We start from the raw sequence: 102057 nt of genomic DNA, 5'->3' as shown, positions 1-102057 counted from the left end.
CAAGAAAAGAAGCGAATCAAACCACTAAGATAATCAAAGTTAAATTGATTTTGTTGGTGAACCCAAGAGCAAATTGAGCACAGTGTTGGGATTTTTCTATTTGTCCCATTAACAAATATCACGGCCCATCATTTGTGTTTCAGACACTCAGATGTCACCAGAGTGTCTGAGAGGAATTACTTGATGAGGAAAATGGGCAAATCATCCATGCAGGGAAAAACAATATAACTGTCATGTTTGAAAAATGTCTCCTTCACTGGCGTGAAAATAGATTTTACTATTAAGTTTGAGAGAAAAAAACATCTCATCTTTACCTTTTTGTATTAACAATGATGGATAACAAAACAGCTAAACTGAAGAGGCAATAAATCAGTCATTTTCACCTGTGCAGACTGAGCAAGAAGCAGACAAAACCAGTCATTTAAAATGCCATTTATGTCACAGACTTTTCAACAATCTAATACAAATTCATACACATACATGTCACCACCTAAAAGCACATTTCTAATGCAAATAACAGTCACCATACAAACAGAAAAAAAACAGTTGTTGGCTTGGGAGAGGTTATGGAGAAAATCACATGCTCACAAACATCCAGCGCGCGCGCACACACACACACGCACACACGCACGCACGCACACACACATACACACACACACACACACACAGTCAATATGACCCTTTGCAACTGCGTCACTTCAAGGCGCCATGACGGACGTCGGAAGTGAGGGACGGGAGTCTCTAACAGAGCGACTGAAGTTGTTTTTCCCAGTTTATTGATGGCTTCTACTTGTTAGCATCGAGCTAATTTAACACACCTGTTTGGTGTGTTACGGCGCTACGGCCGCCATATATGGCGGCATTTATAAAAGTTGGAAACCGACCCATACCTCCTCCTTTCTAACTTGTTGATCTAATTACCAACTTCTCCTGAATTCACACCATAAACATGTTTCCATGGATAGCAATGGTTAGCCTGTACCTTCTCCAGGTGTCTTTCTAATCCCATTTATTCAAAGTACATTAACGTTCTTATCCGACCAGGGCTGCCAGTCGTCATTACTGACAGCTGCTGCCGTATCTTTCCTCATTAACAGTTGCAAAATAAAACGGCAAGTTTTGTTTCTCTCCTTCTCTGTTTGTGCAGCCGTCCGCGCTGCGGCCATTTTTAAACTGAAATCAGCTGAATAAAAGCTGATTCCAGACGTCTGTGTTTAGACTGGCTTTAACGCAGCGCGCTGGTCGCTTTGACGCCCGTCATGGCGGAGTTCTGGAGAGCGTGACGTATTTGAGAGGTGGCAGTAAAAAAGGGCATGTGGAGGGAGGAGGCTGCTTACAGTAAGAAAACAGGTTGCCATTCAGCGTGTGCATGAAACACGATTTTTACAGTTGAGCCAACATAACTCTATATAAATATTCTTCATCCAAAAGTCAGTGCAGTGCCTTCTGCGCAGGCTTAACACCCAGTCTGTGCTAGACCTGGTTCACTAATTACTGCTTCCACTTTATGCACAAATTGTTATTTTTTTATCTTTGATTTTTAAACTTTCTCAGCGGTTTCTGTGTCTGGTTTTCTTTCTTTTTTTTTTTTTTTTTTAAATCACCCAGTACCTCAAAAGTCCAGCTGTGAAGTACAAGAGTTTGCCTTTTTTCCTCTTCTTCTTGTTTTTTAAACCAATTAGACAATTAAAAAAGAAAAAAAAAGGAGATCCACAAATGTACAAATGTCCGTTTTGTTGTTTTCTCCTGAATTCCCTTTTTGTTCGAGGAAAAAAAGCAATTTGCAAATGAAGCACTTTTCTACTGGATTCCCCGGAAGAGACACATGGCAAAGACCATGGCGAAGAGCTGGAGGAAAAACAAAGCAAACGGTCACAAGACGCAATTATTTCAACCAAAATAACCCACATTAATTCAATTCATCACTCATTAAATCTCAATATTTCTTCTGGAACATATTTTTAGAGGTTTATTTGTCTTTGGTCTTCATTGCTGCTGGGCAGAAAAATGATTCTTTGCATAATTTTTGTCCAAAGTTATGAAGAGGCGATCTTAAAACAACTCAAAGTATTGTGAAAAAAACAACTTGTATAGGGTGACATGCATTGTATTCAGTCCCTAAATAAAAATTTGTGACATCATCTGTTTATAAAAATCACCTATGAAGTAAATTCAACTAATTGGGAAAAAAAACATTCATAATATAAAATTTAATGTCCCTAAGTCTTCATATAAGTTCTGCATATGTGCATGTATGCACAGATATAAGAATATAAATTGACATAAACCTACATAATACATGAATGTAGCAGCAAATACAAATTCACTCTATAACAAAACATCAGAGCTTAATATTCATAAACGCAAAAAACAGAAATAACATTTTAGTCAGAGTTAGATGGTAAGTAGTTTTACTTCAGCAACCTTTTAGAAAAAATGTACTTTCATTAGTATTTTTACTATGCTGTACTTTTTACTTTTACTTCAGTAATTTTATCATGAAGTATTTCTACTCTTACTTGAGTAAAAGTTCTGGATTTTCTCCCCACTGAATGAAAAACAAACATGTTTTAATCAAATATTCACCAGACAAAAAGCTGCAACTTCTGTTAAAAGTTTTATAAGATTTTTTATTGAAAAAATATATTTTTTTATCTTTTGTTACTAAATGACCAGTTTCTCAGATTTTGCTTCTTTTTATAGGTTTATGTTTGAGTAAAATGAATATTGTTTTATTCTATGAACTACTGACAACATGTCTCTGACAAGCAACCAGCAAAAATTTAGTGTTACTGCAGAAAATGAGAAATGGTCAAAATAGCAAAAAGATGCAGTGCTTTCAGACTTTAAATAATGCAAAGAGAACAAGTTCATGTTTACTTAGAAACAGCAACATTCATATTTTGACGTGGGAAGAGTTCAGGAATGAATATTTGGAGGAATAACCAGCAGGTTTTCAATGGTTTACGTCTCCCTGTGATACTGAACATCACCACAAGATGGCGATCTTTCCACAGCCAGATCGTTCTCTTGACAGGTTAGGTTTCTTAAATTTAAAAGCAGAGCGTTGTCGTTCAAAAACAGACATCCTGATCATTTGGGCATCAGGAAAAGATGCCGAACATTTCAAGAGCCGCTCCTACCTCGATGGTTAACACCACAATAGCCAGCGCTCCAGCGACGTAGATGTACAGCTCGAAGTAGTCGACCACGGCAGAGTAGCAGCCCTAAGGACACACATGTGGACGACATGTGAATCAATAGGCTATAAATTTGCACAATTACAGAGATAGTTAAGGCGACATCACGGCTTCAATAGAGCGAGGATCGGAACAAAGGCCCCGCTGAACGAGTGGGAAGCGGGGCCTGCAGCCTTTTAATGAGGGCTCTTTGTGTGAATAAGCAGAACGAGCCACACACACGCAAACACACACACTCTGAACATCTCTTTATCATAATGGCATGGAAAACAACAGGTGGAGGGGAAAGGCTGCTGTTTAAAACCTCCCTATACCTGTTATCACTGTAATTACATACGAAGCTCGCTCTTGCACACATAAAATAACAGATTTAGGAGTGAATTCTCACATATTTTTAATTCTCAGCACGCTTTATTTTTATATTCTTAACAGGCTTTATTTTTGAGCAGATATATCCTCCGTAAAACCCTCCAATTTAAGCATGTATGCACAGGCTCATCTGTAAGCTGCCATCTGCGTGCTGCACATGACCCACCGTGACACCCAGACAGAACAGCACTAATAAGACATGGCAGAGTCAGGCAGTCCCCCAGTGCATTTATCTACTGTTTTGTGCCCTAATTAGGCCCGGAGGAGGTCTAGAACCAGGCTGAGAGGGGAAAAGCGGTGCCAAAAGTTACCTTGTTGTTGCGGAACATCATATTGCCTGATAGGCACTGCTCCTGGCCGGAGTAGACCCTCTCTTCACTCTGAAGAATGCGCTGGCAGCAGGCTTCTGGCACCATGTGATTCTGGTTGTTGAGCCTGAACTGGCTGTCCTTAAAGTCCTCTGGGCTGTTCACTCCACAGCAGTCAAACTGAAAGGCAGAAGAAGAAGAAGTTCCATTTGCCGAGCGCCTATTTGTGCAGTGACCTGCGGTCAGCTGTCTGTGGGCGCCAACCGAGCAGAAATATTGACCTAAATATAAAGGGTTTGTCTTTAAAATAGCCAGCTAGCTCTGAGTCTGTGTTTCCATGGCCTGTCAGCAGAGCAGCAGGAGGGAGAAACGGCGATGAGTGTTGCTCACTGTAATCATGATGGCGTTCCATGTAGAGGTGAAGACGTCGCTGTTGTTGTAGCCCTGATAATGACTCTTCAGCTCCTTGGTGAAGTACTCTCTGGTCAGCTAAATCAGCAAAAAGAGCAGAGGTCAATCAACGCCTCTAAACATGAAGCCTGAAGCAAGAACACATGATGAGTCGAAATGAGCTCAATAAACTCCTTTCTGAGTTTGTTACATGCTACTGTGGCTTTGAGTGTTTTCACTTTGATTGTCTGGGAAGACGACCAACTGGGGACCAAAACTGAAACATTTGTTAAATTTTCAGCTGGAGTGGTTTGCTTTCACACAGAACTGAATCAAATAAACTAAACCCTTTGAAAAACATGTTCCCCTCCTGGCCTGTGGGGGCACTGCAACAAGAACCACTGAAGGAAACAACACAAAAATCTCTGAAGAAGACACTGAGATCAACTTCCTTCATCATGAGTATCTGACGTATTCAATGTGGCCTGAGTCTGAACTGCTTGGAGAACCAGACAACGCTGCAAAGGCAGGAAGTGGACTAAACCTCAGGATGTCGATACTCGATGAAATCACTATTCTGTGTCCTGATTCACCCAAAAAAACAACAATGACACATTAACAACTTAATAAAGATTTAAAGATTGGCTCTGGTTGGATAACATCTGTAAAAATCATAAGCTGTGCTCCACCGTTAGCATCCATGTTTAAAACCCTGAGCACTTCTTCTTTTTCTTCTTTATGGCGGTTGGCAAAGCACAGAGCACGCTCTCTGTGCGACGTTATTGCGCCCTCTACTGCACTTGTGGGACACTTTCAGGTCGTTCGTAGTGGAGATCGCATACAAGTCGTATAGAGGTAAATTTGGAAATGTGAACCATGGCAAAAGAAAATCAGAATCGGGTCGCTTCAGGCTGCAGCCTTAGATTTGCAGGGGAACCAAAGTTCACTTTTTTGGTTGGCATCAGAGTTTGATTGCACATTCAGACCTCCAAAAACAAACCTGACCTTCTAGGAAAATGATCCACTTGTTGGATTAAAGCAGATCAAACAGGAACTTTGTGCCTTTCACCAACTCTTCAACACAAGATGAAGCACTCTTTTCTTTTTCTGTCTCTGTGTGTGTGCTGCTCTGCAGGGGGTAAAAATCAGCCCACCTCTATTACAGCCGTGCCAAGTCACAGCTGATTACATTCAGCGAAAGCCGAATGCTCTGCGGGTGGAAGAAGTGAAACGTTATGACGTTTGATTTGTGTGACCAGCCAGCAGCAGGATTGGAAACCAAAAAAACGACTCAGAAGTAATTTCATCAAGAAAACTAAAGATTTCTAATTAATATTTGAAGAATTTTATTGATACTGTTGTGGTTTTGGTGTGGTTTTTTTTGGATGTTGACAGGGTGACGTCAGTCATGGACTTAAGTGTAGAACCTCCTGCCAGCAGGAAATTTCTGTCTCTACTCTGGATCGGTGAATTGTTGGTAGGAGCTTCACAACTTATGATGGAAAAGTTTGAGAAAGAAAGAATAGTGAGGCTGGGCTTTTCAACCAAAAAATAACCAGGTGAGGCTGGAATTAAAAACAGCAGGAATATGTGAGAAACACCTTGTTGATATTCTGCTAATGTGAAAAAAACATTTTGCAATTGTGATCTCTGCATTAAATAAAAAACACAAATAAAGTTACAGGTGATTAAGTTTGTTCAAGCGATAAATCGTAAAAAAATATGCCGCGTCATCATCTTGCCACACTGTAAAACATGTGAAGGTGGTTTAACTTAAAAATGAAAGTCCACCTGCTGCCCTGAAAATGTAATTTAAGTCAATAAGAAAATTGTTTTGGTTTTGAATCATTAATTAAAGTTCATGAAGTTGATTTAACAATAAGAGACCAGTTGTCTAAACATTGTTTTTTAACTTCATTAATCTTGAATTGTGAGTTTTAACTAAAAAGCTACTCTCACCGAGTTAAAGAGCCACATTTCTCTATTATTTTACTCAAGTTAAAATAAATACTTATTTTACTTTAGAATAATTTAAACTCTTGTTTCAAACTGCAGGAACAAAATTTCTGATCTGATAATGAATTTTATTAAACATCCCAATGAATTCAGCTCAGAAACATTTAGTGTGAACAGGACATTATCCTCAAGCTTTGCTAACTGAGAATTGCATTAAAATGAACATTTGCCTTAATAAAACACAAGAGTCAGATCAATGTGACGCACTTCCATCTCAGGAGACAAAAACGTGCCGCTAAGCATTCTGGGAAATAGTTCCCACTCCTGTCTTTCTCCTCTTTCAGTTTTTTAAGTGCTAACCTAAAAACTCTAGTTTATTCAACTCTTGGAGGTTTGACTGAATTAATAAAAGTTAACACAACTTACTGCTGCAAGTTTATCTTTCACAAACTCACATTTAGGTTCAAAATCTAAAACTGGATACATTTATTTTACTTAAAGAGTAGAAGATAGTAAACACAACTAAATGTGGCTCAAATGTTTTACAGTGTTCCTGCCATCATTTTATTTTAACATCTGGTCAATGATCAAAAACAGTTTTGTGAAACACATTGATGTTGTTAAAGTTGAAAAACCGCCCCAACCCAGTGCAAAAACTTTAATCAAAAATGTAAGTTTTTCTTAAATCGCCGTGATTCCATTTAACAAATTTATTTTTGTAATTCCGTTTTATTGTTAATATAAATGCAGATCCCGTCAACTAAAGTGCGGTATCTGTACTGCTTTAGGTTTGTCTGGTTTTCTTCTAAAAGCTCGTACAAAACGTCGTACTAAACTCTTATCTACTGGATTTTAACATTAAAATCTGTTGCAACATACAGTAACAGTTCTTTATTCACTTTAAACCGGTAGGTTGAGCTAAAAGAACAGGAAAATTAGAGAAATGTAGATGTATAGTCGTAGATTTGCCTCTCTGTCGGCTGCTGACACCATCGGCACTAAACTGGTAATTTAGTTAAAAACTGTTATTTCCTAACACAGGATTTTTGTTTTGTCACAGAGTGAAATTAAAGGTTACATTTCCCAGATTACACTGAAATGAAATGACTGAATTCACAGTGTATTTCAGTTTATAGTCTTATTTACATTAATCTCACTTATTTCATTTGGTTTAGTGATGGCAACTTCTTTAACTTCCAGAATTTTTTTTTGTACTTTATTTGAAATAGTTGAGGTCAGTGACAGTTTCATTTCCTGTTTCTGACCAACTCAGTTTATTATTATGTTTTTATAACTTAATTCATTAAGTGTGTTTAATAAGACAAATTCAAGTCATTCTTACATAAATCATTTATTGTTTTCTAACACATAATTCAAATTTCTTTGACTGAATTCTACAGAAAGTCAACTCAAACTTTTACGTAGTTCCAAATTAAAAAACTAAAATACATTTAAATTATTTTAAATGTATGTTTTAACATGTTATTTTCAAAGATCCTGCACATTGAAAAAAAACATAACACAATCAACTTAATTGATTCATTTAAGTTGATTCAATTAATTAATTTTTTCAGCGTAGGACGAAGAATACTTCTTTTGTTTGGACTCGGCCTAATATCAGTGAGGAAGCCACAACTGTGAAAATCCTCCCTAAGAAAGATATGAGGAGACTCAAAAAGAACTAAAAATGATGCAAGCTGGTGAAACATCAGCTGGGAACAAAAGACATTAAATGGAGGAAAGTCAGTTATTCGACAAATCGCTGCTCTGCTTTGGCCCAGAGAGCCGACGGACTCGGCATCAAAGGTAACAAAATATTCCTGGTTTAGAGAAGAAACCCAGTGATTGAAATTGCGCTCTCTCTCTCCCTGAGTAATCACTGATGTAGTTTCTGAATGCAGAAATGGCTCAAAGTTAAAAAGAAGCGAGAAGAGCTTTGACTTCAAGCTCGTTTGGACTGAAGATAATAAGTTCCCTAAAGCGACTTACGTGTTCCCGGAATATGAAGGCGAGGATGGCAGCGGCCAGCTCTGCCAGGAAGATGAGCAGGATGAGCATGAAGAACTGCAATAAAGTTAAAAAACACAAAACCAGATAGTGTGAAAAGTACAAGCTAGGTGAGTCAGAAAAACTGCACTCTAGGTTCTTGTAAAAAAAACTAATTACACGCCGTCTGTGCCCTCTGAAGTCATCGTTACAACATCGCGATGTACGAAAGCACACAGATGGTTTCGCTTTTGCACAGAGTTGCACATGTTAGCATGAACTCACGAAGAGAAGCAGACACTTGTTCTCCCGAATGGCTCCGCAGCAGCCCAGGAAGCCCAGCAGGAACAGCATGCCTCCCATCCCCAGGATGATGTAGACGCCGGTGAACAGCAAAGGGTTGGCCGCGACAATTTCCCTGAACCCAGTGGGGTCCACCAGAACCCACACGCCCACTCCCAGGAGGAACGAGCCGCCCAGCTGCAGGAGACGAGAAAAAAACAAAAATTCAAACAAAATATTAGCCATGGTGTCAAACTCAGGGTACGGGGGCCAAATCTGGCACACCATAGTTTTTATGCGGCCCTCTAAACTCCAAATTACATCAACAAGTTTTTCACAAATCCACAAAATTTACACAAAATCACCAAATTTTTGCTGATTTTATTGACATTTTTTCTCAAAATTGGCCAAAAACTTTGCGTTTAAGTATCTACTGCTTCTGCCTTACTTCATGCCAAATTTCAGTCCGTCATCAATGTGGTGAGTAATAACAAGTCGCATTTTACATCACACATTACTGTAAATATTGTAAAAATTCATTACAAATATTTTTAAATTAGCACCACAATTTTATTTGTGTTTCTGATGGCAAAAAACACAAATAATAATAATTACTAAAAACACAAAAACAATCAAAATCCCGGCTGGACTGATCAGTGTGAAAAGATGTTCAATATTACTTTATTTTAAGAAACACTTAATGAATGCTGAAACAGCTATTTACTGATATTTTAGCAAATTAATAGGTTTAGTCGATTCTGGCACAACTGGCCCTTTAACAACATTCAGATTTTGGCCTTTCGGTTTGAAAAACATGTTCATTCCATCTTTTGCACAAAATCTTCTTTGATAAGATTTCAGTCTGCCCAGTTCTGCCTGTTTTGTCCTTTCAGAACAACTCCTTTAGGCCGTCTTGTCTCTTTGAATCCTAACTCAACGTTTACACTCTCATGTAAAAATGCAAACAGGCGAACATTTATACAACCATACATCTTTGAAAAGCAGAAGTGGAGCCTCCTGAACAACCAACAAGAATGTAACAAGTTGTTTCTGAATGACAAAACGCTCATCTTTTCCAGCAGCCATTGTACAGCGGCAAAAACCAGTTCATTTTATTTATATTGCACCAGTTCCCAGCAGTACAGTTAATCATTTAGAGTCATTTGAAACTTTTTATGTGAGAAAATCCAGCAGATTGTACTGAGTCACTGACTTACAGCTCAGTAATATAAATGTCTTTCACGGCTGAATAAGAGTTCAGGGAGAAAGAGCAAAGGTTTAGTTTCTCCACTCACTATGGGAGTGTAGAGATATCAGCCTTGCTTCAAAAACCCCCCCAACTTGCTAAAGCTCCCATCCTCCCCCATCCTCAGTCTCTCCAAAAATCCCATCCACCACAGGCTAACCACTCATGTGATTAAGAAAAGTAGATACTGAGGTGGGGGAAAGATCAGAGCCTCCAGCATTTCTACTGCAATCCTCTTCCTGCAGCCTTTTATGAAACCTGGCTGTTATAATACTTTTTCATGACAGTTTAGTTTTTTGTTTGTCTAATTGAGCTGATTTAGTTTTTATTATTAACCAAATGTTTAGTTTCATCTTAGTTTTTATTGGTTGCAGTAGTAGTTCATACTTTGGTAAGGTTTTGGTGCAGACTCAAAAAGATACAAGTATTATTTTGTGATTATGTGATTGGGTAATGCTCATCAGAAGAAAACCATTTTCAAAAAGAAAAAAAGAAAATTACATTATTGTCGAACGACCAACTAACTGATGTTTTATAACAAGTTCTGCTGTCGCTATTTTATGACAGGAGGATTATGGAGCATCGTAAATTAACATCTGATATGAACTGATGGATTGAGAAAAAAGAATAAAAAAATAAATTTCACATTCTGATGTGTGATAACGCCACCAAAATGTAACGTTTCAATTGTTCACTGCGTTTCTATCACTTCTTATGATGTAAAGCACTTTGAACTGCCTTAGGGTTAGGGGTTAGGGTTAGGGTTAGCAACCCTAACCCTTGCTGATTAAATGTGCTACACAAATAAACTTGACTGATTGATTGATTGACTGACTTCACATCAAATAAATGCATCGTATAGTTCCAGTTAGTTTTTTCCATTATTTATTTAAGTTAACAAAATATGTTTCCTCGATTTCAGTTTTTGTAATTCTGTTTGATTTAGTTAACTAAATTAAACAGCTTAGCGGAAATATACTAGGGAATTATAAAAACTGGGAGTCGTTTTTAAAGCTTTGGAGGTATAAAAAAAAAAAAAAAAAAAAAAAAAAAAAGCAAAAATAAAAATAAGAAACAGACAACATTCCCCTTCTCTGCTCTACTGGCCACATTATCAGCCCAGCCTTGAACAATCACATGTGAGTGGAGTCTCTAAATGGTTTGGATGCGCCTAATAAAGCAGGAAAAGACACAAACCTTCTCCACTCCGACCCTCCCCCCCACGCGGCTAACGGGATTACCCCTGATTGTCTTATCAAGTCTGATAAACTCAGGTGTCAGTCACCGGCTCCATATGGCACAGAGAGCCTCAGATGTGTGTCAGCACACTAAAATTTAATCAAAAGAGAATTTGATAGAATCAAGATTGCCTCGTCTAATGAAATGCAAATGCGGCTCCATTAGTAAGAGGCCCGTCTTAAATCATTAACTTCAGAGGTAGCCTCTTTGAGAAGGAGATGAAAAGTACTTACAAAGATGAGAAAATTGAAGACAAACATGAGGTACTTGATGCAGCTGAGGCAGTCGCCCTCCATGGTCGTCCCCCGAGCTGAAGCCTCGCCCTGACCCTGCAGGGAAAAGCAGAAAACGAGACGCATAAATCCTCCATATTGGACGGTTATTAGGCTGATGATGCTCCGGTTGGACCAGTTCACATTTTCATGAGTTCAACAAAACACCAACAAATAACTGTAAAACACTTGAGCCACATTTAGTTGTGTCTAATATCTTCTACTCAGTTAGCAAAGCTTGAGGATAATGTCCTGTTCACACTAAATGTTTCTGAATTGAAACCAAAACAATTTTCTTGTTGACTTAAATTACATTTTCAAGGCAGCAGATGGACTTTCATTTTCAACTTAAACCACCTGTAAATGTTTTACAGTGCGTCAGCTGGCTTGCTTTAAATTCAGATCCTTCTTTGCCAGATTTAATGTCCAAACGTTTTCTAAAGAAATTAAACTCTTTGGCGATGTCATGATTCCTATCTTTTCCAAGAATATAAAAGTGAATCAAGCTTTAAAATTAATTTCCAGAGTCAGATGATCAGCTTCCCTATCAGCACTTGACATATGGTGTTCTTCTGGTCTATTGCTGAGCGTTTTAAGGACCTAATTCCTTACCAAGTCTCCTTGTGCATTAACCCAAAGGGGATGGCCTTTACTTCAGAGCATCTTTTTGTTAATGTAATGAAAGGCAGAAGCTCCTGTGCAGCCGTCAGCTCACCCGCTACCTGACATAAACACACTTTACTTGATGAAGGTCCTTCCTCGAAGCACTCCTAGATAATGAAGAGCCTCTCTTGTGCATTAAGGGACGACATGGCGCTGTATGCATCCCTGACCCCGCATATAAAGTCAGCCACTAACTTCCTACAACAGAGGAACTACCTGAAATCTCGTAGAATGGAGAATAATGTTATGATTGAAAAATTCAATTGACTTTCACTGCAAAATTACAACATTTTACCAAGTAATTTTGGTTTAGTTTCTAGTGCAAATAACCAGACAAAACTAATTTAAAAGTAACTTATTAGCAAGATATGTGAGGTTGTTAGAAGTCAATAATTCCTTAATATTGATGAAAAAGTCCTTGTTCTATTGGCAGATAAATTCACTTACAACATGGACAAAATGTTTTGTTATAAGTAAAAAAAATTGCCAATGGAACTAGAACTTTTTAAAATCAATATTAAGGAATTAATTACTTACAACAATATCCTATATTTTGCTGAAACGTTATTTGTGAATTTCAAGTGTTGTAAGATATTTGCACTAGAAATTAGACCAAAATTACTTGGTAAGATGTTGTAACTTTGCAGTTTGAAAACTGTAAGCTAGTTTTTGAGTTTTCAGATGATAACATATTTTAAAAAGATTTTAGTCATTAACCCTCCCTAATTTGTACTGAAAAGATGTAGAAGTGTTCAAATTTGTAATAATTTTATTATATTTCTGAAATTTCTACTTCTTAACCAATCATGTTGATATTTTGGAGGATTTTAAATATTACTGAATTTACATTCTAATCAAACACACCAGTTTGAAGATTAGTTCAGTTAACCGTTACTCTAATTAACTGTTTTCTTGTTCCCAGTGATAAGGCTGATATGTTTGTATGGGTTGCAATATGAGCCCAAAAAGTTAAGTTGTTGAAAGTAAGAATTATCATAGATGAGGTTGAGAAAATTTCTGTGTTGGAACAGAAATTGGTTCCAACAAATTCTTTAATTGAATTACTTTAGCAACAGCACCACTTACAGGTTTGGGGGAGTATAATTTCTGGAATCAGTCCCACATTAATGCGTATGTTTTTGCAACCAATAAGCTCCTTTACAAACTAAGTAAATATATGAGTCATCATCTTGTTTGCATAAATTTAAGACATTTGTTCTTGGAAAGTGGCTAATTTTGTAATGTGACTGATGCTATAACAGAACCGCTAACTTTGGTTATCAGGGAAAAGGTTTATAATACATCCTGTTACAATATATTGATAAAGTACATTTCAGCAATGTTCTATGCTTTAGTCAAAAAAATTTTAGTTTCTTTAAAAATATTAGGAACAACAAGATGGGTAAAAATCATCTATATGAATAGAAATCAACTAATTAAGTTTAATTAGCTCACTAATAAAGTTTTATACTTTACTACCAGAACACATCTAGTATTGTTGGTCGTTCATCTGTAAGCTTCTTTTGCAGCTTAATCTTGCTGTTGCCAACATGAGCTACATGAGTTTGTCTTGCTGAAATAAACAAATCTTAATTGAAGTGGTTGTTTTTCCGAATGCCTGCATGTGTCAGTCAGCGTTAATTACGTCTTCACATCTGAGTGGGTTTCACACGGCGTGTGCACTAATGCTCCCGTCACGCCCCATACCAGCATCACGGATGCTGCCTTTTGATCGGCGCTGTTTGTCCATCTGCAATTAAGCCTAAAGAAAGCAGCGTCCATGAATTTGGTTGAAGCAAAACAACTGCAGGTTGTTTCTAAAAGTTTAATTTATTTGGTCAGCAGTTTATTTGGTCCCATAGAAGCCATGGGGAAAAATTTAGCGTTACTTCACCAAAGTACGGAGGACCAAAACTAACATGATTAAAAATAAAAGCATATACCTTTATTACTTGTTTTCCTTTTCCTTAAACATGTTTTCATCAAGAAATTTATACATTTTGTTTTGTCTTTTCCTTACACAAGTGTCATTGTCATTGCCTCATCTCGTCTTATTTTTTCTTGCGCATTGTGAGAAAATAATCAAAAAATGCTTAAATGCATATGAAGGGCCATGTCGTCAGTTTTCAGCTGCTGCCTACTGGTTGGTTAGCATCACAACTTACTTTGCTGCAACAAAAATGGCAGCTAAGTAAATGGAAAGTCCATGTTCGACCTGTTTTGTTTTTGCAACGGAGGTTTGTAGTGCATTTCTATTTTAAAGACAAAGACATTAAACAAGCAGATATCAATAATATAAGGAAAGCCTTATATTATAGCAGAAAGTACAGTGGAAAATACTTTCAGTATTAGATTATGCCGCCTGAACTGGGTGCTAACAGAAATTTGCAACAACCTTCAACCACCACTAGGGGGAGTGTTAGCTTCCAGCTCCGGCTGATGTTTGGAGTGAAAATTAATTAGTTGCATTTTAAACCACTTTCCATCTGCAGTTGAATTAGATTTGTGTTTCTAAATAAGTCTGCTAAATTTTAGCAATTAAACAAACGTATTTTCTTCTGCTCCAAGGATTTCTCTCTGTGGGGAAGCTGTAATTGCTGTGACTTTAAGGGAACACAATTAATAATATGTCAGAATCTAAATGACTCACTGCTTTATTAATTTGTTGTTTTGTTGGGGTTGAAACTTGGTGACAACCAGATTAAAAAGCATCTTCTCAAAGGAGTTTTAATAGATTTAATAACCACCTACTGGAAGCCTCTAAGCAGAAGAAAGAAAACAAAAAATGTCTCCTTTCATTCTCTTTTGTTGGGCAGGCTTTCCACTCCCCTGGGTAATTCTCTCTGCAGAACTGACACCTGGGTTATGATCAATGCTGGTCTAACTCTTGTCAAATATGATTTCACTTTACACACAGAAATTCACCTTTGAGGTGATGCAAACCAAAACCATTTGCCAAACATTTGCCTCAAGTCCAGCACTCACGAAGAATCGAAATTGCATGAATAATTAAGCAGAACAAAAGCCTTATCTTTTTGTCTTTTAATATTGCATGCTTGGGTTGGTTTGTTGGTTGTATTTTTTAACTTGCTGCAGAGTATTGATGTGTTTTGAGCCACAGAGAAAGCTTTTTTTGTCTCGCTGCCAGCTTGTGTAAGTTGGTGTGACAATCAAATTGAACCAATCTAAAGATGCTGCATGTCTCTTTGTCTGGTTGGGGACGATTTAACATATAATGAGAACTATTACTTTCCTCAGCAGCCAGCAGATGCATTATGTTTTTCCCATGATTTAGGAAACTGATTTAGAGTGACGGTTAAATACGTTCTGTAAATCATAATGTTATGCTTACGTATTGATTACCCTCAGAGTGGTACTCTGAGCAACCAACCACCTCATTGCCTGAGATGGGTTTTAATTAACTCCATCCTTTCCTAGATCCAACTGAAAGGCCTAATGAGGTCACAGTAGGTTTTAATTGAGATCTGCATAAATTACTGTCTCGGAAAAGCGAGTGAAGCGGTCCGTTCTGTCAATCCCTGGGCCTTAAGAGAGCAAACCGTATTTTCCACAGCAGGGGATGAGGAGACAGGCTGCTGGAAAACCTCTCAGTTTTTATAACCACAAACAAAAATGTCTGATCTCTTTTCCAGCCTCACCCTTTCTCTCTGCACTCCCATCTCAGGCTTGGCCCAGCTGTCAGATGTGGGGCCAGTTCTCTTCTGTGCATTAAAATTCATTGCTTAAGATCGCTTTTACTGTATTTGCCTAGCGAGGCTCCCAGTACAAGGTGGAAACCAGCACCGTATAAATCAAACTGCCACAGCGAAAGTGCAGAGTAAACAAACTAGCCTTTCCCATGACTCCCATAAGACTGCTGGCCCTCATCGATCACAGTTCAGAGGACAGATCTCAGACACCCAAGTCTGCAGATTCTGTTATCTGGAAAAGGGCAACAACACAGAGGCTGCGTACACACTGCAGCCTGAAGAGGTACAATTTGGATGTTTTGTCCCATCAGATTTTTTTAGCATCGTAGTCCACACTTCCAAATATGTCACTTCAAAGAAACTGAAAGTGTCCTGCATGCACAGTCAGGGGCGCAATAATGTCACACAGAGAGGGTGCTCAGTGTTTTGCCAAATGCCATGATGGTGCGTTCACACCAAACGCATTATGCCCGTCAAAAATGCGTCCGACACTTCCAGTTCGACCCGTTTGCACTTTGAATGCAGACGCTTGACATTTTGCTCTATCCGTACCACTTGGCGTATCTGGTTTACATTCAAAGTCTATGTGGAGGCGCGTCAGATGTGTCTAAATCGCTCCTGCCATCGTTTTCTGTTGCTGGCCTATTTGTCGGACACATTGGACGCACTTAACATGTCAAACACTCAAAGCTCTCTAAATCGCACTGCGCTAGACATGCGATACGCATTGCGATGGGCCCTCAATGCGCCTCCAAATAGACTTTGAATGTAAACCAGATGCATCTGACACACAAAAGAGTTTGGTGTGAACACTAAGAATTAGTGCTCAGTGTTTGCAGAAGTAAACCTGAATGCTAACAGTAGAACATATTTTACGATTTTAATGACGTTATCCAAGCGGAGCCAGCACACCTACAACTTAATCCTCATTACTGTCCGCCATGGTTGCTGTTTTTGTCCTTGCTTGCATGTATCAAGATGCAGAACAGTGACATTTGTTGAGTTCAGGTCAGATGAACTGTTCAAGCCGTTGATATCAAAGTGAATAAAAGTTCAATCTGTGTTGTTCAGACCATCAAGATGAGATCAGATACAGGTCAAATTAAGGTAAAAAAAAAAAAAGATCAGAATGGAGTCACTTCAGGCTGCAGTGTAAACGCAGCCAAAGTTTGCAAAATGTATGAATTTATGTTGGTATGACAAAATGCAGATGTTATAATTAACCAACACAGATGCAGAAAGAAATGCTGTGCTGATGAGATTAGAGAAATATTTTCTTAGAGAGAAACACTGCATGTCATTGATGTGACAATGTAGCAGCAGTCTTTGCCCTGAGGTATCCTGCACAAGCCAACTCAATTTACATCAACGGCTTCTTACGTTACCGACATCATTAAATGCCGCGCGGCTCCAAGAATCCCTTTGTTTACTACTGGAGATCCCCGGCTGTGGACCTCAGAATGGTGGTGCTTGATGGCGGATTAATGAGATCCGAAACCCAAATCAACTTTATGATACCAGCAGAAGCCAGTGCTCTGTAATGAGGACAAACCCATCCGACCTACATTCCTCCCAGTGGGAGCGTTTTGAAGCGATGCCCTGAGCATTTTTCCAAGCCGATCTTAGACACCAAGAGCTCCATTTTCTCTGCGCCCACAAGATCAACAACTATGGCTGGAAAAGACAAAGATAAAAAACCCTATGACGACAGGAAAAACACATATAAAAGGCGGTTGTTTGTTTATCTTGACAATCCCTTTATGGATGCAGTTAAGCGTACACTGCAAAAACACAAAATCTCAAAATCTGTGGTCTAGTTTCTGCTGCAGATATCTTATTACACTGGAAAAGAGACAAACTAACGTAAAGGTAAAGTTTAAACAAGAAAACGTGAAAAGATTGTCTGATGGTGAATAGATCTCTATGCTACTTTTACAGCAAATTTGGTTTAAACGTTTAAAACTGGGGTTTTGCTACTAGTCAAAACAAAGATGTTTGTAAGCAGAGATTGGAAAACACTTATCTCCAAACTCACTACAAATCCAGTGTCCTTTCAACTGAGTAACATTATTCATTTATATTTTATGCAAAAGATCTGAACGTTGCCTCTGGTGGTATCCAGGAAGTATCTTGCTGAGACTACTAGAAAATCTGATTCGATTAGAAATAAAGTGTCTTTTTTAAATGTGCCAGCACAGCAAGAAATATTAAATATCTAATCATATTTACCCATTTTTAACATGTTATTCCACTGAAATACGCATTTTAAATATTACTGCAATATCACAAGTGAAAAAATAACCTAAATGAATTTTGGTTAATTGTTTTTGACATTTTTTTTGACTTTCAGACCAGGCACTAGTTGGTTTTAAACAAACAAAAACATAGCTCCAGACGAGATGCATCATTAACTCGTGTTGAAATTAAGTGTATATGGAAAAATGTTCTGGTTTATTTGCTTCTTTTGTTTCCATTCTTTATCTGTCATGAAAAATGCAGGATTTATAAAAATTGGCACTCTTTTTGAAATGTCTGGTACAAGTTAATATTCATTAGGGCAATATTTTATAAACTTTTTACATGAAGTATCACCTGGGTAAATACTGAGTTTTTCAAACACAAACACTAGAGGAATTAGAAAATGTTAAGTACTGATTGCAATGTAGCAATGATTTACATCTTTACACAGAGGCATTTTCAAGATTGAAACTGAGAAAAATCTATAATCGTTACTCACTAATACCATCTACAACATCCAATATGGCTGCCTTGCTTAAAAAATGTAGGGATGCTTGCATTAAATTATAGTTTACATGCATTTTTAATGATTTGTATGTCATTAGATTTTTCAGTGTAAAGTTAGTATTTTGCTCAAACGCCAACATACAGAAATGCTGCATTAATTTTATTACTGTTAATTATTGCTAACAATAATTAGCTTAGATGTTACAGAGTAGATTTAGAACAGCCAAATGATTTCTGTTCAATTGGGTTTGAGCTCATTTGCAGATCCAAGATCCAAATTTTAATCAAATACAATAAATGGAGCCTCCAGAACTGCAATTTGTTTTTATTTAGGTGCAAATAAAACCAGAATTTTATCTGTGTATAATAAATTCAGCACCTTTGAGATCCATGGGGACCAAACATAAAAACCAAGGTTTAATGGAAGCTGCAATACTTGTGCTAATTGCTAACATAAGATGCTTAATCGACTTTAAAACTATAAATCATTTTGTCTTTGTTCAAAGTCCAATTCTCTGTTTTACAGTGACTGTTCTCTCTCTCACAGTGTGCGGTCACCTCAGCTCCTACTATAAATAATTTAATGACTGCTCACAGAAGAAAAACTGGAAAAAAAATATTCTGAAGGCCGTTATAGGTCTTAAAGAGAAAACACACCTGGCTTAATCAGCCATTTGCAAGTCAAAACCTTAAAAATGGTCACAAATGTCTCATTTGGTACAATTAATAAGCTGAATCCATATGCCTCTGCTCCAGCAGCCTCCCCCCTGGATAAATGGATTACAAGGACACCCTGTCTGTGCACCTCCACCAACCGCGTGTTCAACAAGTCTACTTCATCTTGGGCGGAGGTCTGCATAGCAGATAATCATTAACAATGAAACCCTCTTGAAAATGTAAGAGGTAAAACTTGACCTGCTTTAATGCCATTGACCTCTAAATGATCACCTGTAATTGAACCCTGGGGTCTGCCCTGAGGTCCCAGGTGCCTCGATGTGGCGGGGTGTGCTAATGCTTTGTGCGCTAATACCCTCAGACGACACTGAGGGACCGTAAGCATGCCGCATCACCCTTTATCTCAATTAAAAACCCATTTTCTCATTTCTCTGCGACTTCCTAAATCATCCACAGCAAGTAAACACCCAAAATCCTCTAGCAATGAGCTCCCCTAGAGGACTAGCATGTCCCTTAATGAACCTCCAATTAGGAGGGAAAGAGCCCTGGGCGGGGCCGTCACACCAAAGTGCTTTGAAGTTCACTGAAGGTAAAGCAGCTGTAAGCTTTCTCTATGAGCTAAAAACGAATAACCTGGGTTTGAGCCCTCCCGTAGTTCTAAGAGGGTCGTTTGGATCCCGCCTGAGTGGTTCGCTGGCTTATGAGCTTTTTTTTTGTGGTTTCGCAAACTGAAGAGCTAATGGGTCGCCCAGTTGGCCGACCGTGACATCTGCTGCACTCTTTTTGAGCGGGTTAAACTGTTAAATTTAGTCAAAATGTTTGCCAAGAGAGAATAAAAAGCAAATATTGTTGCTTGACCTTCTCATCCTCTAGATGCCAGACACACCACCTGAATCTGAGAATCTCCATCCTCCTCTGTGGATCACACAGGTAGGCTTTGCTTTCCTGTCTTTGTTATTTAGAATAATTGACAAGCAAATACCCAAAAGAGTTCAGGAATCTGCCAAGCCATATGAATATTTCCTATGCTGATTAAAACACACATCAATAGTTCATTCTCAGTGAACCTTTGCCTAATGAGCCTTTTCACAGTATGCATAATATAAGAGGAGTGCAACTAATTGGCTATAATGAATTAGCTCCAATCCACCAGGTCATCTATTATTTAATACCGTTGCTCCTGAAAGAGCTGAGCGGCACACACCCCATCCATTCACATGGGAATGATGTTATAGAAACCCTGAGGGCTGAAGTCCTCTGACCAGGCAGCTGATGCTCTCCTGAGTAATAGGCTGATTAACCAGAAAGCACATTCAGAACGAACAAATGCACAGTCAGAAACAGAAGGGCCATGTGAAGTCAACATTACCGCCGGCCACATTCTTGACATCCCAACTGGGCGCGGATCCAGCTGTTAGTGCAGGCCAAGCTGTTGCTGACACTCAGCGAATCGATTTCCCAGATCCTTGGATTAGAAAGATAGGGCGAATGTGAAAGGCATTGATTTCTTCTTGATATTTAACATAAGTGGTTGATTTGTGAGGTAAACAAACTGATATTTTTGTCTTCACTGGCCATATGTTTGTGATCCTCTCTTTGACTTACCAGAGACTTTTATTTAATTGCTTCACCGCCTCTTTCTGGGTGAGTGAAGATACAAGCTGGGATCGATAACAGCTGGTCATGGATGCATTAATCGCCAGGAGCTGCAGCTCCGAGTCGGCCGCTGGTCCTGCAGCAGTGAGGGCATGTGGTACTCCACATAAACACTTCCACTTCTGAATGCTTTTACAGTTTTTTTTCCTTTTTTAATAGAGGGGGAGGATGACACATGATCCTGGGGGGATTTCCAGAAAACTAGGTTATAACTCAATTCATAATTACACAACATGGGAATTATTCCTCTGCAGATCTGCTTTTCCTTTTTCTGTTTTGCCAAATTCTACTTTCTGTAGCTTATTCTTCGAGTTCCTGGTATTATGCGTTTCTCACCTCCATATCAAGCACATTAAAATCACCATTGTCATCAAATGTCGATTGTGCCAGAATGTATTGATGAACCCATTAACAACCTGTTCAAATATTAATAAACAGCTGTCTCTGGATTCTTATAATTAGTATTGAACATCTGTTCACAGCTGCTCCAGGATCTTGTGATTATTTTTCAGATTTTTTGTGCTGCTACTTCAGTAATATTTCCAAGAAACTTTGTAATATTTTCACTTTTGTATGATGTTCATTTTGACTTTTTGTTACTCGCTAAATCAAGAAATGGACTGTTACCATTTTGCACAATATGTTTCAGAAACTGTTAATCTTACCGACAAATTGCACTCCAATCAGAGTTGCATGACTCATATTGTTACTCAAGTAAAAGTAAAAATGCATTTGATAAAAAGTCTACTCAAGTACTGACTGACTAATAAAACTATCAGTCATTTGATATTTAAATCTTACATTATGAAATGGACCAAAATGTAAAGTTTAAAATTCCAAAAATTTAACTTAAAACAAAAATGACAATAATTCATAAAAGTAACAAAAAATAACAAAATCATGCAAAAGAAAATGTTTCCAAATCAGTTTCTTTAACAAAAAAGACTTATGAAACTTTAACAAAAACTGGACATGTATTTGGTGATTTTTTTTGTTGTTGTTTGTTTTTCATTCAGTGGGTAGAAAATACAAGATTTTTACTCAAGTTAGAGATACTTCATAATAAAATGAATCAAGTAAAAGTAAAACATTATAAATTTTCCTAAAGTACCCTTTTTCAAAAAATTACTCAAGTAAATACATTTGAGTAAATGCAATTAGTAATTACCCAACTCTAATCTAAAGGGACTTCTGAAAAAAATAAAAAAATCTCAAGTTTGCCAAGTTTGGTGCAAGAAAAGAGAAAATATCCAATAAGCAAGATTTAGAGAATAAAATGATCCAATGACGTCAGAGTAATATCTTTGAGCCCGTCTTCAACCAGCAGGACAATCCACCATGTCACAAAGCTCAGGTCATCCAACACTGGCTTTCGAACATGATAATAGGTTCACCAGGAGCTGCAGCAGCAACTGTGTTGCCATCATGTCGATATGAAACAAAACCTCTGCAGGAATGTTTCTGACATGTTGCTGAATCTTTGCCATAAAAAATGGAGGCAGTTCTGAAAGCAACAGGGGGTTTAACACAGTACCAGCAATAAAAGTGGCTGGTGAGCATATCCTCACAGCAGACCCACTTTCTCACAAGCAGGGAAGGCTTCTGATAGCTTTCTCTGCAATAACACAATGCAGGCTCTCATTATCTAGTGAATGGCAGGGGAAAAGTGCTGCTACTTCAGTTTTTCCCAGTCTACCATTATAAGATCACTGGCAGAGTGAGGATGATTGCAGGTGGAACTTGTATTATATTAATTACCCATATTAAAGAAACCACCTGAGCAACACCCATACTAAAAAATACAGACAGGTATATCATAAGATACGATAAGATTTTAAAAGTGCAAGTTAATCAACTTCCAACATCTTTGCTGGACTCAAGATGTTGCCAAATGATTGGGAGTGAGTTGCTCCTCTTCCTCCTCGATGCCTCAATATTTGAAATTTGACCTGAGTTGCTGTATCATGCAACCAAGTCCTCTAAAAACTGTAGTTATCACTTCCCTGAAACATCTGCTTACCTTCAAATGGTTGCTTTCTCAACTTCCATGCTACTCTCTATAAAAAGTAATCTCTAAGGCCACCCAGACATGCTGTTAAAGTGGCCTTTGTCTGCAGACTGTGTTTGGCATCTCCTCCTAATGCTAGTTCCTGTTAGAAAACAAAAGGGAGCACAGGGGAGCACTTTATATCAGTGGGGGGAGCACAGTTTGGCCCGCCATTTGTCTAATGAACAATCAGTCACACTTTGGTACAAGGCCATATGTTAGTTTGGATACAGCTTGCTCCCTTGTGTAGAGCCTGAAACCTGTTTCATCACTCACAGATGGCTGCGTGGCGCGCACGCATATCTAAAACCTTGAGAACGAAAGTTAGTGAAGGTTCAACAAGATAAGGGAGAGGGGAAAAGAGCAACGGCGTAACCCAGTTTCTGATACGAGTTGGAGTTTAAAGCGATCAAAACAAAGCCTGGAGGGTACCGGTTCTGAATGTGGTTTGGTGGGAGATGAAAGAGATAACCGTATAAAAACCAGTCTCTGCTGCGAATGTTTGCAGAAGAAAACAAAGTGGGTTAATGTCTCTGAGTGGGTTAATAAGCACCGACAGCTTGTACTTATTAATATAACACTGAGACAGTGTGATAACAGAGCAACTGGTTGGGGTAATTATTATTTCCTGTATAACAGCATTTGATTAATAATTCAAGTTTGTTAGTTTGTGCATTTTATGTTCACAGTTTTATTCCTTATGTTCAACCCACTGGTCTGAAGCCTGGAGCATTAATGTGTCTCTCAGCACAGAATCAGACATTTCTCTGCGCAGGGTGATTATAGGTCCATATTGTTGCACGGGGCGGTTCTGCTACCGCTGATTAAGCCTCATAGAATATGGAAATGACAGGAGAAGTTTCAGATGCCTTCGTGGTTACGCAGATGATTGATGTCTTCCTACAACAACAAGGGGACATAATTAGGTTTGTCATGATTACAAATTTTACTGGACGATAAATTGAGCCAGAAGTTATTGCGATAAATGATTATATTGTTTTGTAAGGACATAATAATGCGAGAACACAATCTCAAATACCAATAATCTTTAAATTCTAACTAACTTTTAACACTGGATCTAAGATATTTTAAATATCCAAAATAAACAAAAGAAAAAATAAATAAAATGAATTATAAAGTCTTTTCTAGTCAAGACCAAAACTCCAGACTGAAAAGATTCATCATCCAGTTTTAGGTAGAAAGAGAAAAGAGAAAATAACAATAAATCAGACAAATTTATCATGTGATTAATTGAGTCATTGGTTATTGCGACAGCCATACTTCTACTCATTCAAAAGTGTAATTTTTGATGAGAAAACGTTTGTATAAACATGTTCACTGCAAAATAAAATCTTACCAAGTATTTTTGCTCTAGTTTCTGGTGCAAATATCTCAGTATACCCACAACAAACCTTTTAGCAAGAAATAACAGCTTGTTTTAAGTCAACAACTCCTTAACATTGACCAAAAAGTACTGGTTCCACTGTATTTCTCCTGTATTATAAGTTAAATAAATAATCTGCTAGTGGATTTTGTATTTTTAAAGAAGTTATTGTCTTGAACTTGAAACAAACCAACTGTTTCTTGTTGAAAAGTTACTTGTAAGTTCCTTTTGTCTTATTTCAGGCGCCATGATATTGCAATGGAAACTCGACCAAAATTACTTGGTAAGATTCTGTGTTTTTGTAGCGATAGGAGTGTATTCCTATAGAAATAACAAACAAATACTCATATAAATCACTGAAGTAGCGACCTTCCTCCTGAGTGCTTTCTTTTACTTTCTGCATGAAATCATCAGAACAGCAGAGCTGTCACTGTGATTTCCTTCCACTTCTCTCTCACTTTTTCCGCACTTTGAATACATTAAACTTCAAACGTGTCAAGAAAGCCACTGACTGAGGGGAAATGGTGAACTGCGTCAAAGAGAAGCCAACTCCAACCTGATTTATCTGTGTCGAGTGAAGCTAGTTCCTTTGAATCTTAGATGTTAATTTCGACTTTGATTCTGTGTTTTATTGGAATTTCAAAGCAAATCTGGATGTATTCATTTAAAAGAAAATGACAATCGCTCAACTAATTTTTTATGGTAAGGATTTATTGTCCAGTACATTGTTTTTTGTGTGTGTTCTGCTTGTACTTTTCAAAACCAGAACAGTGACATAAAACCCAATCCACCACCTGGGAACTGGGTCCCTGAAGGTTCCCAGTACACCAACAAGTGATGGCTACTACTTTAAAAGCAGCAAAGGGATGTTTAAATTACAAAAATTACAAAAAGAAACAGTCTGAAGATCCAATCTTTTAGATCAAGGTTACCGCTTACAAAAATATACCAAAGTTTTTAAAAAGTTGCAGTTTCAAAACAGCTAAAATTTAGTGCCATGCTATGTTAATAATTTCCCTCTAGTGAGAGACCAGAAAGTGTAGGAGGGAAGTGCTGAACTGGAAAATCCACAAGTGGGTTTCCAGTGTCAAGTTATCCAGAGATTTTAAAATCCAAAAACATAATTTATCGCATGGCGTTCCAGATGTTGAGATGCAGTAGAAAGTGCTGGATTTGTGTCCAGCTCCAGTCCTCAAAGGCTGATGTGTTGCCAATTTTAGATGCATTTCTGTTCCAACCCAGCTGATTTAAATGGTCCAACTACGAACTGAGCATGTTAAGCAGAGGCCAGGTAATGAAGCATCATTTGATAAGGTGTGTTGAACCAGAAAAGAACTAAAACCTGCAGGAAATCTGCCCTTGAGGACTGATTTTGGACACCACCGGACCAGAGTTTTTTAAGTTTTTGTGTTAATGTTGTAAAACCACATTGTCATATCTACTTATTTTTTCACAAATCAGTAAATCACAGAGTCTACATTGCCATTTCAAGAAAAAAATATTGGCATTGAATAAAAGAAAACCTTTTATTTAACCTTCCTAAGAGCTAAATGATAAAAACTCATCAATAATTCAACAGAACTATAAGGATGCATTTTCACCAGCCCTGTTAAGTTCACTTTGATCAAACGCTAGTTTCTCAATAGGAAGTCAGATTTGTTTGAGAAGGTGTGAATCCACAATCAAACTCTGATGCAAACCAAAAAAAAATTTAGTTTAGGGTTAGTAAGAGAAATGGCTCGTCACCTTTTACCAAAGACAAAAAAAAAATAATCCTACAACCGCCAAAATCTGACACTACTGCATTTTTGGTTACATTTTATGAAGAAGGAGGTTGTTCCCATGTTTTCTTCCAATTTCCTTTGGTGCAGCGCCACCACAGGTGAGGAGGGCAACACGTTTTGAAATTAGTTTAGTTTGTTTGACAGGGTGCAGTGTGAATGCAAACCACACCAGCTAAAAATGTAACAAATGTTGCAATTTTGGTCCCCAATCGAACTGAGTTTACCGGATTGTCAGGTGTGAAAAGTCAATGTTTAGTCAGGTGTCTTTAATAAAAGTAAACATTGAAAAGACCAGCATTGTTTGTAGTTTATATTAACATCAGCTAAATAATGGCAATAAATTTCCGTGCCTTAAAGCATGTAGCATTTGTCTGCTGTGTCTTAGGGCTGTTAACAGCTGATCCACCCGGATCTGAACTCCCCTTTAACCTCTCAGTCTTTACATGTCTGCTGCTCAGCCATGCCTGGAATACTAATGTTGCAAATGTCAATGCAAATCAGAGCCTAACAATAAAGCAGCACAAGCCTGCTGTGATGGTTAAAGGACGAAAGCCTTTCTGTCTGTTTTGCAGCCGCAGCAGCAGCTCTCGCTCCGGCGCTCTGCCTCCTGTCGGTGGTAACAATGGCTTTTTGCTTGTGCTGTCAGCATCTTGCTGAAAAGAGTCTGTCAACAAGCTCTTTCTGCTGTGATTCTCACTGATTTTACACGTGTGTGCAGAGGCTGGAATCCCTCAAGACAGCAGCTATGCATTATTGCAGAAAACCAAAGGGCACCAGTATGTTTGAAACACAAATATGTGTTGGAGATGAAAGTGGTGGATTTTCTTTTTTTTTTTTTTTAAGTCATATGTGCAGCATTTGAAGATGAAACTCAGCCATACCATGCGGATCCCTTTGTTGCTCGTCTTTGTTCAGGTGAAACTGTTTGTGACTTGTCCTGCTTTTCTCCCCCAGCTCCCGTTTTCATGGGCTGTAGAACAGAAACACGACAAAAAAAGAAACATAGGTTAGGACCGAGCTAACAAGATGAGTAAATAGCAAAGGAGAAATAAATGTGGCAATTCTTTCTTATAATCAATTTGAGCAGAATAAAAGTGTGAGGAGAGAAAAAAAAAAGCACAGAAAAGAAAATTCTGTGCCACTTAAAATGACAGAATCTGCATTTATTATGTATGAAGCTTTTGCCCCGAGGCAGAAGTGCTTCATCTGTGTGAATAGTTCACTTCTCACCACTGTTAACAGCATGAGAAGGAAGAAAAGACGACTTTAATAGCAACAGTTTAGACTAATGTTGCATCCAAATAAAAGGCAATTAATGGTTTCGCGGTACTAAAGTAAGGTTAAGGTTAACTGTCCATTATTAGTAAACCCAGCACACCACACTCTCCTCATACGGCTTCTGGCTTGACCTTGAGGAGCGTCTGAACTCATGCATTATTCACTTTCCTTCCTTAGCACATGTTGCTGACTTTAACTGTCAATGCAAGTGTCTCCAGCCATGTGTGTCTAATGAGCATAAACGCTTTAAACTTTTCCTGTCTTTAAATGGCTTTTTTTTTGCCACAACCGTCTCCCAGCTGAAAATAACGATACGGCAATGAGCGCCAATTAAACCGCTGCTCCTCCAGCCTCTGTGTGCAAAAATAGTCGGCAGCCCGATTTTTTTGACTGACTACTCTTTGGAGCTGGTTTCAAAGCGCTGGCATTGACAAGCTGGTACCCAATAATGGAGAGCGCAGCCTGTCTTTCTGGGAGACACGAAGCAGCGCGCAGTTAGCTGGTGCAACGAGCTGGCAGGGCATTTTCATCCTGACGAGGAACAGGACGGGAGAAGATCCCTGGAATATTCCTGGAGATGGAGTTGTTGTTAAGTCCGGAGATGTTGCGCATGCGCACAGCTCCAGAGGGCAAAGAGCAGATTCTCTTACACGGCTAGGCTACATGCAGATTTCTTGTCATAGGAACCGACAACAATGCCACTCTACATATCAGGATTCAACACCAAAAACACGTTTCCCACACAAAGAAAAGAACATTAAGTCATTAAGTTTATATTTTTAGGCTTTGTGTTTATTATTTAAAAAGTGAATGCTGTGGCTGCTACTAGCTAAGCTAACACTGCGGTGGTTAGTTAGCTAACTTAAACACCTACTCTACTGATGATACGTCAGAGTTGTTGTTTAGATCGTCTTTTTCATAATCTGTTATCTAAACGAAAACAAGGAATTCCACATCACATCTACGTGATACGATTGTTAAAGTCAAGCTAGCCTAACTGAACTACTTCCTTCTTCTTCGCTATGTTTTTATTAAAACTTTATCCTGACATTATCTAGAAATCTTAGTGCTGACAACTAGTTGCAAGGCAGCACTGTGCCCCTTTGTCTTTTATTCATCAGGCGTGCAATTAAGATTTAGCACGTTATATTGACAACTTGACAGCCAAAACCAATGCTAATCATTGGTAGCCAGCAGCTTGACGTCACTCTCCAAGGGTCCATTTCCAGCTGACATCACATTCGCCAGGACACTAAACCCGAGCGACAGTGAAAGCATCATGTCCTCTGCTCCCATGGAGAATATGTGACTCTGATTGCATCTGGAAGAGGCAATCAAAGCCAGAGTGACGAAGAGGGACAAATCTCAGAAGTGGGGAGATGCACTGGAATGATACAGTCTCTTATCGTGGGAGCTTGAAAGCGCCCACGCTGAGAGAATCAATAACACCGGCTTCACACATGCAGGGAGGGTGAGGATGTACTCTGTACACTGAAAGACTCGTTTACAAAAAAAAAAACAACTGTCTTTAAATCACCATATGGCCCAGCTATCATATCCCCAGGTAGTGCAGTGCAGTAATCCCAGTGCCAGCTTGTTTCAGACATTACAAAAGCAGCAGATGAGTAAGGAATCGTCATTATCTCGGTCTGTAATGGCACTGAGCTGCTGCATGATCAGATTTTACCCTGAAGCCTGTTGCAGAGGTGGTCTCTCTTGAACCCTCTGTTTAGGAGGACTATTAGCGGGCGGAGAGCAGCAGTGCGGAGGGTCCTGCAATATTTTCCCTGTTCCCATGGAAACCCCTTCACATGAAAGACGAGCGCCGATGGGATGCGGCAGCCCTCGTTGAATCGGTGATGGGGGCGCGAACGGAGATCGGCGCAGACGGCTGAGAAAGCACAACAATAGGACGGAGTCTTTGAGTGGGGAAAGGCCAGGCCGCCCGGGGCGCCAACAAAGGTTTCATCTACATCCACCCCAACGGCGTCGCTTCTGAACAAATCACTCCCGCCAATTTGCCAATGACATTTAAGCTCAGGAGTGTTGTGGCCGATTGAAACACCAAGGCAGGCAGTAATTGATTAGAGTCTGCTGATATTTCAGGTCCTGACAAAAGTATTGCATCATTAGTGTCTGTCTGTCAACGTGGTTAAAACCAGGAGCATCCGCATTTTTCTTCCAGACAAATCAAGAAAATATCCTTTTACTGTCACAGTAGTGATTATATTCCATCAATCTTTATAAGCAAACAGGATCAACCTTCTGTCTCATAATTATGGTGTAGCGTCTGAATGAAGATTTTATTTGCTTAAAGCAGTTTTTTATCTCGTTTCTCCACTGAAAACATTGGAAATTAAAATAATTCATCCTAGCTCCTATTACCACTCTCCTACTAAAATATGTGCAGCCCTCAAAATCCCATTAATTTTCATTACGCAGGGTTTCCCCCGGTGGTTGGGACGCAAAGGCAGTCATTCATCCAGCAGCCCAGTGTTGAGTTAAAAATGTTCAAAGGTGACAGGAAATTTGAAAATATCACTTGATAATTATGTCTTATTGGAATATTAATACCAGAACACCAAATATAAACTCTAAAAAAAACGCAAACTAAAAAAAAAATGAAATAAATAAGCAATGGTGGAGGCCAGGCCTATAAAACACCATCATAATAATAAACTCACCCTATGAAATAAAAACCCTATATTGTAGCTAAAAGCTAAAAGCATGAAGACAATAAAAACAGTTTTTTTGGCACAACCACCTGTTTGACATCTTGGAAGTGATTGAGAGTCAATAAGTCTATTGTTGAGCTGCATTTTTTGCTTGTTTTTATAAGTGTCATGTTTGCCGCTGATTTCTTTTAACAAGCATGAAGGTCAGGGACGCATGCTGATGTGTGAAGGAATCAGGGGGCTGCAGTTGACTAAATCAAGAAAAAAACTTGAGCAATTTTGGCAAGAAGAATAAGGATTGTTCCTTTTAAAGAATATGTGCAGAAATATATATTTTGTCACTAAATGTTTTGGGATTTTTCCTTGATTTTAAATGGAGAAAGAAGATTTTCTCCTAGTTAAAGGAAAAATTTGTAAGCTTAGAAATATTTCATATCAGAAGATACATCTTAATAATAAAAATATACTTTTGAAGACAGACTGTTGAAGCAGTTGCTCAACAGACCTTGAGGTAAGTGATGCATTTTTTGTTTTGTTATATTTTATGCTTATCTAACTCTAAGTGGTGCTTACTTATAAGATGTTTTCTGGGAACAAAACTCTAAAATCTCTCCTCCAGGTCACTAAAACACTGCCACATGAACTATTTAAAACAGAAAGAGGCTTGTTCACCTTATGATCAGGTGAATAACCTGATCATAAGGTTACTCACCATAATGTCCTGTTTTAGCCGACTGTCAATGAAACAACTCTAAAATTACGTCTGTATTTCAAAATAAAAGTCTCAAAAATATTTACAAACATGTAGCACTCACTCTAACAGCCTGGGCCCCACACTACTAGCTCAAAACAGAAATTATTAAATCCTTCATGCTTTTTGTTTGACAGGGAATGTGATTGTGACTTCACATCACCATGCTAACAGCTAAAACTCTTCCATACTTCACCCAAAACCGACAGTCGATGCACAATCGATCACGTGGTTAAGGGAAGTTCGTATTTAAAAACCAAAGTAAGACATTTTACGATCTTTGTATGTATTTTATGAAGAATTATACAAATATAATTCCTCACCACATCTGTTAAATACTACCCAAAGGTATTCATGCCGACTGGCTATTGTTTAGAGGTTGAAGCCATCGGTCAAAAGACACGTCATAAACTCACAGCGCCATCTGGTGGCCTGGCATGACAACTACAGCTGACAACATCAACGAGACGATTTTCATGCTTCAAATAAAATATTAGAGAGCCATAAGAAAAACATGAATACTACAAAGTTAGAAAGGTTTTTTTTTATAGCACCTGATATTTGCAATGTTCCTTAAGAAGTACAAAACGTTACGAAGTACATAACTTATTTATAACTGTAATAAGTTATAAAATGTTAAACATATAGTTACTTTAAAGTGTTGTTTAAACCTTTCCTGTATATTTTGGGACTGAACCGAAAACTTCTCACTGATTTAAGCACAGAGGTTTTTCTTAAAAGTTTCATTAGTCTCATCAGTTGGAGTTATTTAAAATAAATTCTTGAAGGCAGAAGGAACAACACAGCACTGTAATCACTAAGTAAGACAGCCAGATCCCTCCAAAGATTAACATCGTGACAAAAAGAAAATCAATTCGGCTTCAGATAGAGCTTTTCATTTGTGGCCAGTGATCATTAGTTTCGGACCATCCAATTTCCAAAACTGTCATCTGCAGGTATAACAACAGTTAATAAAAGCAGATTTAAAAAAATTCTTACTTAAAGATGAAGATATATATTTCCAGTTGACCCGGGATTCTGCCACTACATCTTTACACAGCTGCCACCTAACAAACCGTTTCCACTGAGAAATTCTCCAACAGACCTTTACAACATCGTTTTTAGAAAAAAGAATGAAGTTAATTTAAATCCGTGTGCCCATTCATACTGGTTGTATTTTCTCTGGGTCTTACTCTGATCAGGCAGGAAGCTTTGACAAAAATGTCAAAGGTCATACAACAGCAGGTAGTTTGGTCAGTTCTCTTCCTCTGAGGACAGGAAGTGTGAAGAAAGCAGGCAGGAAGTGATGGATCTTTGGTCTGGAATCAGCTTCTCTCTGGTCAAAAACAAACCGCTTACATTTTTCCATTTCTTTTTGTGGTTATTGAAGGTTGAACAGTTCTAGCCTGGAAAAGTGTGTTGAAAATTAGGCTATGTCTCATCTATTTAATTAACCCGACATTGCATACGCAAAAGGTGTCCTAAAGTTGTAAACAAAACAGATTTACCCTGGGGTGCCAGGCACAATCACTGTAAAACATTTGAGCCGCATTTAGTTGTATATACCATCTTTTACCTTTTAAGTCAAATTAATTCATCCAGTTTTAAATTTTGAACCTAAATGTGAGTTTGTGAAAGATAAACTTACAGTAAGTTGTTAACTTTTATTAATTCAGTCAAACCTGCAAGAGTTCCTTAGGTTAGCACTAAAAACACTGAAAGAAGAAAAACACAGGAGTGGAACTATTTCCCAGAATGCTTAGCGGCATGTTTTGTCTCCTGAGATAGAAGTGCGTCACATTGATCTGACTCTTGTGTTTTTATTAAGGCAAATGTTCATTTTTAATGCAATTCTCAGTTAGCAAAGCTTGAGGATAATGTCCTGTTCACACTAAATGTTTCTGAGCTGAATTCATTGGTATGTTTAATAAAATTCATTATCAGATCAGAAACTTTGTTCCTGCAGTTTGAAACAGAGTTTAAATTATTATAAAGTAAAATAAGTATTTATTTTAACTTAATATTGTGAGTAAAATAACAGAGAAATTTAAGCACAGAGGTTGATGTAGGTCATCATTATTAAACCAAATAATTGTTTGGTTTAAATTGCAGCATTCAGTTAAAACTCACAATTCAAGATGAATGAAGTTAAAAACAATATTTAGACAACTTGTCTCTGGATGTTAAATAAACTTTATGAACTTTAATGTCTGTGTTGAAACCAAAACAATTTTCTTGTTGACTTAAATTGCATTTTCAGGGCAGCAGGTGGAGTTTCATTTTCAACTTAAACCACCTGTAAATGTTTTACAGTGTTCAATAAAATCTTATTAAACTCCTCAACAAAGAAAAGAGTCTGTAGCCATTTTGATGTCATTTTTCTTCGGTCTGGTCTCACCAACCCCCAGCAGTTCATATCCATCCAACTGCTGTATTATAGAAATGAAAAAAAATGGCATGTGCCGGCAGCTATATATCTCCTGAATGTCCGCTTTAATGAGGGCAATGCTGAGGCAGAATTATCGCCTAACTCCATCTGGATTTATTGATCCAACAGTGTAAGTCAGCCACAGGAGATAAAGATAAACTACCACGATGGAGAAACAATCCCCACACTGATCAGAGGGCACCACACTGATAATCACTCATTCTTCCCTCTCTGGCCACCACTCCCCACTGTTTTCTTTGTTCTTTGCTCCACTGCAGACTCTGGGGGGTTCCACACAAATAGCAAACCCAATCACTTCAGCTAAAAGGTGGAAGTTGGACTCGTTAAGCAGTTTCCACTGTTTTCTAGGCATTAATCATATTGGGCTGAATGAAAAGTTGAGGAGGATGTGTTGTGATGCAAATGAAAGACGTTGTTGTGTTGACCCCTTTGTGGTGAACGTTGGCCAGATCGCTCGTCTGGCTGGCAGGGTCTTCATGCAGCAGACTGTCTCTCACCTCTGCAAAAGATGCCTCCATTAAAGCCCAGCACTCAGAGAAGATATGGGTGATGAATCAATTTAATCGACTCATTGAATCTTTGGTTTTTAAATGTTTTATTTTTGGAAAATCTGGATTTTTTTCCCCCCACCAGTTCACTCCTTGGGTTTCCATTGTTCTGGCCGCCATCTTGCTTGACAAGCGTCTCTTATTAAGGTAAAACTCTACGACAAAATCTAAAACAGACGTGGCAACATGAGAATACGAAGAAAGCTGTGATATCAGAAGAATGAAGCAGTAATTTTATGAAAACTCAGACACAAAAAATAAGAAAACTGTAATTATCCAAGCTATTTTCGTCTCAAAATACAAAGCTAAGATATTTGCCTAACAAACTACATCTATTTTACTTGATAAATTTTGTGTTTTTTGATAAATTTTGTGTTTTTGTAGTGTTGTGACAATATGATGAAGCGTAGCAACCAAGCAACTTTCTGTTAATAACTTTGACTGTGGCCTCATGTAGCATCACACGTTCAGCCAACTTCCCAGGCCCGAAAGATTCGCCCCGGGTCTCTGAAGAGCTCGGCACCCCGGGGGCATCACAATGCCGCTTTGAAGTCAGGCGATTAAAGAGGAAAGACCTGTCGAATAAGGATGATGGGGTTAAGATCGGGAGAGGAGGAGGATCAACGTGAGGGACAGGAAAGGCTGTGAATACCAAGCGCTCCGAACCCGAGGGACGCAATTAAGAGCAAGGCCTTTTTTTTTACCGAGGGTTACGAAAACACAGCGAGGATATCAGCGCCACTGCCTTCCAAGCCAAGGTAAGAGTTCATTACTACACACAGTGGGGGCTGTTAAACCTGGTTTGTTCCCTCCTGCCCCCGCCCACACGCCCCGCAAGCTGTCCAACAGACACACGATAACAATTTCCATCTCTGTCAAATCCTGGAGCCAGGAAAGCTTGAGAGCTGCAGGCGAAGAGCTCAGAGAGATTCAACAAGGATAAAGATCCCATCCGGCCTGTCTGCATCTCAAACACAACAAAATGTCTTGTATTCTGCAATAATATGCAAATAAAGAGAGAAAATGTTGTGATATATTCCTGAAAATAAGAAAACACCACCTAAAAACCTCCCTTACTCATCATGTAGGTCATCATGAACTTAAACCTTACAGTGAAAAATGAACTGAATTCCACGTTTATTTAAAGAGAGTTGAGTAAGGTGAAGTAAGGCATAAAATGTATGCAGAAGGCAAATGATATGTGCTTTTTAACAAACAAAAAAATATAAAAACTGTTCAGTTCAACCCCCTGCAGTCAGTACGGTGCACTATGAAACATTTGAAGGTGGTCTAACTTGAAAATGAAAGTCCATCTGGTGTTTTGAAAACTCAGCAAGAAAGTTATTTTGATTTTAAATCAGAAATTGAAAGTTTATGAGTTAAACATGAACAGAAAAGGTGCAGTAGACAAACGATTTTATTCTTGGTTAGGTTTTCTCTGTCCTACTGATTGGTTGTTTTAAAACCTTGTTTGAAATATATAAATCAAAATCCAACCAAACTACCAACATGTCTGAAAGTCAGAGCCGTTTCAATACCTGCAAAACTGAAAGACTTTTAGGTTTTATAGATAACGTCAAAATAATGTATTTATAAAAAAAAATAGCTGCCAGAATAATCAGTCATTTTCAACTCAGATATGAAAGCGTTTCCAGCTAATTCCAGAAAATTACCTCTTACACAAGTGATGATTGTATGAAGAGATTTAGCACAAACCAGCAGCCATTAAATCCAAAAATACCGACATGGCCAACTATGGGACATTTTTCCAAACACATCAGATGTAGAGATATGTGGTCTGCGCTATTCTGTAAGCCATGCCAGCCACTTAAACATGTGTTAAGAACACATCTGGTAACAATTTCTAGCTCTCATTTAAATGATGCTAAAATACCATAGAGCGGTTGGGTTTCCTGTACAGTTGCTGAAATCAGATTGCTTAGAAAAAAACAACACTGTAGCATAAAATTTTAAGGAAAAACATTTTAGGAGGAAATAAAGTGTTCTTTGTCAGCAACATAAACTGCAAAACAACTGTTATGTCAGCACACAACCTACACAGCTGCTTAGTGTGCTGACAACAATAAACAGTGGAGTGGCGTACATACGGAGTGGAAACAGACAATTAGCAAAATGCCACCAGATTAAAGCTATTTTTTATTATTTAAAACTACTAAAAGCCATTGAGTCTGGGCTCCTGCATGAGTTTCTCTGAAATGTTTATGGGCTGAACAACACGAGCCAAAGCTCTGATGTTTGATTTGTTTTTATATTGCCGAGGCTCCAAGGCCACGTTCCAACAGACTGTGTATTAAATAATAGTGCATGAAGGGAATGAATGGGGAGTGTAAAATATAAATCCTGACACAAAGGACTCAACATAAAAAAGGAATAAAGATACTTGGATGGCTGCCTGGTGGTTACAGAATGAGTCCGGCCCAAATTGCAGGCTCAGGTCCAAATCCTAATGGTTTACATTCTGAGTTTGATGCCGAGAACATCCAGTGATACAACAATGTTCGCAAATAGCAACGAATCCGACTCACAGCTGCGGCTTTCAGAAACGCAAAACAATTTTACATCATATTCATCCTAAAAATGCCTAAAAGTAAAACAAGAACTTCAAAACAATGGCTGAAGATATAACTGGCTGCCATCACAAGAAAACAGTGTTAGGTTGTGTGTGCGTGCGTGCGTGCGTGCGTGCGTGCGTGCGTGCGTGCGTGCGTACGTGCGTGCGTGCGTGCGTGCGTGTGTGTGTATCCGTGTTTTTAAGGTGACCAATTATGTTTTCGTGAACAGGTCAGGATAGGTTCATGCAAAACATATTTATTATATTTTTTGCACAAAATCATTCTTAGGCTACATTCACACTGCAGCCGTAAGTGACCCAAATCCTTTTTTTTTTTTTTTTGCCATGGTCGTTCACGTTTCCAAATATATGCGACTTGCATGTGTTCTCCAGTGTGAACTCCAAAAGACCTGCCTCAGAATTGCGACGTTCTGGACAATGAATGCGACCTGGACATTCAGATTCAGGTCACACAAAGATCAGATATGCATGTCCAAGGTCATATTTGAAAAAAGTCCAGTCTGTGTTGTTCAGACCATCATGGAAAGATCAGATACAAGTTGGATTAAGGCGAAAAAATTGAAATTTGGTTACTTCAGGTTGCAGTGTGAACGTAGCCTTAAATACTCTCTCTCCCCTCCCAAGCCACACATAAACAGCAACCAATGTATTAAAAGTTGACTTACACCAGCCTTCATCAGTGTTAACGCCGAAAAATACTTCATCTCTCATTCAGCTCAATGCTGTAGCATTGCTTAGCCTTTGTTTAGAGGAAGTTTTACATGCAACATTCCTCATTCCCAAGATTGGAAGGGGAACAAAGACGAGGAAATGTTAACATTTCTGGTCAAAATATACATTTTGGTCTCCAAAGTTTTTACAACGGATTTCCATAATCTTGATGTCTAAGAACTATTTGCGGGTTTACGTCTCGATGGTTTCCAAAAACATGCCAAGGCAACAGCATATGGAAACTTTATGTCGCTGAGCAGTAATTAAGATCTACTGAAAATCTTCAATCAGCGCTAGGAGGAAAGACGGTACACAAACACCGCAGATGCTTCACAGAAAATCAAACTGCACATAAGAGCGCCTCGATGAGTGCAGCAAGGTGTTTGACTGTGTGGATTTATCCTGCGGCAGCACAGGAGCAGCAGAGCAGGAGTCCCACTGGGTTACAAGAGCCAGCAGGTCTGCATCTGGATCATTTCCTCGGCACAAAGACGCCACACTGGGACCTCCTCATAAAGCTGCACATTTTCTAAAACCCCAAAATCCCTCAGAATCTGCGAGCGCTGTCAGATGACACAGCAGCTTGCAAATTACAGCCAAAAACTAAGAATGTAAATATCATTTTTTACACGGAAAAACATTTGAAGGTGGTTTAAGTAGAAAATGAAAGTCCAATTTACGTCAACAAGGAAATTGATTTTAATTTAGAAATTAAAGTTGGTTTAACAAGAGACGAGTTGTCTAAACACTGTTTTTTAACTTCATTCATCTTAAATTGTGAGTTTGAACTTAATGCTGCAAATTAAACCAAATTATTTCACAATATGGAAGAAAACAAACTGCTTTCACAGAGTTAAAGCGACACATTTCTCTATTATTTCACTCACAATATCAAGTCAAAATAAATTCTTATTTTACTCTAAAATAATTTAAATAAAAAAATAATTATTTGATTTGACTGAAAATATAATATCTAAAGTTATCCTTTCACGAAGACAATTGATTGTACTGGATTTAAGTTGGCTGAAAACAAAAGCATGCATACTACTTTCTGTTGGTTCATCATAAATTGTACTAAAATGTGAAAAAGTTCACAGGCTGCAGGTTAAACTGAACTGAAAAAGGGAGAACTAAATAAATGTGTTTTTTTTCCCTTTATCTTGTCAAATATATGTACAATAATGGCCAAAACTTCAGTAATATGCTTCAGCGACACAAGGGAATAAACTGGATTTATCACTTGGTCAGGGTGTGAAAGGATGTGGAGAGGAAGAAAAATGAATTCTGGACAAAGAAGCACGAACTCTGCTCAGTCCAAAACCTCAGGATGCACTCCTTCCCTCTACCAGTAAGCTCTGCACTGGAGAAAGAGTTGAAAGATTTTCTTTGACGAGATATCCTGCCTCTAGTTAGTCCCCAGAGCGAGCCAGGAAGACGCTGAAATGTGGGGGGAAAAACTGGAGGAGGAGGCGAGGGTGGGGGTTTTAATCTTGTGAAAATGCAGGAGTACTTTAAGAAACATTTGTTCAAACAGCCAAGGGAGCCGCAAGCAAGGAGACGTCAGGAGAAATCAGGCTTGGCTCGACACAAAAAGCACTCAGAGAAATGAGATTTAATCTGCAGAGCTTAGAACGTATTAGCTGCATGTAAACAGTGAGTGCTGGCTGTGAGAAAGTTCACTTCCTCAGCTGCGCTGCCTGAAAAACACAATGCATAAAACATCAGGGGTTAAATGGGAATCTGACATGCGAGGACGCGGGGGTGTTGCGGTTTGAAATCGAAATGGATGGGCTGCAAAAATGTGACATCATCTGGAGAATGTAAGGAAACTAGCTGACAAAACCTTCTGGTTTGGTCACTAATTGCAGCCGATTTACTGCGCCGCCATTTGTGTTTGAGTTTTTATTGTTGCTGTTGGTGCGCACAGTCAGCACAGCCACAAAAACCCACAGACAGTCCGTTTACAGAGGAGGAAATACTTTCACAGATGTACGTGATTATGCAAATCTAACAACATGATGACCTTCTAAAAATATCCTGGAATCAGTGAGGGACGACCAACAAACACACAAACCTGAACGTGTTGCAAAAGGTTTGGACGTCCCTGGTTTAAGATGCATTGGGGGCTTTTTAAGGGAAACTTCATGGGTTGCTGTGATCCACAGGAGTCCACCGTAGCAGTTCTAAAACCTCAACAGAATGATAAATCGCTACATGTATCGTTTTGTTTTATGAGATAAATAATGGTTAATCACTGCAAAAACACAAAATCTTTCCTACTATTTTTGTAAGCCTTCTGGAGCAAATATCTGAGCACACCTGAAACAAGACAAATTTAACTTACCAGCAACTTTTCAGCAAAATACAGGAGATTGTTTTAAGTTAAACAGTCATTCATTTTGATTAAAAAGTTCCACTGGCAGATAAATACTTACAACAAAACATTTTTCCCATGTAATAAGTGAATTTATCTGGCAGTGGAGCTTGTACTTTGTCATCAATACTAAAACACTATAGGTTAAAAAAAACTCCTATTTGTCACTGAAAAGTTACTTGTACGTTGCTCTAAAAACTAGACCAGAAATATTTGGTAAGATTTTGTGTTTTTGAAAGCTTGAAATGTAAAATGCACATAAAAAAAAAGCATCTCAATAAGATAATGTTCAACTCCAAAAAGAGAATGAGTGAAAATGCAGTGATTTAAACCCAAACCTAATGATAAGATAATATCATAAATTGGAATAATCTGTCAAACATTAGAATCACATTTAGTTGTGTCCACTATCTTTTATTCTGTAAGTCAAATAAATGTATTCAATTTTAGATTTTGAACCTAAATGTGAGTTTGAGAAAGATAAGTTGAGTTAACTTTCATTAATTCAGTCAAACCTCAAAGAGTTTAATAAACTAGAGCTTTTAGGTTAACACTTAAAAAACTGAAAGAGGAAAAAGACAGGAGTGAGAACTATTATTGATATTGTGAGTGAAATAATAGAGAAATGTGGCTCTTTACTACGGTGAGGGCAGGTTTTTCTTTATTGCATATTGTGAATTAATTATGTGGTTTAAATTGCAGCATTAAGTTAAAATTCAATTCAAGATGAATGAAGTTAAAAAGCAATGTTTAGACAACTTGTCTCTTGTTTTTAAATCAACTTGATGAATTTTAATTTCTGAGTTAAAACCAAAGCAATTTTCTTGTTGACTTAAATTGCATTTTCAAGGCAGCAGGTGGACTTTCATTTTCAAGTTAAACCACCTGTAAATGTTTTACAGTGTAGAAATATTCTCCCAGTCTACTTTAAATCAGACTGACACCCTCTGTGATGCTTCGCTGTTTCCTAAATGTTTAATTTAAAGGTGATTGTACTGGCAATATTACTATCTTAACGTTTGCCGTGGGAACAAGATCAAGTTTCAAACAACTGGAGACAAAAGGCGATATGTGAATTAAAGGTTTAGGAAATTGCTCCACTCTCCTAGAAAGCAAACAGGTAATATTGGTTTATCAAAAACCCGCGGTTAAAGTGGGGCTGAGTCATCAGGATCATGTTGTCATAGAAACAAGCAACAAAAAACAGCATCTTTCTGAGGAAAAGCTGGTAGGCAGCGAGAGAAGAGAGCTGTGAGGATCCACACCTGCATCTTTCTCCCATCCACCCGTCACTCAGCTGTCAGCCTTTTTCAAAAATAAAAAATAAAAGGGAGACTGTCTGGCGGTGAACTGAGGTGTGGGAGTAAAAGCACGGTTTATGAAACTGGGTAAAAAATGAAAAAAGAAACTCATTTACAGCTGCAAAATATGTCTTTAGTCACACAGTTCAAAGCAACGTATAAAAATGGAGCGCGTTAACGCAGCTGCCGATGATTAGAGCCACTATTTTCACAGGAAAATCACCAGCAAGGCAAAACAAATCTAAAAAACATCAAGGACAAACGGCTTTCTAACATTTTTAAACATAATAATCTTAACAAAGTGTGAAATCCTTTGGTTTCATCCAACTTAAATCTTTTATATCTGCAAATCCTGCAGGGTTCATCTTTATTAGTTTTGTCAGAGGACAGCTTGACTGCCATTTTAACGTTTGGCTCATATTCTCAAATGGATTTAGACCTGGACTTTGACTAGGCCGCTAAGGATAAATTTACACCAATCTAACTCTAGTTTGTTTTCCTCCAAAGTGCGGTTCGTTCCTGAGATATGAATCCCTAATCAAACTCTGATGCCATTTTGGTTTGACTGAAGTGAAGTGATGCAGTTCGAATGCATAGTGAATGCCAAGCGGACCAAAGCCGCTCCAAAAGCAGAAATGAACGACACCGCACTGCATTCTGAGTAAAGACGATCAAAAGAAATGCATGAGTTTAGCGCTAGCAGGAGAAAAGGCTCATTGACTTTTGTCAAAGATAAAACCATTCTCCATTTCTGACCAAACTTCATGAATGAGGAGGCTTTTGTGTCGTTTTCTTCACTGCAGCGCCATCACAGGGCAGGAGGGGAACAGCTCTTTCAATTAGTATGGATCATTTGACATTTTATTTATCCCCTCACTATGATACTGCCACCGCTATGTTTTGGAGCTGTTAATAGTGTCAGATTTAATCTTGTTCTGTTTTGAGCAGAACTCCTTTCCTTTAATCTTCGACCAAATGAGAGCAGTGCATGATTAATAGATGTCATATTAACATTTTCTACAGCCGGACCTGCAGCTCTGCCAGATTTCCCATGAGCCTCTTGGACAGTTCTGTGATGAATGCTCTGCTTGCCTGACCTGTCAGTTCAGGTGGACGATTAACGGCTGTATTTATTCTCAAGGTTAAATTAAATAAAATGCTGATCTATTTAATATTTAGTTTAAGATATTTGGTTTCTTTGGATTTTGCTTAGGGGCATCAGAGTAAGTGTGGGTAAATACAAACCGGTCGGATTTCATTAACTTTGCTGAAAACATTTGTTAGTTCACCTCAAACAATCTTGCTAAAATAAATAAGTTTTTGGTTTTCGTGTGAAAAAATTTACAGAAGTGGATTACAGCCACTCATCTTTATTTTTTGCTGAGGAAAACAAAAACTTTTTCTCCGAATTGTGACTTTTGGAAAATTGTCTTTTTCCTCAGAATCCTGACTTTTAGAATTTCAGAATTCTAAAATATTTTACATTTAAAAATTTTTTCCTCAGAATTTTGACTTTGTTGTTAGAATTTTCACTTTTCTCGGAATTCTGACTTTAATCTCAGAATTCTAACTTTTAATATAAAAAATTGAAGTTGGAATAATTGTTTTGTCAGTGATCCTAATCCTCTCGCGTGCAAAGTGTGAAAAGTTCCAGCAGATCCTGTTACGGCACCTCATGATGTCATGAGGTGCTTGCAGGGGGCTTGGCCCTGAGGACCTCCCTGACAAATTGAACAAACACTAAACACTGCTGGAGCAAACGCACTTGTTCTGAAACATATATTTAAAGAGTAAAGTCTGTGTTTCACAGGACGAGGACAACAACACTGTGGGAATCAACAGGCTGAGGTTAGCGGGTCACGCTGAATCACTTTCTCCCTGAGAAAGTTGTGCCTCCAGTTCAGAGCTGTGGGAAAAGGGAGTTTATACAATTACATCACATTGATTTACGGGGGCCACAGAAACGATGGGGAGAGGATGAAAACCGAGCTGCTTGGAGCAGCTCCAAAATGAAGTCCCTAAAGAAACACAAGTCAATAGTTTGAGGCCACAAAACATGACGGATCTGAGGCAGTTTGAGGGTCAGAGATACATCGGCAGTATGATGATGAGAAAACGGTCTAAAAACGTGCCTTTAGGATTTAAAACAAGATGATAAAAATGTGTAATGACCTAGAATACGCACAGGATCATCTCTGTTGATTTACTTGAAGGTGTCTCAGCAGATATGGGAGGGAAATGATGACAGTTCTTGCCTGAGCAGATCCTGCTGATGCCAACTTTAGTAATTATTGGGCCGGTGATGAAACTGTGAGCAATGATCCAAAAGGTTGAGCTGCAGCTTTACTGGCGGGTAAATAATTCAATCAGCCTCACCACAAACATAAAGTTAAAAATAAACAACCGACGTAGCGCTGCATGCCCATAAAACAAAGAGCTGGGGTTTTCATGATGAAGTAAGTTTTTATGTAAAGGTTTAAATCTGATCTGGTGTATTGTTTGAGGCTGCTTGTAAAGCTTCAGCCCCAAAAGACTGTTTTATGCATCTACTGAGAAGCTATTACATAGGAGAGCATTACACTAATGCAGCGGGTGTATTATTGATGTCAGAGGAAGGGAAAACAGACAGATTACCATAAAGACAAAGCAAAAATGAAATTAATCCCACTGAACTGTATTCACATGCAAAGGCAACAAAAAATGAACACAACTTTTGGCATTTGAAAATAAATTGCTTTTCCAAGACAAAAACAAACCTTCTTAATCTCAAACGTCAAAAACCATTTATATTTTCCCAGAAGAAATGCAACTTTTCCGCAACTCTACACAAATTTAGATAATTCAGTTGATGTCAACTTAATGCTTTAAGATTGCAAATAAGTTTTAACATGCATAACAGTCACTGCAGTGCAGCTAATTAAAAGCTGTCTTATTGTCTTTCTTGTGGATTTTTATGTTATGAATGCACACGGATCACAATACAACTACTGGCCATCCAACGCAAGTCCAATAAAAGTTTTGTTAAATCCAATATGGCAGAGAGACTCGACTCAGAAACATCCAGTCCCTCCTTCCACTGTAGCAGGTAAAACATATCAAACACTATCAAACATCAATAAACACTAATACTACTGATGTGCTTTCTAAATAACTTTATATGGAGAAAATTACAATCGATCACTTAGAAAAAATAAACAAATGTTATTTTACAAAATATTTTACCACCTTTTCTATGCCTTAAGAAAATCAAAAACATTTAGTGAAAAATAATGAATCGTAATTCATGCATGGAAGGGTTAAAATGATTCCAATATCAAATGTTGGATTATTTTTCCTCCTAGATGATGAATGTTTAAATAAAAACCAGTATGTATTCGGTACCAGATGCTGAAGAACTGCAGTGGGAGATATGTCTTTCTTTCCTTCGTTTCTTTTAAAATCTCCAGCTTCTTGGAAGAAGAACAGAGCGGCAGTTTGAGCCAAAAGCAACAGAATAAGTGCAGAGAACTGGAGAGTGGACTGAATACTGGAAGTGGGTGTTTTAACAAGCTCACAGAATCGACTACACGGACGTTTGAGACATCGACGCTCCTCCACATACAGCTTCAGAAACTAGAGACATGTGCTCTTTATTAAATAAATAGTGAGGTGTCCATTTTTCAAACTGGAGTAAAGCTGCGTTTCCAGTTTGGATTGTTTTCCTTGTTATGGTTTCTCTTTGTGGGAGAAATCAGCTCCAGGTTTAGGAATCAAACAGATTCATCTGAGTAAATGTCTGTTCTGTCATTTGTCTGGTTCAAACGGCAGCGAGCTGCATTATTTTTTTTATGCGTCTCTTCATACTTGTGAAGCCAAAAGAACATCAACTCAGTTGGGGGGGAGGTTCAAAAAGAAATCAGCAACAAAATTACTTTGGCTTCGGCATCCGAGCATTTCATCTGGGATCTGCGTCCTGCCAAGTGTTATTGGGAAACATAATCTGAGCCCATTTCTCACAGGCGCACGCTTTTGGAGGCATTCCCAAAGCGAGCGTTTGCTCCGGGAAACACTTCCGAGAAGCGGAGACAGGTGGCCGCCGGCGTGAAGCTGGACGACTCGACACCTGGTGCAGGTGAGAAATCAGCAGGAAGGCGGCCAGGATCACCTGATGTTCTGCTGTTTTTTTTTACCTTCCTTTTAGTTTCATTATCAACTTAAATCAATCATCGCAGCAGCCAAATTAAATTCAGCGGGTAGGGACACCTGTCGGTGCTGTGCAGCCTCTGATAAACACGCGCTGGAGCAAATTTCTGGGCTCTAAAGCGTTTCGTGATAAAACCAAACTCCTTTAATAAACATCAAATGGTTTATTAAAGGCTGGATGTGTTTCCAGTGCAGTGGATTCTATTTACTGCGCGCTTCAAAGGAAAGAGCGCCCAGAGAATTGTGGATTAAGTGAAAAAAGGGAACCGACTTCACAGTTCGAATGCATTTCCTCCAAAAGCTATTAGGAGAGAAAATGAACTGCATCTCTTCTTGGAAAACCGCAGTTCCTTGAGGAAGTTTGAAAGAGGGAGCTAAAATGCGAGCGCGCTCCCTCCTCGCACGCTAATGGCCTGGTTTGCTTGTGGCTGTAACACTTTGGATGGCACTGACCGACTGTTTGCCCAAAGGACAGAGGCCGTGTTTTAGTGCGCTGACCCGCGAACGCCGTCTGGAGTGCCGCGCTTTCAGAACGAGCGGAAGGCTAAAAATTTCATAAGCCACCATCAAAAAAGCATGAAGCTGCGTGCCACTCCGTCTTTCTGTCGAATTGTTTTCCCCTGTGAGAAGCGAAGAGGAAAAAAGAAAAAACGGAGCATCTTTTGTTAAAAGGCTCTTATTTAATCAGACTACTCAGATAAAATAATTCTTGAACTTTTAAAAGCATGTCCTGAGTGTGTCCCAGAATGCTCTCAGTAATCTGAACACAAATCTCCAGCATCACAGGAGGATGCTGGGTCACATGGGGAGCCTCATCTGACTCCACCATGACCCTGCAAGTTCCTCATCACATGCAATGTGAGGCGAAGCTCTGGAAAAAATGGAAAACAGCACAGACATTCACGCACACACCCACACACACACGCACACACACGCTCACACACACACACACACACGCTCACACACACACACACACACACACACACACACACACACGCTCACACACACACACACACACACACACACTGTTATCAGTTCATATCCACTGAAAATCCTCAGTTCTCATTTAAGGGTTTTAACTGCAAAAACACAAAATCTAAAATCTCTAGAGCAAATAGTTAACTTGAAATAAAACAAAACTAACTTCCAAGTAACATTTCAGCAACAAATAGGAGCTTGTTTTAAGTACATAATTGAAAGTATGTGTAGCTAGTATGTTTTTTAATCAATATTAAGGAATTATTGACCTAAAATAAGTTGTTTATCCGCAGAAGTTCGTTTTGTTTTATTTCAAGTCAACTAAGATATTTACACTAGAAACTAGACTAAAATTACTTTATAAAATTTTGTGTTTTTGCAGTGAAGAGAGATGTTGGTGTCGTTTTAAAAGCAAGTTGAACATATTGACAAGACTCTAAGTGTTGAACAAACCAGAGTTAATTTCTGATTTCAATTGATTTTTTATCTTTTGCTTTTCTAAAAAATAAATTACCTTTAATTCAAGCTTTCATTTCAATCTTCCATCCTTAGGAAGAATAAAGAAGCACATTTATCAGGATCTTAAAATTAAGAAAAACAGTTATTTTAATTTCACTTTTCACTTAAAACATGGGAAAAATGTCTTGTTATAAGTGAAATAATCTGCCAGATTCCATCAATATTAAGAAGTTAATATTGATTCAAAACAAGCTCATGTATCTAGCCTAACTTACTTACAAGTAAGTTAGGCTAGGCTTCAAGTGAACTGAGATATTTACACTGGAAACGAGACCAAAAATACTATATATTTTCATTTCTGAGAAGAAGACATTTTATACTCTCATCCAAGTCTTTTTTTTAATTTTTATATCTGATCAAATTTACTGCACATAAAAGATGGAATTCTTACAAACATCATTAGCCTATAATTCCTCCTAATTTAATCAAGATAACAAAAATTTAAAACAAGACAACACAAAGAGACTACGTCTAATTCTACAGACTATTACGGCTCCACAGGAACGTTAAAAAACATTCAAAATATTCTCTAAACTGATTCTCATATCAACCTTCCAGAATCTCTCAGGCCTTCTGGTTCTGGTTCTGAGGATGCAGAGCAGCCAAACATAGAGAATCAGCTTTCAGCTTCTATGCACCAGAAATCAGGAACAAACTTCCAGAAAACTGCAAAACAGCTGAAACACTGAGTTCCTTAAAATCCAGACTAAAAACCCAGCTGTCAATGTTCAACGACAAAATGTCCAAACCATTGACGATGTTTTATGACTTTGTATTTTATGAGGTAAATCCCTTTGAGAGACCCAACTGCTGAAATGTGTTATACAAATAAAACTGATTTGATTTTAAAGCATTGTGGTTCTCAGTCACAGGTAAACTAACACTAATTAAAGTCTGAGCACATCTAATCTGAGGGCTTGTTTTTAAGGTGTTAGGTAACAATATCACCCATTCATTAATCTCCTTCTCCCCGTCAGATTCTCCAGATCAAGGCTGCAACCCCTGATTCTGTTGATCCAACAAAGCAGCCCATGTGCATATCAGACCTGTGGCGAGTCTCACTTTGTGGGAGGGACCGCGGCTTCGCTCTGATCCCGGAGGAGCAGCAGGGAGCTGCGCGGTGGACCAGGTGTGCGGGCTACAAAGGCAGCAGAAAAACGCAGCAGGCCTAGAGGAAGGAAAATTTAGAGCCTTTTTATAGCTGCTTACCGACTCCAACCCATCCCGGCAATACACGCAAACACAAGAAGTTGGAATAAAATTAGCCCAATTACATCTGCTAAGGTTTGAAATATTCACTTTCAAGTAAAAACGATCATGTCTTAAAACATGCAGCATAGATTGGAAGTTTTAAATAGAAAAGCACGCCGGTTCCAGTTGTGTTTCACCCGCAGGCTGTAAGGAGAGGCAGGGGGGGGATCATTATCACTGCCTGAGACATTAAAGTGCTATTAACCAGGCAGGATGCACCGCGAGTCATCCTGGAAATAAATCCCTCAGAAGGACAAGTGGAGAAAGCTAATAAAGCTGCATCATTTATTCACAGCGACTGTCCTCACCGTGTCGATACGTCTGCAGCTGATTCGTATCAGAAATAAATGTTTGCAGAAGAAATAAAATAATGGGTAAACATCTTGCATCAACCTGTACACAAAGATAACGACCTCATTACCGGCGTCACCATTAATAAGCCCGGCCCGACGATATGTTCAGTCCAAATGACCCACCAATCATCCCGAGTACGTGATCTTCAGTGGATGGAAATCAATAGGATATTCTAAAGAGTTCAGATCCCAAACTGGAGCAAAAAGTGAGACGTGAAATTGATCATTTTATGAATTCATCTGATGACCAGACAGAGAAGAGTAGCGATACTTCAACATATTTCTACTCAAAAAAGTGAAAAATATCAAAGGTGTGACTCAAGAAAGAGTAAAAAAATATTTCATAAAAAGTCTACTAAAAATATCAAGCATTTAATTTTTAAAAATTACTTAATCAGAAGAACCAAATTATGAAGTTAAGTGGAAATTTTTGTATTTTAAAGACAAAATTGCAATAATTTATTGAAATGACAAAAAAAATTATAAAATCAGGCAAATTTCCAAATTATTTTTTCCAATATAAAACTTATTAAACTTTAACAAAAACAGTTTTTCATTCAGTGAGCAGAAAATCCAGAACTTTTACTCAAGTAAGAATAGCGGTACTCTATAAAAGTAAAACTAAAATTTCAGGGTAGCAAAAATACACATAAAAGAAAATGTTTTCATAAAATTTACTCAAGTAAATGGAAATAGTTACAACAGCATTTCTGTATTCACGTTTTGTGTTATTTCAGATAGGAATGTGGAGGAGAGTCCAGGCGCAGGGAGGCACAAAGAGAAAATGTTGGACCCAGTTACAGCTGATGCAACCATAAAAAGCCAGAAGATTGGAGAGAGTCCCAATTTATCTGAAAAATGCTTGAGTCAGGAGCGGAGAGAAGCTCTGGGCCCGGTGAGTCACAGCGAGAGTAGAAACGGCTCAAAGCCAAGCAGCGCCGGTGTCATCCCTCACAAAAAAACAACAACAAAATGTCATCAACTGTATTCATCCATATAACTCACAAACCTTTTCCTCCTCAGAGAATCCCCATCTTATTGAATTATAATCTATATAATTATCATTTTGATCCATGTTTTTGGTGGAAATAGATTGTGCTTACATTTATAATACACTATAAAGTCACACTCTCTCCATATATATATATGTTTTTATATGTAGGATTGATAGACTGTAAAGCCACAAAACAGAAAACAAAAAGGCAACATAAATGTGTTCACAAAGCAAGAAGTTTACAAAAATAAGAGTCTGAAAGTTCATCAGATGGACAAAGAGCTTAATTTCCCTTTGGATTAATAAAGGATCTTTGTATTAAAATAAACTGAATACGATACATTTTTTGCACATATATTTTTATTTTTCAACAACAGACACTATGTAAATGTCTTTGAAAGCGTTATCAGCAGATTTTGACCCTGATATGAAATTATACGCGTTCATAAGGACTTAAAAGAAACTTTGAATTGCATAAATACTCCAGTGTCAATTCATGACAAGAATCATCGAAAAAGTTTTGATAAAGCTTTGATCAAGATCGCTGAACGACACCTTCAATCTCTGAATTTAGCTTCCAAAGATCTAGCTGCCTCTGCAGCAGCAGCAGCATCTGGTTGGACAGGAAGTTAGCCAACATATTGCTGCAAACAGCCCATGAATGAAAAACTGTTTATAATATCTGATTAAAACTATTTAAATCATAAACTGTTAGAGATCATTTCATGGTGAATTAGCTGTTAGCTGCTTGCGTTCAGCTGCAGGGTAAATTTGAAACATATTGGACAGGAAACAGAAGCTGGAAATCACATTAGCGCCAGCAAAGACTCTCCTTGTGAAGGATGAGCAGAAAACCGGTCAAGTTAAGCATCAATGCTTCGTCACAGTTTCCAACGTTTCTTTTTTGGCAGGGCAACAATGAAAAGATATTAAAGAAAACATGCAAAAAGGGAGACGTTCATGTCCAGAAAAGCTTAAAACTCTATTTATGTTGCATTGTTTGTTTAGTTAAAACACTCCAAACAAGGGTCTGTGCATACAGAATTTCACAGTAAAGAAGGTCAAAACCCAACTCCAAGCCTTTTCTTTATTTAATCTCACTGGACTGGGCTTTCTAAGATCCAGAGTCCAACGAAATAACAGTTATCAGATTTATCTTCTTTACCTTAACCAAACAAATAGCAGTAAAAAATCTGCATGAGGTGCATCCAGAGTTAACTGGATTTAGTTTAGTCACAGACGTATTAATAACCGAGAACTAATCTACTGAGACTGTTTACTTGATGCATCGAGGAAACTACATTATTCATTCTGCAAACAGATTTTCCTTTCTCAGTCAGTTCATAAGCAGAGCACAAGCCTCCATATTGGGTAATAAATAAATCATGTGACAATGGAAACCAGTTAATGTATGCAACAAACACAAGCAAGAAGCAACTCCTAACAGGGGCTTGAATATTGAAGACTGAGTGTTAACCAGTGCAGAAAACAAGAACAATGACAGGAGAAGGTTTTTCCTGGAGCTCCTGCACATTATTTCACCTCTGGATTTAGAAGGATGCAAACTTTAGAAAAACCATGAAAAACTTTGGAACGAAAACAAGTTTTTACCTTTAAATCTCAAACTTTTTCAGTCCGAGGACCACTTACCCCATTTAACAAACACTCAACTTGAAATTGCCCCAACAATAACAATTACTGTGACTGTTACTGCTATTTTTAATTTAGAAGCATGATAAAAGGAAAACAGACTTGAGTTGCTTTGGAAAAAAACAAACATTGTCCCTCAGCCAGTAGGTATTCCAACATAAATAATTTTATTTTAGGTGTGTAGATGCAGTTAGTCAGCGCGGGACGCAGCTCTGTTCACAGCCGCAGACTGTTAGCAGTCTGCTTTGCATCCTAATAGTGTTCAAAAACAACGATTCTGCAGGAAGCTACTTATCCATTTTTATTTTTAAACACAATCCTGACTGTAGCGTCGTACTTTGAGTTTACGTCATGGAAAACAAACTGTTGTTTACATGCAGTAGTTCACAAACCACCAGTGGTCCGGGGACCACAGTTTGAAAAAGGTGACCATATGGAACATGGTTTATATGGCTTATGCGGCACTTTTTGTGGCGCCCAAACTTCAGCATCATTCAGTGCATCAGAGCCAGAGCTGCGTAGTAACTAGTTACATTTACTCAATTACATTTACTTGAGTCAATGTGAATGTCAAATTTATTTACGTACCAAAGGTTAAGTTGGTGAAAACAGAAAGAGGAAAAAACAATTAAACAATAGTAACATAATTAATGCTGAGTAACTTTTTTAAAAACAAGATGTAAATAAATGTCAGAATTTTCTACCCACTGTATGAAAAACAAACATGTTTTAAGCAAAAATTCACCAGACACACACCTGCAGTTTTTTTAAAGTTTCATAAGTTTTTTTACTGGAAGCAACTGATTTGGAAAAAAATTATTTCGCCCGATTTTGTTATTTTTTGCAACCTATACAAATTATTGTCATTTTTGTCCATAATATACCAAAATTTCCATTTAACTTTATATTCTGATCCTTCTGATGATGTAATGATTGATAATTTGATTAGTTACTTGGTACTTTTTAACCAAATACGTTTCGAGTAATTTTTTGAATAGCTACTTTTTACTTGAGTAAAAATATGTTTGCTCTTCTTACTGGAGTATAATTTTTGGGTCCTGAACTGATCAGAGCTCCTGAGGTAACTCCCCCCACCAGTCAGACCCGTGTCACGAATCCCGACAGCTGGCCCGCTTTAAGCCCCTCGCAGAGCTTTGAATACATCTTGGGGATGAAAAGAGCATGAGGTGATGGAGAATCCTTACGGGGAAAAAACCCTGAGATTTACCGAGCGTGCTCGCTCTGTGCAATGACCTCAGCCTTTAATGGATACCTGTGTAAACTGGTTTATTAGTTCTGGAAAAATACGTAAAGGAAAATATGGCTGTGGGGAAACTTCGAGATCATTTGTCGCATCCTGAGATGAAGCTGAGAGTTCCTCCCCCCACCGGAGCCGAAGCCTAAGCCTATTGGAGGGTCCGCTATCTCCCGCCGCAGCTTGTCTAATACATACCTTTTACCTCATTACCTGCTCAGCACAGCCGTTATAAAGAGGAAAAGGCGTGAATGCGAGATAAGCACAAGGAATTCTTGGGTTGAGCACAAACAGCCATCCTGCTTCCTCCTGATAAAAAGGAAGCGAGGCCCCTCAGCTTCCTGCCCTGTGTGAACTCTGGAGCTGCCCCGTGTTTGGGTCACTCACAACTTCCAGACCCTCATGGAGACGAGCAGCGAATAAAGATTTACGTGGAAACGTAGATATATTCTGAAACAGATTATGAAAGCAGAAGTCCTGCAGTGTTTAAGTTTTGTCCAAAATTCTTCCATATATCAACGCAGTCCAAAGATTTTTACATGATAGAAACACAAAAATACAAAATCAAAAAAGTCACCACATAGTCAATAATTGAGAAAGGACAAGAACCTTCAGGTACAGACTAAGGCTGGACAATATGGCTGAAAAACATATCATGACGTAAGGGTTTCACATATCGGTCAATATCTTTAGTTATTGATTAGTTTTTTGTTTTAAACATCTGAAACGGCCTTTCCTGTTTTATCCACAATTTTCACTCAGAGTCGTTTATTTTTATTTTTAAGCAGTTAGGAGGCAGAGTGGACAAACCTTAAACTGCTGCTGCGCAAGTTACGTAACAGTTTGTTGCTAGGTAACCAGAGAGTGAGTTGCTAGGTAACCAAAGAGTTAGTGAGTCAGTTGATTCCACCAACCTTGGTTAGCGAAGTTGAACGGCAACTTTTTTCTCTCCCTACATCTCCCAGAATGCTGTGCGGCTCTGAATCAGAGTTTAGGGAATATTCTACATATTAAATAGCCTAACAAATGTGCTATCGATTGATATTGATCATGTTATTGATATTGAAAATGCTGTTTTTTGCTCTGTATCCTCCTAATTATGTCTAAAAAACAAGAAACATCTAAATCATTTAACCAGTAAACTCTAGGTAGATGGACTTTCTTCTGTTTACATTCTTCCTAAAATTCTTTGATTAAGTCTGCCATTAAAATCTCCCCCAAAGTCTGCAATTACATTATTTTAGAAGGAAGTTAAAAACAGGAAGGAGGACCTTAAGGAGATTTTTGCGAACGGAGGACGAAACATGTGAGGGAGAAAAGGAGCCGGGAGAAACTCTCTCTGAGCTCTGAGAGAAAGCGAGTAAATGAAAAGCTTACAGATAAGATGGTGCCAGGATAACGTTTGTGGTCGATCTCATTTGAGATGTTCTCACATTTCACCCAAACACACAAAGGCTCCAACGGCAGCAATGAAAATGATCTATATTCACACAGTTGATAAATGCCTGAGTGAAGCACTGACACGTTTCATGGAGGACTGTTATTTCAGGCATGTCAGCTAATGAGGGTAATGGAGGCAAACACACGGGCTTCTTTACAGTAGAGCGATAGAGTTTGGTGGATGATTTTACCTGTTGATGTTGATTTAAAAGTTCAACGTTTTTAATTTGAGGTATCAGTAGTAATTTGCACTAGGAGAAGAGGAAAAGTCACACTGTGTGAGTAGGACAGCTGCTAACCACTGATTATGACTCAGTTTTGCATTCTCTCCATATGAATCAACCACAAACTTGCCTTTACATGTCATAAAAATACCTGTCCTTGTAAATAGCTACTTACATCGATGTGCTTCCTTCAGTTTTGATGGAGTTTAGTTGTGGTGTATTCTCTGATCTGCAAAATATCAAGTTCTTGAGTTTTCAATCTGTCAACGAAGCTGAAAATCGTAACTTTACAGTAACGAGACGAATTTGCTGCAAAAATCAAAAACATATTACCAAGTATTTTTGGTCAAGTTTCTTGTGCAAATATCTTAGTTCACTTGAAATAAGATAAAACTAACATAAAAGTAGCTTTTCAGCAAAATACAAGACCTTGTTTAAAGTCAATAACTTCTTAATATTGGCAGATTATTTCACTTATGCCACTATCAACAGGCAACCCCAGTCAAGCTCAGGACCTAGAAACCAAGCACTAGTCTTTTTTCCATCAATATTAAGAAATTATTTTACTTAGACAAGCTCCTGTATTTTTGCTGAACAGTTAGTTGACTTGAAGTAAGTCAAAACTTCACTTACAACTAAGATATTTGCACGATAAACTGAAGTAAAGGTGGTAAGATTTTGGGTTTAGTGTTCTCAGGGAAACTCCAGCATGTTGACAAACTGTTCTGGCTCCAGTATGGCAGCCCAGAGGGTCCTGCAGGGGATGGTGAGGGGAGCTGAAAAGCTCAGTAGTGTCCCTACTTTCTGTTTATCTTCAAACCCTCAAACTTTTTGAATTGAAGTAATGAAACAGTACTGCAACATTACAATAGAGAACTGCTTCCAGTGTAAATAAATATGCTGAACTTGCATTAATTTTTACACTTTTTTCTCTAATTTGAGTTTTTGTCGCTATTGTTTATATGCTTACAAGATCCATCAGTCTGCTGTATGATCTGAAAAGCTTGTTTAATTTTTGATTAAGTGATGGAAGATACATGACAACATGCAACATAAAAACCATTTAAATCAAGGCAGCAAAGTTTTTCCCTCTAAACCCATTCTTTGGACTATTTCAGACACAAACTCTTCATGTGTAGCTCTGCTGTGTGCATGCTTTGGACCAAAAACAAACAACTTAAATCAACATTTTAGACCGACAACGCCAAAGCTTTGATAAATAAAGAAAAACGCTGCTGCATGGAAGCGCTCAGGCTGTAGTGTCAGACCTTGCACATCTCTTGGCTCCTGTACAGCTGATGAAAACCACACCTTTCAGCGAGTAAATTATTTCTGCCAGCTGCAAAGCAAATTTCATTTTCTCCTGTCTCTCGACAACAAAGATGCTGAACCCATTACAGGCCAAGGCGCGTGCATCACACACGTTAAATGAAGGGTCCTTTTGCAATCGAGAGAAAAAAAAAAGCTATTTTCTCATTGAGCCAATAGATACTCCATTTAGTTGTGCCTCTGTGGATTACTGCTCCTGTAGAGAGGATGATTCAGGGAGAAAGCGAACAAAGAGCGCTGACCCTGTATTGTTTTGCCTACACATTTCTGGTGCTCCAAAAGCTCCGTTATGAATATAAACGGATATAGACTAGAAAGGATGTGCAAGTTTCCAGTGCAAATATCTTAGTTTGCTTGAAATAAGACCGAACTAACTTATTTAAAGAGTTTAAAAAACACCAGGCTTGTTTTTAGCTATTAGTTCTTGCTTTTGGTGTCTGGAAAATGAGTCGTTTCTAAAACCTCCTGAGTGAAACGTCACAAAATAAGCAGGCATTGCACCTCACCTAGCAACCACGGCAGAGCTCCAGCATGTTTAGTCACACAGCAAAAACACTAAATATTACCAAGTACTTTTTGGCTTTGTTTCTACTGCAAATATCTTAGTTTGCATGAAATAAGACAGAAATAACGTAAAAGACAAAAGAGCTTGTTTTATGTCAGTAATTCCTTAACATTGATGAAAAAATGCTGGTCATCATTTCACTTATGACATGTATTGTGAGAACAAGACATTTTTTCATTGTTATAAGTGAAATAATTTGCCAATAAAACCAGTATTTTGTCATCAATATTAAGCAATTACTGACTTAAAATAAGCTCCTATAACTTGCTTGTAAGTGAATTTTGTATTATTTCAAGCAAACTAAGACATTTGAACTAAAAACTACACTGTTAAAAAAAATGTTTATGGTGAATTAGTCTCTAATTTATGTTTGTAAAATACCGGCAGAATTTTACCGTATATAAAATATAAAACATTACTCTTTTGTATATTTTTTGTATATTTTGTATATTTTAAAGAAGAGAATTTTATCAAATTTCTCACAACTTTACCATTTGAAAACAGTAAGATTTCATCAACCACAGCTGCCGGTATCTTACTGTAAATTAGAGACATTTTTCTTTACACTGTAGACCAAAAGCACTTGGTAAGATTTTGCGTTTTTGCAGTGGAGTCAGAAGACAAAGTGGAAACAAGGAAAGAAAGCTGAGAGAGGATCTGGTTAAGGCGCATTAAATATCCTGCCAAAAAGAGATCCACCTCATCTGCAATCATGCCAGCTGAGACCAAGAAGGAAAAAGGTGGGGAAATGACACCGAACGGAGAGACCACTGGCTGATTAACGTCAGGCCTTTAATGCTGTGCCAGGTCAGGTGGTGTCACGTATTTTTCAGCGAATGCTGGCAGACTCGCTCACAGATTTTGCCAAGACCTGGATGAAACGGCAGCTTTGAACTCATCACTCCCTCACATCATGAAGATGTGTTTTCGTTTCATTGTAATGCAAATGGTAAATCAAAAGCAGCATATTAACAGGGATACTATTAACACCTTAGGTGTTGTGTGTGGGTGGGTGGAGAAAAAAAACCCCACTGGAATCAACTGAAATGTTGTACCGTTTAATTACAGCACCCTTTGTCGCATTTATAAATTTCATTACCAGTTCACTAATGCAGCTGTTGATGTTTATTGTGTAAAAACTATTTCTTTTTCCGTATATATTCTTTTAACAAACGGAGGAGAGAAAAGCTGCAGGCAGAGTCTAGTCATCTGTGTTGGCAGCTCCTCCAAACACATCAATTCAACTGTTTCTTTATCTTTTTCCACCCGTTACTTGACAAAGCAATTGTTCCACAGCAACATGGCGAACAAACAGATCTCTGTTTTCTTTCTGTCTCCACCAACCTCTTTTTACTTGGTTAGGAAGAATGAAATTAGACCAAAGAATAGCAGAGAACAGAAGGAAGCAGAGCTCTTCTCTCAGTAAAATGCGCTGGTGCAGCAGCGCTGACAGTTAGTCTGTCTGTCAGTGTGTCCAAACTGACTGGCTGTGATGTGATTCTCCTCTCTTCTGACATGCAAACCTCAGGGAGCTGCAGGGCCTCAACTCCAGGCACACTCCCATGGACACTGCTGTGTGTTAATGAGTCCCTCGGAGACAATCTCCTGGGGCAAAATGTGATTAGATCCAGATTCCTAGCAGTTACTGTAACCAGACTAAATGCTTGAGTGGAATATAGAAATATAATTTTTTTTACCCTCACGAAAACAGTGAGGATTTAATCAATAAAATTAGGGTAATAATTGGAATTGGGCACATTTTGATCATAAATTACATGAAATTAAACAGGTACTTGAATAGATTAAATTCAACCAATTTTGAGCAAGACTGGTAAAATTGTAGGTAATTATCAAGATAATTACACTCAGCTTAACGTTAAAAAGAAACATATATAAGAATTGGGCCATGATTATCTCATAAAACGCTGGTGAAAGTTTCTAAATGTGTCCTAAGTTGGCATGTAAAGATTCCTAGCAAATTTGACGTCAGCATAAGCATTGTCTTTAACTACTAGTTAAAGCTTAACACTAATACATTAAATCTATTTTAACAAGATGGCGTGCAGACCTTTCAACTATCCTGACATAACAGCAGATTAGATTCGGTTCACTGGAAATAATTGCCTAAAGGTTGACAACCAAAGCTTGCTAGATATTTTTGCTTTAGTGTTAGCATTGTTGTTAATCCACTTCAAGGTGGATCCAAGTTTTTTTTTTAAATCAATTCTTACAAGTTATTAAACTTTTTCTATCCCCTGAAAACCAGATTTAAACTGTACTAATAGTGTTAGCATCGTTGCTAAAGTAGTGGAAACTTGTGATGAATGTGGACCAGTGGTGGTATACCGTATTTTCAGGACTTTAAGTCGCACCGGAGTATAAGTCGCATTTTTGAGGAAAATTTATTTGGTAAAATCCAACACCAAGAACAGACATGTCATCTTGAAAGGCAGTAAAAATAGAATAGAGGCAACAACAGGCTGAATAATTGTACGATATGCTAACGTTACATGACACATGAACAACAAACTGAGAACACGCCTTGTATGTTAACATATTAAGAGTTATTCAGATAACTATAGCATAAATAACATGCTAACAAGTTTACCAAACTATCTGTGTCACTCCAAATCACGAAACACAATGAAATCTTCATTTTTAAACAACTCTGTTAACTCTTAAGGGAGAATAACACAGACCTAGAGCGCCCTCTTGCGGTTTAGTGTGAAAATAACATATGATATGATATAATGATGTGTTAATTTCCACCCATAAGTCGCTCCGGAGTATAAGTCGCACCCTCGGCCAAACTGTGAAAAAAAATGCGACTTATAGTCCGGAAAATACGTAGTAATTGGAAGGTTGTAAGTTTGATATACTAAACCCAAAATTAGCATATATTGACCCGTGTATCAAAGTGTGCTGGGATAAACATGCTTTGAGTGAGTATGAAAGGTGCTTTTAAATTCGATCCAAGTAACATGATACAAATTTAAATTCAAAAGCTTTCCAAATATGAACTCTGAATAAGTTGATATAAGTTTGACACAGTATAGCTAATTGTTGACTAAACCATTACCTAGTGGATGCTAAAATACTAAAATAATTTTCATACTACAGAATACATTTGCAATGTATTCTGAATTTCAACTTTGTGTTAACCCTTTTGGATAAGTCACATGTCTGATGGATAATAAGTGACTCTGTCCTTAAAAGTATTGACTTTCTCTCTTTTTCCTCACAGGACGCGTTGCGCTCGCTTCAGCGGAGATCTGACAAGACAGAGGGGAAGAGGCTGCGGAGGTTTCTGGATGATGCATCCCTCTGATTAATGCAAACTGACGGCGAAGTTCTGCCCTGCAGCAAAGGTAGCGCCGTCAGAGACATCCATCTGGTGACCCCCCCCCCACGTCCCGGCAGACAGCCTCTTCGGGTTGGGGCTGATCCGCCGTGGGAAGGGTGCCAGCTTGGAGACGGACGGACGCACGGCGCTCCGGACCGAACCGGACCGGACCGAGCGCCTCCTGTCCAGCTTCTCACCGCGCAAAAACACCGAGGAAAGACTCGCAATAATAAACAGAAGACATGCGACGTGAACTGAGTCTGCACGGAACCGAAACATGAATGTAGAGCCATTTTCTTTTTTCTATTAACTATTAATTTCGTTACTTTTTTCAGCAAGTCTTTAAAGGTGAGGCAAAGATGCAACATGTTCCAACAAAGTGTGAGGAAGAATCCCCTTTAAACTTTAAACTCAGCAACAGGGGAGCTGCTTCTTACCTCCAGCCGAACCTCAGCCTGTCTGTGGCGACCCGCTTCTCCTCACAGAACCTCACAAAACCTCGACGTGGTTATGGATGCTCCTGTTCGCCAAAAACACAAAATGCTGGTCAGAGTGGATGTCCGCCGGAGAGAGTCATGCCCAGCAGCGCCCAGCTGAAGCAAAATCCAGCGCTCCACTCCTGCCGGCACGCAGCTGCGACTGGAGGCAGCAAACAGTTGGAGTCGGTGGAGGCTGAGCGGCTGATCCAGGAGCAGCCGGTCCGGATCCGGAGGGCGGAGACTCTGCGGCAGCGGACACGCCTTCAGCCGAACCGCACACTTCATGTCACAGCAGAGCAGGGCTGGAGGGACCAGCAGTTACTTTTACATAACTACTTCTACTGAAGTTACTTTTTATTTTAAGACATTTACTAGGAGAATTTTTTACTTGAGTCATTTTATTATAAAGTATCTCTACTCTTACTACATTCTCTACCAACTGAAAAAAGCAAACTTTCAACCTTAAAATACCAACATTTTCATTTAATTTTATACTTTGGTTCATCTGATGATGTAATTTAGGTAATAATGTTTCAAAAGCAACTGCAGCCAGGCGCGTTTTTTCATGTAGATTTAAAGGAACTCAGTGTTTCAGATGTTTTGCAGTTTTCTGGAAGTTTGTTCCAGATTTGTTGTGCATAGAAGCTGAATCCTGCTTCTCCATGTTTGGTTCTGGGGATGCAGAGCACAACCAGAACCAGAACACCTGAGAAGTCTGGAAGGTTGCTATGACAAGAGCAGATGTTTAATGTGTTGTGGTGCCGAGCCATTCAGTGGTTTATAAACAGAATTTTAAAGTCTATTCTCTGAGCGGCAGGCGGCTAGAGGAAGGACATTAGAACTGGGTCAGAACTCCAGCAGCAGCGTTCCGGATCTGAAGACACTGTTGCAGTAACCAATACGACTAAAGATAAACACAAGAATGAGTTTCTCTAGATCTTGCTGAGACTTTAGTCCTCTAATCCTGGTTCTAATTCTTCAGGTGATAGAAGGCCGACTTTGTAAACATCTTCATGTGGCTCTGAAGGTTGAGGTCAGAGTTCAATCTGATCGCTGCTTTCCATCTGTAATAACTGAAGCTGTGTGTTGTCTCTAGAAAGTTCCTCCTGAGGCCCAAATATAACTTCAGTTTTGTTTGCTTTTAGCTGGAGAAAGTTTTGGCACATCCACAGATTTATCTGTTCGAAGCATCTGTTCAGTGATTGGATGGATTCTGAATCACCTGGTGACATCATAATGTAGAGCTGACTATCACTACTAGACCAAAAATACTTGGAAATATTTTGTGTTTTTGCGGTGTTGAAGGTCAAGATATTATGTTTTACTCCATTAAACTAATAATGTCATGGAGCAACAATACAGAGCAAAAAGTGTGAAATGCAAATTATGACAAATGAGCCTCAGAGGACAGAGCGAAGCTTTTACTGTATAAATCAGCTACTCATCATCTGCAGAGGGCTGCAGCATCTGAACTCCAGAACCGACCCAAACACAAAACGAAAAGTAAAACCAATAACAAACATCATAACGTTCACAGGCAGTATTCATAGCCAAAAGCAAGACGGATACTTAGCATGTAGATATAGTTCATTTTTTTGTAAAAGTGACAAAAATAAGGAACAAATAAGTTCCCCGGTTGACAACCAGCACCAACTTTTCAGATCTACCACCTAATAGCTGTTGTTTGTCCCTGTTAATTATTCATGCTGTGTGCCTGTTGTCCAGCCAGAAAAACAGGAGAAGGGCTTTTGTTCCACGTCTGGAGTGGGCTTGAAGTGTTTTCTCTCCCTCTGTGCTCCTCGTGTCACAGAATCTACTGCAGATGGAGAGCAAGATAAGCGCTCCAGAGGCTGATCTTTTTGCTTTCTCCTCCGAGGTCGTGACACTGACATTCTCCCTGGCAAACGTGATACTTTCAACCCCCCGTCTCCTCGTGTTTTCTTTTCATCTCGTCCTTATTGCCCCTTGGGAGCTCTGCAATTTAAAACGCATTTTGAAAGCAAAATGCATTGTCAAAACTGGACAAAGATCAGCTTGGAGAGTTGGGGAATGTTGTCAGGATTGAGAAGTGTGGCTGAGTAAAGTGAGGAATCACAGGAGTGAGTTGGCAGCAGAAGGAACAGCTGTGAGGTGTTTTCTTTTTGGCTCCTTGGGTATTTTCAGAGGACTTAGAGAGCAAAGAAAGGCTAAGGTGACTAAAAAAGCCCCTTCCACCATCTGAGCGCTCGCATGGATCACTGGTTAGGGGAGGGGTCCTCTCCAAGTCTCTTGTTAAGTAAAGAAACTGTTTGTTGTCTTTGGCTAATCAGTGATTGATCAACAAATGCAGCTTGTACACACTGATAAAGTAGCAAAGACTTAACAAATGTATATTCATTTCAAGGTAAGAAAATGAAAAAAAAATCTAAATTAGTTTTAAATTTTAAATCCAACATTTAACCTGCAAAAAATACACTGCTGATGCAGAAATAAAAGATTATCTCTTGTTGTGGATAAAATGCAGTTCAGTTTCACACAAAACTCATATACTGTAACCTATTAGCAACAAGCAAAGTGCAATACTCGGCTTTGACTGCACACATTGGAAAAACACAAAATCCTGCCAAGTAATTTCAGTTTAGTTTGTAGTGAAAATGTCTTCGTTCACTTGAAATTAAACAAATCAGACAAGCAACTTTTCAGCAAGAAATATGAAAATACAAGAAATAGTCGATAATTTCTTAATGTTGATGGAAAAAATACCATTTCCATTGGCAGATTATTTCACTTATGAGTAAAATAATCTGTCAATTAAAAAAGTATTTTTCAAAATTAAACAAGCTTGGCTGGGGTTGCTAGGTAATGACAAAGTGCCTATTATAAGTGAAATAATCTGCAAGTAAATAACATCAATGAATTGTTTATTTAAAACAAGCTCAAACTCCTCTCATCAAGCAACACTGGTTGCCTTTAAATTGGAGGGACACAAGATTCTGACATTAGTTTACTGAAATTTTGTCTCCTTTCCAGGCAGAATATTTTTTTACCAAGTCAGGTAACATATTATCCATTTTCTCTCTCAAGTTTAATGTGGAGAGAAAAACAATGTCTTCATAAATGCATTTGCAAACTTTTGACTGTTTCATTTCACTGTTTGGTACCAGATTCATGCATTTTCTCACGGTTTTTTGCTCTCATTCTGGAGTTGATTTTTCCAACTCACCAAATCCAGTTGATCTCTGGGACACTGAACCCATCTCCTTTCTGACCCGCATAAAGTCTGAACATTCTGATGCTGTTTCTACTTGCAAATACTTGTTTAAAAAGACAAATGTGGCACTTTCCAGCATCTATAAAACACTTCTAGGGATCCAAATGCTTGAGATGTTGTCTTGAAATGTTTAACAAATGTTTTCAAATGTCACAATGTAACATGTTAGAAACCCAGATTCAATGAATGTACTAGTTTCTTTGTTCTTAATTCTGTTTTTTAATTGAACATAATCTAATTACGTGGCAGGAAGTTTAGAGGAACTGCAGCTTCTGTAAATCGGATTCAGTGTGTTCTGTCTTCGGCTGCTGTGTGGTCGTCTTGTTTGTCCCCCATAAAGCAGCGGTCAGTACAATGTCCATTTTGTTCTTTGTCCACGCTAACCACATGATGCACACAATCACAGACGGCCCACGCTTTCTCGCAGACTCTTCCTCAGACTCACATTCTTCTGGCACACTAACCTGCTTAATTTAATTTGCACTATGAGCGCTTTATTTTCACACACACAGCATTGGACCACATGCTGTCTCATTAAATAGGCCATGGTCATGCCTCACAAGTTTTCACACAGTGCTCCCCGTTGTTGTGCACGCACGCACGCACAAACACACATACAAAGACAGAGAGAGAAATACACACAGAAACACAAATGGTCTTGAAGATTTCCCCTGGCAAGAGCAGCAGAATATTTTAATACAAAGCATTTCTGTGGAAATGAGATGGTGATCTGTTTTATGTTTAAATGCCTTTTTTTGTTGTAAAAGCAGAAATGCATAAATGTTTTATCTTTGGTGATATAAGTTTACGTGATGGAAAGATTCAGAAACCCCACAAAAAGAGTCAATTTAGTAAGATGCTTAAGATGTGAAAACAGGAAAATCAAGGGTGGAATTATTTAATTTGGAGTCTTTGTTGTTCTATGAATTATTAAATGTCTTTCATCTCTTTATTAAGTCCATAGCTAATCTGGCTTTGAAGACTACACCAAAAATCATCTTGTGTATTCATTCAACTTGAACTCAACTTGGACTCTTGAAGTCCAATCACATCATTTAATGTATTTTATTCATTTATTTATTTTTTAAGGAGAATTTTGTTTCCAGAGTCTTCAAAATTCATTTTATTTGTTGTTTTTGTTTTGTTTATTTATTTTGGATATTTAGAACGTCTTACAGTTCCAGTGTTAAAAGTTTTTTAATAATGCCATTATTATCATTATGTCACTGGAAAATAGTTTCAAAATAGCAATATTATCGTTTATTGCGATAACTTCTGGGACAATTTATCATTCATCAAAATTTGTTATTCTGATACACATATATATATATATATCACAGGAAAACCACATAAGAGTCATTATAGTTTCTGTTTGAAATTTAACAAAATGTGAAACCTTGGCAAAGGCTTCACTGCAAAAACACAACATTTCACCAAGCATTTTTGGTCTAATTTCTGGTGCAAATACCTCAGTACACTTGAAAAAAAGACACAACTAACTTCAGCAAGATGTTTCTTAATATTGATGAGAATTACTAGTCCCAATGGCAGACTATTTCAATTACAACATTTTGTTATAGATGGAATAATCTGCCAATAGATCTAGTACTTTTCATTAATAATAAGAAATTATTTACTTAAAACAGAAACATCTTGCTGAAAAGTTACTTGTGAGTTAGTTTTGTCTTATTTCAAGGGTTATGAGATATTTGCAACAGAAACTAAACCAAAAATACTTGGTCAGATTTTGCGTTTTTGCAGTAAAAACAAATACAACCTCACAAAATGATGATTTGGTTTGTGGAACTTGTTTTCTTTGCTTTTTTTTTTTTTTTTTTTGCTTGAACAAACAAATTAAGTTAAAGTGTGCTTTTCCCCAGCCATGGACTTCGTTTCCCCATTATTTTGATTCTCATAAAATCCTCAAACATGAACCTACAGATAGGCGGTAAAGACGAGCCTGCAGCCTCAATCTGTCAGGGGACATCATCCGGCGCGGATGAGACGCGCCGCGCTCCCGGACCCTCCGTGACTCCACAACTGGAAGATCAATCCGTCAAAACGTGGTTGCATGTTGGCATTAGTTGTTCTCTAAATACCTTGTAGGGAGCCTGTGACACCCGTACAGAAACATTGCCTCTGAATAAGAGCTGCTGTTTTAATTTTCCACTGTAAAGCATGAGTCATAATCCCGTTTTCCAGACTTTAATGTTGCCCATGTCTTTCTCTTGAGTGGGAAACTTTTGTGTGATATTTTTGTGTTTTCAAGTAGTTTCTGGTGAACCAGTACCTCAAACCCCCTCAAAGACTTTTGTTAAGACACAAATTAGAATCAGTGAGCTTTCACTGGAAATGATGTGTGAATTCATGCAGCTCCATCTGGCCTACAGAGCCTGTCTGCATCTGTCATTTCAACCGAGAGGAGAGTCAGGCAGAGGTGACACTACAGCGTGATATTGTCACTCTTCAGCCAGCAGCTAACAAGTTGTCTGTACTCCGAAACACCTCGACTTAAACAGATTTTTAGCAGCGCTACCTGCCTTTAACCTAGCAATGAGCCTCAAGCACTTTTTTAGAGGAATAATTAGGCAAATCTACAGGAACAGGATAATAAAAACATAGATTTAAAATAGAATTTGAAAGCTGCATTCAGGAGGCTTTTGTTTTCTCTCTGTTTTTGTGTGCATTCCTCAGCATTAAAAAAAAATCTCTTCCTCCACCTTCATAATTACAGATGTCTACCTGCTGCAGCTCAGTGACAGCAGCCCGGGGATACAGGTACGACTGAGGGAGAGGCACCAGGAGGGGGTGAACCGAGTGTCAATCTTTCCAGATATATTATACACCACCTCTGTCAGGAATCCACATAGCAGAAACATCTGCAAGGTCTAATCTTAACCAAGCGCAAACACACACATGCACAGAGTCACACACAATGCACTGGGGGAGCAAGGGGAGAGGAAATAAGAGTGCAAAGATGGAAACGAGGAATGACTGGATCTGGACCAGTCGTCATGTGCTGATTCTCCACCAATCCCTCCCCAACACACAGAGGGTGCAGCCATTTCAGGGTTTTGTCTTATGGTGGCTGGCCAAGCGTGGCTGAACTCTCTCTGCATACTGTACATCCCAGAGTTCCCAGGAGGAAGAAACTCGCTGATGAATGGAGGAAAGTAGGCCAGGAAATTCACCGCTGCGTTCCCTCCTTCTCCTTTTCCTCCTCTTCTTCTCCTTCATGTCTAGAAATCTGGTTCACTGGGAGCGAACAATCTATTTGCATGTCCAGTCAAATATTCCAGTTTCACTGTTTTCCTAAAGCAATTTTGATTATCTTGGAACTGAGTCAGAACAAACTATCCTCTTCATATTCTGTGTTTTTGACAAATGCTACAAAAACAACTGTAGTAAAAAAAAAAAAAAAAAAAAAAAAAACCTTCATTCATTGGAGATGCACATTTAAAGATTTTAGAAAAAAATCCAGCCATTAATTTGGGGATATTTGCTTGAAATCGTTTTAATTTAAAAATAACTTTAATTTTAGTTCGCAAAATTCACATTTTGGATGTTTTTGTACTTCCATTTGGGTTTCTACTGCTCCAAACAAACATCTTGTTGATTTTGGATGCAAGTTTAGGTTTTTAGGTGTCTGGAAAATGAGTCCTTTCAAAAACCTCCGGAACTGCCCGTTACCTGGCAACCCCTTGGAGGGTAAGTCTGTTACCTAGCAACCCAAACAGAGTTCCGGCACATTTGGTCAGCTGGTTTTACGCTGCGTTCACAACAAACGCATTTCAAAAGTGCCCTCCGAAGTCAGAAGCTTGACATTTTACTCTAGACATGCGTCAGAGCGTCAAAATTGCTCCAAGCGTGCGTCGGGATGAGGCATTGTTTTCCTGTAGCCTGTCTCTTTCTCTGTGGCGGATGAAATTAACACCAAAATATTATGTGGTGAAAGCTTCTGCAATCATAATGGGGGCTCAGATGTCTTTGCTGAACATTTTGTGTTCAGTTTCTATTGAACATACAACGCCGACAGCTGATAACGGCCCGATGTGCGTTGGAGCTTCTTGCCTCTTTTTCCTCTCCTAGTTACTCTGAACAATGGCAGATGAAATACTGAGTGTCTTGGTTTTATTTACTGCCGTTAACAGAATGTTGCCATCGGCAAGTGTTTGAATTCACTAGATAATTCAAAGATGTTGTGAGTTTTGAGTTTCACAAGTTAGCCGGGAGCTAACAAGGGTCGACATCAGCTCTGCTTTCATCAGCTCTGCTAACCCGTCTGGGTGCCAGTATGTCATACAGCAAAGTCACTCTGATTGGTTAACACTCCAAGTCTAGTAGGAAAAGTTCAGATTTTCCAACTCCAGCGCTGGACACACACTGAATGCTCAAGACTGCACCGCGACGCAACCTCGACCTGCGTCCACATAGGCTTTGAATTTAAACCAGGCGCTCTTGATGCTCAAATTGCGTTCAATGTGAACATTTTCGCTATATGTGATAAAGTATCGCTATATGTGATAAAGTATCGCTATATGGCTGCTGGAAAAACCACTTTCTCCCTGTCTGAAAGGAGCTCAAAATAGGCAGAAGTGACCAGACTGAAATCTCATTGTCTGACAAGAATTTGTGCAAAAAAAAGCACACAAACTATACAACTATATTGTATAACCAATAGTTTTGATTATACAAAAACTCTATTGCTTTTTGTATGACCAATAGAGTTATCCTAACTTGTTCAAGGTAGAAAAAAAACATTAACTTATTGCCAAATTTGGCTGTTTATTCTATTTTATTTTTAGAAGCAGCTGCGACCCAAATGGAAGTACAAAAATGTGCTGAATGTGAATTTTCCATTGTAGGTTCCCTCTTAATCATTTATGAATTAAACAGATCTTCACAGATCTTCAGATCTTTCCTCATGTTCTGTGAACCATAAACGACATTCCCAGACTCTACTTTGGATCTGCAACCTTCAACCCTGCAACATTTTGACCGACATCGAGCCAATTTTCCATCTCCTCTCAGAAAACTATTACAGATAAATGAACTATAGACGTAGCCTGAAATAAACACCAGCGCCATCTGATCCATTGAATCAACTTTAGCAGTGTTTTCCTGCCAACTCCTGCTTGGATACCATCATTTGCTTAGCAACTGCCATGCCAGCAGCTATACATGTGCATTAAACACTGACGGGAACAGCAGGCCTCAGCTGTTGATGGAACACAGTTATCCTTTTTCTCATTACTGCCTGCTCTATGTGAGATTTACCAGGACACGGGGCAGCCATCAGAGAGTTACGCATGTGTTTGCACAGCATGGCCAAGAAGGAGAACAGGCGTGCAGCTCGGAGACACCTGTCGGGTCCTCTGAGCAGAAATTGGAGCTGACAAACAGAGCTTTTTTTCCTCAGTTAACACTCCAGATGTCATCAATACGTCTGTAAACACGCCTCCCAGAGAGAAACTGCTTAGACATGTTCAAAGCTCCAGAACTTGCATGCATAATTTTATTTGAGATCATAAAACACAAATTAGGACCCCCATCTTATGATGGTTGTGTTTGCTGCAATGTTTCTACATGCTGAGGAACTTCAGACACAAATACCTATTATACCTGATGTATGCCAAAGTTCAGTCACTCTGTGTTGGTTTTGTTCCTGTATGCATAAATAAAATCTCTGAAATGGGGAAAAAATAAAATTCTGCTTAATGATACGTCTCAACATGAGATGTTTTGGTTTTTTTGGATGCCTCTTCTTTCCAGAAAAGACGATCAAGTCAAAGCTACTAGATAGAAATTTATGAGACTGTAAAAAAAAAACCCTTCCAGATTAACTCCAGTTGGTGTAACGCATTAAACTGCATTAACATGAATTGATAATCAGGAACGTAATCAGTCTAACAACATATCTGAAGGATGAATTCATTACCTATCCAGTGAACAGCTGCATCGCATATTTAAAGAAGCAATCACATTCTTAATATGTTTCCAATTACGATTTATTGAACGGCAATCAATGTAATTACCTGTAACTATTAGTTATGTTAATTATTAATCACACTAAGGTGTAATAATTAAAGCAGGTACAAATACAGAAAAAAAAACAACAAAAAGAAGAAGAAAAGCTTTTTTTTGTCTTCATTACAAAATGGACGACTTATTTGTTGTAGAGGATGCAGCAGATGTTTGTCTCTTGGGAATTATGACCATCTGCAATGTAAGCTGAATGAGTAGTTGGTTTGAAAGTTATTGAGCTATTTCAACTGCAACTTTTGCAAAATCCTTAAAATAAGTAATTTCCCACATGATTAACACGTGTGGAAAGATTGGTGAGCTTTTGTGTAGTTTAGGCCCCAAAAAGCCCATTTATTTGACGGAATAATAATAGTAAAAAGCATAGATACAATTATTATATTGTCCTTACCTAATTGTAACATCGTATCAGCTGATAGTAGCCATTTCTTAACACATCTTTATCAGTAATAAAACTGAGTCGATATTAAGACCTGACATTTATTTCCATCTTGTTGTTCCTAGTAATCTTTTTTTCCCCCAAAGGTGACAAAATAGTAAAGAAATATATATAACATCTGTAAATATTGTAATTGGACATTATAGCAATATTGGATATTGAAATTTTTGTATTGGTGCATCCCTAGATATAAAAGGTGGTTATTTTTTATTATTATTTTTCCCCTTACAGATTTGTTTTTCAAAAAAAACATAAAAGCGTCACTGCAACATATATACACCTCATTGTTAAAAAATTATATTTGCTTCAGATGTTCTGATTTAAAGGGTGACATGATTGTGAGTTCATAAAATGAGAATTATTTTTTAAGATTTAGAGTAACAGAAAATTCAGTCGATATCACAGTTTGGTTTAACAGTGAAATCAAACAACTGACAGTCATGATAAGGGAAATGAAAAGTTAATGACGGTGAGTTATTTGTGCAGCAGCGTAAAAGGCGAGAGATGTTCTGATGCTGCAGGGATAATCTCTGTTATCAGGAGGAACTGTCACCCTGAAATTCAAACAATTACAGACAAAGGAGAATTCAGGAGGAAGACTGAAAACCTGAAAGTTTGACCTTGAAATGTCCTCCGTGGTTGTGATTCATTTGATGGGAAATGGTTTTCTGTCTTAAGGCCTGCCTCATAACCCAACAAAACTGAATGACAAACGCACCACAGACAGTGGTTGAGAGACAAGGTTTTACGGAAAATAAAAAGGAGAGCAGCGAGGGAATAAAAAAAGAAAAAGATTGTTCAATTTCCCGTTCTTGTCAGAAGTTAGCAGGAGGTTTCAGGGGAAACATGCGACTGTTGACTTTCACAATTTTTAAAATTACAAATCCATGAACCAGAGCGTATCAGGGGAAGCTGAGGCTTTCTTCAGTTGGCAGGGTGAATATCTGTCATGAATAGGATCCATTTCTTTGAAGTGATATTCAAACTCCCTTTAGGATGAGCGCTCAGCTCGCTATGACAGAAACATGAAACTTTGACGTGAGACGTGGTTTTAGGGAACACTTTGCAGATACAAAAAAAAATAAATAACACGAGCCAACTCCACGAGATTCCCCCGCTTGAGATTTAAACTACTCTTGTTGCACTGTAAAACATTTACAGGTGGTTTAAGTTGAAAATGAAACTCCACCTGCTGCCTTGAAAATGCAATTTAAGTCAACAAGAAAATTGTTTTGGTTTCAACTCAGAAATTAAAATTCATGAAGTTGATTTAATGACAGACAAGTTGTCTAAACATTATATTTTAACCTCTTAATCTTGAATTATGAGTTTTAAGTTAATGCTGCAATTTAAACCACATAATTATTTCACAATATGCAAGAACAAAAATAGATAAAGAGCCATATTTCTCTGTTACTATACTCACAATATCAAGTTAAAATAAATACTTATTTTACTTTAGAATAATTTAAACTCTTGTTTCAAACTGCAGGAACAAAATTTCTGATCTGATAATGAATTTTATTAAACATCCCAATGAATTCAGCTCAGAAACATTTAGTCGAACAGAACATTATCATCAAGCTTTGCTAACTGAGAATTGCATTAAAATGAACATTTGCCTTAATAAAACACAAGAGTCAGATCAATGTGACGCACTTCTATCTCAGGAGACAAAAACATGCCGCTAAGCATTCTGGGAAATAGTTCCCACTCCTGTCTTTTTCCTCTTTCAGTTTTTTAAGTGCTAACATAAAAACTCTAGTTTATTCAACTCTTGCAGGTTTGACTGAATTAATAAAAGTTAACAACTTACTGTAAGTTTATCTTTCACAAACTGCATTTAGGTTCAACATCTAAAACTGGATATATTTGTTTGACTTAGAGAGGAAAAGATAGACACAACTAAACACAGCTCAAATGTTTTACAGTGTGAAGACTTTGTTCCAGCCTCACCTTGCATCAGGAGATTTTTGCTCTCCATCCGTTTACTCATCGTGAAGGAAAACGCCTCGTTAAGTTCTGCTAACAATACAGACTCCTGGCGCTGCTGAGCCTGGTTTAATAATAAAACTGTTTTTTTGTCTCATGAAGGCGATGTGACGAAGTGCACACCACTGATAAACTCTGAGAAGCTACTGCATGTTTTCGTTTAACATGACTATATATCAGTTAAACTGTTTTTTGTTTTGTATTGTGAAACAATTAGTAAAGTCAGCAGCAGGTAGCGATTATGCCTGACAGAAGTTCATTTATGTTTTTCTAACCTCAAAAATTAGTCTGGAGGGGAAAATATGAGTCAAATGAGGAAACATGCAAAAGGGTAAATTTTGAACTCCTTTCTTCTCTGCTGAATTCACAGGGTTTTACGTCAAGAAAAAATAGTTGATGTTTGCATCTGATGCGGTGGAGGTAATATTAGGAAAAGCTGAGTGACAAGGTTCAGTCTTTACTCCAACAGTGAGATAATAAAGCTTCAGAAGTTTTGTTTTTACAAACATTTTCCTCTAACAAAACATTTCTGTGTGATATTAAATTCACCCCAGCACGGGAAAGAAAATGTATGTCCTACAACTTACCCACAAAATCTGGGGTAGTCTATTTTTCTTTTTATTTTAAATTCTGACTCACTTCACCAATCTATCACATTCAGCAAAATAGCTGCAGAGCATCGTGGGACAGAGATTAATCACCACGGTGGCTAACAATGAGCACAGCGCTCCTGGGGGTTAAACTCATTCAGCGTCCGCCTCCCTGCAAACGTTTGCTCACCTTGGCCAAATAACTCACGCACTGCAAAAACACAAAATCTTACCAAATAAATTTGTTCTAGTTTCTATCGCAAATACTTTAGTTCATTTGAAATAAGACAAAATTAACTTAAAAGTAACTTTTCAGCAAGATATAGAAAGTACTTTAAAGTCAATAATTCCTTAATATTGAGGAAGAAAATACGAGTTCCATTGGAAGATTATTTAACTTATATCCTGGGAAAAATGTCTTGTTATAAGTAAAATAATCTGCCAATGGAACTAGAATTTTTTCATCAAGATTAATGAAAAATTGATTTAAAACAAGCTCCCATATCTTGCTGAAAAGTTACTTGTATGTTAGTTTTGTGTTATTTCAAGTAAACTAAAATATTTGTGATAGAAACTAGACCAAAAACACTTGGTAAGACTTTGTGTTTTTGCAGTGTACTGACTCAGCTGTTGTGGTAAACTAATTGCACCTCAAGCTGAAAATTTCAGACGTTCTTAAATCTGATAATAAATTGTACATACTTAAACAGGCAAACTTAGTTTTGAACTAAACGTTTTATAATTGGGAACATACAAACCCAATATTTTTCCAATACTCAACTTTGGGAGCAAGTAAAATTTAAAACGGTACATTTTATGTTCAAAGTAAGAAACCATCAACTTCCAATACATAAATACAAAAATGTTTTGTTACAGTTTTTAAAAGGAAACATTACAAAATAAAAACCAACCTGTTTCAAAATTAGCTTATTGTGAAATCTGTTATAAGGCCTAAAATGTTCATTTTAAAAAAATGTTTAATTGTACATTGAAGGATGAGAATATGACGTGCAAGTTTCATTCAATGTGGGAATAATTTAAGAGTTTATCTGGTGTGGGAGGTTTAAATGTTTGTAGGTTGTGAGTATGAGAGGGTCAGAAAATCATACACTGCAAAAACAAAATCTTACCAAGCATTTTTGGTCGAGTGTTTTGTGCTAGGTTTTATATCTGTTATTTGTCTGAAATAAATGAATCATTCATTCAAACTGCAAAGTGGTGCACCAGCTCTTCATTTACTTGATGCAATTATCACAAAAAAATTGTGGCGCCCTCTGACAGAGTGGTGCCCTGGGTGGTGCGCCATATCCTCCTTTTCAAAACTAATCTCTGCACCTTTTAGATGAAGCTCTGTTCTGTCTTTAGTTCTGTGAGCTCTCCTGTAGATTTTTAATAATGCCGCTAAAGGATTACCCAAACCGTTTATATAGACAAGGTAGATTGTGAGACAGTGATGAGCCATTGGTTTTACTTGAAACAAAAAAGCTCTGGGAAGAAAATTGAAGGGGATGGGTTTTCCTCCAGTCACTGCAGATTCAATGGGCTCTGCTCATAATTCAATCTGCTGCAAATCTACAATCGCTGTGCAAGCCTTTGTGCTGCAGTTTCACCAGAAAGTGGTTCAGATTTGAAAGAACCTCAGGAGAAAGAGGGTAGATAAAAGAGGATGTGTGTTAGAGAAACGAGGTGACTCGGCTAAAAGATGGAAGAGCAAATAAAAAATTTATTTGACATATTGTACTGAGATGTCAAGGTGACCTTGCAGACTAAAATAAGCAGATTTTAAAAAGCTTTAAGTAAAATGTAACACAAATAAAGTAAATATTACTAAAAGTTGGAGTGAACTCTGCTAATTAAATTACACTTCTTGAAGAAAACAAGCCAGATCATACATTTGTAAACAGTATTTCCTTTACAGACAATAAGGTCAGTAGATGACATGATACAAATGTATTCATGTTAAAAGCAAGCAGAAAGATCTGAGATTTTATATGCTGATACAAGCAATCACTAAAGGATTGTTGTTGCATTTTAGAAAATAAAATGGTTATTTTATTTTCTAGAAAATGTATTTATTTGCATCTTTTAATGTACAAAATGGTTAATGAAAAATCTGCAGAATGAGACAATTTTTTTGTGTCTTGTTAATAAACTACTAAAAGTAACTCCAGTCCCAGCTTTAGCTCTCCCAGCAGGCTAAAATATGTCTCTTATTATACTTCAGTCTAGAAAATATGAATAATTTCATTTATTTAATGTCATACAGTGAGGAAAAATGGCTCATGCAAGTAAATATCTGATGAACAGAATAATAAAAGATCAAAAATACTCATTGTGCTCTGAAAGACAGAGCAGACAGGAAAATATAGGAGTTCACTTTGGCTAAATGGATTAAACTGGATGGTTGCTGAAATGGGCAGGAGACAGTCCAAAATTCAAAGTCTGATTTATGTAACAGCAAAGCCAAGTGGGTGTTTTCACCTGTTTGACTTGAATACAAATAATAATAATAATAATAAAAAACAGTTAAAAATCGTAAAATAAAAATATGGTAGTCTAGGAAAACCAACTTTAAATTCTCAAATTAGATGTAAATGCACAATCTGCATCAGGCATTAAGCCCAGCATCGTTGTTCTCCCGCTGCATGGTGCCTGTGCGTCCTTAACGGAGCGCATGATCACAAATGTCTGACAAAGACCACTTCATCAGCTCATGTCTCCCCTCGCCACAGGCCCCTGGCTCTCCTCCGCTGCGAAAATATCTTCCAAACCGCATAAATATTTATGTCCATTAATAGTAAAGAGGCAGCAGAGTGGATGCATAATGCTCCGCGCTGGTCCTCCGACGGCCACGACGTCTCTGTCGCCATGGCAACGGAGTGGAGCAGGACTCGGTTGTCCCCGCCAAAACCAGCAGCTCGGGTTGTTAAGAATCGCTGCGGCGTCATGAATATTCATGCTGATTTGCAGCAACTTCAGCGTCTGAAGGACATGTGTTCTCGATGTAACACACTCTGAACAGGCTGACGTTAAAAAAAAAAAGTGGAAGAGAACATGAGGGGGGGGGATGACCTCTGACCTTCTTGGAGAGGTTGTCATCAAGCTCAGGACACTTTGACCAGATTGACCCTTTGCAACTACGCCACTTAATCATTCGAGGGACAAGAGTCTTGATCAGAAAATTGTTTTGCAAAGTTGTTATTGCCAGTTTATTCATGGTTTCTACTTGTTAGCGTCGAGCTAATTTGACAGTGAACGTAACAGCTAGCTTAGAAACCGACCGATAACTCCCCCCTCCTGACGCGTTGATCTAATTACACGCTATATGACGCATAATTAGATCAACACGTTGTATAATTACGTGCCTGAAATATCATAAACAGTGTTTCCCCTTGAGCCAGAGCAACCTGAAAACGTAAAAAAGATCAGATGCTAACCAGTTGTTTCCGTACATGCTAGGCTACATGGCGGCGCAGCACCGTTTCCATGGTTACCAACCGTTAGACACTACATTCGCCATAGTTAGATATTTGATTTGTCTCTACCTATACAGTATATTAGCGTTCATCTTCTTACCTTTATAGAAGTGTTCACTGTAAATCCGCGATTCCGCCGAGGGCCGACAGTCATGATTAACGGCGGCTGCTGTTCGTCAGCGCCGTAACTTTCCTCATTAAAAGTCATAAAATAAGTTTGGCTTATATCCTTCTCTGTCTCTAAAGCCGTCCGCATTCCATCCCATGACCATTTCTAAAGTGAAACCGACAAAATAAAAGTGACACATTAGGTTACAGACGCCTGTTTTTAGACCAGCTTTAAAGGAGCGCGTTGGTCGTTTTGACGTCATGGCGGAGTGGGCGGAGTTCTGGAGAGCGTGACGTCACGCGCAAGAGCAGGTGAGGCATTTCTTTCCATTCCCCATGCCGGTGTCTTAAGTTCCTTAGTCCGTAATTCAAGAATGGAGCGAATTTGCTATTAATTTAAATTTTTAAAGACAAGTACAATCTTCTTCAATACTTATCTATTCAGATATAAGACAGAGTATTTGACTCTGTTAGCAATGTTTGCATTTTTGAAACCAGCAAACGCTGCACAATTTATTATTTTTTTTCCTTTGTGTTTAATAAAGTGTTTTTGAATTTGAATTGAACAACTTTTGTTGCAAAAATGTAAATAAAACAAAATTAAAAAAGAAAAAAAAATAAGACAATAAAACCCCCAGACCTCCAAAAAGCTTCGGAGAATATTTACATGTCCTTTAATGCTGCAGTTGTGCAATACCTCATTTATGTTTTGGATCAACAATGGTTTGCAGACTCCAAATCTGCTTTATTAAATTAGTATCTATTTAGTATGGTAAAGACATGAAAACAACAAATGTCTTAAGAAAGTCACCTTTAATTAAAACAAAATGAAGTGTTCTCACCTTGACAGTTTTCACCCCCATCATAAATAGTCTGTCTTAAGGAGTTTTATTGTTCTGGAGCGCTCAGATGGGAGAATTTTAAAATAAATACTTGGGACTGAACAGACGGCACATAAACAAACAAATAATTGCAGTTTTACTGCACTGCTGTCCAACACAAACATGCTGTTGGTGCTGCTGCTGCTCTGGGCTTTATTCTGTCAAAGCATTGAAGTTTTCCGTCGGCGGACATGATGTCTGCTTGCTTTGACATCTCCTCTGGGAGATCCAGCAGTTCTGCTGTGTAAAAAATGGATGGAGAACAAAGGTATGATTCAGCTGGAGACGGAGGATGATACACAAACAAAAGACAGGAAAACACCAATAAATGAGGTGTGCCTCAAAAAACAGAAACGCAATGTTGGCTCTGTGAGAGATTATCGGGCCACCCAGCAGGAGAGATTTCCTTACTGACTGACTGCTTTCAAGGTAATGCGACTTTTTTCTCCAGCCTCCTTCGGGTTCCTGTTGCAAGAATTACAATAACATTTAATCACTGTATGAACAACACATATAATATCTAGCAGAGTATATTTCAAACCAAAACATGAAGAAAAACTGGTCAAAATTTCTCTGGAACACGTGTCAAACTCAAGGCTTGTGGGCCAAATCCGGCTCGCCGTAGCATTTTATATGGACCTCTAGATTCCAGATAAACATTAAGCGAGCTTATTATGTTTTCAATCAAATCAATATAGTTTTTAATCTGTTTACTGCCAAATTATATAAATCAGTCCCTCAAATTTCTTGAGGATTATTGTGGACATTCACACAAAATCAACTAATCCCTACACTTTTTGAACTATAACATAATTGGTGTTTATTGCAGATTTTTCTAAAAATTGCCAAAAACTTTCTTACTTGTACTCAACAGCTGCCTCAGCCTTAATTGATGTCATATTAAAGTCGTTGCATTTACCATCATAAATAAGTGTAAATATTTCCAAATTAATACCACAAACACTTTGAATTTTATTGCTAAAAATCACAAGAGGTATTATGAAATCGTGGACGGACTGAGAACATGTTCAATAATATTATTTAATTTATAAATAAGGAATTCATACATATTTTAACAGTTTGGTGAACAGGTTTTATTAATATGCATAACCGGCCCTTTTAGAGCAGTTAGGATCTTGATTCAGCCCAAAGCAAGAATGAATTTGACACCCTGATAGAGAAAGTGAGGATGTGCATTTTAAGTTTTAAACATTTACTGTAAATACTGAAAAAAAGCATGAAAAGTCGTGTGAATTATTGAACGGTTAGTTGTATAACAGCTGTTGATTCAAATATGTACCCATTCAGTAATTATTTTTTTATGAATTATTTCAATTTTGATCTTAAAATACCAACATTTCTACATAATCTTACTGTCGGATTGAGTTTTAAATATTAAATGATTGACAATTTGATCAGTTACTTTGTGTTTGAGTTATCGTTTTTACCAAATACTTTTTGGGGCAGAGCTCTTGTAGCCATTGTAGCCATCAACCATTACTTAATATACCAATAAATGTCTGGAGAAACAGCTTCTTCACTCAACAAAGATAAATTCAAAGAAGAAATAAACACATTTCGACAAACTTCACATCTAAAATACTGTTAAAATAAAACGCAGTTTCATATAGAGGGATTTTATATGTTAACAGAATTTTAAAAATAAAATTACATTTTAGGTTCTAAATATTTAACTTACTGCAGTCCACCTGTATCATCGCTTTAAGATTGATTACAGAATAATGTTTCATGTTCAGAGTGACATCTTGAAGCGCGTCTCCCTCCCTAACGGGCGATTTTTAGATCTGCAGACTGTGCATGATGACAGAGGGTCTCATCTGAGCCTGAGGACAGTGAGACAGCAACACCCAGAAATACACAAACACACATGCCGCTCATTGTAATACAGGTCGTCAATATGGCCTGACCTAGAAATGCTGTCTGCACGAAGGCTGCTCAACAAGCTGAAACAGACTGACAGGCTCAAAACACTCCAAATCCCCCCCCCTTCCCAGCTCTGCTCCCCCTTTAAAAGCCTGGATTAACTCAAAAACAAGTTTAAAAAAAAATACATGTAGAGAAAAATTCACAGTATTTCTGAAGGTAAATTTTTTATGCTGAAACAAAGCACGGAACAGATTCGGGTGGAGTGCCGTAGCTGATCCAAATTGAAGCTGCTGAGCGTGAGGTTGTCAGCAAAAGAAATAATTAGCTCCAGCATGTCTGCGACTTTTTCTCTGTGACTCCGTATGAACCACACAACACAGCCAAAAGAAAGCTGGCAAACCATGGAAACAACATCTACCAGCAGAGAGAGATATGGATATGCTCCCTCTCTTCTGCCTGTGTTTGTCTTTCCTCCTTCTGGAGGGACTGTCAGAGTCTGAGGGGCGATCTCGAGTGCAGCAGCAGAGGAACAAGAGGTGGGTGGATGCTGAGGCAGAAAGATGTTTTGAAGGTGAAGAGGGTGAAACGTCCCACTGTAGTAGGTCTGTTTATAGTTTGCAGACAAGGACGTGGCAAGGGTATTTTGGGTCATGTCGAGATCGTTTATGACATGACGCAAAAGGGTCTGCACAGAGATGCAGTTGGTAGCACTGTTGCCTTGTAGCAAGGAGGTCCTGAGTTCGATTCCCAGCCTGGAGTCTTTCTGCATTGAGTTTGCATGTTCTCCCTGTGCATGTAATACACATAACACAACTTCTTTATTGATTTTCATGTGTTATATATAACCAAAGTGGCTGATATCAGTAAATCCTACCAATGGCTGAAAAAAGCTGGACTCAAGGACAGCACAGAGGCCCTCATCCTGGCCGCCCAGGAACAGGCCCTAAACACCAGAGCAATAGAGGCCCAGATCTACCACACCAGACAAGACCCAAGGTGTAGGTTGTGCAAGGAGGCCCCTGAGACAGTCCAGCACATAACAGCAGGGTGCAAGATACTGGCAGGGAAAGCGTACATGGAGCGACATAACCAAGTGGCAGGCATAGTGTACAGAAACATCTGTGCAGAATATGGACAGGAAACCCTGAGATCAAAGTGGGAAACAACCCCAAAGGTGGTGGAGAACGCCAGAGCTAAGATCCTGTGGGACTTCCAGATCCAGACAGACAAAATGGTAATGGCAAACCAACCAGTCATTGTCGTAGTGGATAAACATCAGAGGGAAGCCGTTGTGGTAGATGTAGCAATACCAAGTGATTGCAACATCAGGAAAAAGGAGCACGAGAAACTGGAGAAATACCAGGGCCTCAGGGAAGAACTGGAGAGGGCCTGGAAGGTGAAGACCACAGTGGTACCTGTGGTCATCGGGGCCCTCGGGGCAGTAACCCCCAAACTGGAGCAGTGGCTACAACAGATCCCAGGAACAACATCAGACATCTCAGTCCAGAAATGTGCAGTTCTCACACTCACTAGTCCTCTGCCTCCTTCCTTGCGGCTCGTGTGTACAGTCTCAGGGTGCTGGATTTGGAATGGAACCCTCCATGCATTGTTAGTTTTCTGGTCTTAATATCTGTGGCTTTTATCTCCTCCTTTGGCCAGCTAATATATATATATATATATATATATATATATATATATATATATATATATATATATATATATATATATATATATATATATATATATATATATATATATATATATATATATATATATATATATAAATTCCCTTCTCACCCACCGCGGGTGGTTTTTATCCTCTGAGCTCGGGTCCTCTACCAGAGGCCTGGGAGCTTGAGGGTTCTGCGCAGTATCTTGGCTGTGCCAAGGACTGCACATTTCTGGACTGAGATGTCTGATGTTGTTCCTGGGATCTGTTGTAGCCACTGCTCCAGTTTGGGGTTACTGCCCCGAGGCCCAGATGACCACAGGCACCACTGTGGTCTTCACCTTCCAGGCCCTCTCCAGTTCCTCCCTGAGGCCCTGGTATTTCTCCAGTTTCTCGTGCTCCTTTTTCCTGATGTTGCAATCACTTGGTATCTCCACCATATATATATATATATATATATATATATATATATATATATATATAAAAAAAAAAAAAAATTCCCTTCTCACCCACCGCGGGTGGTTGTTATCCTCTGAGCTCGGGTCCTCTACCAGAGGCCTGGGAGCTTGAGGGTTCTGCGCAGTATCTTGGCTGTGCCAAGGACTGCACATTTCTGGACTGAGATGTCTGATGTTGTTCCTGGGATCTGTTGTAGCCACTGCTCCAGTTTGGGGGTTACTGCCCGAGGGCCCCGATGACCACAGGCACCACTGTGGTCTTCACCTTCCAGGCCCTCTCCAGTTCCTCCCTGAGGCCCTGGTATTTCTCTAGTTTCTCGTGCTCCTTTTTCCTGATGTTGCAATCACTTGGTATTGCTACATCTACCACAACGGCTTTCCTCTGATGTTTATCCACTACGACAATGTCTGGTTGGTTCGCCATTACCATTTTGTCTGTCTGGATCTGGAAGTCCCACAGGATCTTAGCTCTGGCGTTCTCCACCACCTTTGGGGGTGTTTCCCACTTTGATCTTGGGGTTTCCAGTCCATATTCTGCACAGATGTTTCTGTACACTATGCCTGCCACTTGGTTATGTCGCTCCATGTACGCTTTCCCTGCCAGTATCTTGCACCCTGCTGTGATGTGCTGGACTGTCTCAGGGGCCTCCTTGCACAACCTACACCTTGGGTCTTGTCTGGTGTGGTAGATCTGGGCCTCTATTGCTCTGGTGTTTAGGGCCTGTTCCTGGGCTGCCAGGATGAGGGCCTCTGTGCTGTCCTTGAGTCCAGCTTTTTCCAGCCATTGGTAGGATTTACTGATATCAGCCACTTGGGTTATTTGCTGGTGGTACATCCCATGTAGGGGTTTGTCCTCCCATGATGGTATCTCTGGCACCTCAACCTCCGTTCCCTGTTGTCTGAGACATTCACTGAGCACATTGTCTGTTGAGGCTTTGTCCCTGATGTATTTATGGATCTTAGTTGTTTCGTCCTGGACAGTGGTTCTCACACTCACTAGTCCTCTGCCTCCTTCCTTGCGGCTCGTGTACAGTCTCAGGGTGCTGGATTTGGGATGGAACCCTCCATGCATGGTTAGTAGCTTTCTGGTCTTAATATCTGTGGCTTTTATCTCCTCCTTTGGCCAGCTAATTATTCCAGCAGGGTATCTGATTACTGGCAAGGCATAGCTGTTTATCGCACAGATTTTGTTCTTGCCATTGAGCTGGCTTCTCAGGACTTGCCTTATTCGTTGGAGGTATTTAGCTGTGGCTCCTTTCCTTGTGACCTCATCGAGGTTGCCATTTGCTTGTGGTATACCTAGGTACTTGTAACTGTCCTCTATGTCTGCTATTGTTCCTTCTGGGAGTGAGACTCCTTCTGTGTGATGACCTTCCCCCTCTTTGTGACCAGCCGACCACATTTCTCTAGTCCGAATGACATCCCAATGTCAGTGCTGTAGATCCTGGTGGTGTGGATCAGTGAGTCGATGTCTCGCTCACACTTGGCGTACAGCTTGATGTCATCCATGTAGAGTAGGTGACTGATATTGGCCCCATTTTTGAGTCTGTATCCGTAGCCAGTCTTGTTGATAACTTGGCTGAGGGGGTTCAGGCCTATGCAGAACAGTAGCGGGGACAGAGCATCTCCTTGGTATATGCCACATTTGATGGACACTTGTGCAAGTGGTTTGCAGTTGGCTTCAAGGGTGGCTTCAAGGGTGGGTATATATATATATATATATATATATATATATATATATATATATATATATATATATATATATATATGGAAAGAGTGAGAGACTCCAGAAGAGGAGCTTGCAGTCCTGATTATAAAAATGTATTAATATATTTCTTATTAATAAAAAAAAGTATGCCGACTCCAAACAACTTTGGAAAACAACTTCAGTCACCCGTTCCTCACTTAAATGACACCGTTGCAAAGGGTCAATAATCTGGGTCATACAGAACTGATCTGATGGTTTCTATAGCAACATGCAGAAACAAGACATTCCCCAAGAACTGCAGTGACCTCATTGCAGTTATGACCTCATCTATGACATGCAATTTTAGATCAAAGAACACCTGAGGTTATGAATGCATGTGTTTCTAGACATCTGTTCATATTCAAGCAGCTCCTTGAAGTTCGATATTGTTGTTCACAAAAATTTTCAGAATGGCAGAAATGAGTGAGTACGATGCGTTTGACGCCTTTCTTTTCAAACCATCTCCAACAGAGACGCAAACCTCCCCGGCTAGGGAGGTTTGCGTCTCAGACTATGATGATTTTGACACCTTTCTTTTTAAACCATGTCCAGCAGAGAAGCAGACCTCCCCGGCTGGGGAGGTTTGCTCCTTAGAAGATGATATTTCTGATTCTCATCTGCTTTGCTCAGTCCCCAGCTCCTCAGACTACGACGTCTTTGACGCCTTTCTTTTTGAGTCACCTAAAACGGTGAAGCAAACCTCCCCAGCTGGGGAGGTTTGCTTCTTAGAAGATGATATTTCTGATTCTCGTCTGCTTTGCTCCGTCCCCAGCTCCTCAGACTACGACGTCTTTGACGCCTTTCTTTTTGAGACACCTAAAACAGTGAAGCAAACCTCCTCAGCTGGGGAGGTTTGCTCCTTAGAAGATGATATTTCTGATTCTCGTCTGCTTTGCTCCGTCCCCAGCTCCTCAGACTTCGACGTCTTTGACGCCTTTCTTTTTGAGTCACCTAAAACGGTGAAGCAAACCTCCCCGGTTGGGGAGGTTTGCTCCTTAGAAGATGATATTTCTGATTCTCGTCTGCTTTGCTCCGTCCCCAGCTCCTCAGACTACGACGTCTTTGACGCCTTTCTTTTTGAGTCACCAAAAACAGTGGAGAAAACCTCCCCCGCTGGGGAGGTTTTCTTTGACACCTTTCTGTTTGAGCCATCTCTAACAGAGATGTCTGAGAAGCAAACCTCCCCGGCTGAGGAGGTTTGTTCCTCAGAAGACAATGTTTTGGATGCTCCCCTGTTTGCTCCATCTGGGGAGCAAACAGGGGAGCAAACAGAGAAGCAAACCTCCGCAGATGGGGAGGTTTGCTTCTCAAACCCCTGTGGCCACTGCACAGACGACATAAAGGAAAGGGAATTTGAGAACAACACATCTAGTCCGGAATATATATTTACAAATATACATATATGGGAGCCACTGATGTTAATTATGTCTTTACTTTGTATTCTTGTGGCGATTATTTTTTTTTCAGATTGTTTGTGTGATCTTCCAGGGTTCTTTGTTTTCTTTTTGGGTTTCTTTGGTGCCGTTATTCACAATTTAGCCACCAGATAGTGATACACTCAGCTTTCCGGAGCTTTGTGTCATCTTACTCCACACCTGAGTCCAATCAAGCTCATCAGTGAGGGAGTACAAGGGGAGCTGACTGCCAGTCCTTCAGCAGTCAGGTTTGCTCCTCAGAAGACGATATTTTTGATTTTCATCTTTTTGCTCTGTCCCCAGTTGAGAAGCAAACCTGCCCAGCCGGGGAGGTTTGCTTCTCAGACTACAATGCTTTTGACGCCTTTCTTTTTTATCCATCTCCAACTTTTTTACCCTTTCTTTTTTACCCATCTCCCCGGCTGGGGAGGTTTGCTTCTCATCTTACTCTAAGATGAGAAGTCTAATCAAGCTCATCAGGCAGGGATGCATATACGTATATACAGTATATATATATATATATATAATATATATATATATATATATATATATAATATATATATATATATATATAATATATATATATATATATATATATATATTGTGCAAGGAGGCCCCTGAGACAGTCCAGCACATCACAGCAGGGTCCAAGATACTGGCAGGGAAAGCGTACATGGAGCGACATAACCAAGTGGCAGGCATAGTGTACAGAAACATCTGTGCAGAATATGGACTGGAAACCCTGAGATCAAAGTGGGAAACACCCCCAAAGGTGGTGGAGAACGCCAGAGCTAAGATCCTGTGGGACTTCCAGATCCAGACAGACAAAATGGTAATGGCAAACCAACCAGACATTGTCGTAGTGGATAAACATCAGAGGAAAGCCGTTGTGGTAGATGTAGCAATACCAAGTGATTGCAACATCAGGAAAAAGGAGCACGAGAAACTGGAGAAATACCAGGGCCTCAGGGAAGAACTGGAGAGGGCCTGGAAGGTGAAGACCACAGTGGTGCCTGTGGTCATCGGGGCCCTCGGGGCAGTAACCCCCAAACTGGAGCAGTGGCTACAACAGATCCCAGGAACAACATCAGACATCTCAGTCCAGAAATGTGCAGTCCTTGGCACAGCCAAGATACTGCAGGACCCTCAAGCTCCCAGGCCTCTGGTAGAGGACCCGAGCTCAGAGGATAAGAACCACCCGCGGTGGGTGAGAAGGGAATTTTTTTTATATATATGGTGTATCAGAGCTGGAGCTCATCACAAACCTCTTGCTGTTCACTCTGTTGTTGTGTTTTTCTTTTTTACTGGTCCACTCTCTCCTCACCCTCCTCATCTTCTCCTGCCTCCATCCTCTCTCCACTTTCCAGTGTGACAGCGGCGCTGAGGCAAGCTCTAATCTTAACCAGATGAGCTAGAAAAACCCACACTTCCACCGCCGGTTGCTTTCCCCATTAAGAAGCCCGTCATTTCTGCCTCCAATCACAGAGCAGACTCCTGAAGTTTACCAGAGAGACTGCATATTCAACAACGCGGACAAGCCAGAAAAACTCTTCTCAGAGTGATTTAGGGTGACATTCGGTGACGTCGGCGCAGCAGCGTTCTGCCATGTGGCGCTCTGAGCTAAAACCAGGGCACCTGTTGCGAAAACACCGCAAAGTCATGCTGCTCTCTTTTCAGGAGAGTTTTTTGTTGTTGTTGTTGCAAGCTAACGACTAGTCAGGGCTGAAGCTTTCACTCAGGACTCACTGAGGCAGAAACATGCCACGTCTCGAGGGGGACGGTTCTTGTCCCATCTCGTCACTTTCACTCGTGCTTTTATAGACCGCAAAGCAAACATGCCTGGTTAGCAGTGAAGCAGAGGAGGTATTGGGAAGGCAGTAAAGCAAAAAAAAAAATCAACTACACTGTTGATTTATTGAGAGAGATAACCAACTTGCATGACAAAACAAGTGCTCTAAACCACAACTGCAATTTCAAGCAATCTTCTTTTGAAAAGAGGAAAAAGAAATATGTGCGACCAGACCCTTTCCAAAGTAAATGGAGAATGGAGAAATTTTTTCAAGAATAATTTTATATAATTATGGACCTATAAAGTATTTTTAGTAGTTTGCGTTTTACTTATCGACAGCAGAACACTCCAGAAAGCCTGAAAACCGATGACCCAGTCCGTTTATTTTCTGTAGCCTTTTAAACCTTGAAGGGTTCCTTTTACCTGTTTCTAGAGGACATCCTGAATGGGTCGGCGGTCCGTTCCAGGAAAACCTAGAGACCCAAAGCCATGTTTACTCCTAGTGGGGATTTAGATCAGTTATTTCTCCTGACATGCAGGTTTTTGGACAGAAGGAGAAGTTGGAGCAAGTCGCACCAAACTGCACACAGAACCCAGGACCCCAAAACTATGCAAACCATAAACAGCTCAACTTGCCATTCAGGTATAGAGCTGCATTATATGGCTTTTACAAAAAAAATATTTTTTACATATTTGTTCAAAGGATCACTATGTCACTATCTCCAGGTTCTGCTTCCAACGGTTCCCTAATTTGGGTCCCTGCTCACGGTTTCAACTTGCTTTGCAGCAGAAATGCAACACATAATAATAAAGGTTGAATAGGCCTGTATATAACTGAGGTTCATAAGTCAAACTTCCTTTCTCTCGTGAATTTGTGCAAGTGTATTTTTAACTTTCCCTGGAGATGGTGAGATAAATCCTACAGCAGAGGAAGAGGTGAAAGGTCAGCCAGGCGCATCTTAACCGGTGTCATGACTCATGCAGCAGAACCAGCTGTAATGGTTCTTCTCATCCACATGCCGTCTTACACGCCACCTTTTCCATCGCCACCCACCTCCAGCTCAGAGCGGAGGGTGCGAAAGACGGAGACGGCAAAAGTTCAATCAGCAGCGCGACGTAGGAGGTGAGGAAAAAACATTTAGAGAGCGAGAAAAAAAAAAAGAAGTTTCCTCAGAGTGCGACTCCTCATTTCTCAGGACACATCTAAGTTAATAACAGCGGCAGGAGAGAGAGCAGAGTCAGTATCGCACAGTAACACGCTCAGCAGCGAGCCCCACATGAATCAAAATGACAAAGCCAATCTAGCGACAAATTCTCTCACGCTGGCTGTAAACGGCTCGGCTCCCTGGAAGACCGGATGCGGCAAAGTGCCGGCTGGGAAAACGAGGGAGTGAAATTTAAGAAATAAAACTCAATTACTCAGGTGAACAGCCTCTACAACGCCACCGCTTACTCCCTCCAGTGGAGTTGATCACATCCTGGTTTACTGGACTTGTCTTCCCACTAGTCGCATGGCTTTTGGCTTAATGTGAGGTGGAATGGCTTTCACAGAGCCATCTCAGAAGAGAGGCTGTTCTGTCAGGAAAGGTCAGCTGTGCACCATGATCCCTGCAGCTGAAAGATGACCCGAAAGCTAAAATCTACAGATTGAGGTGGAAAACAGCAACGTGACTCACTGCAGCGGGTGAACTGGTCAGCCAGGCAAACACATCTTGGAAAAACAAAACAAAAAAAATGCAGAGTCTCTTTTCTTTTACTGTTAAAAGCTGCATTTTATTTACTAACCAGAGGTTAGGTTACTTGGTATGGTTATACTTCCTAAAAACGTCTATATCTCTAGCTTAATAGTAAGAATGATCAGAGATATCAAACTCTGTTATTACAGAAATCTGGATCACTTCAAATAAAAGCCCTTCTGGTGAAATTTGTGCAGACATTTTACATTGGGAAGTGTCAGCCTATTTCAACTCATTTTCTTTAAAAGCACTTGCACATTTATATATTTTGAGTAGAGTAATAATTATATCACTTTCCCAAATAATTCATTGCAGCTTGAAGCAGTTTTCTCCCAAGTTGAATCAAATGTTCATCTTGGGAACATTTAAATGATCGTGTGTTTAATTGGATTGACGAATAATCTAATCTGCACTGCAAAAACTAAATCTTATCCAGTATTTCTGCTTTGTTTCTAGTGGAAATATTTCAGTACACTTGAAATAAGACAAACTAACTTTAAAGCAACTTTTCAGCAAGACATTTCTGGTAAGTCTCTAATTTCTGATATTCAAGGTTTTCGATTATATACGGGAGCATATTACTGGCAAATGTCTTGAGATTCAATTGAATCATATGAGAATCAGAAGAAAAATGAATGCAAACAGTGCATAATACAAAGTGTCCAGAAAACAACATCCAGTACAGATTAAAATGTTCATTTATATTATTTTTTTGAGCTATAATTCATGAAAATCCACCAACTACACAACCGTTTCAATGTGGCCACAAAACGGAAGTATAAATAGATAAAACAGAAACATGCCAGATTGAAATTCGGTCAACTGACCCAAAGCATTCAGAGCTTTTTATGGTGTGAAAACAAGAATATGCAAAATGGCTTGCAGATGGCCAAACCTGAGGGATTTGATTACCAACCATTACAGATCTAACATGTTATATGATTTAAATCGAAGGACAATAATCTTTCTGTATGATTACCCACCCAAACTCCTGATTGAAGAACTGTCTGCAGTTAAAGCCGATGTGAAGCGACAGCCAGGTGAAGGTGAGAAAGAGGTTAAAGTTTTAGTTTAGTCTGATCCCCAGTGCAGCCAGAGTCTCTTTGTACAGAAAACCTTTTACAGCTTGGATGGAGACGCAACCCGCAGTCCAGTTACCCCATCTCTGCCTGTTCCCGCCTCATAAAGACCTTAACTGGTCTCACATGAACCTGTTGTCCGGTGGATCAGTGATTGGCTGAATCCTTGGAAATAAAGGCTGTAACTTCAAAGGGCAATGCGGTTCGTTGCCTCACAGATGAGTTCATCCTTTCCAGCTGTGTGGTCAGTGTGAGGAGGCCTCCTCCTCATCCAAGGCAGCAAAGATTACCTGGGCCCGAGCCATCACAAACAAAGGATGAAATATGGCCAAGATGTGACGAAACGACCTTGTCTGTCAGGTGAGGAAAAATCAAGGAAGAAGAATAAAAAAAATAGTAGGGAACCTGAAGGTTCTCCAATGGGGCTTTGCATATTTTTGAAGAGAGGAGAGAATAAAAAGCTGAATTAACTCTTAATGCTTCAATATCCAGTGAAAATTCTAATTTATTTATGAGCTGCAGTGGACTGACAGGAAGTTGATTGAATACCGTCCATGATAATTTTCCTGAAAATAAAAAATCTTTTCTGGCTTCTTTAAAAAGTAACACATGGCAGAGGAAAAATAATGACAACATCTAACGACTTATTTGCTCTCACAGTCTCCTGTGTGCAGCTAAATGTGCAAAACAGACCATTTATCCAGTTGCTGAGCACATGGTCGCACTCGTTACTCAAGCATGAGCGGGGATCAAGAAACATGCAATACCTCAACCCGGTTTGCATGTAATGTCAGTTTTTAACTCTTAAATCACAAGCCTCTCCAGGTTTGTGTCAACCAAAGCAGGTTGCATGTGGCGAAATCAAAATAGTAAACTTCAACAAGCAATCGATTGAAGCAAAATTTAAAAAATAACCTTGATTTGGTTCTGACCCCGAGGTAGAGAGGATGTGAAGCTTGGTATCAGCTGAAAAATCTTAGTAAAAGTGTTGTGGGCATCTGGAAATGAATGCATGCATCACAAAGCGCTGTCAACCAGATGAGGACGCTCTTCTATTATCATATTACTAATTTTACAACAGTGTCCAAGTGTGACCACAGTCTCCGGTAGTCTGGACGGAAGCTGTGTTTGCTTGTGGTTTGTCGAGTTTAGTTTCCCCTCGGCAGATGGAGGTCAGATGAAGTTGTGATGGGAGCTGAAGTGGTTCTGACCTCTGCTGCTCCTCTCTCCGCCTGCAGGCTGATTCTGCAGCCACTCAGCAAAAAGGAACGAGCGAATGAACGACGTGACAGAAGCACATTTGCAGCTGATTGTCTGGTAATGAAGCGTGATTACTGAGACACTGAAACGGTTCATCCTAATTAGAAGCACTTTAGTGGAACTACAAGCAGGTCCAGTTGGCTGCATATAATCACAACATCAACTGTTTTCTGCCTTCACAAACTTCCACTAACACTTCAGATAAACAGACAATAAACTTTAAACTTTATTGCCCGCCAGGGTAATGTGCTTTGCAGACAGCAAGGACAGAAAAATACATAACATAAAGGAAGAAAACAGCAATAAAAATACATCGCAACATCTATGGAACAATTATATGCCATCACAGTTTTTAGGCTTATCTCAAACGTTCACTGCAAAAACACAAAATCTTGCAAAGTGTTGTTGTTTCTAGTGCAAATATCTTAGTACACTTGAAATAAGACAAAAATCATTCAGTAAAATATAGAAGCTTGTTTTAAGTGAATTTCTTAAAATTGATGAAAAGGAACTTCTTCCATTGATTATTTCACTTATAAAATGGGGAAAAATGTCTGGTGAAAAGTAAAATAATCTGCCGGTACTCGGCTGGGGTTTCTAGGTGATGGCAAAGTGTCCCTTGATCGTGACGTAAGTGAAATAATCTGCCACAGTTGACTGAAATCGCATTTTCAAGGCAGGGGGTGTACTTTCATTTTCCAGTTAAACCGCCTTCAAATGTTTGACAGTGCATTAGCCTCACAGGTTAAGTGGCTGTCGATGATTGGTCACATCCTGGTCATCGAGCAAAGACACAAATGCAGAGTCATCAGCAAACTTCACACCGATTAGTGTAGAAATTAAAGCGGTGAGAGGACACAGACCCGAGGGGAGTCAGTGCACACGTTGACTTCTGCTACAGTCGCACGAAGACAGTCTTACGCAAACCTAAAAGCATTCCAGCACATTTGTTTCTGCTTATGCATCTGGCTGATGTTTTAATCTTCCGTCTCTTTTATGAAGTGCGGCTGTGCCAGAAAAAGTTACGACCTCAAACCGTTTGAACAAAAGAACATTAGTTGTACCTTAATTGTTTTTTATTTCCTTTCTAATGAATATCTGCACATGAATTCTCTGACTGGGTGGATTAAGACTTCCTTTTGGAGTGAGCGGAGCAGAAAACCTCAGATGTTCTCTCCATGAACTCATCCTTCGGCCTGCTGAGCTAAAACATCTGTGTTCCTTCATTTCTCGCTGCAGTTTTCCACTGAGTCCCCAAACGTGGGATCCCCCCAGGATTTTGTTGGTGAACAACACATGGTGCACATAGGAACGTGAACGGGCTCAGAGTGGATGCTAAGCAGAAATATTGCATTTTATTGGGACTTTTGTTTATTTGGTCCAATTGCTATTTCACATGAACAACCCTCACTCATTCACCCAGGTAGCTGTTCATCAAGTCCAGCAACCTTTGAATAAATTCTGTGAAAACTCCAGAGTTGTAAAGTAAAAATGTAAAAGTTCTCTGTTACTGTTAACACGTTGGCCTAAATATGTCGTGATTTTCCTAGTAACTAGAAATGAGATTTAACTAAAAAGCTACATGCATGCAGTGGTAGAACATTTATTTTAGTCTTTAGGGACTCGAGACCAGAATTGGATTTTGAAATTAAAGATTTGCGACTTGGTAAAATAAATAAATAAAAGTCCTTGTATCTTTAATTGAAGGCTAAACCACTCTGCTGTGTTCTTTGCAGAATTTGCCTGAAAACAGAGAGAATCCAGGAAAAACAGGGCGAAGAGAGCAGCGGCAAGATGGAAACGGAGAAAATGAGCAAAATACGGGAAAAGAGCGAGGCGTGGGGGGGAGGATGACACAGACACCCACAGCAGGGGGGCATGCTGTTCTCCGTATTAGACTGTCAATGAATCTCATTAACATGGCTTCTCTAATCAGCAGCTGCGAATGTTCGTCTGAAGGCCATCCACCTCCTTCCTTGCATTCTGATTACTCTGATGAGTAAATCTACCGTTGCTTTTCCCTCTTATATCTGAAAGGGTTCGAATTAAACTCTTTGAGAGAGGCGTCTGAGTTGCTCAGCCTCTCCATTATGTCCGCTGGGCTTTCCTTTTATGTGAGACACAGCAGGCTGCCATGTTGAAGATATCCACGGTGCCCTTGTCACATCGTGACAGGCTCGTTTTCCATCATTTCCACTCAGCAAGCAGCGGAGACAAATGAGGGCTCAAACTGGAAAGTTTTTCCACATGACAGCATTTTGATAGAAAAAAGGGACGTGAAAGACCACAATGCTAAAAACCTCAGTGAATTTCAGGTCTGTGAGAGAGAACATAACCACTAGGACAAAAATTTCTACAATAAAACGGATTGCAGAAAAGAAAAGAAAAGAACTAAAAAAAGACACACAAAAAAAAACAGTGGGTAGAAGAAATGAAAGGACTATTGATAAGAATTTTAATTTCTGCAATTAAAAGTCAAGCTGTGCAGATCCTTCAAAGTATTCGCTACAACAACACAAAGATGTCACAAAGAACATCTAGAAAGACTTTGAGCTTCTTCTGGAAACGTGCGTCTGTTTTACCAGATATTAAAGTGTCGGCCAATTTAAGCATTTCAAAACCTTAAAACTAATTACAAAATGGTAAATTAGGTTTGATTTAGCCAGATCATCTCAAATGGTAAAAACTAGACTATCGCACTGACCTGTTATCAAACTTTACCTTTGAGATCGAACGTCTCGGCATCGACGGTTTTGCAGAACCGTAACTGAAACATTACAAACGGTTTCTGGAAGGGGAGATGCTGCACCTGAACTGGTCAGACTGAAATATGAAATATGGGAACCACGCATTGTTTTTGTCCACTATGCGAACTATAATTTGGGATTGGAAGGTGACAGAGATTCACCCTTAAAGGCATCAGTGATGTCACAGGAAGCCGTCAGCATTCGCTCTGCTCATAAAGCAGGAAGGTCTGGCTCCATACAGGGGCTTTTTCATATCTTAATTTGCCCCATGCTTTTCCGTAATGAGACGGACTCAACCTTGGGCAGAACAGTGAACGTGATATTTGACTGTCTTCTGAAGAATTTGCGTGGCAGAAGATAAAACGGGCGATTCGGAGGTTGCCAGACACGTTCCCAGGACCACACATGTTCATTCTTTATTCAGGATCAAATTCCGCCAATACTGGGAAATCTGAATTCCACAGCTTTAAAAGCAACCAGAGCCCATTCCTCCATTTTATCTCTTATGATGACAAAAAAGTGCTGCTGAAGCTCTTTAAACCCCTAAATTAATTTATAAACACTCAATCTGCAACAGTTCTGACTCCCATCATCGGATCCAAAGTGATTTACAATCTACTTGCTCATTTTTCTCTTTTCTCTCCTCAGCAACTTTGTTCCAATTCCCGTGAAAGCTTGGGGTGTATTCCTGGAGCTGCGTGTTCAGATAGGATAAATAAATCAAGCGCAGACCCAACAGAGAGCAGGGAAAGCAACTGGAACGAGCAGCATGGAACAGAAACAGCCATATGGCGAAGACGCTGGAGCTTTTCTGCTGCGTGAGAGAACGACGGCTTCTCGCTCACACAGACTCCCAGATCTAATCGAGTCAGCTGTTCATACGCTGGTGTTCAAGGTGGGATTTTACTGAGTAAATGTTTGCAGAGGCGTCGCAGCTCTTCCCGCCTCAATGTCTCAAGAACCTCCAGAGAACGCAGCTAGCAGGTTTACAGCAGGTGACGGCGCTCATCTGTACGCTACCAAGCTGTTGGATGATCACTCTTTAGAAAATTACATTTCCCCACACAACCCCAGTAATTTCTAACGCTGGAATAATCTGCTGTTAGGTAAGTTCATGAAGTACATTTGTCAAACTCGAGGCCCGAGGGGCCAAATCTGGCCCGCTGTAGCTTTTTATGTGGCCCTCTAGACTCCAAATGACATCAGTAAGTTCCTCCAGTTTTTCACAAATCCACAAAATTAACAGATTCCCACATTGAGATTACGTGACTGCCTCACTCAATGTCAAGTTATAGTCTGTGATCGACAATTAAATCAATTAATAAAACAGCACTTTTGACATGTTGGCGCAAATATCGTAAAAACACCTTACAAGTATTTTTAAATTAGCGCCACAAAATCTGTGAAAAACAATCATAAAATCCTGGATGGACTGAAAAGTGTGAAAAGATGTTCAATATTTTATTGGAAGAAACAGTGAATGAGGAAACAGCCGTTTATTGATATTTTAACACGTTGATGGGTGTTTCGCTATTAGGGATTTATTTACATAAAACAAGCTCCTATATGTAGCTGAAAAGTTTCTTGCAACTTAGTTCTGTCTTAATTTATGTGTACTAACATATTTGAACAAGAAACTACATAAAAATACTTGGTTTTTGTGTTTTTGCAGTGTGATTCCACATATGCTTAATGCTACCCTAAATAATTAGGGTTGTCTAATTGTTGAGACGACCCTTGACTCAATAATTTTTACATTTCTTTGAGGTCTTCAGATCACGAGGAAGTTGGTTTGTAGTTAGTTTGACGCATTCCTTCTCGGTGTTTTAGTCAGAAGAAAGCTTTCCATTTTCGGTTACAACCTAAGCCACTGACCACAGGGAGAGATTATGAATTTACCAGCCAGCAAATGAGACTCTCAAAAGGCTTATGTTGTCTGAAAGCGCGCACAGTTGCCACCGCATTTATATTCCACACACAAACACAGCCGTGAAGGCTGGAACAGTTGATCCAGTATCAACCCTGGTCCCAGTAGGTTAGCCGGAGAAAGATCCCATTAAACCGTGTAACTGCTGCAGCGGCGAGCAGAGGAGGGGGAACACAGCGCTGACCTCCATCTGCAGTGGTCAGCTCGGCAGCGAAGTCAGCATCGTTGGAGCTTATCCCATGTCTGATAAAGAACCTGAGTCCAGAACAAATTGAGAGAGAAAAGGGAAAAGCAGGTGAGCAGCGAGAACAGCAACAAATGCGCTGTGAGGCTTTCGTATCAGGGTGACAGGTGCATTATCACGGGTTAATGAGAAGCCCGGTGCTGCCTGTAGCTGCAATCAGGGGGCCGGTGCCTCTGCTGGCACCGCCATCAATCAGACAGGACAGGAACCCTCACTGCAGTGTGCAGAGCGCACAAACAGCGCCAACATGCCGTCAGAGTAGCACCTGCAGGGAGTACGCAGGCGCAGCGCTCGATTTGCTGCGAACGCTTTGCACGAGTTAAGAAGATTAATGTTCGTATACTTTATAAGTGTGTTTAGAAATATGCAATCAAACATAACATTATGGAGAAGGTAACAATGGAGACAGTGCCACGCACCGTCATGTAGCCTAGCATGTATGGAGCAAAGCTGGTTAGCATCTCATGTTTTGCACGTTTTTAATGCGGCTCCGGTATAAAGGAGAAACGCTGTTTATGGCACGCTGATATAAATCCATGTAGTTCTCATTAAGAACAATTTATTGACTTATTTTTTGGGATCTTGTCTTGTATGCTGAACCGACAGCTCCTCTTACAGTCATTATGGAGCCAGTCATTATTATCAACGGCTGTAACTTTCCTCATTAAAGGTCCTAAAATAAAATAACCAGTTTGGTTTGTGTCCTTGTCTGTTTCGCTTTTCTTAAAGCGAAATCAACTGAATAAAAGCGACGTTAATTTACAGATGTCTGTCTTTAGACGAGCCCCCACCGTCATGGCGGCGTTTCGAAGGGAGTGACGTCACGTGCAAACGGCCAATAGCCATCAGTTTTTTTTGTGTGTGTAGGTTAATCTGAGAATGTTTGCGGTCCTGACAGAACACCGGCCCACATGTGAGCTCAGCATCGGCTCATTTCAGCCCGAAGTGCTCTGAGGAGCCGCATTACCGCGGTAATTTGGGGCGGGAGATTGCGAAGTGATTATGAGGTATTTACGGACACAATGAGGAATAATTAGCACTTCAAGCACAGATCTCAGGTGTGATCATCAAACCATGGTAACTGTACTGCAGCACATACAGCACATAATACAGAGCCGGATGTATTCAGGTTTTAACTAGAGGCCTTGAAAGGCTTTTTTTTCTCCCTCCAGCTGGAGATCTTATTATAAATAATAACACAATACATTGTCCACAGCCAAATAACAGCTTTTCACTGCAAGAAGTTTTGCTTTTCTGGCTTGTTTGTCCTCTTTAAAGTTTGCTCTAATGAGAAAAGTTGTGCAGAATTTGATTTTACTTTAGTTGCTAGGGAGGCAACAAACCTGATCAAACTATTCAATAATAAATGTCGAAATCCCAAAGTTAGTTTGCACAATACAAATTACCAGCGTGTTTAAAAAGTATGTGCAACTAAAGTTTCTCTAGATCTTGCTGAAACTACAGTGGAAGAAAACTCAGATCAAGGCAGGACTACAGTTTGCTAAAAGGCAGAAAGTTATTTGGTTTGATGAGACCAAAATAGAGATCTTTGGAAAAACATAACACACATAATGTTTGGTGGACACCAAAACAAACACATCTGCACTGTGAAGCATGGTGGTGGCAGTATGATGCTGCAGCAAGTGCTGGAAGGTCTGTACAAATAGAAAATAAAATGAAATCAGAAGAATCTCAAATCCTGGAGCACAATTTGTTTCCATCGGCAAGAGAACATTTATTATCCTGCAAGATGACGACCTGGAGCATTCAGCTAATGCGGAAATGGTTTGAAGACGAGAGATGCCTGTTTTGGAGTGGCCTAGTCAAAGTCCAGGCCTGTTCACACAACCTGACAAAGTGGGAACAGTTCAGCAGGAAGAACAGAAGAAAACCACAGCGTGTGGACTCCCTGCTGGGACTGAATTCAAAGGTGCATCGAAATACTGACTGGACGGAGATGAATATTTGTGCAAATATTCATTTTATGCCACTCTGAAGTTGACATTTAAGAATTTCTTTTGTAATTTTTTTGTCAACAAAGTCAAAATGGTAGCTTCAAAGGGTGAAACATCCTCAATGCTTATGAATATGTTTCATAACAATGTAAACAAAAGTCAAATTAAAAAAATGCTTCAATTCTAAACAAAAATAAACATTGTAAAGAAAACCTCGGCTAAATATTTACACTTTAAGTTTTCTTATGTGTTCATTATGACTTAATGTGAAAAATTTGGCTGCCAACTATTATCAGATTCAAATCCTAGGCAGAGCTAATTAAACAAGCCATCAAGAAAAATGATTCATCTGGTTGAAGCTAATTTGGTTTCATGGGCGGATAAACAAGCTGCAGGGCCTGAGGGCAGTGAGTTGTTGTTGCCCCCCACTGACATCATTTTGACCTGACAACCTGTGAGCAACCAGCCACTGAAGGCTAAATTCATTTAAATAATAATAATAATAATATACTGGATGAAAGAGCAAAAGTATTTCAAAATATGGGAATACCTTGCACAAAGTTATTGTTTATTTTGTATGAGGGAATATTAAGGCAATACTAAGAACAAGTAAAAAAAAAAAAGAGAATGAAGTTATAATAATTTGAGAATTAAGTCAGTATAATGAGGACAATATTCTGTTTTTTGCAAAACAGAGATAAAAATGAAAACAATATGGGGGAAAAAACTAACAATGCAATAATTTAAAAAGAGCATAAAGTCATATTTAAAGAATAAAGATGTAATATTACCAGAATAAAATTATAGTTATGAACAATAAAGCCATAACATTCTGACTTTATTCTCATATAATTTTCACCATGTTCTCATAATATTATTTAATTACTTAATTTTTTTTCTTAACATGGCCATATTAAATGTAATATTGATAAAAATGATATTTACTTTCTAGTAAACTTTTCCCATTGTGGATTATGCTTTTGCCAGAATCCCCTCTGATGTCCAGACCCTTAATTTATACAGTAAGCACAGTGTGCAAAAAATAAATAAAAAAAAGCACATAAATAAATAAAAATCAGTGTGCTGGCAAACAGATTGCAGATGGCAGGGAGGAAACTGCTTAAATACACGTTATTGTTGATTTCATGCATAATTTATGAAACAAAAATCACATATTTTATCCACTGAAATCACAAAATAATTGAAGAGGAGTTTGTGTCTTAAAGTTTGGACCCGCTTTATACACTCACTGCTTTAAATAAAAAGTATTTTCCCACCTTCACACCTTTTAAAAGCCTCCAATAATTGAATCAATTCTTCACAATGCTGATGATTTCCGCATGTGTCAAACTCGCCGTCCGGGGGCCAAATGTGGCCGCAGCTTTTATACATCAGTAGGCGGTGATGTCATCAACGTGTCACTGACGTCGGACCAGGTTTTAACGTGTTGCTATTTCAAATCCAGTAGTCAGACAACAGTTACTGAACAAAATCACTTTGCGTTGCTATTTTCTTTTGTAATTAAATTTTATTTCGTCTGCGCGTTTCGAGAAAATAAACAGCCGTTTCTATGCGACAGCATCAGCAGCGACAGAAACACAAACAATGGAGGGAAGAGGGACATTCGCATTCTGTTGCAGGAACTATTTTGAGTTTCGCTCGCCAAGTTTTTGTCTAAAGTCGCTCCCAGGTTTAGTGAGTCGTGGGTTGCGCTTTTTGGGCTTGGAAATGAGCAAAGATAAACCCCAGAATCTGTCTGACATCCAGTTTGTTTCAGTCAGACTGTCCCTGTCCATCATTTCCTGGATGATCCGTCCTGCTGTGTCTTTGTTAATGTCAAGTTAATTTATTACCTGTGAATGACGACGAGCTTCGCTCTGCGCTCCAGAAAACAGAGAATAATATGAAGTATAGATACATTGTTAATGTTACCTTTATAAAATAATTTAAAATCACGTGGAGCGTTGTTGTTTCAGCAGCTGAAAGTAACTAAAAAAGTTACTTTTAATGTAACTTGGTTACTTTTCAAATCAAGTAATCAGTAAATTAACAAAGTTACTTTTTCAACGTAACTAAGCCATCATTGTCAATAAGTCACTATTTCATAAATCAACAAATTCCCACATTTTTTTCTGATTTTACTGACATTTGTTTTCTCAAAATTGGCCAAAAACTTTGGATTTAAGTGACTCAGCCTTACTTCATGACAATTTATAGTCTGTAACCATTACAGCGATTAATAAAAAGTTGTATTAAACATCATATCTTACCTCTAATATCATTTTTAAAAATCCTAGAAAATATTTTAAAATTTGTACCACAAAATCTGTGATTTTGATTTCAAATAAAACCACAAAAATAAACAAATAAATAAAATACAAGTCCTGGATGGACTGAGTTTGACTCCCCATGCTAAGGGAAGATTATCCAAACCCCGATGTGAAAAGGTAATTGCACATTGACACAATAGTCTCATTTAGTGCGACTGAAGGGCTGAATTAAAACCCAACGTTTTTCTTCCTGGCATTCGAAGGTTGAACTTCAGAATACGTTTTGGATCATTGTTCTGCTTCATAAGTTAAATCTGCTGGACATTAAAGTCACAAACTTGATTGTTCCATCAATTACAGCAAAAAGGTCCAAACGCAGCAAAGACACTGTTGATACTTTTCTGAAATGCTGCGTTGGATTTAGATCAGATTCAACATCTTCCAAAGATCATCAGTCTGCAGTTTGTTTTTATCCTGGAAATCTGAGTAAGTCTTTTGGTTTCCTTTAGGTTGAAAACATGGTTATGACGTTCATCCAGGCTTTTTCTTCTGTTTAAGTCATGAACGTGAACCTTAAACAAACGAGGTCTGGCTGATTCCTGCGGGCCGGCTCGTCCTGGAAAGGTTCATCACTTTGAATTTAAGGCTCTGACTGTGTTTCACTGCAGTCCTGAAGGTTCATGAAATGGATAAACCTTTCCAGACTGGAAACCAGTGACGTTGTTTTCATCTGTTCCTAAATATCTTTAGATTGGGTCATGATGTGTTGCTTTTTGAGATCTTCTAGCCCACTGAGCGTTGAAAGTTAAGTTCTAGTTAAGTCATTTCTTGGCTGGTTTTGGTGAAATTACCTTATCTTTCCAAAACAAAGATGGTTAATTAACAGGAAACGTGCGATTTAAGAAGCGGGGCAACTGACACGATGTCGGCTCTGCCGCCACGCGGCTTATAAAATGAGAAAAATGTCATCAAATGAAATAATCTGCCAATGAAACTAGTATTTTTCATCAATATTAAGGAATTATTGGTGCAAAACAAACCTCTATGTCTTGCCAAAAAGTTACTTGTCAGTTAGTTTTGTTTTATTTAAAGTGTGCTAGGATATATTCACCAGAAATACTTGTTAAGGTTTTGTGTTTTTGCAGTGTGTGCACAAGGCAGATGGCTGCACTATCAGGCGATATTTTCTTTTCTTTCTTCATCACTCGTCACTTTATGGCGTTTCTTTCAGACCCATCCCTCCTCCTCTTCCTCTCACCTCCGTCTCACTGGACCTTCGTGGAAACCATGAGTTTTCTCAGACTCTGCTGATGCTCCCTGGTGTTTGGTGAGGTAGTGGCACAACGCCACAGTGATTTCAGCAGCCTTTCTTCTGCAGAGGCCAAAGAGGCCACGTGAAAACGAGAGCTTGCCCTTATCGAGCCGGATTTACCCACAAGGGGAAGCGTGGAGATATAAAGAGCAGGAAAGGAATAAAGGAAGGAGGATCTGTCCGTCATCCTCCTGGATCCTCCAAGCCAGTGGGCAGGAAATGAGGCGAAGGACACCCACTGACCTGAAGCCACTTGCCGGCTCTCCGCCTATCTCCAAAACAATTTAAACTGCTAATGGAACTGGACTGATCCTCTTTCCATGGCTCACAGGGCCGCAGTGACTCACACTGCTCATTTCTGATTAGAGCTCCTCGGGCTTCAGGGGTAATCTGCACCAGACTCCGGATAGAGCCAGACGGTTATGTTATTATACATATCTGCCAGACAGACCGATACGTGGAGCAGACTGAGTGCACTCTCTTTGTTTGTGTATGAGGGATAGGAAAGGTTGTGAACAGGAAGGGACCAACCAGAGGGAGGTCAGCCTGCAGGTGGAAGCTGCGGGTGCTGACTGAACACATGCAGCCGGGGACAGGATGCTGGGGGGCTGCTGCAGCTGCAGCGAGACCGCCACCGTCATCGAATCGCCACCGTCATCGAATCGCCACCGTCATCGAATCGCCACCGTCATCGGATCGCCACCGTCATCGAATCGCCACCATCATCGGATCGCCACCATCATCGGATCACCACCATCATCGGATCGCCACCATCATCGAATCGCCACCATCATCGGATCGCCACCGTCATCGGATCGCCACCGCAGGAGCAGAAAACATTACCAGCACACTGATTGCAGTTTTCTGGTCGATCGCTGATTATTAATTTAAAAAGCTGACTTCGATTTTGGCCGGTACTAGTTTTTTTTTTTTTTTGTCGGAAATGTTGCTAAATATTAGGAATGCTCAGGATTGTTACTGCCGATTCCAATACCGATCATCCATGAGGCCGATCTCTGCTGATCGCCTGAAATGGGTGTTCAATTTTCACTTTAGGTATAAATTGGATGCTATGTTTTCTGGCAAAATGGTAAAATTACCTGGCAAGGTTAGGGCAATAAATTCACCTAATTTAGACATAATAGACATGTTTTACTACAAATGTAAAATGTTTTTGTTTAAGTTACGTGCTGCAGCTTTAAGCAGCTGTTCAGTGTGAGAGTTCACCCTCTGGTGAAGGTGGAGCGGCACTCCATCTGTGAAATATTACTACCAGTAGAGCCAGTCCGAGAGCGAGAGCAGCTCAAGAATTTTAATTATTTTTTGGGTCATTTGTTGAGCTTTCTGACCGTCATGCTAATCCGGGTGAGCGTTGGTAGTTTTGCGTGGCTTAGAGGTCAGTGGATGATTTTTAGATCTTTGCTGAGGTAGATGAGATCAGCTTCACATGTCAGTATCGGCCGATCACCGAACTCCCAAAATTAAGAGAACTGGTGCCAATAAATTGGTGCATTCGCAGAGAACGCATTTTAATTAGCAGTAAAAAGCAGAATAGCAGCTCTTTTCTTTACTGAACAGTAAATTCCTTTCACAGTCAGAAAGTGGAAGGAAAATATATAATGTTTTTTTGTTTAGAAATCTAAATCAAAAATTTTTTAAAAAATTAAAAGCTGATTAAATGTGCTTTTTAGCAGGTCTTTTGGGGTTTGTATCTACCAACTTTGCAGAATAACTCATATTCAGTCAGATTAGACAGAGAGCATCGGTTTCGTCACTGATTATTAAGGTTTGGGCTTTGACTAGGCCATTCAAGCATACGAATATCATCAGCTTTGATTGAAATCATTTCATTGCAGCTCTAGTTTTATATTTGGGGTTCTTTTGCTTCACGGGGAAAGCCTCTAAAATGTGTCAAACTGAAGGCTCAGGGGCCAAATTTGGCCCACCATAATGTTTCATGCGGACCTCTACAATCTGAAGCGACATAAACCTTCAAGTTTTTATCAATCATAGTAAAGCAATTTTTATTTGCATTCTGTCAAATTACATTAATGTGTAAAATACTTAAATGCTGTTCAGCTTTAAGGAGGACTAATTAAATTCTGTTAGATTAAATTTATCAATATCATCAATAAAATAAAATCTTTGCATTTCTTAAGCAAAAAAAATCTGCTCTGGTTAAATATTCGCCGGCAAACATCTGTAAAAAAAGAAACATCAAGTCAACATCTTCATCACTCATGTCTGTTATTGTATTTGGTCTCAGTGGGACGATTACAAAACTCACTTCCCCTGCCTTGAACTGGCCGACCGACAGATGGAGCATCCTTCCTCATGTTGTTTGACCTCAGCAATTTATTTCAGTTCGTCAGCTGTCAGGTCAGTCGACACCGGCAGCAGAAAAATATCCTGCTGCAGCACAGAGAAAAACATCAAACTACCTGTAAACAGTTGCTTTATGAATCTGTTAGTCTTGCACTCACTCTTTGAATTGATGCATTTCTTTCTATTTGTTTAGATTTGGTTTTACGCATCAATCTGACATGATAAAAAATAACATTTAAAAAAATTGCAATTATTAGCATTCGTTCGTTAGATTCCTGTTTTTGTTTATCAAGATCACATCAAAA

At 39.0% G+C, this 102057-nt stretch overlaps 1 protein-coding gene across 8 annotated transcripts; it reads right to left on the bottom strand.

Annotated features, from left to right (window-relative positions):
• Positions 1–417: 417 nt before the first annotated feature.
• tspan18b (tetraspanin 18b) lies at positions 418–75312 on the bottom strand. 8 transcript variants are annotated; one of them, XM_055040447.1, is made up of 11 exons: positions 75044–75312; positions 59113–59456; positions 47318–47439; positions 26794–26882; positions 11210–11305; positions 8495–8689; positions 8213–8287; positions 4268–4366; positions 3881–4057; positions 3144–3227; positions 418–1848 (listed from the first exon to the last, which is right to left on the bottom strand). In XM_055040447.1, the coding sequence occupies exons 4-11, from the start codon at positions 26794–26796 to the stop codon at positions 1801–1803; spliced, it is 777 nt and encodes a 258-aa protein (XP_054896422.1). In that variant the 5' UTR covers positions 26797–26882; positions 47318–47439; positions 59113–59456; positions 75044–75312; the 3' UTR covers positions 418–1800. The 8 variants fall into 8 exon arrangements, with proteins under 8 accessions (XP_054896422.1, XP_054896406.1, XP_054896415.1 ...); XM_055040431.1 differs by lacking the exon at positions 47318–47439; XM_055040440.1 differs by lacking the exon at positions 47318–47439 and having other exon boundaries at positions 59113–59195.
• Between the last annotated feature and the right edge of the window lie 26745 nt (positions 75313–102057).

Source organism: Poeciliopsis prolifica, unplaced genomic scaffold (genome assembly GCF_027474105.1).
Source record: "Poeciliopsis prolifica strain line A6 unplaced genomic scaffold, Auburn_PproV2 SCAFFOLD001, whole genome shotgun sequence".
In the NCBI taxonomy this organism is placed as follows: domain Eukaryota; kingdom Metazoa; phylum Chordata; class Actinopteri; order Cyprinodontiformes; family Poeciliidae; genus Poeciliopsis; species Poeciliopsis prolifica.
Note: the sequence above shows the minus strand (reverse complement) of the source record. Positions and strands in the feature narration are given on the sequence as shown.

Coding starts and splice junctions, on each gene's coding strand:
- tspan18b (XM_055040447.1), bottom strand. Junction 8,288..8,494: donor ACAAGTGTCTGCTTCTCTTC/GTGAGTTCATGC, acceptor ACTTTATTGCAG/TTCTTCATGCTCATCCTGCT. Junction 1,849..3,143: donor TTGTGGTGTTAACCATCGAG/GTAGGAGCGGCT, acceptor TTTTTCCTCCAG/CTCTTCGCCATGGTCTTTGC.